Source organism: Vipera berus (genome assembly GCF_964194415.1).
Source record: "Vipera berus genome assembly, chromosome: 1".
In the NCBI taxonomy this organism is placed as follows: domain Eukaryota; kingdom Metazoa; phylum Chordata; class Lepidosauria; order Squamata; family Viperidae; genus Vipera; species Vipera berus.
In genome coordinates, this window is record NC_138202.1 from 123,468,931 (window position 1) to 123,577,210 (window position 108,280).

Here is a 108,280-nt window from a genome sequence, read left to right on the forward strand (position 1 = left end):
TTGCTTATAGATGTTTAATATGTCAAAACACATATTAAAATAAATATATGAGATCTTTCGCGTTTCAAAGGAAAAAAAATAATGCATTGGCAAACAAGTCAGATAAACAGATGTTATTTATTTATTTGCAGATACAAGCAAATTATTCTTATGAAAATGTTGGGCATAGTTTTTTTTCCAAATTCTAAAAATTATAGAATGTATTTTCTTTTGGAGTAGTACCATAAAATGATATATCAATGGAAAGATAATTTAATCAAGAATATAATGCAACATAGTTTGTTCAATTATCCGTACTGTTTTCTACGAAAAGTTATAGCCAAATAACCAGAAAAAGGAAGCACAATTTGCTTAGGTTGATATCAGGTAGCTTACCTTGATCAGATTGTAGCCAATGAGCATGAGTGTTTAGAGAGCCAATCAGGTGTCGTCTTGTTTTGGCAATGAGCCAATCAGATCACAGTAGGATTCAGTTATTGATGTCATGTATTGAAGCTGAGAGGAGGACATTTGTCAGTGTGTTATGTGATCACTATCAAGTTGGTTGGGTTTTTTTTCCCATTCACTTAGTGAGCTTGTAAAAAGTAATAATGGTGCAAAGAGTTGACTGGTTGCCCAGAAAGCGATGTAAAATAGTATTATTAAGTGAACAAGGCTACAGTTATAAAGAAATTAGAAGAAAAATTGGTGGAAACTTAACCAAAGGTGGCATTTCTACCTTACACTTTTCCCAAAAGGTTTCCACAATTTTGGCTACTACTGTACTTTGGAGATTAAAACCATATATTTTCATTTACCTGAAGAAAACCATCTGATGTCAAAAATAAATAGCAATGTACATGAAAACATGAGCTCTTACATACAATACTTATGAAGCACAAGGTGTGAATACTTAGTTTAGTATAGCTCTGTGCTGGCATAGTCTATCAGATAAAAATAAAGCCAGGTAGCATGACTAAGGCATAAATGCATACATATTCTTGGTGCTAGACTTCCTTTATTAAACAGGCTTTATAACACAGCTTACAGCTTCAGCACAAAGCTCAAAGTGAAATCAATTAAAAATGAGACTGTTACCTACGAACTGTTAAGCAATATAATGAATAATTAAACCAAGATAGGTGCAGTATGGCAGATAAAACAGTTATATTTGTCCAGCTCCCACCTACATGTTGGAGCATGGCCAAGGACATCCCTTTATGCTGTCTCTGTATAAAATTCTTCCTGGCATTTGCTGTTCTACATTTGCTACACCGATCTGGTATCATGGCGATAAGGCACTTTTCCAGGCTTCTCCCTTCAAATACTAGTGGTTTTTAAGAACCAGGCTTTCTTTCTTCATGCATGCACATACACGCACTCACACATGTGCAAACACACACACACACACACACACACACACACACACACACACACACACACACCAGATGAATGAGAGGAATATTTTGCAAACTGGCTAGCAGCACACACAAATAAAGGTGGATGAGTAGGAACAATTAAGACTTAATTCTTTCTTTCTTGTGAAGTAGATGGTTAATTCACAAATTTGGAAGTTGTGTACATAGTACCTTGAATGATTAATTGGTTTGGAGCAGAACAAAAGAGCACTGATCGGCTGGTATTCTTTGCATCAAAAACCAACTATCATGCCACAGTTAAAATATATTCTGGAAAGGTTTCAATTTTGGTGAGATTCAGCATCTTACGGAACATGAGTTGTCCGCTTCCCTAGTGGCTATCTTTAAAAAAACCCACATCTGTTGTGTTTCGCATTTGGTGGGGCTTCAATACCTGTAATTGTTAGTGCTGTGGTTAAGGTACTGGTTTAGGACTGGATTCAAGTACAACATCAGCTGCAGAAACTCATTGGGGGACCCTGAGTCAATTTTTCTTAGTCAACCCAACCTCCCTCTCAATGTTGCTGTGGAGAAAATAGATGGAGTGAATGTAATGCATATGTCCTCAAACCCCTGAGGCAGACTATCAATCTAGAATAAATAGTATGAACTTGGGCTGCTTCTTATTAGTCATATCAGTGGTAGAATTATAAGCCTGGGTGCTGGATTATTCTAAACAGGTTTGGTTCTGGGAGAAGGAAGGCAGATTTGCTTGATGGGAAATAAATTAAGCTACATTCAGGTTGCTCTAGACCAGATGTGTCCAATCCGTGGCTAATGAGCCACATGAGACCCTGGACAACTAGTAATGAAGCCCTACCAGATCACAAACTTTTAAGGTTATTATATGGTGTTATGTTCATTAACTCTACTATATATTTTGTGTGCAGCCCAGATTGGACAACCATGTTCTGGTCTAGAGCAGTGGTGAGGAACTATGGCCCTTTTATGACCTGTGGACTTCAATTCCCAGAATTTTTGAGCCAGCGTGGCTGGCTCAAGAATTCTGGGGGTTGAAGTCCACAAGTGATAAAAGGGCCATAGTTCCCCACCTCTGCTCTAGAGAATTGTATTTATAGATCCATGCATAATAGACAAGGGGTTTGCCACTGCCTTTTTCAAAGACATTGTTTCAGTTTTTCAATCTGGATTTTTAACTACCCTGCAATGTAGTGGGTCTGACGCAAGGAAGAGACGCCAGCCGGAGTACGTGTTCAGCTCTTTATTGGGGGGGGTAGCATACTGGGGAATGAGGGTTACCTGGCCTCCTTAAATACCTGGCCAGGTAAGCGGACAGCCAATGGGGTTGGCCCTAGGTTTCCCGCCGAAAACTGGGCTTCCCGCCAAAACCGTTCAGGCCAACGCCCCCTGGTGGCTGTTGCTATGCAGGTGCCTGCATACATAACACCCCTCCCCCCTTAGAGAAGAACCACATAACAACTATAGAACAATTGTGCAACTAGCTACATAACTATATACACTGTGTGTCAAGGCAAGGCAACTGTGGGGTGATCACTTGCACACATAGTCCGTCAGGTAGGCAGGTGTCCTGTGGGGCCGGGTGGACCGTCTGGGCGTGGCTTGGCCCTGGGCTTGGACAGCTGGTTCGTGAGGCCTCTGTGCTGGGCTGAACAGAGCTGGGTTCAGGAGGCCCTCCTCCTCTGGTTCCTGTTCTGTGTTGTTCCCGGTTGGGCTGACCTTTCTTGGGGTGTGGCTATTGTGTTCGGCGTGTGTGGTGCACTCAGGGACCCTTCCTCTGAGCTGGTCGATGTGTCGCCTTATGTGTCTGTCCCCCTCCACCCCCACGATGTAAGAGAGGGGCCCAGTTTTCTCAACCACTGTCCCCGGAATCCATGGATGCCCTGCCCCATAGTTCCTTGCCCAGACCAGGTCCCCCACGTTGAGAACTCTGTGCGCTGGTGATGATGATGATGATGATGATGATGATGGTGATGATGGTGGCCTATCCGTCTCTGCTGCTACTCGATCTGGGTGTAAATGGTCCAGCTTGGTGATGAGACGCCGTCCCCATCGCAGTTCTGCTGGGCTTTTCCCGGTAGCAACGCATGGTGTAGTGTGTTGGGCAAGTAGAAATTTGCCCAGTCTGTGATGCCAATCCCCGCTGATGATGCGCCAGAGTGCGTCCTTGGTCGTCCTTACCATCCGTTCAGCTTGCCCGTTAGTCGATGGATGAAAGGGCGCGGAGGTGGCGTGTCTAATCCAGTTCACCTTCAAGAACGCCTGGAAATCAGTAGCGGTAAACTGAGGCCCTTTATCAGACACTATTACGTCGGGGAGGCCATGTGTGGCAAAGAGAGCTCTGAGCACCTGGATGGTCCTAGCCGAGGTCATGTTGGGGACAGGGACTACCTCCAGCCACTTGGAGTGGCTGTCCACTACTACTGTACTAAGAACAGTTGGCCCTGAAATGGCCCTGCATAGTCAATGTGGATGCGGGACCAGGGTGTGTATGTGGCCTCCCACCTGTGTACTGGTGCGTGTGGCATTTCTGGCCTGGATCTCTGGCACGTGTAACAGGCCTTGACCCGGTCCTCAATGTCCTTGTCCAACCCCGGCCACCAGAGGTAGCTTCTGGCCAGTGCCTTCATCCGAACCACCCCCGGGTGTCCCTCGTGTAAGGATTCCAATACCTTGCCCCGGACTGCGGTGGGAATGATGACCCTGCTACCCCAGAGGAGGCAACCCCTGTGTGTGGAGAGCTCGTGACGCCTGGTGAAGTAGGCCTGGAACTCAGGCCCCGGGGACTTGTCCTGCCACCCTGTGCAAACCCATGAGTGTACCCTGCTCATGATGTTGTCGGTGGCTGTGTTGCTGGCAATATCCTTGGCATGAACTGGGCATTCTGGTAATTCCTGCAAAGCTAGGATCTGCGTTGCTGGTGCCGGGTCTGGTTCAGTTGTGTCGAGGGGAAGCCTACTTAAGCCATCTGCGTGGCCCATCTCCTTTCCTGGCTTGTGCACCAGCTTGCAATTGTAAGCTGCAAGGAAGATGGACCACCAGAGCATTCTGGGGGACAGAATTTGGGGCGTCTGCCTGTCCATTGTGCACAGGCCCAGGAGTGGTTTGTGGTCCGTGTAAACAGTGAACTCCCTGCCGTACAGATAATCGTGGAATTTTTTAATTCCAGCCACGATTGCCAGGGCTTCCCTGTCAATTTGGGCGTAGTTCCTTTCTGCTCCAGACAGCGTCCTAGAATAGTAGGCAATGGGGATTTGAGCCCCATTAGGCTCTAGGTGACTGAGAACAGCGACCACGCCATAAGGGGATGCATCGCACGCAATGCATATGGGCTTTGTTTCTATGAAGTGTGTTACTGTGGACTTGTCAGACAGTAGTGCCTTTAATGCTCTAAAGCTTTGCTCGTGGACGGAAGTCCAGGCCCATGCTGCCTTTTTATCCAGTAACCTGTGAAGTGGCTCTGCAATGGCTGCCTTGTGTGGGAGGAATGTATGGTAGAAATTGAGCAGACCCAGGAATGCCTGTAGCTCTGCCTTGTTCTTGGGTGTGGGTGCAAGTTTGATGACCCTCACCTTGGACTCTGTGGGGTGGATTCCCCTGGCATCTACCCTGAATCCCAAGAATTCTGTGGAGGAAACACCTATGCTGCATTTCTCCCTCTTAAGTTTGAGGCCAGCTGTGCGCAGCCTGGACAGCACCTCCCTGAGCCTACCTGCCAGCTCTTCTGCTGATGCTCCTGCAATCAGGATGTCATCAAAATAGGGGCAGACTCCTGGGATGCCCCTGAGTGTCTTTCTTCTCCATAACTTCCTGGAAAATGCCCGGAGCAACGCTGACCCCAAACTGCAGCCTGTTCACCCGGAACGCTCCCCTGTGTGTTACTATAGTCTGAATGTCAGCTGTTGCCCTAGTGACTGTGAGTTGCTGGTACGCCTGCGCAAGATCGAACCTTGCAAAGATGGTGCCGCCTTGGAGGGAAGCGAGAACGTGGCTGACCGTGGGGACCGGGTAAGCGTGCAGGTTTAGGGCGCGGTTCACCGAGCACTTGTAGTCGGCACAGATCCTTATTTCCCCATTGGATTTGAGGGGGGTGACGATTGGGGTTTCCCACTCCCCCCCATCTACGGGCTCTAAGATTCCCTGGGCCACCAGCTTATCCAGTTTGCACTCGATTTTGTGTTTGAGGGCGAAGGGGACTCGCCGCGGCCGGACCCTAACGGGGGGAAAGTTCGAGTTAAGCTTGAATGAGATGGGGGGCCCTGTGTATCTGCCCAGCGTTCCGTCGAAGACGTCTGCGAACTCCTTGCAGACGGCCTCGATGGAGTCTCCCTGGATCCGGTGGATCCCGGAGACTGTGATTCCCAGGGCCTCAAACCAGTCTAGACTGACCAGGCTGGCTCTCCGGCCCTCTACCACTACAACCTCCAGGTGCTCTTCGCGACCCTTAAACCCCACCGAAACGGTAGCCTCCCCCTTTACCTTGACTGGTGAATTCTGAAAATCGTTCAGGGTTAATTTTGTTGGCCGTAATTTAATCTGCTGCTTGCTCCGGCTATTAATATAGTTAAGGGTCTCGTCCGAAATGATTGAGACCGCTGAACCGGAGTCAAGCTCCATGCTGCAAAGAACGCCTTGCAAGCGGATTGTTAATCTAATTTTGGGTTTGAGCAGCCGGCGGCTACCCGTGTGGTCAATGGCCAGCCGGCTCTCAACATAGCCAATTTGCGTTTTGGTTGGGGCCCCAGTACCTTCGAACGGCGATTCCTCCGGTTGCAGCTCGTGGATCTCCTCTCGGGGGCAGTGGCTATGACAGACCGCGGCCATGTGGCCTGTTTTCTTGCAGGCCCGACACGTGGCCGCCCGGAACCTACAGAGGCTGCGCACGTGGTTTCCACCACACCCTGCGCACCTCTGAGGGTTGGTGGCATTGCTAAGAGGCCTGGGCTTGTCTGAGCGTCTGCCTCGCTGGTCGGGGGTCGACTTCTGCTGGAGGAGGTCGATGCTCTGCTTGTCCTCGGCTGTGGCGACCTGCCGGTGGATGCTGGCCGCTTGGCTGCCGGTCCGGGTCTCCTGGAGTGCTTGGACGGCCCCGCAGGCCGCCTCGTGGGCCAGGATGGCGTCTTCGGCTTCCTGGAGCGAAACCTCCTCTCTTTCGAACAGGCGCTCTTGCAGCCGCCTGTCTCGTAGGCCGCAAACCAGCCGGTCCCGTAGCCGCTCCTCCAAGTTCGAAAACTTGCAGGCGACAGCGGCTTCTCGTAGGGCGGCGAGGAATTCGGCACCGGACTCGTCGGGGCGCTGGTCCCTTTTTTCGAACTGCAACCTCGCGGCCACCTTGGAGCGCCGGGGCCTGAAGTGGGCGTTGAGCTTGGCAACGAGGTCCCGGTACGCGACGGTATTGATGGCTTCTGGGGCGAACAGGTTCGCGGCGATCTCTAGGAGTGCAGGTCCCCCGATGCAGAGCAGGGCTGCCACCTTTGCGCCGTCCTCCGAGATCTGGTTGAACCGCATGTACAGTTCGGCGTGAGCCAGGTACCGGGCCCATGTCTCGGGGTGGCGGGTGTCGAATTCACGGGGTTGTCCGGCCCTTGCCATTGCGGTGTTGTTCGGGTCTTGCGTCGCAGATTGTGGTGACCGGCATGGTCCGGTTGGCTGGCGGTCGCATTGGGCGGAAGGGAAGAGTCCTCCTTCCTTCAGCGTGCGGTGCGCTCCCCAAGTGACTTCAGCTCCTTGTCGGCAGCAAATCCCACCTTCGTCGCCACTGCAATGTAGTGGGTCCGACGCAAGGAAGAGACGCCAGCCGGAGTACGTGTTCAGCTCTTTATTGGGGGGGTAGCGTACTGGGGAATGAGGGTTATGTGGCCTCCTTAAATACCTGGCCAGGTAAGCGGACAGCCAATGGGGTTGGCCCTAGGTTTCCCGCCGAAAACTAGGTTTCCCGCCAAAACCGTTCAGGCCAACGCCCCCTGGTGGCTGTTGCTATGCAGGTGCCTGCATACATAACAACCCCAAGTGCTAATCAGTGATAATCTTGCTTCACCAGACAGGGTCATGCTATAACTTTGATAGCCTTGCCTACAGCATACCAAAAATGGCTTGGTGACACAAGTATTATCCTCTAGTCCTTGACAGTGGCCTTGGCCTTGACTCCAGACTACAGTTTGCAGAACCTCTTCCTTCTGTCCCACAAAACAAACCAGAGAAGAGTGGAGAAAGTTGGAGTAAGACAGTGCTGCACCATATAGTCTTTATATTGTTCTGACAAGACTTGGAGTCCCTTCAGGCTGGGTAAGTGAGGAAAGACCCCCTTCCCCCCCCCCTTTGTTGGATTGGAACCAGAGCCTTTAGTCCTCTTTCAGTGGGTGATGAGAGCCAGTTAACTGCAACTCAATCTTGTGGCTATGAGATCTATGAGCACAGACTTATCTGAGATCACCACTAAGTTTTTCAGTGGAATTGTTGAATATAATTTTTTTTCCCCCGGTTGAAATCACTGTCAGGGCGAGACGTTCTGAACAACACTTAATGGCTTCAGTTTGATTCCTTAGCTTAGAACTTCAGAGATTAAAAAGAGAAGTCCTTCTACTGCCATCTGCTGGCTTGTGCATGAAAATATACATCATGTTCAAAGGTTGCATTAACCGAGCGTGTCTTAAGAAGATGGGTAAACTTAGTCGCGGTGCCGCAACATTTGGAGGTGCTACCTTGATTTAACTGAACTGTGACTCTTAAACAACAGTTCAAGTGGTGCAACTTCCCATCTCTCCAGAGTGAAGCAATGGACTTGTATGAAAGGCACGGAGTTTTGGCAGAAGGAAAAGGAGGCAATCTATCTCCTCCAGCCTGTAATTCAGCAAAGGAAGTTTTGAGGTCCTTTTTATTTCTGTTAAGAAACAAAGGAAACACACTGGAATGGAGTCCAAGAAAAGGGCAGAAATAATCAGCTTTGAGACATCGTGGTTGCCTCTTCTCTTCTGTAAGTATCCTTTTTAAATCAACATTGGTAATATCCAAACCAAGTGGTATTGGCCAGCACATACCACTGCTGATTAAAAACATAGAATGTCCTCAGGATCACAGATTTCAGATTTCAGTATGTAATCACCTCCAAAGAACTTAAACTCTGTTTCTGCAACTCATGTGGTTACAGTATTGAAAAATGCATAATTATAACCATGGTTCAATGTTATGGAACCTACATGTTAGGCAGAAATTCTTTCACAATTTTATTGTTACATTTCATGTTTGTTCATTTTCTTAGCACGCTTCGATGATTTTAACAGCTGGGTAATAGGCAGACATTTAAAAGCAACCGAATTAACATTAAAAAACGGGCTTTGCAGAGTTGAGTGATCTCAGTAAAGTAAATCCTATATGCAGCACATCTACCCAGAATTAAGAATTGAATGAGGCTTATTCACAGCAACTGTATAAAGATTGCAACCTGTAAAGCTACCTGGTACAAATCCATTGAAAGAAAACTAGATCAAGCATGAAAATGTACACTGTTGGTTTTTTTTAAGAAACCATTCTAACAGTGCACTCATTTATATTTTCCTTCTTCTAAATGAAAACATAAATAAAATAAGCGCCTATGGAAGAAATGAACATGATTTTTTAAAAATCACAACAGGAACAGATGATATAATTTTTATCACTGAACAAATGAGTACAATTTGATGTAACCTACCTGAATCTTGTGATCCCATTTAAAAGTTTGTTCTGTCAAGAGTTATCTTCAGATCAGAAGCAGTGTTAAGATCTTCACAAATGATAAAAGCTGAGGAGAAGTCACCACATGCCCTAGAGTTCAGTAACAGAGAAAAGAGTGGGAAGAAAGGAAGGCTTAACAGTGACCTCGTTTTGGTTACTCTTGGATTTCACAATAATGTAAAAGGAGAAGTGTGTACAAAACGACAAAAAAATTGTATAATTTTCTCTTACACATAATGTTCGGGATTGAGAAGCATTGCCTCAGCAGCACAGCTTGAGCATTGTAACAGAATTGCAATTTATCTTGTTTTGTTTTATTATAGGGACACTTTTAGTCTTTGGCATTTAAAGAAATACTTTTCTGATTTTTCTATGTCAAGTGCCAAAATAATGTGATCAGCAGTATGTGCCTCAAGCTACTAAGTCAAGCTTTATCTATCAAGGAGGTAAGCTTGGGGTGTAAACATCTAAAAGGACCCCTGCGCACACATCCTTCTATTTATTCAGGAAAATTTTCAGATTAAAAAAAAAATCTTCTGGATTTTAAAAAAACAGAGCCTTTGCTATGATTATATTCTGATCTTGGAACATCTGAAGAAGAAATGCTTGGAAAGCACATCTGGGAGGAAATCCAAGAATTCAGACAGCCTAAACAAGTTTCATTGATTGTCCATGATCCATGTGTACACTGACATCATGGGCACATATAAGTATAGCCAGGGCTTTTTTTCTCATAGAACACTCAAAACGGAGTTCCGGCACCTTTTTTGGATGGAACCTTGTAGGGTAGGCAAGGCGGGTTGTACGACATGTATGAGTTCCGGCACCTTTTTCTTTTACAAAAAAAGCACTGAGTATAGCTACATTTATTCTGACAGGACTTGTGAACTTTTAATAACTGTGCAATAACTAGATTGCCATTGGATGAAGCATTAGTTAATCAGTCAGATGCTGGCCCTGATTTCTGAATTACCTTTCTCTGACCCATTCCTGTACTGAATTGCTTTCAGAAGTGGCTTGCCAACACCAGAGAATGTCTCTACTACACAGACAATGTCTGGCCCCAAATCACCAGGACTTTTGTCTTGAAGGAAGGTCTAGACTCTAGAACATACAGTTTCCCAGCTTCTATATTCAGCGTCTTTAACTGTTACACCAAACAGGCACACATTATTTTTATATGTAAAGTTAATTTATGTTGCCATTCTTTAGCAACATAAAGAATGTTGCTGAACGACAGTTTGGTGTTTTATTTTCTGTAATTGTTATATTTCAGCATAACAATAACAGGAAACAAAACACTATAATTACCAAAAGAGCTGCAATAATACCTTCGGATTTGGTAAGTAGATGATCTTAGTTAACCTAGGTTTTCCTAAAAGCCTGCTGTGCATTTTATTGGTTTGCCTCGACAGTGGCTTACTGAATAGCTTCAGTGATTCCTGTGGGGAAGCTTGCAATAAAAGGATAGCTACCTGTTCCAAGGAACCCTTCCAGGATTTCTCAAGGCACAAACAGTTCAGGCCAGTTCAGTCATGCTGAGGGCATCTGCATGAAAAGAGAAACATTCAGGGCATTTCTTTGCCTTTTCTGTTCGCCAGTGACAAGAGACTGAACCCAGGATTATTTACCACTTTTCTTAGCATACAAGGTAGCGCTTGACTTAAAACATCTCATTTAATGACTGTTCAAAATTGCAATGGCATTGAAAAAAGGGACTTATGACCATTTTTTCACACTTATGACCGCTGCGGCCTCCTCACGGTCATGTGATCAAAATTTGGATGCTTGGCAACTAGTTCATATCTACGACAGTTGCAGTGTCCTGGGGTCACGTGATCCCCTTTTGCAAACTTCTGACAAGCAAAGTCAATGGGGAGGCCAGATTCACTAGACAGCTGTGTTACTAACTTAACAACTGCAGTGATTCACTTAACAGCTGTGGCAAGAAACGTCGTAAAATGGGAGCAAAACTCACTTAACCAATATCTCCAGCAGCAAGATAAATTTTGGGCTCGGTTGTGGTTGTCAGACAAGAATTATCTGTATTGGGCTCTCTTGAATGTAAAAGATCTTGAAGAATCTCTTTTCAGGGGAAGGACGCTATGCCCTCGCGAATTTAAGTGGCCTTACTTTTCAATAGATATGCAATTGCAACAGAAGGACTGGATATAACAGAAGTAGGAAAAGTGGACACCAAGGACGCAATATGTAATAGTTATGGTTTGCTAATGTAAATGCTGTACTCTAAACTGTAAGGTGTAAGAAAAGAGAAGTGCTGAGGTAAGCACTAAGAGACACAATGTAAAGAAGTGGACTGGGGTGGAAAGAAGAGGACAATCCTGTGGAGTAGTTCCTCTTCTACTGGTATTGGTTAATGGAAAATGCTAGGCTGGTCTTCTCCTTGACAGATGTTCCCACCTAAAAGTCCTGACCATCACAGAATGATACAATGGGAAAGTACCTTGAAGGTCATCTAGTCCAATGTTTTATGTATATATATATATATATATGTATGTATATATATATATATATATATATATATATATATATATATATATATATATATATATATATATATATATATATATATATATATATATATATATATTTTCCCCACGTAGAATTGGAGGTATCAGGGCAACGTTTTGACGAAATCTCATCCATCATCCTCAGGCTGGTGGCTTCAGCTTCGTTCTTCTGGGAGAAGTGTGTGGTAGTGGCTGTTTTTTCTTCGTTTTTAAACTGCCAGAGGGGGTGTGGTCTGTGGGTGGAGGTGTGCTCTGATTGGGTGGGGGGTTAGCTGTGTTCTGATTGGGTGGGAGTGTGTTTTGAATGGGGGCTGTGTTCTGATTGGGTGGGGATGTGTTTTGAGTGGATGGGCTGGTCTCAGGTGCCAGCCTTAGACCTGAACTGGTGAGTTGTGCTGCTTTTGTTCGGCTCTGTGTTTGTGGTGGTGCCATGTTTTTATAGTGGGTGTCAGTTTGCTTATTGTGTGGTTTGGAGGGGTTTAAAGTGGCTGATGTTGCAGCTGTAGTTAGGTTTCTGTTTTGTGGTTGTGTGTCGTTATCGTTGTGGGTTCGGATTTGCTTTTTGAATGGTTGTGTGGTGGTGATGTCATGTCTGGTATCATTCTTGGTGGTTGGGACTCGTCTGTCAATCAAGGCGGGTTTCCAAATGGCTGGTAGGCGAGAGGTATCATCTCGTTTGTTCATGCTGTGGGGGCGTTTTTCTATCTCGATGGCTTCTCTGATTATTCTGTTGTTAAAATGTTCAATTTTGGCGATAGTTCTGTTTTTTTTTAAATCAATTTCATGTCCCGTGGCTTTACAGTGTTGGAACAGGGATGAAGTTTGTTCTCCCTTTCTGAGTGAGTTCCTGTGCTCTTCAATGCGTGCACTTATTCTTCTGTTGGTCTGTCTGATGTATGTGGTGGGGCAGGTGGTGCATGGGATTTCGTATACTCCTTGGTTTTCTAATCCAATTATGTCTTTGGGGTTTCTTAGGATGGTGGATATTTTCTGTCTGTGTAGAATGCTGTTTTGATGTTGTGTTTTTGGAGGATCTTGCTGATTATGTCTGTGGTCCCTTTTAAGTATGGGAGGAGGGCTTTGCCTTTTTCTTGTTCTCTGTCTTGGGTTTTTGTGGGTGTCTCTTCGGATTAAGTTGGTAATCATGTTTCTTTGGAATCCGTTGGCTGTTAGTACATTAGTGAGAGTGTGTAGTTCGGTTTTTAGGTGTTGTTCGTCAGCTAGGTGTTTTGTTCTGGAGATGAGTGTCTTGGCTACGGAGTTGATCTGTGCTGGGTGGTGGTGTGAGAGTGCGTTCAGATACCACACAATAAGCAAACTGACACCCACTATAAAACATGGCACCACCACAAACACGGAGCCGAACAAAAGCAGCACAACTCACCAGTTCAGGTCTAAGGCTGGCAGCTGAGACCAGCCCATCCACTCAAAACACATCCCCACCCAATCAGAACACAGCCCCCATTCAAAACACACTCCCACCCAATCAGAACACAGCTAAGCCCCCACCCAATCAGAGCACACCTCCACCCACAGACCACACCTCCTCTGGCAGTTTAAAAAAGAAGAAAAAACAGCCACTACTACACACTTCTCCCAGAAGAACGAAGCTGAAGCCACCAGCCTGAGGATGACGGATGACATTTCGTCGAAACGTCGCCCTGATACCTCCAATTCTACGTGGGGAAAAACCCGAATGACCAAAGATCTACACACACACACACACACACACACACACACACACATATATACATATACACAGTGCTTTTTTTGTAAAAGAAAAAGGTGCCGGAACTCACACATGTCATACAACCCGCCTTGCCTACCCTACAAGGTTCCATCCAAAAAAGGTGCCGGAACTCCGTTCTGAGTGTTCTATGAGAAAAAAAGCCCTGGATATATATGTTTGGACAACTTGTAGATGACAGAGCAGCTGCAGCTTTTTGAGAATTGAAATTTTGATTAATGTTTTTTACTAGCAAAACATGACAGAACTTCCAATAAAGCAAGGGATATTAAACAGCTTTAGAGCCTTTGAGGAAGAGGAAGAAGGGGAAAAAAAAGGTTTCACTTTGTCCAATTTGTTGCATTACTGCTTTTCTCAGAACTTGAACTTCATAGTATGCTTTTGGTTTCTGCTTTGGGTTCTTGTTATCTTGCACGGAGACTGTATGGACTGGGTAAGTATCCCTGCAGACAGAAAGGAACTAGAGTAACTTTTGTGCATTAACATAGATCAGTCCAGAAAGTGATGGAAAAACACCACAGCGTAAAATTCAAATGGCTCAGCAATGGTCTGTTGTTAAAGGAAGCGTTTTGCAAAAAATGTCAGCTGGCTGCCTCTGAAAAACCTTACTCCTGCCTGAATATGGGATTTTTTCCCAGCTAGTTGGGCAGCAACCTTCATTTGGTGCAACCAACGGGCAGCGTGTCCCTCATACAGAAGTTTGGAGCTACTCTGCTTTTTGGTCCAGTCAGACCCCTAACTTACTCTGATATGGGGCAGGACCTTTTTGATTGGTCTGAAAAACCTAAATAGAATCAGACCACAAAGTCACCAGAAGCTGATCTGGAGTCAAAAGAGGATCTATCAGATACTCTTGGTCGATCATGAGCTTTAAGCAGATAATGAACCCACAATTATCAGTCACTACATTTAGTTAGTTTAGTTAGAAACACTTTCTTCACTATCACAGTCGTTCCATCTGACCCACGTAAGTCTTTGGGTTATTTGGAGTTGTTGGAAACCTCAGCTAGAAATGTCATATTCCTTCCTTTTATTTCTAACAGTCTTAATCTTTCATTCATTCAAGTGATGCCATAGAACTTGACTTTTTTTCATTTCTTTTTTACCCCCTTCTCACAAGATTTAGCCAAGGTTCAGCAAACCTTTTTTCTACATTCAATACAAAACAATTATCTAGGTCACTCTCGTTTATTATTTGTAATCCCCTTTTAATTTTTAAAGCATCAACTCATTTCTTTTGCGTGTCCAATGAAACATTTTTTTTCCATTTTATTCTTGCTGCCAGCCATTTTTAGATCCACTTTCTACGACAATTCTGTCTCTGATTTAATAGATAAAACTTGTTTCTTTTCTGTCATTTTTTCCAAAACATCTTTTGGACACAGTCTATAGAAGCCAATGTCGCTGTTGACATTGTGGTTATTAACTTCTGATTCCGTTTTTCAAAAGGATCCTCAGTATTTCCAATGTTATTTATTTATTTATTTGCATATCAAACTTCTTAACTCCCATCTCTCTCATAGACAACCCCGATTCGTATGGCTATAAAAAAAAGGGGGGGGGGAGTCAAGCATAATCAAACTTGTAAAATTCTGTTGCAATAGTCCATCTTAATAAAAGCAGTTTCATACTTCCACGGAATTAGTTTCTTGGCCTGATCTATATTATGAGGCTGACAAATACAGACTTTGAATTATACCTTAGTAATATGGTTTTAGGTTTCTCTGCCACAGAGATGTAGTATCTAATTTTCTTTTTCAGCCTGGTCTAAAAACCCTTATCAAGCTATATGTAAGCCTGAAATTAAGATTGCAATAGACCAGTTGTCCACTTACAATAGATTCTGATCCAGTATAGTAGGCTAATCTTACAATCCCTGTACAAAGGTTCTTTAGAGAACAGTCATACATATCTCTCACCTATCACTATTTATACCTCATTGATTATGATAGGATATTTGAGCTACCCAGAATGGACAAGTTGTAGTATCAGAAGTGAAGTGGACATTTAATATTTTTATAATGATAATTTGGTTAATAGAAGTGGGCTTGTTAAGATTCAGCTATGAAAATATGCAGAATTATGTCATCTTAATGCTAATCAAAAGGCGAAATACCACTGATTTGTACTGTTGGAAATGCTGCTGAAATACAAACACAGCTGTTGAAATTATATAATCAACAATGCTCACAGTGCTGTACCATGGATAATGTCTGTGGATTCAGAGACTGGAATCTGTATGCTTTCTCTTTAAATGAATAAATATTCCGAATCAGTTGCATGTCTAATGTCTTCATGAATCAGCAAATTAAGTTCCTTGACCTTTGTGCCTCAACATCTGACTGTGGCAGCACATGTGGAAGTTCCGTCAGTCATGAAAGTGTTGATAAGGCCCACACGCAGAGAGCTAAATAATGATATAGGGAAAAACACGGTGCGCTAAAATGTTGGTGCATAGTTTCCATCGGAACCTTGACTCTCCAGTAAGTCTGTGCACATATCAAAACTGTAGTATTTCTTAAAACAAAAAAAATAACCCGACTCTGCAGTGTTGTCAAAATTTCACATAATCCAGACCAGGAAGCTAACACCAAGAATACTATTACTACCTTTATTGTAAGGTATAAAAAAAACAAATAACAGAAGTAAAGAGAATAAAAAGCTTAGAATAGAATGACAGAGTTGGAAGAGACCTTGGAGGTCATCTAGTCCAACCCCCTGCTTAGGCAGGAAACACTATACCATCTCAGACAAATGGTTGTCCCATCTCTTTTTAAAAATTTCCAGTCTTGGAGCATTCACAACTTCTGAAAGCAAGTTATTCCACTGAATAATTATTCTAACTGTTAGGAACTTTCTCCTTAGTTCTAGGTTGCTTCTCTCCTTGATTAGTTTCCATCCCTTGATTAGTGTCCTGCCTTCGGGCGCTTTGGAGAGTAGCTTGACTCCCTCTTCTTTGTGGCAGCCCCTGAGATAGTGGAACACAGCTATCATGTTGCCCCTCGTCCTTCTCTTCATTAGACTAGACATACCCAATTCCAGCAACCGTCCTTTATATGCTTTAGCCTCCAGTCCTCTAATCATCTTTGTTGCTCTTCTCTGCACTCTTTCTAGAGTCTCAATATCTTTTTTACATTATGGTGACCAAAACTGGATGCAGTGTTCCAAGTGTGGCCTTACCAAGGTGTTATACAGTAGTGGCCAAAATTGTGGAAACCTTTTGGGAAAAGTGTACATTTGAGGTTTGATGACTAATAACACCACTTTTTTTGGAGTAGTACCATAAAATTATATATCGATGGAAAGATAATTTAATCAAGAATGTAATGCAACATAGTTTGTTCAATTATCTGTACTGTATTCTATGAAATGTTATAGCCAAATAACCAGAAAAAGGAAGCACAACTTGCTTAGGTTGATATCAGGTAGCTTTCCTTGATCTGATTGTAGCCAATGAGCATGAGTGTAGAGAGCCAATCAGGTGTCATCTTGTTTCAGCAACGAGCCAATCAGATCACAGTAGGTTTTAGTTACTGATGTCATGTATTGAAGCTGAGAGGAGGACATTTGTCAGTGTGTTATGTGATCACTATCAAGTTGTATTGTGTAGTGGGTCCGACGCAAGAGAGACGCCAGCTGGTGTGTGAGTTCAGCTCTTTATTGGAAGGGGAAGTGAACTGAGGAATGAGGGCTACCTGGCCTCCTTATATACCTGGCCAGGTAAGCTAACAGCCAATGGGGTTGGCCCTAGGTTTCCCGCCGAAACTGTCCAGGCCAACGCCCCCTGATGGCTGTTGCTATGCAGATGCCTGCATACATAACACCCCTCCCCCCTTAGAGAAGACCCACATAACAACAACATGCGACTACTATAACTATGAGTATATATATAAAAAAAACAGTGGTGTCCTTGTGTGAGGGTCACTTGCACACATAGTCCGACAGGTAGGCTGGTGTCCTGTGTGGACGGGTGGATCGTCTGGGTGTGCTTGGCCCCTGGGTTTGGACCGTGGGTTCCTGAGGCCTTTGTGCAGGGCTGCAAGGAGCCAGCATCAGGAAGTCCTCCTCCTCTGGTCCCTGCCCTGTGACGTCCTCAGCTGGGTTGACCCCTCCTGGAGTGTGGTCCTCCTATTGATCGTTTGCGTTGAGTTCAGGGACGTGTGTGACGCGCTCAGGGGCGTGTGTGACGTGCTCAGGGACTCTTCCTCTGAGCTGATCGATGTGTCGCCTTATGCGTCTGTCCCCCTCCACCCCTACAATGTACGAAAGGGGTCCTGTTTTCCCGACCACTGTCCCCGGAACCCAAGGATGTCCAGCCCCATAGTTCCTTGCCCAGACCAGGTCCCCCAGGTTGAGGACCCTGTGTGTGGGTGATGATGGCAATGGTGATGGTAGTGATGCTGGTGGTGATGGTGATGATGGTGATGTTGCCCTATCGGTTTCGGCTGCTACCCGGTCTGGGTGTAGGCGGTCCAGCTTGGTGATGAGGTGCCGTCCCCATCGCAGTTCTGCTGGGCTCTTGCCGGTAGCCACGCATGGTGTTGTGTGTTGGGCTAGTAAAAATTTGGCCAGTCTGTGGTGCCAGTCCCCGCTGATGATGCGCCGGAGTGCGTCTTTGGTCGTCCTTACCATCCGTTCAGCCTGCCCGTTGGTAGATGGATGGAAAGGCGCAGAGGTGGCGTGCCTAATCCAGTTCGCCTTCAAGAACGCCTGGAAATGTCTGTGGCTGTGTGGCTGGCAATGTCCTTGGCAAGAACTGGGCACTCGGGTAGTTCCTGCAGGGCTAGGATCTGTGTGGCTGGTGCTGGGTCTGGGTCGTGTGTGTCTAGGGGGAGCCTACTTAGACCGTCTGCGTGGCCCATCTCCTTCCCTGGCTTGTGTACCAGCTTGCAATTGTATGCTGCAAGGAAGATGGACCACCGGAGCATCCTGGGGGACAGAATCTGGGGGGTTTGCCTGTCTGTGGTGAACAGGCCCAGGAGTGGTTTGTGGTCCGTGAAGACAGTGAACTCCCTGCCATATAAGTAATCGTGGAATTTCTTGATTCCTGCCACGATTGCCAGGGCTTCTTTGTCTATTTGGGCGTAGTTTCTTTCTGCTCCAGACAGTGTCCTAGAATACTATGCTATGGGGACTTGTGCCCCGTTGGGCTCAAGGTGGCTTAGGACAGCGCCCACACCATAAGGGGATGCATCGCAGGCGATACAAATGGGCTTGGACTCGATGAAATGGGTTACTGTGGACTTGTCCGACAGCAATGCCTTCAGGGCCTTGAAGCTCTGATCATGGGTGGCCGTCCAGGCCCATGTTGCCTGTTTGTCTAGCAGCCTGTGGAGCGGTTCAGCGATGGCTGCCTTGTGTGGGAGGAATGTATGGTAGAAATTCAGCAGACCCAGGAATGCCTAAAGCTCTGCTTTGTTCTTGGGTGTGGGTGCTAGTTTGATGGCCCTCACCTTGGATTCTGTGGGGTGGATTCCCCTGGCGTCTACTCTGAACCCCAAAAATTCTGTGGAAGGAACGCCTATGCTGCATTTTTCCTTTTTGAGTTTTAGGCCGGCTGTGCGCAGCCTTGCCAGCACTTCCCTAAGCCTCCCTGCCAGTTCCTCTGCTGATGCTCCTGCGATCAGGATGTCATCAAAATAGGGGCAGACTCCTGGAATGCCCTTGAGTGTCTTTTCCATAACCTCCTGGAAAATGCCGGGAGCAACGCTGACTCCAAACTGCAGCCTGTTCACCCGGAACGCCCCCCTATGGGTTACTATGGTTTGGATGTCAGCTGTTTCCCTAGTGACCGCGAGTTGCTGGTACGCCTGTGCAAGATCGAGCCTTGCAAAAATGGCGCCGCCTTGGAGGGAAGCGAGAACGTGGCTGACCGCGGGAACCGGGTAAGCGTGCGGGTTTAGGGCGCGGTTCACCAAGCACTTATAGTCGGCGCAGATCCTTATTTCCCCGTTGGATTTGAGGGGGGTCACGATGGGGGTTTCCCACTCCCCTCCATCTACAGGCTCTAAGATTCCCTGGGCCACCAACTTGTCTAGTTCACGCTCGATTTTGTGTTTGAGCGCAAACGGGACTCGCCGCGGCCGGACCCTAATGGGGGAGATGTTCGAGTTAAGCTTGAACGATATGGGGGCCCCGGTGTACTTGCCTAATGACCCATCGAAGACGTCGGCGAACTCCCGGCAAACGGCCTCAACGGAGTCCCCCTGGATCCGATGGATCCCGGATACTGAGATTCCCAGGGCCTCAAACCAGTCCAGCCCGACCAGGCTGGCTCTGCGGCCCTCTACCACTACAACGTCCAGGTGCCCTTCGCGACCCTTAAACCCCACTGAAATGGTGGCCTCCCCCTTCACCTTGACCGGCGAATTCTGAAAATCGGTCAGGGTTAGTTTAGTAGGCCGTAATTTAATTCATTGCTTGCTCCGGCTAATTATGTGGTTAAGGGTCTCGTCCGAAATAATCGAGACCACTGATCCAGAGTCAAGCTCCATGCTGCAAGGGACACCTTGCAAACGGATTGTTAATCTAATTTTGGGTTTGAGCAGCCGGCGGCTACCCGTGTGGTTAATGGCCAGCCGGCTCTCGACATAGCCAATTTTTGTTTTGGTGGGGGCCCCAGTACCTTCGAACAGCAGTTCCTCCGGCTGCAGCTCGTGGATCTCCTCTCGGGGGCGGCGGCTACGGCAGACGGCGGCTATGTGGCCTGTTTTCTTGCAGGCCCGGCACGTGGCGGACCGGAACTTGCAGAGGCTGCGCATGTGGTTCCCACCACAAGCTGCGCACCTCTGGGGAACGGCAGTGTTGCTGGGAGGCCTGGGCCTGTCTGGGCGTCTGGCTCGCTGGTCGGGGGTCGACTTCCGCTGGAGGAGGTCGATGCTCAGGTCGTCCTCCTCTGTGGCCCCTTGCCGGTGGACGCTGGTTGCCTGGTTGCCGGGCCGGGTTCCCTGGCAGGCTTGGACGGCCCCGCAGGCCGCTTCGTGGGCTAGGATGGCGTCCTCGGCTTCCTGGAGAGAGACCTCCTCTCTTTCGAACAGGCGCTCCTGCAACCGCCTGTCGCGTAGGCCGCAAATCAGCCGGTCCCGTAGTCGCTCCTCCAAATTTGTGAACCTGCAAGCGACGGCAGCTTCCCGTAGGGCGGCGAGGAAGTCGGCGCCGGTCTCGTCGGGGCGCTGGTCCCTTTTCTCGAATTGTGACCGTGCGGCCACCTTGGAGCGCCGGGGCCTGAAATGTGCGTTGAGCCTGGCCACGAGGTCTCGGTACGCGACGGTGTTGATGGCCTCCTGGGGGAACAGGTTCGCGGCGACTTCCAGCAGCGCTGGTCCCCCAAGGCAGAGCAGGGCGGCCGCCTTTGCACCGTCCTCCGATATCTGATTGAACCGCATGTACAGTTCAACGTGAGCCAGGTAACGGGTCCAGGTTTCGGGGCGGCGGGTCTCGAATTCACGGGGTTGTCCGGCTCTAGCCATGGCGGCAGTTGGTCATGGATAGGCGCTTGGCGTTGCCGGTTCGGCTGGCGGTCGTGGGGGGAAGAAGGAAAAATGCCTTTTCCTTCAGCTCGCGGAGCATTTCCCCAGTGACTTCAGCTCTTGGTCGGCAGCAATCCCACCTTCGTCGCCACTATTGTGTAGTGGGTCCGACGCAAGAGAGACGCCAGCCGGTGTGTGAGTTCAGCTCTTTATTGGAAGGGGAAGTGAACTGAGGAATGAGGGCTACCTGGCCTCCTTATATACCTGGCCAGGTAAGCTAACAGCCAATGGGGTTGGCCCTAGGTTTCCCGCCAAAACTGTCCAGGCCAACGCCCCCTGATGGCTGTTGCTATGCAGATGCCTGCATACATAACAAGTTGGTTGGGTTTTTTTGTGTTCTTTCATTTAGTGAGCTTGTAAAACATAATAAAATTAAAGTAATGGTGCAAAGAGTTGAGTAGATGCCCAGAAAGTGATGCAAAATAGTATTATTAAGTGAACAAGGCTACAGTTATAAAGAAATTAGAAAAAAATTGGTGGAAACTTAACCAAAGGTGGCATTTCTACTGTACACTTTTCCCAAAAGGTTTCCACAATTTTGGCCAGTACTGTAAAATGGTATTAACACTTCATGTGATCCTGATTCAAAGTAACAAAATCCTGCAAGTCTGAAATTGCTTCCCACCTCCCCTGCCTTTACATTCCAGAGAACTAGAGAGGGTCAGTCATGTCTGAGACAGTTTCTTCACCCCCATTCCTGCTTCGGAATCAGATTTCTCTTAGCAGACCTTTGTCTAGACTATAGGTTTACTCCTGTCTGCCATGATTATTCTCACAACCCCTTACAAGCTGCTTTTTTAATGTTTTATTATTAGTAATAGTATTAAAGAACTATTATTGGTGAGAGAAAACCTCATCTAGAACCTCAAGAGGCAAAAAGGAAAAGAAACCAAGAACATAACCAGAGGCAAACAAAAATTATACTTGTGAGTATACATAGGACTGCACATGTAATATTAAGCAGAAGTACTAACGTCTTAAATTTCCAGATTTAATATTTCTTCCCAGAACAAATGAAGTTTTTTAGAAGAAGCATTGCTAACAGAGTTAAGAAACGGCCAGTTTGAATGAATGTTTCCAGAAAGGGTGTTGGCTGGCCCCTGGGATGGGTTTTTAGGGAAAATGGCTGTGCATATGAGAAGGTCCTCCAAGTCAGGGGTTCCTAACCCTGGTTTGCAGACTGGTACGGGTCCAGTGCCCATTGGGAACCAGGCTGCGCAAGCAGTGGGAGAAAACGTAAAGCTCCATTTGCACAAGCGGCAGGCACTTGTGTGAAACCATTCTTTCCCCCCACTCGCTGCCGTCACTACTGGTCTTCAGAGCTGGAAAAGTTGAGGCCATTGCTCCAAGTTTTCAGCAGTTTTCAGCAGGTGTCATAATTTGGCATGCCTATTTGCACATTCCTTGGGTCTAATGCCAAGTCTAGCTACAAAGCAAGTCACAACAGCAACTTCTTTGTTCCTAAAATAGCTTGTTTAATTCCATATACCTTCCTGCCTTCTCTGGATACACACAACAATAATGAAACTGTTAGCCTTCAATAAAGACTGATTTTATCTCAAGGAACTGAGCAGAACCTAGCCCCAAACTGCATCATTGACCTCTTCGTCAGTGAGTCATTCATAGAACAAGACTTGTGTGAGGAATAGAGGGAAAACATCTCAATTTGAACACCAGAACAGCTAAAGATGAATGTAAGCTGCTTCCTCAGTGACTCCTGAAGAAGATGAAAGCTTTGTTGTGAGAACACGTCTGACAAAAGGGTTATCGGATATTGCTTGAGCTGTGGGTAGGGGACCTGAGGTCATGCCCCAAAGCTCTATAAAACTTATCTAGGTCACTTTGTTGTTTATTACCATGGGCTGCTTTCTCAGTGGGAACTCTTGCCTTCCCCTACCTATGCTTTTGATACTCCATGCCATCAGGCTATGGTGTTATGATTTCACAGTTCTTGGAATTTTCACACATAAATTGTACTTGGCAAGTTTTGCTGGAGGGTGGGAAGAGGTCATGATTCATAGCAACCAGTCATTTCTGAAACCAAAAGCAGATTCAAGTAGACATTGTAGCCAATGGTGGTTTCAGATCTAGAAATGTTCATGAGAAACATAAGACAAGGAAAAAAAAGGGAAATGAGAACAAAAAGCAAAGGACAATATGAAGTGCTACTGGGAATCTGCCTTGGCTTGAAAAAATTATCCTTTCAAACCTTTGTCACTGCAAAAGAAAGTTTCTTGATGTACTTCTTTGTGGCATTCTTACTGTATAGGATGGCCAGGAATCTCACAGAAGGATGAAGATCCATTGTTTTGCAGATCTGGGAGCTTGAAAACCCATTTGCTGTAGAGAGACATTCTACGCCAAGGGTCTTCAAACTTGGCCCTTTTATGACTTGTGGACTTCAACTCCCAGAATTCCTTAGCCAGGCTGGCTGGCTGAGGAATTCTGGGAGTTGAAGTCCACAAGTCATAAAAGGGCCAAGTTTGAAGAGCCCTGTTCTACGCTGATCAGGGTGCTTTCAAGATAGAAAGGGAGATTGGGCTGAGACTTAGCCTCATGACCAGCTGATTGCCTTCTGTCTCCATTTTTTTTCTCCTAGATGAGTAATGCTGTTTCCAGGAGGAAGGGCTGAGGATTTTTACACATGTGAAGATTAAATTAATCAAGACGAGTCTGGTAGCAACTTCTCAGGCTAATAAAATTCTCCTACTGCAAAAATTATCCTACTCATATTCAAGCAAAACTCAAGTTAGCACCTGTGCTCTCCAAAATGGTTAAATGTACTTCTTTGGTTAAAGGTCTTTATTTAGTCCCCAATGAAAACAACTAGCCCTCAACCTCTAGTTGCTTAGAAGTATTTGCACATGCCCACAATGTTCTTGGGTGCAATGAGAAAAAAAAATTTCTCTATGGCATTTTTATTTGTTATGAAGCTATTAATGCAACAACTTCTATTTGAAGGGAGAAATTGGCAACCTTGAACTGGAAGGAATTCTTAAAGCAGGGGTCTTCAAACTTGGCCCTTTTATGACTTGTGGACTTCAGCTCCCAGAATTCATCAGCCAGCATGCCTCACGCTGGCTGAGGAATTCTGCAAATTGAAGTCCACAAGTCATAAAAGGGCCAAGTTTGAAGAACCCTGTCTTAAAGTTTGTTGTAAAGCAAGTCAGCCATGTTGTTTATAATCCATAGGATAAAACCTGAAGAAATGGTGAGGTATGGAAATGGAGTAGAAGACAATGTAGACCCTGGAAGGAAAATAGAGTTAGCAAAAAATGTCATCCAACTACCAAAGCCAAGAATGTTATTTGTCTGTTGAACCAGCAGGGTTAGAAGCCAGGCCAAAGTTCTTTCATAGAATTCAGATGAGAGATGAAATATCCCAATAAGAGCCTAGTGTCTCCAAAAGCAAGATTTCTTAAACAAGAATAAGCCAAGAACAATGAAAAAGTTGAATATATATACTGTATATATTACTTTTTAGCAACTGGGACCTAGAACTGAAAACAATCAAATCCTATCAGGATTATGAAGGATCAACTTGGGTAGGTCTAGTTCAAGGGTAGGCAACCTTGAATAATAATAATAATAATAATAATAATAATAATAATAATAATAATAATAATAATAATAATAATAACAACAACAACAACAACAACAACAACAACAACAACCTTGGCTCTTTTATGACTCGTGGACTTCAACTCCCAGAATTCCTGAGGTCCACGAGTCATAAAAGAGCCAAAGTTGCCTACCCCTGGTTTAGTTTAATGAAAAGGAGGACTAGGGGTTACATGATAGCACTGTTTCAATATCTTAGGTGCTGCCACAAAGAAGACGGGGTCAACCTATTCTCCAAAGCACCTGAAGGCAGACAAGAAGTAACGGATGGAAACTAATCAAGGAAAGATTCAATTCAGAATGAAGGAGAAATTTCCTAATAGTTAGAACAATTAATCAGTGGAACAGCTTGCCTGCAGAAGTTGTAGGTGTTCCAACACTTGGAAGTTTTTAAAGAAAAGACTGGACAACATTTCTGACATGGTATAGGTTTTCCTGCTTGAACAAGGGGTTGGACTAGAAGACCTCCAAGGTGCCTTCCAAATCTATTATTCTGTTATTCAGTAAATTTAAATTTAAATTTAATTTATTAATATTTCTATACCGCCCTTCTCCTGAAGGACTCAGGGCGGTGAACAGGGCAAGAATAAAAGACAGAATTACAAAAGTTAAAAAAATAATTAAATACATGCCCACTAAAAAACAATTAATACATAGTAAAAACCCCAATAAAATACAATAAAAACCCCACCAATCCCCCATCAGGCCAGGCCGGCTTGTTCGAACAAGTGTTTTTAGATCGCGGCAAAAGGAGCGAAGATCGGGCGCCATCCGGAGCTCAACCGGTAACTGATTCCATAGTACCGGGGCACCCACAGAGAAGGACCTCCCCCTGGGGGCCACCAATCGACATTCTCTGACCGGTGGCACCCTGAGGAGGCCCTCTCTGTGGGAGCGCACAGGGCGGAGGGAAGTTGATGCCGGCAGCAGAAACCCTGTCAGAAGCCCTTCCCTTGAAAAAAATGTTACTCATGACCTGAATCTTTCTCTTAGGCATTTGGTTCCCATGAACCCCTACCTTTTACTCTTCAAATGGTCACATTTATACTTGGCAACTGTTGTCTGGAATAGGTAAGAATTCAGCTTTCCCATGCCTGGAGGAAGAAATCCACGCTCCTTGAAGAACCAGGATCCCATGGTCATTCTTAAAGAGCACAGTGTTTCTCAGAAAGCTCAAGGTGTTCCTCTAAACAGAATTCTGCATTTTGGTTATGATTTGTAGCAGGAAATAAATTGTTACGCAATAAGCAACTCTTAATTAAATAGAATGTCCTGTACTTTGGGGAGTGATGTATTAAAAATGGCTTCTGTAAAATGCATTACATGTGTAATGTATTGAAAAGTTATCCTGACAATCATGGTCAATAGAGTAATTGATAAAGGACCCAGTATCAAGCTAAGTAGTCGAAGATTCAGACAAAAGAAAGCTCCTCTTCATGTAAGATCACAGAATTCACAACAAGCAAGTTAGATGGCTGTAACAGGGCATATTCATGGAAAATTAAGCTGTCAACAACTATCAATTATAACTAACGTGCATGAAATTTTTCTGTCTTCTCGTAATCTCTCCATCATTTTCTTGTAATGTATTATGAGAAATAGGATATCAAAGATAAATCCCTGGTCTGATTCAGCAGTGAAAGCCAGAAAAAGGTCAGAAAATTCCAAAGCACTTCTTCAAACCATGTACAGCCTTAACACACAAAGACACACACACACACAGAGAGAGAGAGAGAGAGACAGAGAGAGACACAGAAGGAATTTAGTTTCAGGGGCTGTGTCTGAATGATATCCTAAACTAAAAAAAAAGTTAACAAGCGTTCATCTGAATCTTGTTTCAGATGTTGCATATGTTAGGGAGTACTGCATGTGCTCTCCTAGATGAAGTTTTTTTTTATCTTAACATTCATGCAAATATGAGTCTTAATCCACATAATTTTGTACAGTGCCCAAGGTGTAAAATTAAATATATTAAGAAATTTTCATTTGAAGTTGAGAGTAATTAGTTAGAGAACCTAGGCATTGGAAGAAAAGTCCATGATTGTAAATGTTGGTCATTCCTTTGTGGTTGTGTTGTATGTCAAAGCCTGGCCTCACAATAATGCAGCATTGTCCTCATCTAGGTTTTACCAAATCACCTTCAGAGCACCAAACTTAAAACCAAGCAGAGATGCAGCACAAAATGTTTACTCTACATTGACCACAAATGACCAGTGGGAAACACACCTAACTCTGTGCTTGCATACAGTCCCCACACAAACATACCTAAAACACTTTAAACAATCAGGATGGAAGAAATGAGTTCTTTTCACAACAATACAGTACAGTACATTTGTTATTGCAAGGGCAGGCCAAGATTGCCCTTCTTTGTCATACTTCTGATTAAAGAGCTTGTAATAAACATTGATCATAAGCCAATCCCTCTTAAAGTGACATGAGCAAGAGAACTGATAGCAATTAATTCCATTGGCTACATACTCTGTGTTTCTGAATTGATTTCTGTTCACTTTAAGAAAAACAGAGTTCCCCAGAAAATCCCATTGTTTTTCCTCGTCCTATTCCTCCCCTCCCCCCTCATAATTTGGTAAACTTCCTTCCCATCCTCCCAGGAACATCAATCATAATTTAATCAAATATAATGTAATTGAGAAGCAACAATCTGCGGATGCCCTTTTACTGTCAACCTCTTCCCAGCCACAGCAAAAGATAGGAGGGCAGATTTATTAGGAATTTACCTCTTTCACGAATCCTTACTTTTTGAAATGCTATTTTCTAATAAAGCCAGTGGTGAGAACTAGCTGTGTCAGCTCTATACTGACAAAGCGGCTTGATCCTGGGGCCTCTGTGGGGGGAAAAAGCAGCTTTGCCTATAGAAGGCATTTTCCTGTTCCTTTTGTAAATGCCACAGAGTAGGGCTTTTCCAGTCAGTTCATTCCCACAATGCTTTCATCAGGTATATGCAAAACTCCCAGCTAGAACATGCCTCCACCTCTGCTGACAGAGCCCCTGTACATTTATGGAGAAGCATCACTTCCTCATTCAGTTCCCCTGAAGCCACTAGGTTGAGAAATTTGGACTGTCCTATCATTTTGTCTAAAAATCAGAAATCCAACTAAAAATCCTTTTAGTCTTCCCTTATAATGAAGGTATTTCCAATCCCTTTGCTTCCTCTCTCCAATACTGTATCTGAATTTTATTAACCAATAAAACTTTGGAAATGGGCAGCATAACCTGCCCCTCTCCCTCAAGCAAATACACACCTGGAATCCAACACAACACAGTGGTAAAAGAGGAGCCACAGAACTCCCTAGACAAGAGACACCCCCAACAGCTTCAAGAAACAGCTCTCTCAAATTCCCACATTATTCCCTGGATCTTTATTATTTTTATCACAGTCATTTTAGACATGGCCGCGAAAGGGGCTGGGCCTGTCAGACGACTGAAATGATCTGCATGGCGGTTGTTGGGCAGAAAAGGGGGCGAAGAATTCAGCAGCAAAGGTGACCACATCATCAGGCTTGCGAAGGAGAAGCAGCTGCAAGAAATCTGCCAGCAAGGTGTTGAGTTCTGGATGGCGACGGACGTAGGTAGCATGGCTTGCTTGTAGCTCTTCCTGTCGAAAGCAAACCAGCCCATTCTCTCTTTAGGGCTACAGCTCTTCAATGGCAGTAAATGAGGATCCAAATAAGATGCTCATTTGCCCCCCGCACACACATACACCCCTGCAGCGCCAATTTTTAAAACTCTCCTGCCTTAAGAGATGTATAGCCTCATTGGCTATGTGTTTGGGGTATGAGCCATAATCTCCAGTTGTTGGCCGTGCTACTAGTAACTGCATTCAAAACAGCTCAGGAGCACCAGGTTGCTTGTTACCATCTTCACCATAGGAATGAACATAGATGCTCTAGTCTTATTTCTTGTGTTTCTATCCCACTGGCATTTTGGTCATAGCCGCACCACTCTTGTCAGCCCTATGGCGCTCACTAGGATTTTCCTCCAGGACTAGATTAGGTATTAAGTGGAGTTTTGTCATACTGGATGCCAAAGTAAATTCACTTGAAATCAATGGCATTTGTTAGTTATGATAATCCCACTGATTTCATGAGAATGAACTATAATTAATTTATTCTACATTCAACTACTGTAGCTCTTAAGTATTACCTCAAGATCAAGGTAGCACACCTTGACATTTTTATTCACTACAAGTTCCAATCAAGTCAGACTTCCCTTTACTAAATAAGCCAATTGTGAAATAATTCTCTATATAAGCCTCCACCCCTTCCCTGTTGGGCAAAAATCAGGAAGCAACATAGGCAAATGACTCTGACTCTCTCCTGGATTGTTCTTTCTTCTCTGGGTATTGATTAATAGGTGTGTGATGGGGGGCGGGATATGTCTTTCTTTGACCTTTGGTTGCTTCCTTTCTGGAATGATTTGCAGATGAGGCTTATCTCAACCTGTCTGTTAATGGATGATTCATCAGAGCCATGCCTCTAGGAATTCTCTTGCATTTTTGGATCTGGTTTGGCCTAGCATGTCTGCAACTTTTTTCAGCTGCAATTGTGGTTTCTACTGTTTTTCTGCTGTATGTTGTAAATGACTCCTGCTTTGTATTCAATGGCTGTTGCTTTTGCTTAGAATAGTTTGGATGTATTTTGTTGGTTTATGGACCCCCCCCCCCCAGGATGCCTGGAGGGTATAGCAATTTGCTGATAGTTTCAGGGAGCTTTTGACATATAGTAGTTATCCTATTAATAGTTTTGTGCAGCTTGTGTAATTGTTGGTTGTATGGTAAAACATTTTTTGTTGAAGTTGTTTAGAAATCCATTGCATTAGAATATGCAATCAATTTTGGTCGCCATAGTACAAAAAAATATATTGAGACCTTGGAAAAAGTTCAGAGAAGAGCAACTAAGATGATCTAAACTAAGATGACTAAAACATATGAAGAATGGCTGCAGGGCCTGGGTTTGACTAGTCCAAGAAAAGAAGAAACAAGGGTGACATGATAGAAATATTGCAGTATTTGAGGGGCTGCCACAAAGAAGAGGGGATCAAAGTATTTTCCAAAGCACCAAATGGCAAGACAAGAAACAATGGTTGGAAATTGACCAAAGAAAAGCAACCTGGAATTAAGGATATAGTTCCTAACAGTGAGGACAATTAACCAGTGGAACAGCTTGCCTCCAGAAATCATGGGGGCTCCATCACTGGAGATTTTTAAAAAGAGACCAGACAGTCACTTGTCTGAGATGGTATAGGTTCTCCTGCTTGAGCAGGGGGCTGGACTAGAAGACCTCCAAGGTCCCTTCCAGCTCTATTCTATTCTACATATAGTCTATTTTAGATTTTTGGAATTCTAGATCATTGCAGAATAGCATGCCTCTAGCACACCTAACCCAATTTCTTTTCTGTGCCATTAGGTTGTTGCTGTGATTGTTCAGTAAACTTGACTGTTGGGGGTTGTTTTGTGGCACACCAATACTCAAACACAAGATTCGAGTCATTTACAGCATATAATGCAAGATCTGTGAAAATTACTAAGGTATGTGGGGCAAAGAGGAAGAAAATCGAAATAATGCATCCACAAACATCATCTGGAAGTCAGAAGACAGGATGAAATTTCCTTAATTTCACAACATGCTGACAAGTCCGACCACAAATTCAATTGGGAAACTATAGACATCTTAGGCTAAGCCAGATGTAAAAATGCAACAGAATTCTTAGCAGTCTCACAAGTCAGCTATTAACAGACATTTATTTATCTATCAGATTTTTATCCTGCCTTTATTACTTTAGAAGGAACTCAAGGCTAAAAACATACATCATGCTCCTTCCTCCTCTCATATTTCCCAAAAACAACCACCCCATGAAGCGAGCTGGGCTAAGAGAGAATGACTGGCCCAAAGTGACCCAGCAGACTTTCATAGTAATACTAATGAAACGACTGCAGGAAGCGAAACAAGCTTCAAGGCCACTGAGAAATCAATGAACAGACACAGCTCAGAGGTTTTATGTTATTACAGGCGCTGGGCACTTCAGATGCCTGGCAACTACTTCATGCTTATGATGGTCCCAGGGTCATGTGATCATCCCCTTTCGCAACCTTCTGATAAGCAAAGCAAACCAGATTCACTTAACAATCCTGTTACTAACAACATCTGCAGTGATTCACTTAACAGCTGTGGCAAAGAAAGGTTGCAAAATGGGACAAAGCTCACTTAGCTGTTTTTGCTTAGCAACAGAAATTTTAGGCTCAACTGTGGTCGTAAGTTGAGGACCGCCTGTAGATTATGCAGAAGTAAAATGAGTTAATTATTCCATGGAGCTTAGAAGTCTGCCAACTTATAAGGTGTTATTCTGCCCTTAATCCCCGAACAATTCACCTTTCTGTCTAAGAACTTGGAATATAATTCAGCATCCTCCTCCCAGTCTAAGGGGACTTTTTCAAAGACAGGACGAGGGTCTGGTTCATCTGGAAAAAGATGGAAAATGGATGAGAGTTATTCAGGATATATAGGGATGTGTGGGACACATAAAGGTGCAGCAGAACATATTGTGGTAGAAGTTTGAAACTTTCTTGTTTTTGAAGAGGTGGTGTTCCTGTTCTTTTCCTGAGACAGATGATCCACTCTAACAGTTGTCCATTTCAGACAAAAAAGAAAACCTCAGTCAGCAGCCATCCCGGTTCAATGCTGCCAACAATTCCTGTTTGCCACACAGGGAGAATGCCCGTGAGGGTATTACCTGGGTCAATCAAAATGGGCATCTGCAGGATCACCATGGTGGCTGGGGATCCAGTTTGTACACGGCGAGATAAATGCCTGGGATGGAGGAAGAAGGAAGGGAAAAAAATGAATGGGAGTTTCTGCATTTCCCTGTGGAACTGCAACAGAGAGGCAACAGCCAACGGCAGAGTTGGGCTAGAGACAAATTGTGATATATTGAGTTGCAGCAGATGAAATGATTTATGATTCCCAATTATCAACATCAGAAGCAATAAAAGAACTTATGTTCTAACTTATAACCCCGCTGAAAAGAAGAAAGCTTGGGGTCACAAGGAAGGATGGGATGTCTCTGGATGGGACTAAAACAATATATCACCTCCCTAGGTTCATTGTGAAATTGGGATGGTTCATTATTGGCTTGCATACATACCGAATTCTTTTGGCAATAATATATTGAATTGAGGTGAAGTCATAAATCAAATTGAATTTGGTCTCTAGTAATTGATCCACTGACATGTTTTTCGGTACATATTTACAAATCTTCCCTTTTATTTCTCTTATCCAAGTTTCCAAGGCTTAAATTACCAAGTAATGACAGAACCTACTTATGAAGCTGACAGGTTTTAGAAAATATGGCAAGCTAAACCCAGACTCTTTATGACAGTAGAACACGTAACCCCCAAATGCTGCCTATACCATCATGTGCCCTGAAAAAAAAAGAGGTAACTAGTGGGTCTCTTGCTATATTCTCAGGAAACATTTCCTCAGTTTACTGAAAATGACTGCTTTCTGTCCACAAAACATAGGAATGAATGGACAGTTGCCTTGTGGCACTGTCTCTTTGACACTTCACTAACTGACCAGAAGAGGGCAGTGGGGTATAGAGTGTTAAGGATTCACTGTGTCATTTCTCTATTATATTATTATAGAAGATTTAGGGCAGATACATGGTATTCAAAATCAGCCTTTGAATTGAAAAATCATCCAAATCTCTGCACAAGTACTGTATATAAGATGTGAACTATCTGGATGCTGTTTGATTATAATTCTATTCTCCCCAATTGTTGGCTGTGAGAGTGACTGCAGAAAACATCTAGAGCAGGGGTTCCCAATCTGTGGGTCGCAACCTATTACCAGGGCCGGTGCTCGCAGCCCACTCATGAAGCTGTCTTTCTGTGTGCACATGCCCCTCGCACAAAACCGTCCCCTCTTTCCCCCCCCCTCCCCCGCACCAGGCTGCCAACCCAGAAAGGTTGGGGAACGTTGATCTAGAGGGCCATATGTTATCCTTGGAGTATTTAGAGAAATATTATTTAACTACTTCTAATGCAGGAAAGGTCTAAACAGGAATGGCTACAGGGAGTCCTTGACTTATGACCAAAATTTCCACTACTAATCAAGACAACTGTTGAGTTGTGCCCCATTTTATGATCATTTCTGCCATGCTTGTTAAGCAAATCACTACAGCTGTTAAGTGATTCATGCAGTTGTTAAGCGAATTTTGCGAATTTCCCCATTGACTTTGCTTGGCCGAAGTTCCCTAAGAAGGCTGCAAGTGACAATCCTTAGAACCCCAGGACCCTGCAACAATCGGAAATACATGCTGTTTGTCAAGCACCCAAATCTGATCACACCACTGTGGGGATGCTGCAATGGTCGTAAGTGTAAAAACTGGTCAGAAGTCACTTTTTCAGCGCTGTTGTAATTTTGAATAGTCATTAAATGAATGGCTGTAAGTCAGGGACTACCTGTATACCGGAGTTTTCTTACCCATCCGGGAGGAAGTAGAACTGCCAATTCAGTGGGGGTGCTTCCACAGAATGTACAGTCCTTTCAATCACAAACACATCCACTTCTTCTTTTTTCACTTTCTGCTTCTGGAAGCCGAGGGTTTTCTAGAAGTAGATTAGGGAATTGCAGAAATGGCAAACAGAGGTGCATAAGGATGGCTGTTCAGACAGTATCTTAGTTGCTCCAGTGAATAAGTAGTTGATTTCAAGATTTCATCTATATCAGGGGTCTTCAAACTTGGCCCTTTTATGACTTGTGGACTTCAACTCCCAGAGTTCCTCAGTAGCGTACCTGGCTGAGGAATTCTGGGAGTTGCAGTCCACAAGTCATAAAAGGGCCAAGTTTGAAGACCCCTGATCTATTGCACTTTAGTCTGGACAGCTGGTAATCTTTTTTCCCTGGCTTAGATATTCTAGACATTCAGGGTTTATTCTAGGTAAACAGAAATTCTGGGCAGAGATATCTGGGCTTCATTTCTATCCGCCAACATCAAAACAGGCTACACCTCTGTTCCTTGCCCTTTTAATCTCTGCCTCAACATATACTTTGCTTTTTTCTTACCAATTATAAATACATAGGAAGGAAAGAAATCAGTATGCCTGGATAAGTCAAAGTAGAGTAAGAGAGCTACAAGAAACTGCTTTATAATGAGGGACACTGTAAATCCATGTACTACTGTCTTTAAACTGATTGGTGGTCATTTGATAAGAGATTCAGGCAGATTTCCCCGGGTTTTATCCAGAGATGCCAGAGCTAACACTGCCACCTTTCGTGGGCAAAACATGTGCACTACTACTAATCTATAGTTCCTTTCCAAGACAGAATTCCCACTATATTGCTGGATACCCAGCTGCTCCCTTATAATATATCCACAACCTGAGCTTACATAGGTAGAGGTACAGATGTGTTGGTCAGAGTCAAATGAGAGGAAAATAGCATTTTGTGGTAAGGACTGCCTCCTGGCCATCACCCGCAGCACCAAGAAGTTGGCAGATTCTGAGACGAGGCCTTCAAGTTGTGCACATCTGTAAGAAAATGTGCTGATGTTGATCTCTTCCTGAGGGAGAGAGAAAAGGCTAGACATCCTTCACAAAAGCTTGGTCAACAACCAGAACAGCAGGCCTCCTTGAAAGAAAATGTTTGGGGCACACCCAAGACCAAGCCACCATTTTGGGGGGCAAGATCGAGGAAGAGGAATACGAGGTCGTAATTCTCCTTCCCTCTTCACACAAACTGGTTAAGACGAGGAGTGTTAGTGATCTCATTTCCAATAAAAGCAATCTATTTATCTGACATTAACTTTACATGCTCCCTTCCAGACACACCCCTATTTATGACCCCCAAACTTTCAGAATTAGTTTCAAGTTGGCTTGTAGCCATTCTCCTTCATGCCTCAGAAAATAATAAATGCCATATAAGACAATATTTCCTTCCGCCGACCAAGAGGACAGTGGAAGGAATGACATCCAAGAAGGACTACCCACCCTCGTGCCATTTCTTTTACACACTGGGTGTTTACCTCAGAAGGCCAAGAAAGAACCAAGAATAGCCTGACCATAAGTATTCGATTCGTGCCATATGAGCTTTCTGTGCATTTTTTTAATGAAAGGGAGCCTTTAAAAATGAAAATGATAGAGCAGCAAGCTTGTAAGCCCCAAGAAAGGTATGAATAGGCACGTATTTGCTCAAGGCCCCTCTGAGAATAAGTGCTGGAGATGCTTAATGAAGGTGTGCTCTGAGGACCGTTCAGCAAATTTGGCAGTTATGGGAATAGTCACCTGGTGTCAAGCACTGGGGAAATCAGGAGATTCAGGCAGTTCAAATGAGTATAAAGATTTATTGCAAGCTTAAAGCTCTCTACAAGAATCTGAACTACCAACAGTCAAGGGAAATTAGCGGGAGTTAAGAATAGAAAGGAATTCAAGGTGGGCTAGACTTAAATCTCTTGTGGCATGCAGGGACTCATGACTGATGACACATTTGATCCCTCCCCCAGGTTCAGCCTACACCTGGTCATCTCCTGCACCTGGATGAAAACAGTCTGGCTGGGAATACCAGTTATGTTGTCTTGAAGGTACCATCAAGAATTGGAAGGGAGATTATATAGTCCAAGAGTTCAGGAGTTCACTACTGCAGCAGCATGGAAGCAAGATGAAGCACAAATATAGAAGGTAATAATACTATTTGTTACTGTGCTCAGGACACAATGGGCTTTTGTATGCTCTATCATCAAGGTTTCTCCACCTGTGCCACCACATTAGCTTCCATTAAGGCAGTTAAATGACAAGGTCAGCTAGTTCCTCATCTATCTTATTGTGGTTAATTTGTTTTAATTTAACAAGATTCATAGCAACAGGTTAGGCAGGTTTTGTAGGCTGGTGAAACTCTCACAGACGCCTGGAGCTTTCAGCCTGGCTGGCTGGCTGGCTGGGTGTGGGAATCTTGACAGGCTGAAGGGAGCTGGATTAGTCCCTGTCTTGAGATCGAGGACGCTGAGCTTGTCGATCAGAAGGTCGGCAGTTTGGCGGGTCGAATCCCGAGTGCTGCGTAACAGAGTGAGCGCCTGTTACTCGTCCCAGCTTCTGCCAACCTAGCAGTTCGAAAGCACGTAAAAATGCAAGTAGAAAAATAGGGACCACTACGGTGGGAAGGTAACAGCGTTCCGTGCGCCTTTGGCGTTTAGTCATGCCGGCCACATGACCACGGAGACGTCCTCAGACAAGCGCTGGCTCTTCGGCTTTGAAACGGAGATGAGCACCAGCCCCTAGAGTCGGAAACGACTAGCACACATGTGCGGGGGAACCTTTACCTTTTTACCTTGAGATCGAGGTAAAGCGATAGAGATTGTAATCAACTAACCCATATCAACTGTGAGGAAGAGGGAATTGGGCTAGTATTCCAGGCTCTTTAGGCTCAGCTCACTTCACTCACATCTTTTTCCACTATGGTTTTGGTCACGTAAAGTTGGTCGTGCCGCTTCACCACTCGGGTCCTGGTTTCCACTGGATGATTTCTAAACTGCAGGAAAAACAAACAAATAAAGAGCGCATAGAAAAGTGGCACAGCTATGCCAGGATTGGTCCAGGTGGAAGCTTCACAACTAGTTGAGGGTTGAGTTAGCCTTCCCCCACCCTCCGTGAGCTTCCTGAAAGCCTTTCTTACTGGTTATATCCTGCCTTTCCTCCGGGAGCTCAAGGTGACACAGCAGAGCACTCCTTCCTCCTATTTTCTCCCTGACCATGAGAACAGCCTTTGACAGGCCAGTTGTCCGTGAACACGTATCACATCCCTCTTTAAAGCCATTCAAATCAAGGGCCACTCTTAAAGTCTTTTGATAATGAACTTCATTATTTGTTAGGGAGGGAAAGGTGACCCTTCTCTATTTTAATACCTATAAAGTGTATTTATCTAAGGGACGCGGTGGCTCAGTGGGTTAGGACGCTGAGCTTGTTGATCAGATGGTCAGCAGTTTGGCGGGTCGAATCCCGAGTGCCGCGTAACAGAGTGAGCGCCTGTTACTCGTCCCAGCTTCTGCCAACCTAGCAGTTCGAAAGCACGTAAAAATGCAAGTAAAAAAATAGGGACCACTACGGTGGGAAGGTAACAGCGTTCTTTGTGCCTTTGGCGTCTAGTCATGCCGGCCACATGACCACAGAGACGTCCTTGGACAAGCGCTGGCTCTTCGGCTATGAAACGGAGATGAGCACTGGCCCCTAGAGTTGGAAACCACTACCACGCATGTGCGGGGGAACCTTTACCTTTACCTTTAAAGTGTATTTACACTTCATTAGATGTCTCTGATTTTATTGTTCTAACAGAAGCTTCTTGACCTCCAAGGTCCCTTCCAACTTTACTACTATAATTATTATGATTGGTACACTTTTTCCATGCCATGCATGATTTTACACCCTTGGATCATGTCCTTCCCTCAAGCTGCCCTTCTTCCAAATTAAAGAATCCCAAACATTTACAGTAAGCTTCCCCTTGTAAGGAAAATGTTCATGCCTCCAGTCATTTTGATACCAACTTCCAACATGTTTTTCTTGCTCTATTATGGAAACTAGAACAGTACATGATATTTCAGTTGTAGATGTAGCACAAATCTAATAATCACTGTTCCTTTTCCAAGCTGCTGCAGAGTTGATCTCTTCATTGAGCAATTGATTCCAACTTCAAACTCTTTTTCCTGGTTAGCTGGAGACACTTCATTAGTGCATATGTGAAGTGCAATGTATAAACATATAATGATGGTCAAATTATATTTAATTGAATTGCATTTGCAGCTTGGTTGCCCATTCTTAGCAGGCTACTGCTAAGCTTGTAAGCCGCCCTGAGTCTTAGGAGAAGGGCGGGATATAAATGGAATTAAAATAAAAATAAAATAAAAATAAATTCTCTTAGTTCAAAAAGATCTCTCTTGAACCTTTCAGGATCACTTTTGGATTTTCCCCACTCTAATAACTTAGTAACCTCAACATCTCATTGCTTACCCCTGAATCAAAATCATTTTGAGCAAATTAAAAAGCTTGTTAATAAACTGCCCATTTATTGTTACGTGATTTTTTTTAACTAGCTAGCAAACCATACAGAACAAGTCATCTTTTCCCATAATTTTACTGTTTATTCATGAAACTATGATGCAGAACTTTTGTGAAAAGCTTTTTGAAAGTATTGATTGGCTTATCTCTAGCCACGTGCCTGCTGACACTGCAAAACAGCTCTGCCTCTGCAAAACTCCTGATTTTTTATGCCATCTAATGGCTATTCAGTTTTGCAACCCAGATCTGGCAGCCCTCTTCTTGTACCTACTTCAATGCAAGACAGGTTAAAAGAAAAAAAAAGTAAAGGCGTCCCTGTAGGTTTTACTCTGCAAGTTGTAGCCATCTTTAGAGGGTGGTGCTCATCTCTCCATTTCTTTAAGCTCTTGAGCCACTGCTGTCCAAAGACATTTCTGCCTTCATCTGGCTTCCACGACATCACGCCACAGCGCAAAGCGTGTGGCAAAACAAGGAATGCTGTTACCTTTCCACCAAAGTGATACCTATTTATCTACTTGAATTTACATCGGTTTTGATCTGGTTTGCTAGGTTGGCAGGAGCCGAGGCAAGGGACGGGAGCATCCCATAGTGGTAGGTCTCAAACCGCAGGACCACAGACATTTTCTCCGACATCTTTTAAGCCACTAGACCAGGGGTCTTCAAACGTGGCCCTTTTATGACTTGCGGACTTCAACTCCCAGAACTCCTCAGCCAGCGTGAGGCACGCTGGCTGAGGAATTCTGGGAGTTGAAGTTCCCAAGTCATAAAAGGGCCACGTTTGAAGACCCCTGCACTAAACCATAATGCCTCTTTAATACAAGACAGAGGTTGAAGGAATCTAGACCCATCCTCCCATTCCTCTGCCTGTGTTATGAAAAATGTCTTGCTAACTATCATTAGGCATTATCCTCACGACTCAGGTGCCCTGTAGAATCAGCTTATATTTGTCTTGTGCTGTTCCAGTTTGAAAGTAGCATTTTCCCTCTTCTTCCAATACAATTTCTGTCATGGATACAATCCAGCATGCTCTCTCAATAATCTGGTTGATCGCGCAGTCAGGGGTTTGCTTCTGCCATTGGCCACTTTCAATGCTGTCAGCATAACCCCTCCTCTATGGTCACTGCCGTCCATAACTTTTGACTAGGGCTGTAGTAGACACCAGACACCTTCCCCCATAATGTCCAACTGACATTTTTTGAAGCACTACTCAAACATGAGGTCCTTCTAAACCCAGGTTTGTCGCTCTTTTGAGAGTGATTAGTCTTTTAAAAAGAAAGCAAACTTAAAGGCAAGGCCAGAACTTTCTTGAGTGTTAGCAAAGTAAGGAGATTGACAAGTGTGACATTGTCTAGAAAAGTGGAAGAGAGAACATTGTTCGCAACCAACCTCAATTCTTTGTTTATTTGCTCAGATAAACTAGAAACATGCATGTACAACCCATACTTTCTTCCTATAATTTGTTAGTACTGTGTTCTCTTGCTTCTGCTTTTCCCTCTCTTTTTCTTAAAAGCAACCAGCACTATGGTTTAATCTGTTTTTAATTTTTGTATTTTGGTATTTATTGCCCTGTTCACCGCCCTGAGTCCTTCGGGAGAAGGGCGGTATACAAATTAAATAAAATAAATAAATAATTTTTTTACTACTGAAATTTAGCAGGTAGCTCTTCTCCTGCTCAACCCACCTGCCAACTTGTTTCTGAATATTTAAAGGGTTTATTTATTTATTTTGCACATTTAGCACTTTGGGGAGGGGAAGGAACCTGCAGGAGGCCACAGATGTTCCGGCACTGTCAGATCCCTGCTGGATAATGAAGCCAGCAGTGAGGGGAAAGCAAAATACATAATATACTCACCCTCACACTTTCCTGAACGTGCTGCTCCAAAATCTCCAGCTTCTTTGTTACATATCCTGATAGGAGAAAAGGCATTTGTAGGAAATCAAGGCCATGATACAGCTTTGGGGCAGCTTTTCCCAATTTAATACCCCCAATATGTTCAATTATGACTCTGAATGGCCACATTGGTCCAGATAATGAGAATTTTAGTCTGAAAAATTAGGTTAGAGAAAACTGTATGGGATATTTTGGCACATTGGTGTTGCATGGAAATTTCTTACGATTCTGGGAAATGTTTCATCTTTTCAACAGAGGGTTATGAGTCTGTCTACAGTATCTGTTCTGGTGTGAACTGCTTTTAATAACAGCTTAACCAACCTTGCCTGGCAACATCTTATTTGTGCAAGAATGAAATTTAGTTTTCCACATTCCTTGTCCTGTCCTACTGACTTTCCAATAAGAAAAGCAGCGAAATGGAGGTATTTGGGGGAAAAAAGGAGTTCAAAATGCTAGCCTTGCACTTTCTTGTTTTTAATCTACATTAGTAAAGATGTGACTAGCTTGTAACAACTACATCAGCAAGGAATGGCTTATGATATGGATGTATTTGCAACTGTCCACATAATATTTTGGTTTTTTTATTTATTTAGAAAATGTCCCTGCAATAATAAAAACATTTTAACCACATTCTGCTAATCAGTAAGGAATAGGAAATAATTAAAGAGCTGATAGCTGCAAGGAGTAACATATCACACAAAATATGCAGACCACTAATGAATGCAATTCTAAGCTTAACTTTTTTACTACATCTGTAAATGCCGTGAAAATTAGTGCTGGCAGCTTCTTGTAACTATTGTACAGATATTTACCTAGTTTTTATTTATTTTTTTTTTTTAATTGAAAAGTTTTAACATACAATTTTTTCTTTAAAAAAATCCCCCCTCCCCCTCCCTTCTCCCTCCCCCCCTACCTCTCCCCCCTCCCCCCCCGACTTCCCAGAGCTAAATACAAGGTATATATAAAAAAAACAATCATAAACAACCATATACTAACAACCATAAACTCTAAAATCCATCACTCTCTAGCTTATATAGGATAAAACAAACCTTAGTAATATTAAATATATATAGAAAACAAAAATAGAAAAAGAAGAAAAGAAAGAAGACTTATTCAAATGCTACATGAAACTTCTTAACCCTATACTTGTTCTGGATAAACTCAATCCATTTTCTCCATTCCATAATATAACGTTCTTGCGAGTGATCTTTCAAATAGGCCGAAATCTTCGCCATCTCAGCCAGGTCGGAAACCTTTAAAGTCCACTCTTCTATAGTCGGCAGTTCCTCTTTCTTCCAGTACTGGCCTATCAAGAGTCTTGCTGCCGTAATTAAATTCAACATCAACTTAGTGTCCACAACTGTAGCATCTATAATTATTCCCAACAAAAAAAGTTGCGGACAAAACTTTATCCTCTGTTTAAAAATCTTCTGCATGTTCCACCAGACTTTTATCCAAAAGGCCTTAACCTTTTTACAAGTCCACCATATATGAAAATATGTTGCTTCTTCATCACCGCACCTCCAACATTTAGGCTGATAATTCGGATACATACTTGCAAGCTTTTTAGGATCTAAATGCCATCTATAAAACATTTTGTAAAAATTCTCTCTTAGATTTTGAGCTTGTGTAAATTTTACATTCCTCACCCAGATCTTTTCCCACGTGTCCATTGTGATAACTTCCTGGATATTTTGGGCCCATTTTATCATACAATCCTTAACAAGTTCTGTTTCTGAATCAATCTCTATCAACGCAAGATATATCCGTTTAATATGCGCTGGTCCCTGATTTCTGATTTGCTTTATCAAATTTTCATCAGTCATTGTAAAACCATTTTTCTGGTCTTCTTTCCACCTGGCCCGTAACTGAGTATATTGAAACCAATTTTGAACAACCTTCTCTTCTCGCAAGAGGCTATATGATTTCAAACACCAAACATTTCTTTCCAAGCTTAGGATCTCCTTGTACGTAGTCACATCATGTTTGAAACCAGCATGTATATTTTCTATTGCGTGTTTTGGAATTGCCCACAGTGGTATCTTGCAATCTAACTTATGTCTATACTTCTTCCAAACTCTCAACAATGCCTGTCTTAAAATATGCACTCTAAACACATTGTCTACCTTCTTGTCATACAACAGATATGCATGCCAGCCAAACAACAAATCATGGCCCTCAAGATTTAATAATCTCTCTTGTGTCAAATTAATCCAATCACTTATTCCTGCTAATGCAGCAGCTTCATAATATAGTTTAAGATTAGGCATTTTAAGACCACCTCTCTCACGAGTATCCTGCATAATCTTAAGTTTAACTCGTGGCCTTTTCCCTGCCCAGACAAATTTATTGATACCTCGCTGCCATTCCTCCAAATTAGAATCTTTCTTAAGAATCGGTATCATTTGAAATAAAAATAAAAATTTAGGCAGGACATTCATTTTCACTGCTGCAATCCGTCCCAACAAAGACAATTGCAATTTTTCCCAACTCTCCAATTCTTTTTGAATTTTCCCCCATAATTTTTCATAATTTTTTTTATATAACTTTGTATTAGAGGGCGACAAAAGCACCCCCAAATATTTAACCCTTTTAACAATCTCAAATCCAGTTACCGGTAATCCTTCTAAGAGAGCCTTTTGCGAAACTGTCATATTTTTGGCCAAAATTTTGGTTTTCTGTATATTAACTTTAAATCCAGAAACCTTCCCATATTGTGTTATTATCTCCATCAGGTCCACAACAGAGTTCTCTGGCTGGGTCACTGTAACAACCAGATCATCTGCAAATGCTCTCAATCTATAATCCTGATCTCTAATTTGTATCCCCTTAATTTTTTCCGAATTCCGTATTTTAACCAATAATATCTCTAATGTTAACACAAATAACAAGGGCGATAACGGACACCCTTGCCTTGTGCCCTTCTCAATATTACATGCTTCTGTCAGACTATTATTAACTATAATTCGGGCAGTTTGTTTTTGATATAATGCCCTAATCGGTTGTAAAAAATTTTCCCCAAAATCCATTTTATCTAAAACTTTCATCAAAAATTGCCAATTCAATTGATCAAAAGCTTTTTCAGCATCTAGAAAAATTAGCACCGCAGGGATCTGGTTGTTCCTTTCCAAAAACTCTAACACATCAACTATATGCCTCACATTATTTTTCATTTGTCTACCACTAATAAACCCCGTTTGGTCCCCATGAATCACCTGTTGCAGAACCCTCATCAGTCTATTAGCCAAAACCTTAGCAAATATCTTGTAATCTGTATTTAATAGCGATATCGGTCTATAATTTTTAACTTGAGTAACATCTTGGTCTTCCTTCGGAATCAAAGAAATAAAAGCTGTTCTCCAAGACGGTGGCACCTTTCCCCCCCTCTGAATTGTCTGGAACAGTTCCTTTAACGGTTTGATCATCTCTAATTGTAAATTTTTGTAGTAAGCCGCAGACAAACCATCCGTACCTGGTGCTTTATCCACCTTCAATTCCTTAATTGCTGTAATAATTTCTTCTTCTGTAATTAATTGGTTAATCTCCTCTTTTTGTATTTGCGTAAGAACCGGGATGCTAGCATTCTCCAAATATATATCAATGTCTTTTTCATTAATCTTCTCCTTAGCATATAATTTAGAATAAAAATCCACAAAAGCATCCTTGATAAGATCCTGTTGAGACAACCCTTCCTTTATACTCAATTTTGTCTATATTAGAAGCCCTTTGTTTTTTCCTCAGTCTATAAGCTAACCATCTACCTGGTTTATTAGCGTTGCAAAAAGTATTATGCCTGGCAAACCGCAAATTGGTTGCCACTTGGTCAGCCATTAATTTATCAAATTGTCCTCTTAACAGTTTAATAGCCTCCTTAGTCTTCACATCCTCTGAATTCAAAATCAAAGCCTTTTCTTTTTCCTTTATTTCATTCTCCAGTTCTTTCCTCCTAGCTTCCACAGCACGTCTATGTTTATTATTCATATATATCAACACCCCTCTCATATAGGCCTTGCTAGCATCCCAAACCATGTCCATAGAGGTGCCCTTATTCATATTAATTTCAAAAAAATCCTTCATCCGCTGTTTACATTCTTCCACATTTCTCTGATTTCTAAACAAATTCTCGTTTACGCGCCATGAGCGCCTGTCTCTATTCTCCTTATCAATCTCTAGCCAAACTGGACTATGATCAGAGATAGTTCTTGCACAAATCTTCACCTTTTTGGTCCTTAAAAAAAAATCATTAGTCAACAAAATAAAATCAATCCTGGAAAAAGATTGATGTCTGTCAGAATAAAAAGTATAATCCTTTTCCTGCAAATGTCTCTCGCGCCAGATATATCGCAGTTCCAAGTCATCCTTCATTTCAAAAAAAGATTTAGGCAGTCTAGCATGACTTGGGACGCGCTTAAAAGCTCCAGCCTTGTCCATCTGTACATCCAAAACACCATTCCAATCCCCCATAAAAATAAAAGATTTATAATCCAACTGGGTAAGCTTTGTATGAAGTAAGCTAAAAAAGTCAGCTTGTTGTTGATTAGGAGCATATAATCCAACTAAAAGCGTCTTTTTACCTTCTAGCAGCAGCTCTATCATAACGTATCTGCCATGCTTATCTGCTTCAATTAAGTCTGCTGTTAAAGCACTTTTAACATAAACAACCACTCCATTTTTCTTATTCATTGCAGAAGCAACAAATTGCGTGCCCAACCTTGAGTTCGATAAATACTTTTGATCCGCAACCCTAATATGTGTTTCTTGCAAACATATAACATCTATCTTAAATTGTTTTAAATATTGAAAAACTTTCTTCCTCTTCTGTGGTGAGTTTAGTCCATTAACGTTCCAAGTTAAAAATTTAGTTGCCATGCAGATCATCCCCAAGCTCTTGGAGCACTGCTTTGATAGGGCTATCTTTTTTAGGCCGTGCTCCTCCCACTGCTTGGCTGTAAGTGCGTTGTGGAAGTACCATAGACTTCTGCTGATCTTGTTCTTTTATTTTTTTTGATCGTTTTAAAGCAGCACGCGTCACCCTCTGCTCTCTAGGATCATCCAAAGAAGTTGTAGCTTGATCTCCTCCAGCACCATTCTCCTCTGTCTGTCCATCTTCAGCCTCTTTTTATTTATATTATATAGTATTTATATTCTAAGGTAAAGCAATTAATGCCAAAAAGCATACAAGAAAATTTAATGGCACTTATTTCTAAATAAATCTGGTAGGATCCAGCCAATTAGGACATGGATTAAAATGTTTTAATGATCTAGTGAAATATTAAATGTGTAATTAGTTTCAGTAGGTCAAACATCCTGCTCAGTGAAGAAGACCTATTATACTCCAGAAGTATAAAGAAGCCCAAAGCAACCATAGATCAAATATCAGGATCAGAGTAAGGGAAAAGAGTATCAAACTGAATCATTCTAACTACCATCATTATCTCTACATTTCTAAAATTAGTGACATGGGAATTTCAAAAATGGAAGCCCTATCATTATGCTAATTTATGCTAATTTGTGTGTATGTGTGTGGCTTCAAGTCAGCATTGGCAAGATTTCAGAAGTGGTTTGTCACTGTATCTGCTCTAGGGCTGGGAAAGAGTGACTGCCTTGAGGTCACCTACCTGGCTTCATACCCAAGGCAGGACTGGAACTCAGAGTCTCCTGATTTCTAGTTTGGTGCCTTAACCACTGAGCAAACTGGCTTATGCTGCATTAGTGCACTGAATTTACCTGTAAGGGAGATTTTGCAAGGCACCCCATCGATTGCCCCTTTGCTGTTTGCACGGACCAGGAAACAGTCTTCTTCTTGCCAGCCATCCAGCGAATAGCAGGCCCACTTCACCGAGATGGAAAACGTCCCTATAGTCTCTCCAGACTCTGAAATAGCCACCAGTGATTCTTCAAAAAGGCAAGGCTGAATTTCTTTTATTTCTGAGAAATGAGATGTAGGAATTTCATCTTCAGGAAGCCAGGGAGAAAATTTTGCTCACTCTTAGACCAACAAACCGCAATGGCCCAGTTGGACTAGAGCCTATCTTTACCACTTTCTTGTCCTGGTTTCATCTTCTATTTGCCCATGTAGAATATCTCTGTGTGAAAGCAAATTGGTGGAAAAAAGAGACTGCAACCCACTTTTTGCTTCCTTCCTCTTTGTCTACAGATCAGATGAGGACTAATTTCAAATAACCCTCTTTTCTCAGAACTCGGGGAATTGAATTACACAATAACAACCATGTGTAAAAACTGCACTTAAGGCATATTAAGTCTGCTTAGTCTCATGGAAACACAGTCAAACATCTGGCCATCTTTTATGGAACTGGACAGCTTTAAAGTTATGTGAATTATGTAAATAATTTAAGTTTTTTTGTTTTTCAACCAGCATTTGGACCACAAATGGCTCACAAATACTCTCCTATTCAGGAGAGTACATTTTCAACAGACTTTTCTGTTTAAAGACAGAGTAGGCTCAAGGAGCCAATGAAAAATAGGAATTGTTAAGTAAAGTAAGGTTTGATGCCAAAACACAACTTTGTAAAACTATGGAATGTCATGACAATTAGATGAACAATCTGGGCTGAGAAGAGGAAATTGAATGTGCCTGGAATCTGTGAAGATCTGGATGGGGAGGAACCAACTCAATCTTGGCAAGATGGGGTGGTTTTGGATTTTAGACTCCTAGGTTGCAGTGACATGCCATCTTTGACTCTGGATGGGGTGGCATTCCCCTAGACAGAGCTAGTGCCCAATTTGGGGGGGTCTTCTTAGACTCACATCTAATGTCAAGGAGCAGGTGGCAGCTGTGGCTAGGGGGGCCTTCTCATATATTTATCTTGTGCATCAATTGTGCCATTTCCTAGATTGGGAGGCCTTGGACACAGCAGTCATGCTTTGATCACTTCCTATTTCCAGTGAGTTCTACATGGGGCTGCCTTTGAAAACTATCCAGAAACTACAGCTGGTGCAGAATGCAGTGAATTGTACAGTGTTGGGTACTGCTGGTTACTTCTAGGTTCACCTAAATTACACTCCTGCTACATAAGCTCCACTGGATTTCAGTCTCCTTCCAGATGCAATTCAAGGTGTTGGTTATACCTTTAGAACCATATGGCCTGGGACCAGGATATCTGTAGGACATCCTCTGTCTCTCCCACCAGAATGGCTAGGCACATTCTAGGTTCCTTTCCATGAGCATTATGGGTTCTTGGAAGCTTGCCTTTTCCATGACAGCTCTTGCCTTATGGAAGACCCTCTCCCTGGAGACCTGTCAATCCCACCTCTCCTTTTAATCTTCTGGGAAGCACTCAGAACCTGGCTGTTCCCATAGGCACTGTGATGGCTGAGATCATAGGAAGAAAATGTGGTTGTGGCACCAGATTTTTATGTTTTTTTTCTTTTTCAGTTTTATTATTGTTGTAATTGTATATGTGATTTTTACTGTGGAGTGTAGGCCTCTCAAAGTTTGGTTTTAAGATGGGTAGGCATATCAATGTTTTAAATAAAATTAACTAACAAATTAATGTGGATTGGCAGTTGAAGACTAGAATGTTAACATTAGAAGATTCATGCTCATGCTGATTGAAAACATTCCTTAGCTGTTTGGAATGGAGGGCCAAACTACATTAACCTGATCTCAGAGATCTTGTGTCTTAATAGGCGTCTGGATGAAAGAATTCCCTACTGTAACTACAGTTGGAGAGGAGAGGGTAAATACTTCTCTTCATGTGTACTTCGATCACGGTATAAATCTCTCCCTTTGCTGCATCTATTATGATTTTGAAAATCCAGGTTTCGTAGTACTGCATTCCGCGCATCCTTTTCTAGCAAAACATCCTTCAGCTGTGTTAGGATTACACTTTCCAGGCCAATATGGTCTATTCCCATCATAGCAATGAATTCTGGGAACTCAAAGAACTAGAAGGTGTCTGGTGCAGAAAAATCTGGTTTAGCACCCTACCTACATTTCTCCGAGATACCTATTTTGTAAAACTCAGTAAAACACAACATTCATATTAACTATAGCTTTTGCTTAAAAGACAATTCTGAAATAAACAAAACAAGTGTAGATGTCCTATATTAAAAGGCCACTCACCAATGAGGGAAAGGAAGTCCACTGCTTCCTTGCTGGCAGCTGGAATTCTTTCTGTTAGTTCAACTTCTTTTGCCTCTTCTGACAACTTTTTTTGCGTGTTGGAGACATGAGAGCTTCGAGACTTGGAACTGATGGAAGGATTCATTTTTCACAGTAATGGTAGTGCTCTGAAAAGAGGAGGTGGATTTTGTTAGTAGTGGCAAATTGTAATAACATTCTTTATCCACATAATAAGATTCCTAAACAGTAATATCGTTAACTTGGGTGGTTGCAATTGTAGTCAAATGCTATATGAGGAAATAGAATAATTCAGGTTATCCTATTCCTGCACACAGAAGTCCTTTTATAAAAAGCTATTATTGCTGTTGAGATGATACAAGCAGGGCTTTTTTTCTCATAGAACGCTCAGAACGGAGTTCCGGCACCTTTTTTGGATGGAACCTTGTAGGGTAGGCAAGGCGGGTTGTATGACGTGTGAGTTCTGGCACCCTTTTCTTTTACAAAAAAAGCACTGGATATAGGCTTACATCCCGAAGGCAGGGATAACTGAGACTGCATGAATACAACTTATGGAAAAGAGGCTGATGTGGATAGGATAGTATTGTAAAATTATACAGAATTTCGTTTCATACAGATTTAGATCTGATGTTTCCCACATCTTTTGCACAAGGTGGCTATATTCCAGTAATCCAAATCCAGACAAATTTGTGCATTATGCCGTTCGTTTTGTGGCTGCACAACTGAGATAAAATTCTTGGCCAAATGTGCATCTGGAAATTTCATATTCTCTGTGTATTTATTTATTTATTTATTAAATTTTTATACCGCCCTTCTCCCGAAGGACTCAGGGCAGTGTACAGGGCAATAAATATCAAAATATAAATTCAAAAGTTAAAAGAAGTTAAAAGAATTAAATAATCATGCCCAATATAATACAATGCTTAAAACTATGTTAAAATTAGATCCAACCCTAAACCCATCAAACCAGGCCAGATTGTTCAAATAAATAAGTTTTTAAATCGCGCCGGAAGGAGCGAAGGTCGGGGGCCATCCGGAGCTCAACCGGCAAGCGGTTCCATAGGTCTGGCGTGCCCACAGAGAACGCCCTCCCCCTGGGGGCCACCAATCGACATTCTCTGATCGGAGGCACCCTGAGGAGGCCCTCTCTGTGGGAGCACACTGGACGGAGGGAAGTTGATGCATACATATGTGTAGACAGTGTATGCATACATACGTGTATGCATACATACGTGTAGACAGACAGACACACACACACACACACACACTAGAATCACAGTCTCCAATTAAATAAAATGAATACCAGAAAAAGCAGCCAGAAAAGTTTATTACTTAGCAAGTGGTCAGGTAGGTAGGTTAGATAAGGAGGCAGAGAGAGACAGACAATTTGAGATTTGGCATTAGTCGTGCACAGTGATAACAATAAAAGAACACATGGCAGAATATATGTATTTTCCCCCCACTTTGTGCTTACTTCTCCCCCATCTAATAATTATGGAAATCTAAATTGTGTGTAAAAGAGAGCCTTTGAAGTTTTTTGACTCCTGGTGAGTGCTTGGATTAATCTCTGCAGTGTTCTTGGCTTTATTTTCAGAAGTAGGTTGCCTTTGCCTTCTTCCTTGGACTGAGAGAGTGACTACTCCAAGGTCACCCAGCTGGCTTTCACGCCTAAGGAAGAACTAGAACTCCCAATCGCCTGTCTCTAGGATGGTAGCTTAATGACATCACTGGGTCTCCAATCTATATGGAGCAGATCCAGAAATTCAGAAAACACTAGTCACACCATTTTAATCATGTTATACAGTATAATGAATGAATATTACGCTTTTCTGAACCTTGCTATAAGAGTTTGGTTGACTTCTCCATGACATTTTAAGAATGCTCAATATATCTACATTACAAATTTTAACAGCCACTGCCTCTCCATAGGGAATTCTGAAAATGTAGTGGAAGGCTTTCTTCCAAAATTTTCAAAAAGCTTCTGTTCTCAGGTTTATTTGAAAATAAAATAAAATAACCTGGCAGTTAAAGCAGCCTAATCCACCCACCCCAATGATGGCTTTCTATCTTTAGCCCCTTAATATCACCGACTTTTTTCCTCCATCTCACAGAGACCAAATTACATCATGATTCCCCATGAAGAATTCTGGAGAAAATATGAGAATAGATGACTTTCTACACACAGAATTAGGATTCTTGAAAAATGGAAAGAGCCCTGTGAAATGCCCAAACTTAGATTTGACTCTCAACAAACACAACACTTTAACCACAAAACAACACAGAACAATACAGAACAGAACAAAACAAAACAGACAGGCCAACTCAGAGATGGGATGTCGTAGCCAAGGCTAAAAAAAGGTAAAACACCCCCCAGTAAAGTCTGAAATAATTTAGGGTACAAATACCTCAGAAAGATAGAATGGTAAGGAAAGTGCATATTAATCAAGCATCCCATCCCATCAACTTGCATAGAAAACAAACCAAACCTGGGTCCAATCCAGATATAATTCTAGGAGTGAAATAAATGGGGGGGCGGGGGGGGGGGAGAAACAAGCCACAATTACTTTAAAATTGGTGGAACTGGCAGTTCCTGGTAGACAATCTCCTTGTGCCCTAAGGAGAGATGGAAGGGTTACCATCAATCAGACACGCATTAAGTCCCAACTTGATAAACGGGTTTAACAATGAACGTGTGAATTCAGGAGTACAGAAAGAATGGCTCCAAAACTGAGATGTTTCCTGTCCCATGCATCCCTTCGCGGCTCTTGTTCTTACCTGTTACACTCAACAACAGCGGTCCTCTGTGATGGAAGACCACACACAAATCTTTTAAATACACAAATAAATCCCAAATATTTACAACATCTATTATATCTCTTCCCCAAAAGGGAATGAGCCTTGAAAGAAGTGAGGAAAAACTATCCAGCTGCAAGCAAATCACCTTCTCTCATCTGTTGTTTTCTTTCTTTTTACAAAGAGGTTGCAATGCATGTACTGGTTTCTATAGCAACAGACTGCTCTCTCTCTCTCTCTCTCTCTCTCTCTCGCTCTCTCTCGCTCTCGCTCTCTCTCCCCTTAAAGAAACATAACTTGTTAATAGTTGACAATACTGACCACACTTTTTCATAAAAAGGTAAATAAAACTAAATCTCTGAGAACAGGAATAAACATTCTGGCACGCACACTACTGAGAATATCAAAAGTGTATTTTATTTTTTCTTAATTTGCTTTAGCTTTCAGCACAAACAATCAAGACATGTTTCTGCAAGTAGTTCCTTGTTTAATTTTCCAGTGATCTAATTTAAAAACAATAAAATGGGAAAGAACAGCCGCTTGGATGCAAAGAAAACAAAAGCTGGCTGACATTGCTTTGTTTGAAGCAAAATGCAATCAAAACCAAGTAGAACGTGAGTTAGAAATTATGGCACTTTTTGCTGAGAGGCATCTTCGAAATAGAAACATCAAACTTATTAGTGGAGTCTGAGTTTTAGGGCTGGGGGCTGGGTGTGTGTGTTAAATTATGGATTTTTAATTGTGAATTTTTAATTTTGTATGCTGCCTTGAACGGCAAACAAATATCTCTGAATCGTTTTAAGGAAGCAATGCACCAGACAAATAAGCCAAGGCATTCAAGCGCTCTTTAAAAATAAACAGATAATAGTGTATGCTTTGTTCACTGTTTTTTTTTTTTTTTTTGAACGGGGAGAAGAGTTTCAATATCAGCCTGGGTGTTGGCACACAATCTGGTGGCCCAGACTAGAAAGATACTTGAAGGGATACCTTCATCAGAGCATCACGGTAATTTCAGGAGAAAGTCTTGAATACGCCTTTGGTTTGGACAAGGGACACAAAGAGGAGTTAAATGGAAATTGGCTCAGTTACATTCCCTGGAAGGAACCCCTCAAGAGTATGAAATGAAGGTGATTTATATTTGCTTTGGTTTTGCCTAAAAGGGGAAAGTTTTTCCTGTTGTCGATCTACTTCACAGCTGTTTCTATGGTAAATGAGAAAGAATCTCTAACATCTAGCTAGGCTTGGAGACATTGTAGTGCAGGGGTGTCAAACTGCCAGCACCCAGGAAGGATCTGAATGTAATAGGCAGGCTGCTAAACCCACCTTTTGGAGGCCCCTATCCACTTCATTGGGAGTCAGAGCTTCAAATTCATTCCAGATAACTCTAAAAGACTATGTTTCAGGCACCTCAACATTACATGGATTTGAGTGACTTTGTCTATCAGATAGTTAGAATCTTCTTTACAGTGGTCCTGCAGAGGATTCTGTCACTTTAAGGCCATTAGATGATCATCAGCAGACACAAAAAGGGCTGAGAAGTATTGAGATTTTCCCATCCTTATTGAAGTAATGTAATCCAAATACTGTATGAGCTGTTACTCATGTTTGATCAGATTCATTCCTCATTTTTCTCCAGTGGCATTCCAGGCATTTCATCTTCTGGAGTTTCAAGGTCAATCAAAGTAAATACCAAGATTAGTATAGCATAGTCGGGTGAGAGTGATCTGTCCCTAACAATAGCCACCAAGTCATGTATATGAGGTGGGCAGTCTATTAAGTAAATAAATAAGTAAATAAATAAATGTAGGCCAGTCTCCTCCAATGGCAAATCATACTGCAACTATCTAGAACAGGGGTGTCAAACTGCTGGCCACAGGCTGGTTTCATCATACCAAAGCTGCGCCTACCCCATTGCCGGCAATGCAAAAAGAGTCCCGATACGTCATGACACATCACGTGACGTGGCGAGTTTGACACCCGTGTTGTAGTGTGACTGAGGAAGGCAAAGTGAAAGTGGTGACCTGCAAACGTGATTGAAGCCCACCTCTTTCTTTAGGTTTATCACATGCCCAGTGCTTTTTTTCTAAAAAAAAAAAAGGTGCCGGAACTCTCATCTTGGCGGGCGCAGGAGGCGGTGGGGTGGGGGGGGCGGTGCTGCTGCAGTCACAGGTGCAAAGGGTGTTGGCGGCGGGCTCCCCTCCCTGGGGCTGCAGCCGGCGCGGCTGGTGCTGTGGGAGCAGCAGAGCCCACTCTATATGGCGGGGCTGCGCAATGCGGGCAGCGGAGGTGGTGTGGGTCAGGCAATGTTTTAATCTTATGATTTTAAAAATATATTTTTTCTATTGTAAGTTTCCCCAAACCTTGCCATGTGGATTGCATACAAATATTATATAATTGATAAATAAAGGTAGAACATATGTTAAATATACATCAAATGATAATATGCTTCCCTACAAAGTCAATTCTTGCTCAGTGACAGACCAAGGAGTTAACTCGGAAAGGCAAGAGGAAAATCTAGACGAGGTCTGTGCAGCTCTTCAACATCTTCATCAACGATTTGGATGAGGGGATAGATGGGGAACTCATCAAATTTGCAGACAACACCAAGCTGGCAGGAATAGCCAATACTCTAGAAGATAGGCTTAAGATACAGGAGGATCTGAATTGTGAAAAAAGTAAGGTTCTACATTTAGGCAGGAAAAACCAAATGCACAAGTATAGTATAGGTGGTACCTTGCTCAGTAGTAGTAACTGTGAGAGAGATCTCGGAGTCCTAGTGGACAATCACTTAAATATGAGCCAGCAGTGTGCTGCAGCTGCCAAAAAAGCCAACACAGTGCTAGGCTGCATTAACAGAGGGATAAAATCAAGATCATGTGAAGTATTAATACCACTTTACAAGGCCTTGGTAAGGCCATAATTGGAATACTGCATCCAGTTTTGGTCACCACGATGTAAAAAAGATGTCGAGACTCTAGAAAGAGTACAGAGAAGAGCAACAAAGATGATTGGGGGACTGGAGGCTAAAACATATAGGGAACGGTTGCTGGAATTGTGTATGTGTAGTTTAATGAAGAGAAGGGTGAGGGGTGACATGATAGCAGTGTTCCAATATCTCAGGGGCTGCCACAAAGAAGAGGGAGTCAAGCTACTCTCCAAAGCACCTGAAAGCAGGACAAGAAGCAACGGATGGAAACTAGACAAGGAGAGAAGCAACCTAGAACTAAGGAGAAATTTCCTGACAGTTAAAACAACTAACCAGTGGAACAACCTGCCTCCAGAAGTGGTGAATGCTCCAACACTGGAAGTTTTTAAGAAGAGACTGGCCAGCCATTTGTCTGAAATAGTATAGGGTTTCCTGCCTGAGCAGGGGGTTGGACTAGATGACCTCCAAGGTCCCTTCCAACTACTACTACTTCTTCTTCTTCTTCTTCTTCTTCTTCTTCTTCTTCTTCTTCTTCTTCTTCTTCTTCCTATTATTATTATTATTATTATTATTATTATTATTATTATTATTATTATTATTATTATTATTATTATTATTATTATTATTATTATTATTATTATTTTGTAGAAAGGAAAGGCCCACACTGATAAATTAAAAATCTTTGTGGTCTGCAAAGGAATGCTGGTGGGCTAATCAACGATTTGGTGACTAGAGGAGCATCTACCGTGTTGGAGCTTGTGGTCATGGTAAGACATGGAGGCACTAGGCAACATGACTTTCAGGGCAGTGGTGGTGATTTTATTACTTTTTTAAAAAAAGTCTGTGCTCTGTCCAAGGGTGCTTGGTAGGCTGCATGTACAGGCCTGGTCTAGAATTTATTTTGGAGCATTCAACTATCTAGAGCAGGCATGTCAAACTCATTTTGTTTGAGGCAACTTTTTATAAAAGAATTGCCATTAATTTGTTTTAATAAAATAATTTTAATCAATTTTTCACTTGATTTCAAATTAAATGAATGAGATTTTTTTTAGTACAATTGCCAAATGCAATAAACTGGTTTTAGGTATATGTTACTGGAAGGAAAAAACAATCCCTGTTGCGTTACTGATCCCAGAGAAACATTTGCATGTATGCAGGTATCCTTAGGGTGCCATAGTTATGGATGAGAAATATTGGTTGCAAAGTTGGCATTTCTGGATGTAATACAGATATTTTGGACTTATTTTTTTTTCTTTGCATGTTTGATATTTTTAAAAAGGCATATGCTACTGACTACGCTTATGCACATATGTAACATGATCACTGCTTGTCCAAAATTTTACTATACAGATAATACCCCCCGAAATTATTTTAGCCTTTTTAATAAATGTTGTTATTGATGTTAAGCTCACCAGGGAAAACATCATATATTGTTATGTATATACTAGGTTAATTATTTAAAGACTGAAGTGCAACATAACTAGATTCTAGTTTTTCAAAGCACACAACAGTCCAAACAGTAAAAGTAAAGTCCAAATTAAGAATATTTCATTCTTAAGAATTGTTTAGATTCAAAATAGTTTTCAAGTGTACAAAAGATACTATTTTTTTCTAGAATCAGCTAAATTAGACATATTACATTGAGAAAAATGTTTTTCATTTCTTTCCTGTTACCTTTGATTTCATTGCAGAGATGTTAACATAAGAAATAGATTATTTTGTTATCTAATTTTACCTTCCAAAAGACAGAAGCAGATGAAAAATGTGAGGTTCTTTCCTGTTGGCTTTTCTGAATTAGCTGTTTTAGATTCTAAAAGTTTAGTTCCTAAAGAAGTAATCCTGTAAATAATTTTAATGTGCTCCTCTAGTGCAGGCTCTTTTATGACTCAAGGACTTCAACTCCCAGAATTCCTGAGCCAGCATGTCTCAGCTTGGAAACCTTTCCCTTTCCCCTCAGCATGGCTGGCTCAGCATTTCTGGGAGTTGAAGTCCACGAGTCATAAAAAAGAGCCAAGATTGCTAGCCCTGCAATAGGATTAGGAAAACCAATAAGGGAGCTGGGTTGGTGTTTTATTTTTTTTGCAAAAAAAAAAAGGTTCCGGAACGCCGTTCTGAGCGTTTTATGAGAAAAAAAGCCCTGCACATGCCTGATGTATGCAAAAGCAGGGAAAATTTCCAGAGCCACCAGCTTGACCTTTTTGCCCTCCTCTCAAGAGAAATACAAAACAGAATTAAAATACCAAGCAGAATCTGGGATTAAATGTGCAAAACTCAATTGCCTTTCCTATTTTTAATGTGGCTTTTGAGGAGGTTAATGCAGTCTGAATTTCCCATGATTGCCATAAAGTAGGGGAAGCCCACTCATCTGCAACACACTTGGAAATTCAGATTTTTAGCAGGCTAGTAAAAAGAGACCCTGTTAGTGTACAATACTGGTAGAAGAAGAATGGAGGGGCAATCCAATGTAGCCTGCTAGTAAATTCTGCACTACCCAGAAAACATCTTTCTTTGTGGTCAACAAGGAAACTAAGCTGGAAGATAGCAGAGCAGTCCTGCTTTACTCATGGCCATGGGATTTGTTCTCTCTTAAAGTTTCTGCTGAGTTTCTTAATAAATACAAAGGATGATGATGAACATCATCTCAATGAACCCTACTGAGTATGGGGGGAGGAGGAAGAACAATTACCAGAAATACGCATTATATCCTTAAAAAGAGCAGAAGGAAAAAAAGGCTGTGTTTATCAGAATCACTCAGAAATTACCCCCCAAGCTAATGCAATAATCATCACACAACTCCTCTGCTTCTGGCATTTTGTGGCTCATATCATATAGCACAGCTTTCCCTACAGCTTTCTCCATTTTATATAGAAGCAGGATACTTTTGCACTGGAGCATGGCTGGAATATTTTTCATGCAAATTTTCCATTATGTAAAAGCCAATTCAAACCACAGATCCCTGTTTTGCAATAGAGAGATACTTATTGATATTACCAAATTCAACATCTCACTGTGGAAATGCATATGGATTGAAAATGTTGTACAGCATACTACACAGCATTATTAGCAATTCATATTGAAATAAAGCTGAAATTCTCCCCATCATTGCAGTTGTTCTTTATTACCCAAGGTCGTTCCAGTTCTGTGGTTTAAAGAACTGCAGTAGCAATCAGGTAACCATATTCAATAATACAGCAATAAAGAAAAGGCCAAAATGTAAAATGTTAGCTCTAATTTGCCATCAACTAAATCATGCTGAGCTTTTATGTGCACTGGATATAGAACAGAAATTTTGCACTCATGTGTAAGCGTCACAAAGTTAAATATGAATATCAGCATTTGGAGATAAAGGGGTATGCAAGAAAAATAATTAGACAAGATGTCTAAAAACATTTTGGAAATAAGTCCAATTTAGAGAGCCTTACTTCTCAATAGGTATGTATTTGACTGGGAAAAATTGCAATACAAGCTGTACCTTTAGAGGTATTTGGCAATGTTAACATATGTGTAAGTGCAATTTTACCTTCTAATAATTCCTTTTCTTTGGATTCCTTAATATTCATATTTCTCTTTTCCACAAGGTAGGATCCACAATGCAGCTTCCTATAACAAAACTCTGAAGTGCCCTGAGATAAAAAGAAGAGAGTAGAGGGTAGCCTCTGAAACAGCAGCTTGATACATACATGTGTTATAAACCCAGTTGATTAAGTAACGTAAAATTAGCCAAAGCACAACCTTGAAACAAATTTTGTGTATTTAACACCTTTTTAAAATGCTCCTAAACAAGACTTCACCTGTCAGGTGCTTGGAATATTCAACAGATGCCATTGTTCACACATGCATTTCAAAATTAAAATACCCCAGCGAGGGAGAATGCACTTATATGTTTGAGAGTTAAGAAAATGAAAGTTGCCTGAATGAAACTACTCAATAGCCTCTGACAAAAGTTTAATGCTGAATTCAGTGGGGCTTAATAAAGGAGAATATTTGTATCTCAAGGTCGATATAAGGGTCCTTGGTGCTCTCTGAGCTTGGTTGTTTTCTTGGGAGATATTACCCAAATGAAATAACATCATCAGCACCGATTATGTTACCTACTTTGAGTAATGAAACAAAACAACCAAGCTCAGAAAGCACCAAGGACCCTCTCTAAGCTTGGTTGTTTTCTTGCAGACATTTCAAGAGCCACTCGGAACCGGTTCCCTCACAAAATTCTGGGAGCCGCAAAAACTGTGTGTGCATGCGCGTACATGTGCACATGCGCAAAACAGGGTTTGACTGAAGAGTGGAGCCAAGGCGAGATATGCACCTACCCTGCATATTTGAATTGATTGGTTGAACTTTTTTAGTCCCACTTTTTTTTTTGGACTACACGTAGCAGAAGACTGGGAGCCGCGGGAGACGGCTGAAAGAGCCGCATGTGGCTCCGGAGCCATGGGTTGCAGACCTGTGAACTAGATTAACATCATCAGTGCTGATGCTTTTACCTAGTTTGGGTAACGTCTCCAAGAAAACAATCAAGCTCCGAGAGCACCAAAGATCCCACAGCGGGGCTTATTTCTAAGATCAAGTACAATTTCGTGAACTCATGCAGTGAATCGGTCCTATAGACACCTGCTATAATCCAAATTCGGAATTGCTGAAACGAATGCCTTTTAATAAGGACAATTCAAACATACATTTCCCCGATACCATACGTTAAGCAGCCGCGTCTCACGGCTTGGAGGGCAGAAAGTCTGAGAGCCTTTTAAAAAAAAGTCTGGATTTCAATTCCCATCAATCAAACCAGGAGTGGCGCCGGCAAAGGCTCCCGGGAACTAAAGCAACCTGGCTTCTTGCACGCCGCAGCTTAACGCCCCTCACCCGCTGTTACTCTTTCGTGGATCTGAGTCCGCAGCAAGGCAGCTTCAGGCCAGCAAAAAGCGCGAGCGCCATCTCCCACGCCCGACCGCGGACTATGTCGCAGATAACCGGCGGGGCAGCGGCGAGCGTGGATCCTCCGGACCGGGCGTTCGCGACCGACCACGCGCTTTGAAGCTGCGGAGTCCTCGGTGATCCAAGGGGGCGGATCCCGAATGTCCTTGTGCGGGAGATGGGAGGGCTGCTTTAAAGGCGGCGGCGGGGCGGGTTGGAGGCTCGTCGCGCCCCCCCCTCCGCGGAGCATGGCTTGGCTGGGTTGGTTGCGGAGGATTTGGGCTCTGATAACCGTTCTGGCCGTTTCGGGTCGCCGGACCTTGAGTTACGCTTTTTACCGCTGCGGGAACAGGCAGCGTTCGCCCCCAATGCCCATGGCTCTGGCGGGTCCCCTGCTGTTCCGCATTGGGTAAGTCGGTGTGTGTGTGGGGGGGGGGACCGGAGCTTTGGGGGACGCACTTTTTCGTAACGGCTACGAGAACGTGCTCTGGGACTAGGGCAATTCTTGGGCTGACGGGAGGCACTCCCCGATCTGCTGCAAGTGGGAAAGGTCTCGGCGGGATGAATGGTGAGACATCGGGGAGCTCGAGACGGGGGGGGGGGGGACTTAGGCTGCTAGATCTGCACTGCAAAAATCAGGGTGGCCGCTAAACGGCAGCCAAGTACTCCTACCCATATAGGAATGTAGCCAGCCGTACCAACAGGCTGAAAAATAGCTTTTATCCGTGGGCTGTTAGGCTTTTAAATGGGACATAATCTTATGCAGAATTGACTTGGGAGGCCGGTGTGTGGTGTAGTTGGTTCACATAGTGTGGTGGGATGGAGGGTTTGTTGTCACTGTGTGTTGGGGGGAGAAGAGAGCACAGGGGGAGGCTCAGCTAATCTCAATGTACACATGTTGTACTTTGACAATAAAGGTTTATTTATTTATTTATTTAAGAGTTTTCTGCGGATTTTTGCAGCCTGGCTATAAGAATACGCGTGTTTACTGCTAAGCTTGTAAGCCGCCCTGAGTCTTCGGAGAAGGGCGGGATATAAATGGAATGAAAATAAAAAATAAATAAATGAAAATAATTTTCTCCATGTTTCTTTCGGGCTGCGACGAGACAAATCTGCAGCCATTAGTTCCAGGGCAGCATTGCTTCGGCCTCAGCGGGGTATCTGCTTCGATCCAAAAGGATGCATAACATTTGCTTCAGTCGGGGGGAATGACGGTCTGTTCAATTGCCCGGGAGGCGGGGGGGGGAAAGCTTATGTGCGCCTGCGCGAGGGGATTAACTGGCTTTTGCAAAGCGAAGGCGGAGGAGGAATTCGGCGGCTCTGTTAGTGGGTGAAAGGAACGATCAATAGGTCAATAGCAGGGGTCTTCAAACTTGGCCCTTTTATGACTTGTGGACTTAAACTCCCAGAATTCCTCAGCCAGCTTTGCTGGGAGTTGAAGTCCACAAGTCATAAAAGGGCCAAGTTTGAAGACCCCTGGTCAATAGGGGCAAGGCTGCTTGCAGGGTTCAGGGAGAGCCGCCCGGGTTACACTTGCGGGATTGGAACGGCAACGTTGTGCAGGGGTGTCGCAGCACCCAGAAGCAACCCTACGGAGAAGAGGCCGACCGCGACGCTTTGCAGGGCAAAGATTAGACTTAAGCCGCTTTAAGAAATTGCCGGCGTTTGCTTTGCGGCCGGGAAAGAACGCGCTTGAACTGTAGGCGTGGGGATTACTGGGAGGGAGCAGACTAGTGCGGGGCTGGATTGCTTGGAAACGATGGATGCCTGCGCATCAAAGGAACGTCGGGATCCGAGCCTGCGTGCGTAATCGGTGGCTTTGCGCGGGTAGCTCGCTCTTAAAGGGAGCGGAGAGGATCGCGGGGCGGCGGCGGCGACATAGAATACAATAGGTGTCTGTTCCCCTCCTCCCAAATCGAAAGTTAGAAAGAACGAGATTCTGCTGTGCGCAACTTTTGTGGGTTTTTGTGGGGTTTTTTTTTTGCCTACGGCGGTTGCTTTTCAATGAGTTTTTCCGAAAGCATGACGAGCATGTTTTCTGGAAATGCCTGTCATTCAAAAAGAATAACAATAGCGTTACTATACTGTTCTCTCGCTTCTTTACCGTTTACCGCAGGGGTAGGCAACCTCGGCTCTTTTATGACTCATGGACTTCAACTCCCAGAATTCCTGAGCCAGCTTGGCTGGCTCAGGAATTCTGGGAGTTGAAGTCCATGAGTCATAAAAGAGCCGAGGTTGCCTACCCCTGGTTTAGCGTAAGCGCACTTCCCTCTTTGCCAGGGATCTCCTTGGGTGGTGGGGAAGAGCGTGGCAGACCCATATGCTTTTGTATACAGTAAAAGGAAAATGACTGGGCCGACCCTTAGTACTTCCATGTGGAACTGGGAAACCTGTCTGCTTAAAAATCCCAGAAAATCATTGTGTTAATCATACAGATGGTAATGGTTCATCAGTGACTTGGCTCTCTAAAACGGCATATGCTTCATTGCTTAATCATTTAGCTCCGAATTCTGATCCTTGTATTCGTTTTATGTAAAAATAAATAAATAAAATTTAATGCTGAATTTAGAGCCATGTGGAATATAGTTGAGTCACAATTTGAAGGAGGGAGATGAGACGGTGAGAAAGCAACACAAACTTGTCAAGATAAGACTGATATTCCAAGGAATATCAAGTAAGCAGAATGCTTGCTTAGTAAAGGTAAAGGTTCCCCCGCACATGCGTGCTAGTCGTTTCCAACTCTAGGGGCCGGTGCTCATCTCCGTTTCAAAGCCGAAGAGCCGGCGCTTGTCCGAGGACGTCTCCGTGGTCATGTGGCCGGCATGACTAGACGCCAAAGCCGCACGGAACGCTGTTACCTTCTCACCTTAGTGGTCCCTATTTTTCTACTTGCATTTTTACGTGCTTTCGAACTGCTAGGTTGGCAGAAGCTGGGACGAGTAACAGGCGCTCACTCTGTTACTCGGCACTCGGGATTTGACCCGCCAAACTGCCGACCATCTGATCGACAAGCTCAGCGTCCTAACCCACTGAGCCACCGCATCCCTATATGCTTGCTTACCTAAAACAAAAAGGGCGCAGCTTCTGCGGAAGAAAAAGGCTTGCAAAATATGCTGCAGGTGATGTAGTGTGCATGCGATATAGAGAAAAGCAGCATTATGTTTTCTAATAAGAGTTCTTCAAACTCTCTTCCCCCATCTTTTGTGATTAAAAAGGCGATTGCCTTGAATGTTACAGATCAGGCCTTAGAACAATAACCATGAAATAATAGACCCTTGGGAACTTAGAATTCCGCCCCAAAGTCCCCTAACCCCTTAAGTGCTTTCTTTACCATCTATTACTAAAGGCAAGATACTTGAGAATGGAGGTGGTTGGAGATACATAACTCACTAAAAATGAACAGAGCTTTAGGTTTTAAGGGAGAGTGCCAGATCCTGCTGGGAACAAAGAGGAGGAAGTCAGAAATTATTTTTGGAAAGAAGCTTAAATTCCTAGCACACAATTCTCTTTTGTCCCTGGCTCTTCCAACACAGGCAAGTGCATTTACAATATCCTCCCAACCCTTTTCCAACCAATTTTCTTTCTTCTCTCAAAAGACTCCATTCTGAGTTTGGATGCAGATCTTACAGAAGCAAATATGTGAAGAATAAATTTCCTGTATTCTAATTATTCGGAGAAATTTAAGTCACTGTATGGGGTGGGTAGTTTCTTACATGTTTGCATTCTGTGTTTGCTTATTCCTTCCTTCCTGAAATATTCCCAAAGGTGCTTTTGCCAAAAGGCAACTGGACTTTATTGGGGTTTTTTCCCCTTGGAAAAACTTTTGCTTCTCATCCAAGAAGCTTCTTCAGTTCTAACTGACTGTAGGGGAATGGTAATATTTACCGTATATTCTTTGCAGTCATCTGGTTGTTAGTACTCTGAGGATGAGTTGTTAGCTCACAGAGTAGTCGAGGCCGCTTGGAGGTTTATCTGTGTCCTCAAAGTCACGCAAATCAAGCGGGTGTGGAACCTTCTTGGACTGCTGAAAGGACTGGCTTGTAGACAGGAGATAGGTGGTGTCATATCCCTCCCCCTCTGTTGAGGGAGGGCTGTTCAGTTTTAACATAAATGGCTCTTTTGACCCCTCTTTCAAGCTAGTGGTCCTCTTTGTCCAGAATGTGAACTTTTTCACATTCACATAATGAAACATTTTCAAAGAAAAAACTAAGAAAATCCAGTTGCTCTTTGGAAAAAGTACCTTTGGGACAACCAGGGCTTGGATGATTGATACTCTCTTAGACATTCCTGTAATATGAGTAACGTGTATGAAGTTTCCAGACTGCATTTTACCCATAATATGGTCAAGTTATCCTTGAATCGATCTTGACTCCTAGTGGTTTTGGCAGTAAGATGGAAGTGATTTGATACTGCTTTCAGAATTTGTTGACTTCCTACAGCCCTAGGGTTTCCTGTTGGTCTCCCATCCAAGCATCAATTTGCTTAGCTTTTTCAAAATCAGTCTTAAGTCAGCAAGGGCTGCCACCAACTTGAGTTTGCATCTAGATGTTGATCAACTTCAGTAAGAGAGCTGAGTTGTTGGTTACAAGTTAGGGTTATTGTTTGAGCAATGCCATCTCTTCAGTCTTAGGGTTTAATTCCTTTCACCTCCTGCCATACTAGTACAGGTTACAAAGCTGTGACCTCAGAGAAGCCCAGATGAAAAATGATGGGGCACAAAAGGCTGAAAATATAAATACTACAAATCCATGTATTACCAGGGAACCTAATGAGCTGATTCTTTGCCTTTCCTGAAAGACATCTTAGTTTGTTTTTTACTGCAAAGTTAGATCTTTATGCTGATATCCTTCAAATTACCAGTGTGTGAATCCATGTTTGCTTTCTACTTTTTCGGCTTATGGCGCAAAGGATTCATAGACTTATATAGGTAATCTTTGACTTACTACCAGCTGCTTAACAACCATTCAAAGTTTCGATGGATTTTATTTACGACCCATCCTCAAAGTTATGACTGCTGAACCACTCTTGTCGACCTGTGATGGCATTTCAGGAGTTTGGCAACCAGCTTGTATTACCAATGTTGCAGTATCCCATAGTCACATGATCATATTTTGTGACCTTTTTTTTTGCTGTTTTCTAGCAAAGAACACCCATTCAATAAACTGGATTCAGATTTAAGATTTAAGTAATCCACTTAATGTGATTTGCTTAATGATTGACATAAAAAACAGTTGTAAAATGAAATGAAGTCTAGTCATTTGGTGACTCAATTAACGACTGCAACAAATTATAACCAAAATTCTAGAGTTTATTGTGGTGTAAATTGAGGACTACCTGTAAGTGTACTAAAGCATGGATTTCAAACTTGAAAATAATTCTTTGCAGGCTTATGATTCTGAGGATAATTTTCAGGAGATTAGTAATCTGACTTTGATTTAATCAAGGCATAATCTTAGTGAAATCTCCATTCTTAATCCTCTGGCTTAATGAAAAGGGAGGTGTCAGGTGCATTGTTGAGTCATGGGTAGATTTTTCTTGCAGAGTGAGATTCCTTTTTTAATAGGTATAAATTAAGAAGGGAAGAAGAAAAGAAGACAGCCAATAAACTAAACTAGCAATAGCAGCAATAGCACTTAGACTTATATACCACTTCATAATGCTATACAACCCTCTCTAAGCAGTTTACTGAATCAGCATGTCGTCCCCACAATCTGTGTCCTCATTTTAACAACTTCGGAAGGATGGAAGGCTGAGTCAACCTTGAAACGGTCAGGGTTGAACTCCTGGCAGTGGGCAGAATTAGCCTGCAATACTGCATTCTAACCACTGTGCCACCATGGCTCTGCATGCAGTTTAGGAAGCTGTCACCTCTGCACTAGTCTCTTGCCTGCCTGCTTTATAGATGATAGTTGGAAACCAGATGGAGATGGGTTTAGCTACCTGGTGATTCATGCAGAATTATCTGTATAAGTAGTCCTCAACATACGACCACAATTGAGCCCAAAATTTTTGTTGCTAAGTGAGACATTTGTTAAGTGAATTTTGCAACCTTTCTTGCCACAGTTGTTAGGTGAATCACTCAGTTGTTAAGTTAGTAACACAGTTGTTATGTTAATGACTTCCCATTGACTTTGCTTGTCATGATGTCACAAAAAGTGACCTCGGGACACTGCAACGGTCATAAATAAGAACCAGTTACCAAGCATCCAAATTCACATGACCATGGGGATGCTGCAACGGTCTTCAGTATGAAATGGGGTCATAAGTCAGTTTTTTCAGTGCTCTTGTAACTTTGAATAGTCACTATATGAACTGTTGTAAGTGGAGGACTACCTGTATTCCAGTTATATGTTCATTTGGGGAGGTGTCTTCTAAAAATTCCTCATAGGTGTGTTCTTCCTACCAAGCCATCATCTGTACTTTGGACTTTGTCTATGTCTGCTTATCTGACCATTACCTTGGATGAAGATTTGTTTTTACACGCTAGCAACAAAAACATAGTTTAAAAGCAGCTACGCATGGTATAATGAACAAACCAGCTGGTTATTGAAGTATTGGATTTATAAGTGTTGGTTTACAAAGTAGTTTGCCAACTACTCCCTACCCTGTTCCACTAGAAGACAGATTTCTGGTTCATCAAGTACATTTGAACAACTGTGCCTTTTGCTTAGAATAAAAGGTTCAGTTGTTTTTTTACTTCCTCTTGATATTGGCTGTCTGCATGGAATCTGATTGTATATCCATTTGATTGCATTGTAGTGTATTGCTGTCTTGAAGGATATTTTAGGATGGCTAGTCCCATCCACTTTCTTTCCAGTAATATTGCTTTGCAACGCCTATCTTCCCACATGCTGGCTATTCTCCCTGGGAATATTTAGAATAACAATTCAGCACTTCTCAAATTCATTAGATTGAGGAAAACTAACTTAAGAGGAATTATGAGTCAAGGAATGTAATCCTGTAGAAAAATTATCCCTTTCTGAATCTTCACAATGACTTTGTGTGTATTTTCCTCTGTCCTGGTCTGGCATATTTTCCATCAGCTGCTCAGCTCTTACAGGCCCTTCATTGCACTAATGGGATCCTTCATTATATAAATAAGTAATCTGAAAGAGTGTGTCTGCCAAGGTTTTGAATGATATATTTAAATCCCTTTTCTTAACATCATTGTGATCCCCATAATAACTATATCAACATAATATTAAAAGTTCAGCCCTGCTTTCTACTGAATTCAAGATTCCTGTCTGTTCAAAGGAAAGATTATATTCATTTGGAGCAGAATATTTAGAACAAGTGTCCATTTAATATCGCTAGATGTAACCTAGCTTTCCTGACCAGCTATAGAAGAGTCTAGTAATGAAAACTAAAAAAAAAGAATGTGCTGCAAATTTTCACGGGATTGCAGGATTGACTGGATATACCACTGAATGGAATCTGCACTTTTTTTTCTCCTTTGAAAAATGCATGAGAAATGGAGAATGTCTTAATATAGGCTCTCTTTGTTGTTTAAAAAGTAAGAAAGAATGACAGATGATCTGGGTGGGGTTTCTCCAATTATTATGCCCCTGTCATGGACCGATCATCATCTCCTGCAGCTGGCCTTCCGTTTCGCCACCCCCCATCGCTGGGCCACGGAACCGACAAGATGGTTCCGCCCCAGGCGCCTAATGGACCCTGAGCGGTTTCAGGTGGTGCTTGGGTCCCCGCCTGCCGCCTTCGCTCACAGCCCGGCCGATGCCTTGGTGGAAGCCTGGGAAAGGGCAGCCACGGAGGCACTCGACCGCGTTGTACCCATGCGTCCCCTGACCCGGCGCAGATCCCAGTGGGCTCCATGGTTTTCTGTGGAGCTACGGGAGATGAAGCGTCGGAGACGGGGCCTAGAGAGCTGTTGGAGATCCAGCCGGTCTGAATCCGACCGATTGCGACTAAGGTCTTATCGATTGCGACAAGGTCTTATCTCGCGGTGATGAGGGCGGCAAAGACTAATTACTTTGCTACCCTCATCGCGTCCTCAGATAATCGCCTGGCCGCCCTGTTCAGGGTGACCCGCTCCCTCCTTAATCAGGAGGTGAGGGAGGAGCCCCTGCAGGGTCGTGCCGAGGAGTTTAGCCAACATCTGGCGGACAAAATCGCTCGGATTTGGGCCGGTCTGGACTCCGACTGGGCAGAGTCTGACGGAGGTGACACGAGCGGTCTTGGTGATGTTATCTGGGAAGAGTTCAACCCTGTGACTCCGGAAGATGTGGACAGGATCATGGGGAAGCTGAGCTCCACCACGTGTTTATTGGACCTGTGCCCCTCCTGGCTGGTCTATGCGGCTCGGGAGGGGACACGAGGCTGGCTCCAGGCAGTGATAACTGCTTCTTTGAGTGTAGCTTTCCTGCCACCTTGAAGGAGGCGGTGGTGAGGCCCCTCCTCAAGAAGCCTGTTCTGGACCCGGCTATTTTGAATAACTATCATCCGGTCTCCAACCTTCGCTTTCTTGCAAAGGTTGTTTGAGAGCGTGGTGGCGCATCAGCTCCCTCTGTTCCTGGAGGAAGTGGATTATCTGGACCCGTACCAATCAGGCTTTAGGCCTAGGTACAGCACAGAGATGGCATTGGTCGCGCTGGTGAATGATCTCTGGCAGGCTCGGGATGGGTTGTTCCTCTGTCCTAGTCCTATTAGACCTCTCAGTGGCTTTTGATACCATCGACCATGGTATCTTACTGCGGCACCTCAGGGGGTTGGGAGTGGGGGGCACTGTTCTCCAGTGGTTCTCCTCCTACCTCCTGGAACATTCGCAGTTGGTGCTGACAGGAGGGCAGAGGTCAGCCCCAAGGCCTCTCGTTTGTGGAGTTCGTCAGGGGTCGGTCCTCTCGCCTGTCCTGTTCAACATCTATATGAAGCCGCTGGGTGAGATCATTCTTGGTTTTGGAGTGGGGTATCATCAGTACGCCGATGATACCCAGCTTTTCATCTCTACCCCAAACCACTCCAGTGATGCCCTCGATGTGATGTCCCGTTGCCTAGAGGCGGTTCAGGTCTGGATGGGGAGGAACAGGCTTCGGCTCAATCCCGACAAGTCCGAGTGGTTGTACGTTCCGGCATCTCGGGAAATTCAGTCCATTCCATCTTTAACCATGGGGGGTGAGGTGTTAGCCCCCGTAGATAGGGCTCGCAACTTGGGTGTCCTCCTTGATTCACAGCTCAGTTTGGAAGACCATGTAGGAGCTGTGACCAGGGGGGCTTTTGCCCAGGTTCGCCTGGTGCGCCAGTTGCGACCCTATCTGGACCGGGATGCCCTGCATACAGTCACTCATGCGCTCGTGACCTCTCGTATATTTTATTTATTTTTTATTTTTTATTTTTATTACATTTATATCCTGCCCTTTTCCGAAGACTCAGGGCGGCTTACAAGCTTAGCAGTAGCCTTCATTCTATGTATATGCCTGCTTGTTAGGGCTTTCACACACACCCCCAAGCGGCATTATTACAAAGTCAGCTTATTGCCCCCAACAATCTGGGTCCTCATTTTACCTACCTCGGAAGGATGGAAGGCTGAGTCAACCTTGAGCCTGGTGGGATGCGAACCTGCACTAATTGCAGGCAGCTGGTGTTACTTAAGGAGGCATCAGCCCACTGCTCCACCAAGGCTCTGTAGAGCATAGACTACTGCAATGCTCTGTACATGGGACTGCCCTTGAGGACCACTCAGAGGCTTCAGCTGGTGCAGAATGCAGCCGCGTGAGTTGCGTTGGGGGTCTCCTGATACTCCCATGTTACACCTTTGCTCCGTGAGCTGCATTGGCTTCCAGTTGCCCTCCGGGTGAGATTCAAGGTGCTGGTGATTACCTATAAAGCCCTAAATGGCATGGGCCCGGATTACTTACGGGAGCACCTGCTGCCGGCGTCATCTTCCCTTCGTCCTGTGCGCTCCCACAGAGAGGGCCTCCTCAGGGTGCCGTCGGTTAGAGAGTGTCGGCTTGCGGCCCCCAGGGGGAGAGCATTCTCTGTGGGCGCGCCAGCCCTTTGGAATCAATTACCAGTTGAGCTCCGGATGGCTCCCGACCTTTGCTCTTTCCACCGTGATCTGAAAACCTATTTATTTGAACAGGCCGGCCTGGTTTAAGGGTTTGGGGTATTTTAAATTATTTATTGTTAGGGCTTAATTAATTTAATTTTAGTTTAACTTTTATGTAATGCTTTTATTGCCCTGTACACCGCCCTGAGTCCTTCGGGAGAAGGGCGGTATAGAAATTCAATTAATAAATAATAAATAAAATAAATACCATTTGGAATTATTGCAAGGATGGGCAAGATGTCCTCTGGGTCTGGAATACCTTCCATATACCATGCCAGTTTTCTTCCTCCTGTTTTTTTTCATTGAATGCGCATGATCTTTTCCACAAACCTCCTTATCTGTTGTACTCACCATTCCTACACATGGCCTCTATCATACCATTGCCTATCTTGTTCACTTGGTTCCTTCCACTGCTTCTTATCTCCTGTGTGCAGTTGGTTTCTTCCTTCTTCTGTCACATCCTTCCTGTAAATCGGCCATCTGGACTTTTAGCAAATGAAGAGAAATCTCCCAAGATGAGGAAACTCCAAGGAATTATAAGCTTTTGAGGGGGGAAAAAGTGCAAAGTATTTGTTTAACTTCTTCCCCGCTACAGAACTCTCGGAAACAAAGGTTATGTTTGTATTTATTGATTTGTTTTGGAAAATATATTACTGCACTATTTGCTACATGAAGCTTACTGTGGTGACCGGATTGAACTGCAAATTAGACTGGCTTGCCTGCGTAGTGATAGGTTTGAATTGTGTGCTTATCTCCAGAGCAAGCTTATTATAATTCCAAGGCTGAATTGTGAAACCTTGGCCATAAATTTACTATACGGCATGGGCAGGTTGCCTGTTCTCAGTCCTGCCTATGCACAGTATTATACAAAAAGATTCCAGAATGATAAAAACTCTGTGGAATTATTAGCCTGCAAGCTCAGAAAAAGAAAAATATGAAAACTGGTCTTTGAAAGACTCTTGACTATGATTCCCAGGGACCAAATTTGGATGTGTATTGCTACAGTTGTGTCTTTTGGGAGTGTCACCAGTGGTCCTTGGTTTCCTATTCTTAGACCTGAGAATCCTGCTTAAGCAGTCCTTGATAGAATAGACATTGCTGCCTAAATGCAAGGTTTTAGATCTTTTTCTTCAGAGACTCTTGATTTGAGCCATCTGCAGACATTTAGATAAAATGATTTCACTCCTGCAGGGGCAGAAAGTCTCTTGTATGTGTGGCTTGCCTGTCCCGTTCTGAGTTTGTGTGGGCCTGCTGTCCCAGGAAAATTAAAGAACAAACAAACCACTGGACACTGATTGCAAGTTTAATCAGAAGGATCAACCTTGCATATGTTGTAGCTGATAACAGAGGAAAACTGGGTTTTCGTTGATTTGTTGAAGGAAGTTATTGTGGACTCAGCTTAGAGGCTGCTCAGTCTTTCAGGAAATGACTCTGGAGTGGGGGCACCTTGGGAGAGAAGCTGGCTCGCTTTCAAATTTTTATGAATCTAGCGTTCCTGAAACTTCCCGAGCCACTTTTAATATAAGCAGCCCCATTCTTGTGTTGCAAGGCTCTAGAAGTATTGGATTACAACCCATCATCCATACTGAGCATGGGCTAGCTTGCTGAGTGCCAGTATTCTGATCACGTGATTGTAGAGACTGCAGTGGCCACAATTACAAGGACTGGTCATAAATACCACTCGAAGTTTGAAGTCATTCAATGAGTGGTTATTAAATGAGAACGTCAATTGATTGCCAAGAATTCAGGATTTCAGGGTGATACAGTAATGTGTGAAGTGCAATTAAGGATTCATCTCTCCATCAAGAATTTTCCAGAGGGGAACAATGAATTGGGGAAATTCTTTATTTGAAAGAATTGTGAAGGATATTGAGCAAGGAACAAAATGTTTTATCTTAGCTCAAAAGGTTTTTGTGGTGAAAAATCTTACCTTTGTCTGCTAATCAACCCATTATCACTTTAGTTGTGAGTTGTCTGTGTGGTCTGATAGTGCACATATCAGGTGAGCATCTGACGTCTTCAAGAATGGGGTAATCCTCCACACACATCGGCCAACCGGTTCTTAAGTGCTAATAACGCTAATCCAGTGGAGCTAAACAAAATACTATCAAGGCTGCAAGATTTTTTTTCATTTCAGACCATTCTTCCATCTTTAAAATGAATTTTATGGAAAAGGGATACATGTCCACAGTACTGAATTTCTCACTTTTCTGCAGTTTTGCTAAGGGAACTTGCAATTTAAACATTAATGGGTAATCCTCAACTTACGACCACAAATGAGCAGAGTAGTTGTTAAGTGAATTTTGCTTCATTTTATAACCTTTTTACCACAGTTAAGTGAATCACTGCAGTTGTTAAGTGAACCATGCAGTCCTTAAGTGAATCTGGCTTTCCCCATTGACTCTGCTTCTCAGAAGCCAGCTGGGAAGGTTACAAATGGTGATCATGTGACCCTGGAACAGGGCAAACGTCATAAAGACATGCCAGTTGCCAAGTGCCTGAATGTTCACCTCGTGATTGTGGGGATGCTACAACAGTCGTATGTGTGAAAAACAGTATACGTCACTTTTTTTTAGTGATGTTGTAACTTCTAACGGTCACGAAATGAATGGTTGTAAGTCAAGGACTACCTGAATGCTAATTACACTTCCTATACTGGTGAGATGAGCTTACACTTTTGGGAATATTTGCTCATCCTGTGTAATTGCCTTGGATTTATATGATATTTGTGGTGAAATGTTAGCTGTTTTGATTTTTTGGGGAGTAGGGTGGGGTGGGGAACCTTTTTTTTTCCAGACAGTGCTTGCCATGGTCCTGGAGGCTCTTTTTAATTATCTCAAAATGACTTTCCAGTCAATATGATATATTCCTAGAGTACTGTAGTTAGATGCTCAGAGGGAGGGACAAATCCTTCAAGTCATTTGATTGACACCTAACATAATCTTCAACCATTTGTTATGTTTGCTGGAGTGCCTGCAGCTTGTATAAAATATAGAAAAACTACAATGTTATCTATCTCGTTGGAATTTCTCTCTTTGAATTATGTTTGACCTTTGTCTTGGCTGCAGTTGGCCTGAAAAACTGATTCTCTGCTGTGATTTATTCTTAGATGCTGCACATGCTTTTTCCAGTAATTTTTGTCCAAGGGTCAAAACCCAACAACTTTTTCTAATTCCACTTTAAAAAAAATATATCAGAAAAGCATGAGTTCAGTAGGCTCTCTTTTAGACCAGCTTTTAAACTAGCTGTGTTAATAGTTTGCAAATGTATTTTTACTGGAACAATGTAAAATTTTCAGTCTTTTTAAATTAATAACCTCAGAAACTTGAGGACAAGACAAAATAAACGTCAGTCGAAGAAAGAAAAATAAGTTGAATGTACACTTTATAATTTGAGTTTTCAGGCATCTTTGTGCAGTTGTAACAGCTTGAGGCTACGTACCTGTTTATTCCTGAAATACTGAATTAATGCTAGATGATATGTTTGTCTCTCTGTTAATTAAGTGTACCTCTGCTTTCAGTTGTCTTCTTTGAATGGTTCAGCAACTCTAGTGGTGGCTGTTAATCTCTCTCTGCTTTGTTAAGGATCCTTCTCAGGAATGTACTGTACCAAAGTCTTTGTTTGTGAACTTGTTCTGACTTGCCTGTTTGTTTGCCTCTTCGGTTACTCAGGTATAATCTCTATGCCAAAACCCGGCTGGGCTACCTGTTACACAAGCGGCAGGTAAAGAAGGCACGCCAGCGTTATCCCCAAGGACACTCAGTTTCCCAGCCTGTGGAGTTCAATGGTGAGAGCTTAGTTTTTTCCATTGCGTTTTGGATAGATGTACCCGCTTGCGTTGTTTTGAGGCGTATTGTTTGATTTAACTTCCGGACAGTGAATTTTGAGAAGTACGAGTAACTGGATTCTGGATAGGGAAGAAATCCTGTAAAGGAAACTTAACTTTTTGAGATGCCTCAGAATGAATTAATGAGGTCTATATGATTGGGATTCAATCATACTCATACTTCTGAATTTGGCAGACAATTTGTACAGAGAAGGCTTTTTACACACGTGCAGAATTCTGCAAAGTGACTTGGTCAGAAATCTTGGGAAGGACGCAGGCCAGTTTCACAGTTTGATCTTTGAGATCAGCTGAGACTGCAGCACGTTTGATGGAAGATGCAACAGGATCGCTGTACTTGAACGTCTGTGGCCCACCACCCTGGTTGAAATTACTCAGCATCTTTTTTCTCTATTGCTCAGTAGACAAAGTTATTCAAAGAACTTGCATCTCTCTAAGACCTAGGACAGGGGTCAGCAACCTGAAACAGTGAAAGAGCTACTCGGAACTGGTTCCCTCACAAAAGGAAAAACTGGGAGCCGCAAAAAATTGTGCGCGCATGCGCAGAACAGGGTTTGACTGAAGAGTGGAGCCAAGGCGAGATATGCACCTACCCTGCATATTTGAATTGATTGGTTGAACATTTTTAGCCCCACTTTTTTTGGGGGGACTGCACATGGCAGAGGACTGGGAGCCGCAGGAGATGGCTGAAAGAGCCGCATGTGGCTCCGGAGCCGCGGGTTGCAGACCTGTGACCTAGGAGGTTGCTGGGCTACATAGTCCAATTTTTTTTAATCATTTTTGTTTCTCTGATTGCAATGTCTCATTATCTTTTATAATTCTCTTTTAAAGAGTTATTCAAGGTGGCCAACAAAATATAGTTCCAAATAGCTATATATCTATTGCAGGTTCAGTGGAGGGTGGTTTTCTGTGCTCATTTTCCTGCTTGCTTCCTTCTTTGCTTTCTGTTTGTTTTCCCAGGTTTGAAGATCCTTCCCATTCCTGTCCTGTCTGATAATTACAGCTATCTTGTTGTCGACACTGACTCCAACAGTGCTGTAGTTGTGGACCCTTCTGATCCTTTGGCTGTACAGGTGAGAATCCAGATATGATATTTCCTTTCCAGAGTTAGAGATAGGAAGATTGTGGGGCTGGGCGTTTACTTTTTCTTCCTTAACCAGGGATATGGAACCAACGAGCTCTCCAGAAGTTGCTAAATTACCTCTCACTTACTTACCTTCCCTCAAAATTGGACCTCTAATTCAGTGTTACATAGCATTGGTTTTCAGCAACAAGCAAGGTTTTCCAGTTCTGCACTCCTGTTGTGATTTTAAGGAGCAATCAAATGGAATTGGGTATAATAAATAAATAAATAAGACCTTCGCTCTTTTCGCCACGACCTGAAGACTTGGCTATTTGAACTTGCCGGCCTGGACTGAGGGACTGGGATTTTAGATTTTAAATTTTAAAATATTTAAAATTTTAGAATGTGTTTTATTGTTTAGGGCTATTCGATTTAATTTCATTTTAATTTTTGTATATTATGTGTTGTTTCATAGTGTTTTAATTGCCCTGTACACTGCCCCGAGTCCCTTGGGAAAGGGGCGGTATATAAATCCAAATAATAAATAAATAAATAAATAAATACTCTTAGCAAGTATTAAGGAATAGAATGTTTCTGTGCATGACTGAGATAGTAATAGATTTTGATGTTAGAACTGACTTTGAAGTCTGATCATAAAAATATCTATTGCTGTTCTTCATTTGGTGAGAAATACGTTATTTTTCTTATTACTGCTGTTCAGCAATTAGCAATCAGATTTTTTTTCAGATCATCCAGGAATCTAATAATACATCCTGTTTTGTTTTTTGCATCTTTCTGCTGTATAAAGTGGCTCAAATATGGATGTTTGAAAGCTAGAAAGGGAATTGCTATTCTTACCAATGTTTGTAATTGACTCAAGCTGTCCTCTTAAGAAGATGGACTTGGTAATCAGTTGGTCTGATCTCTTGCATTGATGCAAGAATATTTAATATTCAGGCAATGGCCCATGCAGTTGAGGACTTGTCTGTTTTTGCTGTGGTTTCTGGAATTTTTTTATCAAACCCAGCTGGAGAATGACAGATTACTATGACCTGCTACAAGTTCATAGAGATGTTAATCAAGTATGAATTGTAGAAGGCGAGTGTCAAAAAGTCCCTTGGATGAATTAGGCTAGGTTTCGTATGAGACAAGTGACCAAAAGGGAAATAGTATCTATCATGTTTCTGGAAAGAACTGGCATTTCTCAAGGACTGATCCCAAGCTTGAATGCTAAGAAAGGGAAAAAATGGATTCTTCCTCTACCCTCCCTAATTCCAAATGATCAGTATTTAAATCCTTCCTCTGGCAAAGTCTTTGGTAGGCCAGCTATCACCTGCCCCATAAATCTCAATGCTTCTAGGAGGTGTCACTTGTAAAGGACCTCTTTCTACACATAAGTGCAGTACTACCATTAGGATGACGCAACTGCATTGTAGACTTTTGCTGATTTAACAGTTATAGGTGGCCCTTGTTTAGTGACCACAATTTGGATTAGCAGCTCTTGTTAAGTGAAGTGGTTGCTAAGTGGAAAATCACATGACCACGACTGCTTTCCTTTTTCCCATTCTCCTGCCATTTGGGAGTGGGGGGCACTGTTTTGCAGTGGTTCTCCTCCTATCTCCTGGGCCGCTCGCAGTCGGTGTTGACGGGAGGGCAGAGGTCCGCCCCGAGGCCTCTTGTTTGTGGAGTTCCTCAGGGGTCGGTTCTCTCGCCCCTCCTGTTCAACATCTATATGAAGCCGCTGGGCGAGATCATTCGTGGTTTTGGGGTGGGGTATCATCAGTACGCTGATGATACCCAACTTTTTTTCTCCACCCCAAACCAACCCAGCGATGCCCTCGCCGTGATGTCCCGTTGCCTGGAAGCGGTCCGGGTCTGGATGGGGAGAAACAGGCTTCGTCTCAATCCTGCCAAGACTGAGTGGCTGTGCATACCGGCATCTCGGGTCAACCAGACTATTCCATCTCTAACGATGGGGGGTGAGGTGTTACCCCCCGTTGATAGGGCTCGCAACTTGGGCGTCCTCCTGGATTCGCAGCTCACTTTTGAAGACCATATAGGAGCCGTGACCGGGGGGGGGTTTGCCCAGGTTCGCCTGGTGCGCCAGTTGCGACCCTACCTGGACCAAGATGCCCTACGCACAGTCACTCACGCGCTCGTGACCTCCTGTTTAGACTACTGCAACGCTCTCTACATGGGGCTGCCCTTGAGGACCACCCGGAGGCTTCAGCTGGTGCAGAATGCAGCCACGTGAGTTGTGATGGGGGTTTCCCGATACTCCCATGTAACACCTCTACTCCACGAGCTGCATTGGCTTCCAGTTGCCCTTCGGGTGAGATTCAAGGTGCTGGTGATGACCTATAAAGCCCTAAATGGCGAGGGTTCGGGATATTTGAGGGAACACCTGCTACCAGCATCAAGTTCCCTTCGTCCAGTGCACTCCCACAGGGAGGGTCTCCTCAGGGTGCCGCCAGTTAAAGACTGCCGGCGGGTAACACCCAGGGGTAGGGCCTTCTCAGTGGGTGCGCCTGCCCTGTGGAACCAGCTGCCTGCGGAGCTTAGGACTGCCCTCAACCTCCGTTCATTCCGCCGGGACCTGAAGACCTGGCTCTTCGAGCTCTCTGGCCCAGGTTGAGAATTTTTTAATTTTAATTTTAACTGGGTTTTAATTTTCTCAGGGTTCTATTTAATCTTTTTTAATTTGTTTTAATGTTTGTATTGACTTTCTTTTAAATTCCCTGTAAACCGCCCTGAGTCCTTCGGGAAAGGGCGGTATATAAATCTAAATAAATAAATAAAATAAATAAATTTGGAATGTTCATCCCGGTGCCAGGATAATTAACAAAAAGGGGATTAATGTTTGTAATTACATTAATTGAAGAGGAAGGGATTACAAGAAAATAAGCAGGCACACAGTGGGGAATACACATATAAAAGAATGATTTGGTACCAGCAACCTCAAGTGTGCTGTGCAACAGCCCAGTGTATTCTTGAGAGCAAGGGGGGAGAGGTAAAAACAAAACCCCAAGCAATCTGAGGCAATCTCTCCTGTGCCTGATCCATTCAAGTGTTCTGGTGGTACAGTACTTAAACTGCAGTATTGTGGGCAAACTCTGCCCACAGCTTGGAGTTCGATCCTGACTGGGCTCAAGGTTGACTCAGCCTTTCATCCCTCTGAGGTCCGTAAAATAAGGACCCTGATTGATTGGGACAATATTCAAATAATGCTTATATTGTAAATCATCCAGAGAGTACTGTAAAGCGCTATGGGGAGGTATATAAATCTACATGCTATTGTTATTCTTTTCTCCCCTCCTCGCACAATAGAGACATTGGAGAGGAACGGATTACAAGAGAATAAGCAAGCATTTAATCGGGAATATACCCACATTGTAATCCCTTCCTCCCCAATCTCTGTTCTGCAAGGTCGGGGGAGAGAAGAAAAACCACAGCTCTGGTACAGGATAATACATGCTGAATGTAATGGTGATCACTTGACTGAGGGGATGTTGCAAATATCATAAAGGCAGACATCAGTTGTAAAGTTATTTTTTTTTCAGCACCATTGTAACTGAATGAAGCAATTGGTATGCAAGGTCCGCCTACGTAGGATCTGGAGAACTATAGGCATGGTAATAGGAGGATATTGAGGTATAAGAAACTACACTCTTAAGAAATGTCACCAAACTACAATTCTTCAAAGTATTTTCAATGGGGGAAAGGCGGCGAGCCTAAAACCGGTGCTCTGGAGGGCTCCCGATGTTCCTTCTGAGCGGTCGGGGTTGGTTACAGGCTCGCCGGCCCCTGCCTCTGCTGTTGGGCTCCGGACAGCAGAGAGCCTCTGGCGGCGGGGTCACCCACTTCTGCAGCGCGAAGCGTCGGGAGGGAGACGGCAAGCTGACACCGAGCTTCCCCCCCTTTCACTGTGTGTTGTTTCCCACAGGGCTCGACAGGTTGGGGCCCGGTTGCAGGCTCGCCGCCTTTCCCCGTTCTCACCGGCGACCCCCTATAGAGCTCTGTCACCAACATGGCCGGGCCAGTGGGGGCGCACAGCCGAAGGGGCCAGGAAAAGTGGGGACACAGGCGGCGCAGTTCCGATGGCCAGCACATCCCACAGAGAAGGGCCAGTGACCTTTGCCTGGCCTCAGCCTGACTTTTTTACCCAGCAGCCGATGAAGGGTGGCTGGCGGGCAGGGAGGGAAGGAGGGAGCAGCCGCTGCCCAGCCAGGAAGGGGAGGCACCAGGCCCAGTGGGGGGAGGTGGCCAGCGCGCCCCACAGAGAAGCACCCGCGAGCTTTGCCCAGCCCCGGCCCGACTTTTCTACCCGGCAACTGGCGAAGGGAGGGAACTGTCAGACAATTTTACCAGCTGACCAAATGGGGAGGGAGGGAGGGAAAGGGAAAGTACATGGATGTGGAAGGGAAGGAAAAGAAATAAATGGATGAAAAAGGGAAGGAAAGGAAAGGAAAGGGAAGAGAGAAATGTGAGAGAAAGCAAGGAAGAAGAGCGAGTAGGAAAAAGAGGGGGAAATGTGAGGAAAGAAGGAAAGAGAAAGGAAAGGGTGAAAGGTGAGAGTAAGGAAGGAAGGAAAGAAGGAAGGGACAATGGGAGAGAGGGAAGGAAGGAAGACACCCACCCCAGTCCCACATCCCTACCAGAGACCACAGATTTCCCACCACCACCACAGGCACCCTGCAACCTGAGCGATAAGCTGGCCATGCCCCCCCCCCCAGCCATTGACTTTGCTTGTCAAAAAGTTGCAAAAGGTGATCACATGACCCTGGGACACGGAACATCATAAGTATGAGTCAGTTTCCAAGCATCCGATTGTAAATCACATGACCCTGGGAATGCTGCAACAGTCATAAGCATGAAAAATGGTCATAAGTCACTTTTTTCAGTGCCGTTGTAACTTCGAACAGTCACTAAGCGAATTGTTGTAAGTCAAGGACTACCTGTACTTCATCATTTTTTTCCTTTTTTTTTTTTGCTCAAGTTTTTGACACCTTGCTTGGCGACTGGTGGTACTCGGATAGTGCCTTATCCTAAAAGTGGTACAATGGGTGAAAGGGTTGAAAAGCCCTGACCTGGGATATAACCAGGTCTTCAGAACCTTGCACAAGACTAATACAGATGGAGCTATCTAAATCTCTGGCGGATGCTGTTTCACAGAGCAGGTACTGTCAACTGAGAAAGCGTGATTCACGGTCTTTCTGCTAAATCTGGTGGGGTGGGCAAAAACAATAGTAAAAAGGAGGTCAAGGTTCTGGCAGAAGGGGCATTTCAGTAAGGCATCGCCTCCTGATCTAACGAACTGGGCAGGTCCATATTGAACTAGGCAGTCTTGAAAATAATTGCGCCTTAAGCTTTAGTTCAATATCTCCACCTTAATTTGTGCCTGGAAAGTACTCAATAACTAGTGCAAGCATTTGTCGGTCGGTAGTCTTGATATCAAATTCTACCTCATTTATAATTTCTGAGCATTTTCCCTATTGAGGAGATTACGGTACAAGGATTGTAAACAGGGCATGGGTCACCCTCACTGGCTGGCTCAGAGAAAGATCATAGTTGGAACACTAGACGTATTTGCCAAGCACACTTTTCATCAGAAGTGCCATCTGCTGATTCAGGGACCGTGGAGACCAGTGAATAATCTTAAACTTCAAACTGGCATTCTCTGGGAATACATCCTCAGCCAGAACAGGCTTCATGTATCCACACTGTTCCCTACCAAAAGCATCTGTGCAATAGTGGTGAGCTTTGTGACAGAATGATAAGATGCACCTGATGGTCCCACCATTGGTTTGTTCTGCCTCAACCAGTTATTGTTGCGTTTAGGCAACATTCAGGGTTACTGATTGTTTCCTTGGAGTTAGAAGATAGGAAGCAGTAGAGCATGCTGATGACATCTTTTTGTTAAAGCTCTGCGTGACCTCCAATTGTTTCATGAAGACAGTGTTCAGATAACAAGGGAAACATTTTATAGAACAGCATAAATGTGCACCAAGGAATAAAATTTGCAGTTTCTCAACATGGCCAAACAAAAATGACAATCTCTTAGAATAGTGTGCCCAAGACCGCCCATAAATTTACCATAATCAGTGATAATCAATTTAAGGCACTGAGAGGTCCAAAGGAAATAAACAGATCACACTCCTTCTAGTTCTTGAAGTAGGTTATCTAGTAAAGTGATCAAAAGGGTCTCAGTACCATAGCCCAGATGAAAAGAACTAGAACATAAAGTAAGTAGAAGGCAATGCAACCTGTTAAGTATTAACAGTTATTGTACTTCTACTTTATGTTTCTAAAACCAAATGACTATAGTTTTCTTGATCTCTCCCTCTTCTCCCCCCCTTTTTTTTTTAAAAAAAATACTTTTAAAGGGTAGTCAGATATGGTTTATGATACTTAATCTCTAGCTGCTTTGGGTTTGTCTGTTCACAATATACTTGCCTGGCAGTCCTGTTAAGGAAGGCTCTTGTTATCATGAAGTTCTTGTTATATACAGTGCTTGGCTTGGTAAGTGGTATGCCCTTTGACCTCCGCCTGCTATCACATCCGAGGGCACATTTGCTTGATTCTCCTTTGACTTATTTACAATCTGCCAAGATCTTTTAAGGAAACATAAGTCAATTGGCTCCTGCCTTCCTCTTCTCCGCTGTTTTAGCACAGACAACCTTCCAATTAAGGAAAGGACTCATGACTCTTCAAGTCTGCTTCTTGCTGCCTCCCTCCCTTCTGCAGGAAAGCCGTTGATGAAGCAATAGCTGGATGCTTCCAAGAGTGTTTCAAAGTTAGAGCAACAAGAGCAGCAGCAACATCATTATATAATCAAAATCCCTTCCTTCCTGCTTGGGGTTTCTCCTCTTGAGAAGCACCTGTCATACTGGCTCTTCCTGTTATACTCAAGGGCCAGCTCCTCGCTTTTGTTCAGATGTGTTTGGAATAAAATGTCCAGTGTAGCTGAAGGAGAGAGGCCAGAGGGAGAGCTTAAGAGAGAAAGAGTCAGAATGGGACCGTGAGAGGATGCTACAAATCAGGCATGTCAAACTCACGACATCACGTGACGTTGCACGACGTATCGTGACTTTTTCCCCATTGCTGGCAATGGGGTGGGCACAATTTCAGTATGATGCATCCAGCCCATGGGCCGGCAGTTTGACATGCCTGGTATAAATGATTTTTGCCTCCCATCCTCTTGGATTCCCCCCCCCCCAGGGGTTCTAACAAAGCCAGCTTGTTCTAGGTAGACACCTTCAAACATAGGTCCCAGCTGTCTGGGAGTTACTCATGTTGTATATTTAGAGATGGTCATCTGGGGAAAGAGCTGTTGTGATTTTGGTTAATGAGCAGGTGCTGAGCAGCTACCTGGAAGTGTTAATTGCTGGATGAGAACCAGAAAATTGAAATACCTTCCTTTAGAAGGAGTGGGCTCAAATTTCACAAGATATTTCTTTATTCGGTGCTGGTTGTCGTGGTGCCCATCATGCCAAGGTTTTAGCTTGAGCCCATCTCTTCCTTGACTAAGAAAATAGCTCATTGAAGTCAGGATAATATTTGCATGACTGGATTGGTGCAATGCCTGTAGATTTGTGATAGTGTTCTCAGCAGCAGCGTACAATATGCAATTCCCCTCCCACAAAAATGCTGGTAGTACTCATGTAGATAACAGTTGAAAATATATCTGCTCATTCAGATGTTTGTGAGAAAATAAGGCACTAGTTCAGGGGTAGGCAACCTCGGCTCTTTTATGACTCATGGACTTCAACTCGCAGAATTCCTGAGTCAGCTGACTCAGGAATTCTGAGAGTTGAAGTCCTTGAGTCATAAAAGAGCCGAGGTTGCCTACCCCTGCACTAGTTGAAACAGTTTAATGTTGGTTGTGTTATTGTTAATTGGTATCTTCTGCCTTTTTAAATGGAAGGTTTAATTACTATGATGCAGTGCTTGGTACACTGCTCTGGTTGTTTTAAGAGGAAAAATGATATCCGAGTAAAATGAATAATTTTCAGACATGAAGATGAAGTAACTAACTAGTGTCGTAAAGGCATCTAATTACACTGTTAAAAAAAATCAACACCATTAAATCAGACCAGAATATAATCTTAGCAGGGCATTTGTGTAAAATCAAGAACACAACTTATGAGATAGTTAGAGTCCAGCCCAGCTAGACAAACATTCACAAGTTAATGACAGTTTGAACACTAGATGAAGCAGGCACTTCTGTGTTTTTGTTGGAATAATGGCCCACAGTGAAAGATTTGGTATTTTCTTGGACACTAAAGCTTACATGTAACTATTTAGGACCAGTAGACAAAGATATTGTTGGCCTACTAAAATCATAAACTTCAACAACCAATAAAACTTGCCAGTGACACTAAAATAGCAGTCAACTGTGCTCTTGTACAGGTGGAGCAATGTTGTTTATATGTATTTATTGCCCCTGGCCCCAAACTCCTGTTTAAAAGACTTCTGCCTCCTTTTTTCCCCTCTTCTCCTCCCCCACTTTCCCCCCTGCCCTTCCCTGCCCTCTTTACACAGAATAGCAGAATCTGGGCAATGTCCACGTGATGCACTTCTCAGCCTTTTCCTTTCCCGACATAAATAATAAATAAATAATAAATAAATAATAGGCTGTGTGTGTGGCTGCCTTCCGATCAAAACCACATCTTCCTCTTCTCCTTCCCACCCCATTGCCTTATCAACTGTCAGAGGAAAGATATAGAAGTGAAAGTAGCTGTGGAGCTGCAATTTAAAACCCCTCCAAGCACCACCAACCCCCTTTTTTTTCTAGTTCCATGACTCTGATTTTACAAAAGCAGAAGTGGGAGAGATCCAGGGTTTCAGTCCTGGGTCTCTTGTGAGATATATGTTGCTTGTTTGCCCTGACTCTCTCCTGCAATGTGGTAGGAGATGCACACCTCTATTCTGATAGAGAAACTTGATTTGTAGCTCAGAATTGAAATGAAGGGTCCTTGGTGCTCTCTGTGCTTTGGTGTTTCCTTCTGGACATTTCATTATCCAAACTAGGTAACTTCAGTACAGGGCAATGAATCATCTGCAAGAGAACAACCAAGCTGAGAGTGCACCAAGGACCTCTTCATACCTCTGTTCATTATTATTTATTTATTTATTTATTTATTTATTTATTTATTTATTTATTTATTTATTAGTTGAATTTATATACCACCCTATTCCCGAAGGACTCAGGGCAGTTCACAGGGCAGTTAAAACAGTACAAAAAGAGAATAAAGTGGAATTAAATTAGTACAAGCCCACAATTCATAATAACAATAAAATTAAAATTTTAAAATAAATTTAATATAATTTAATATGATTTAATTAAAATACTTTAAAATTTAAAATCCCTCAGTCCAGGCCAGACAATTCGAACAACCAGGTTTTTAAGTCCCAGCGAAACGAGCGAAGGTTGGGGGCAGTCCGAAGCTCCATCGGCAGTTCGTTCCGAAGGGCGGGCGCACTCACAGAGAACACCCTCCCCCTGGGAATCACCCGCCGGCAGTCTCTAACCGGCGGAACCCTAAGGAGGCCCTCCCTGTGGGCGCGCACAGGACGATGGGAACTTGATGCTGGTAGCAGGTGCTCCCTAAGGTAATCCGGACCCATGCCATTTAGGGCTTTATAGGTCATCACCAGCACCTTGAATCTCACCCGGAGGGCAACTGGAAGCCAATGCAGCTCGCGGAGAAGAGGTGTTACATGAAAGTATCGGGACACTCCCATTACTACTCGCGCGGCTGCATTCTGCACCAGCTGAAGCCTCCGGGTGGTCCTCAAGGGCAGCCCCATGTAGAGAGCATTGCAGTAGTCTAACCGGGAGGTCACGAGCGCATGAGTAACTGTACGTAGGGCATCCCGGTCCAGATAGGGCCGCAACTGGCACACCAGGCGAACCTGGGCAAAAGCCCCCCTGGTCACGGCTCCTATATGATCTTCCAAACTGAGCCATGAATCCAGGAGGACGCCCAAGTTATGAGCCCTATTGACGGGGGGTAACACCTCACCCCCCATCATTAAAGATGGAGAAGAGTGATTCACTCGAGATGCCGATAACGCACAGCCACTCAATCTTGGCAGGATTGAGTCAGAGCCTATTTCTCCCCATCCAAACCCGAACCGCCTCCAGGCAACAGGACATCACGTTGAGGGCATCACTGATTTGGTTCGGGGTGGAAAGAAAAAGTTGGGTATCATCAGCGTACTGATGATACCCCACCCCGAAACCACGAATGATCTCACCCAGCGACTTCATATAGATGTTGAACAGGAGGGGAGAGAGGACCAACCCCTGAGGAACTCCACAAACGAGAGGCCTCGGGGTGGACCTCTGCCCTCCCGTCAACACCGACTGCGAACAGCCCAGGAGGTAGGAGGAGAACCACCGTAAAACAGTGCCCCCCACTCCCAACCCCCTGAGATGTCGCAGCAGGATACCATGGTCGATGGTATCAAAAGCCGCTGAGAGATCTAAAAGGACTAGGACAGAGGAACAACTCCTGTCCCGAGCCCGCCAGAGATCATTCATCAGCACGACCAATGCCGTCTCCGTGCTGTACCCGGGCCTGAAACCCGATTGGTACGGGTCCAGATAATCAGTTTCCTCCAGGAACAGAGGAAGCTGATGCGCTACCACACTCTCAACAACCTTCGCAAGAAAGCGGAGGTTGGAGACCGGACGATAGTTATTCAAAATGGCTGGGTCCAGGGCAGGCTTCTTGAGAAGGGGTCTCACCACCGCCTCCTTCAAGGCGGCAGGAAAGACACCCTCACTCAAAGAGGCAGATATCACTGCCTGGAACCAGCCTCGTGTCTCCTCCTGAGCTGAATAAACCAGCCAGGAGGGGCACGGGTCCAATAAACAGGTGGTAGAGCTCAGCCTCCCCATAATCCTGTCCACCTCCTTGGGAGTCACAGGATCAAACTCAGTCCAGATAGTACTACTCTCAAGACCGCTTGATTCCTCCCCGTCAGACTGCCTAGTCAAGAGTCCAAACCGGTCCGAATCTGAGCAATTTTGTCCACCAGATGCTGGCTAAACTCCTCGGCCCGCCCCTGTAAGGGCTCCTCCCTCACCTGATTAAGGAGGGAACGAGTTACCCTAAACAGGGCGGCCGGGCGATTATCTGCGGACGCATTGAGGGCCGCGAAGTAATTAGACTTCGCCGTCCTCATCGCCGCGAGACCTAATAAAAGATCTTAGTCGCAATCGGTCAGATTCAGATCGGCTGGATCTCCAACAGCTCTCCAGACTCCGTCTCCGATGCTTCATCTCCCGTAGCTCCACAGAAAACCATGGAGCCCATCGAGATCTGCGCCGGGTCAGGGGTCGCAAGGGTACAACACGGTCAAGTGCCTCGGTGGTGGCCCTCTCCCAAGCCTCCACCAAGGCATCGGCCGGGCTGTGAGTGAGGGAGATAGGTATAGACCCAAGTGCCATCTGGAACCGTTCTGGATCCATCAGGCGCCTGGGGCGGAACCACCTGGTCGGCTCTGCAGCCCAGTAGCGAGGGGTAGCGTATCGGAAGACCAGCCGTAGGAGGTGATGATCGGACCATGACAGGGGGACAATTATGGTGACCTTTTATGGGTCACCTCTCATAGTTTGACGAAACCTTCCCTAGGCTGCTACAGAAAGCTTCCCTCTGCTCTGTCAACATGGGCATCAATCTCTCTCTGTGCCTTCTACCTTCTTTTCCCAATCCCTGTTTTAATTTCCACTGCTGATCTTTTCCTCTTAGATCAGGAATACTCTGAAAATAGTCCTCGGAGAAGAATGGATAGAAGACTTCTCCATTTTGTTTTGTCTCTGGAGCCCTCTCCAACTACAGTTCTAAGAATTGGTACCTTTTAAAAAAATAATAATTATGAGCAATATATGGAAATTAGTTGGAGCCCTATGATTCATTTTACAATTTTTTCTTTCTTTATTAGAAGAAAGTTGCTTAAACCTGAAAAAGCCTACAGTGTCTGTTAAGGTCCCTTCCAGTTAACATACTCCCACCCTCAATGGCCCACTTCCATAAAAGGAAACTCGGCCCCAAGCACCAAAAGGTTGGCTGTTGTTATCATCAAATTACATCTGCAAAATAAGACATGTGTATGTCTGTAATATATATGTTTTTCATTTTCTTCAAAAGAGGATGATACGGTGGGACTCCTTATGGAGCAAACTTCTAATTAGCTTGGTTAGATGCCATACCTGACTCCACATTCAAGTGGGGAGGGAAAGGTATGTATATAGTGGAATCATAGAACAGTGCTTGAATTCCCGCTTTCCCCCCCCCCTCTTGTCATACAGAGAGTCATTCAGGAAGAGAAAGTGACACTGGAAGCTATCCTGTGTACTCACAAACATTGGTAAGGGATTTCTTTTTCCCTTTTCTTGATAGGTTGCAGACAAAGGGGAATGTTGGGGAACTTTAAAATGTGTGTCTACTAAGTAAAATCCCAGCACAAAATTGATGTTACCAGTTCAGGTGTGTTCAGGACAAATGCACGCACAGGTGGAAATTAACCTTTTCCTTGGAATAACGTGCTCTACACAGGTTTTATTGGGGATTATGCCTGTAGATGTGGCATTGCAATCATGATGGAAGTGAATAAGATGGGCATCCTGTGCTTTCCATAGTTAAATGTGTCTCCTCTTGACAGGGATCACAGTGGAGGCAACACAGCCCTGCGGCGATGGTATGGCTCCTGCAGAGTCTATGGAAGCAGCTTTGATGACATTCCTGAACTGACAGAGTAGGTGACCTTTGATTTCTGCTCCCCGCTTGGTGAGGATGGATACAAAACATGCTGGGCTTACAGTGTGAAGACAACTCCCCTTCTCAGCTAGAATTTTTTGGGGGATTGCGTTAGAAAGATAATAGTATAGTCTCGAGAGCGATGGGGAATGATGGCCCTCTCCTCCTGTTCATCTAAATATTATAAGATGACTCACCTTATTGTTTTGTGCTCATCTGAATAGTATAAGACGACCCAGTATTGGCTCTCGGGTGTCCCTTTCAGCTTGTGACCATAAACATGCTGTTCCTTTTCAGTCCCCTCACAGACAAGGAGACTATAGTGGTTGGGCGCCTGAACTTCAAGGCTCTCCTCACTCCAGGTCACACTTTGGGGCACATGGTCTATGTCTTGGATGGGAAACCGTTTGAAAGTCCTAGCTCTCTCTTCTCAGGAGACCTCCTCTTTCTCTCTGGCTGTGGTAAGTTTCCAGCTGAAGGAGGAAGCCAACTTGGCTTCCTGGTACTGCTACCTCAGCCTCGTTGACTATTCCTTGGGAATTAATGTGATATTTGCCTCTGTTGGCCATTAGAGGGCATCAGACACCTCTGCAAGCATCTGGAACGGACTCTCAGTAGCTAAAAAAAAATGGAAGCCTAGACCTTCCTCTCCGAAATCATGCAGTGACTCTGGCTGAAGGTGGGAACAAATTTAAGGGGAGGAAAGGCATCAGTAGACACAGTATCTGAAGAGGAAACCAACTTGTTATATTGAAATACAGCCATGGAAGTCTCCCTCGTGTCATTCCTCTTCGCTGAATAAATTTGTTCCTTGTGCTGTCTAGGTCGGATCTTTGAAGGCACACCAGAAACAATGCTAGCTTCATTAGACATAGCAGCTGACTTGCCTGAAGATACCCTACTTTGGCCAGGTAGACTATACATCACCATTTTGTTCTGTGTTTCAGCTCCCTTTTTCCCCAGTTTCCGGACTTAGAATAAAAAGCCACATCCTCGCCCCCTTGGAGTGCCTCCCTCCCTGAGCCTCACTGTATTACCTTTGGGAATCCTCCCTGGGCCTTACCAGGCTTCCCTTCTACCCTTCCCAAGCCTTCCCTCACCTCCCTCGCACCTTCATGCACTGTATTCTATTCTGGCAGTACCTACCTGCCGGTCTGCTTGCAAACCACCTGGGCCTTGCAACTTCCTGCCAGCTTCTCCACGGACTTGGTCATGGGAAACTGGCAGGAAGTTGCCTCACCTAATAATTGTGGGATTCGGCTAATATCAGCAACTGGGACTGCAAGGACTGCCATTGCTAAGCAATGTGGTCGTGCTTTATAACTACATCCCGTCGTTGTGTTGGAAATTCCCAGCCCAATTGCTATCATAAGTTGAGAACTACCTGTATGGAAGGAAAGTCCACCTGAATGAAGTTCCATCACTGATCCAGGGATGGATCTAAAATCATATTAAAAAATGCCTTGATGTTGTCCCGAGAATTCCGCTAGCACAGTCTACATCAGCGGTGTCACAACTGCCGGCCCACGGGCTGGTTGCATCACATGGAGGCCGCACCCAGCCCGGCTCCGGCAATGCAAAAAAAGTCACGATACGACATGTCACGTGACGCGGCAAGTTTGACACCCGCGGTCTGCATGATTCTCAAAGAAAAACAGTTGTTTGGGAATCAGAAATTAAGCAGCTTGAAATACAGAATGGCAGAGATGTGGAGAGACCCTGGATGACTAAACCGTGATGACTGTTCATCCTCTTTCCTTAGGGCACGAGTATGCATTTGACTGCCTAATGTTTGCAAGCCTCCATGAGGCAGAGAACCCCTTTCTAAAACAGAAGCTCCAGTGGGTGAACCAACAGCGGCTTGAAAAGAGAAGCACAGTAAGGAGTGGCTCTGTTTGTATGCATGGGATGTTTCTCTCATGTTAGGGGATCCATCCATCGCCCCAGATAAAACCTGGAGTGGAAGGAGATGAGAAGTCATTGGGGTTTGTAACTTCTTTAAGAATGAAATATTTCAGCAGCTCATATATTTTCCCTTTCCCCCTTTAGTTGCCATGTAGCGCTCAGGTAATCCTCATTTAAAGAACACAATTGGGACCAGCAACCCAGATCCTTAAACTATATATCATGTAACCATGACGGGCTTATTATCGTTCCCACTTGGCTGTTTAAGCAAATGACAGTCGTTAAGCGAGACATCACGTGACCACAAATTGCTATTTCACTGATGGCTACTCCATTGACTCTACTTAATCAAAAACTGTTTGTGAAATGTGCAAATGGCAATCATGGAATGCTGCGTTGGTCAGAGATACACGCTGGTTGCGAAGTGTCCAATTCTTTGGTCATGTAACTGTCCAGACACTGCAGTAGTCAGTGTGAGAATTGATGATAGTTACTTTTCAATGGCATTGTAACTTTGTATAGTCACTAAACAGAGCAGTCCTTAAGCAAGGACACTTTCCCCAGATTGTTGTTGTTGTTAGCTGCGAAGTCGTGTCCGACCCATCGCGACCCCATGGACAACATTCCTCCAGGCCCTCCTGTCCTCCACCATCCTCTGGAGTCCATCCAAGCTCACGCCTACTGCTTCAGTGACTCCATCCAGCCACCTCATTCTCTGTCGTCCCCTTCTTCTATTGCCCTCGATCTTTCCCAGCATTAGGCTCTTCTCCAGTGAGTCCTTCCTTCTCATTAGGTGGCCAAAGTATTTGAGTTTTAGCTTCAGGATCTGGCCTTCTAAAGAGCAGTCAGGATTGATCTCCTCTAGGACTGACCGGTTTGATCGCCTTGCAGTCCAAGGGACTCGCAGGAGTCTTCTCCAGCACCATAGTTCAAAGGCCTCAATTCTTTGGCGCTCAGCCTTTCTTATGGTCCAACTTTCACTGCCATACATTGCAACTGGGAAGACCATAGCCTTGACTATACGCACTTTTGTTGACAGGGTGATGTCTCTGCTTTTTAGTGTGCTGTCTAGATTTGCCATGGCTTTCCTTCCCAGGAGCAAGCGTCTTTTAATTTCTTGGCTACAGTCCCCATCTGCAGTGATCTTGGAGCCCAGGAAAACAAAATCTGTCACTACCTCCATTTCTTCCCCATCTATTTGCCAGGAATTGAGAGGGCCAGATGCCATGATCTTGGTTTTCTTAATGTTAAGTTTCAACCCAAGTTTTGCACTCTCCTTCTTCACCCGCAACAAGAGGCTCTTTAGTTCTTCTTCACTTTCTGCCCCAGATTAGCATTTAATAAATTAGGGGCAATGCAGTCATCAGGTCAAAGCAGCTTGAGCAGTGCTGTTTTGTGGCTATGTTAGCAGAACATTGCATGTCTGCTTATGCCGTACCTAAGGAGCAGGCAATTCATTTTCCCAAAGGGCCACATGAGAAACGGACTTTTGTGGAGGCCGCTGCCTCCCCTCCCACCTCCCCACCCTCAGTGGTGCTGCCACTCCAACACTGCCAATGCTGATCTCTTGCTGCTGACCCCCACAGGCTGGACAGGGACTGCCCATGGATGTGGCCTGTGGGCTATAAAATGCCCAGGTCTGCTGTACCCCTTTTCTTTCTTATATTCTAGAGAATCAGGGAGGTATTCTTAAAAAAATGCTTTAGTCTCTTTTGTTTAGATATAGCTCTTGCATGTTTCTATCGTGGTTATCTTCCTTATTCTCGAAGATGTATCTGCTGCTGGGTTTTTTTCCCATTCAGAATAAGTAACCCACTCATTCTCTATCCCCCACAGTGTCCTTCCACCATTGGTGAAGAAAAGCAGTATAATCCTTTCTTACGGACTCATTGCCAGGAGATTCAGGAAGCCATGGGCCTCCAACGCCAAAGGGATGAGGACTGGGGCACCTTTCGGGCCCGGGTACTGAAGGAAGTGCGACTACGAAAGGATGTCTTCAAAGCAGACCTTTAAGTAGAGAATCCAGTTCAAAGTAGGGCCTGAATTAGGCATCTGCAAGGACCAGTGCAGACACAAAATGGATTCTGTCATACTGAAAAACACTCAACTTGGATACTGATCTTTACCACAACGTGAAGGGAATGGTTTGGGCCTTTACTTGATCTTTTCCTTCAAAAACTTGGATTCCAGTGCTATTTATCCATTTACTATGATAATTGGGATCACAACTTCTCAGGAAGGGTCTCACCTCAGTGGAAGACAGAGCAGATTTTTTTGAAAACCCAACATGCATCACCAATGCCTGCATGCTGTCCTTCTGCAGGAAGGGTTTGGTATAGTACATAGCAAAGTGAGGCTGAAACAGTTTTGTGAGTTTAAGCAAAGTCTTGCAATTTACCGCAAGAGTGACTTCTCATATTTCCATTAGAGACTAATCCACATGTGGGAACTGAGGCTATTTTTTGTCTTCCAGTTGTTGACTGGCACTTGAGAAGGAAGTTTGGCCTTCCCCCCCTTCTTCCTTTGCCAAACCTTTTCTTAAGTACCAAAGCATCTTGCAACTCGTGTATGTTCACGGAAGTTTGTTACTATATAATTTTGTTCCACTTTCCCCTCTTTTAATAGAACTGAGAAGATTGACATAACACCCTACCACTAGACCATGCACCGATTTCTTGAAAGGAAATGTCCAGGCTCAGATCAAGCATGTCAATGTTAATAAAAAGTGTCTCAGAGCTCACTATTCATAAAACCGCAGGCCAAGAATTGCTCAAATTCCTGAGAGGACAGGAGAATGGAAGTTGGAAGCTACTGCTGGTCTTTCAGCCTTCTTTCCAGTGGATCCCATGCAAGTTGCTTGCAGAAGATTGTGTAGGCCAACTTTGTGGTATTTAATTCAAGTTTCTCAGGATTATTATCTTGAAGTTGGTATTTGTGTCACTGTAAATAATTATAGTTATTGCTATTTATAATTGAACTGAGCGAAGTGTTTGAAAGAGATGCTTTGTAACATCCAACAATGTGAGCAAAGGACTTCACATTGGATCATTAAAGCAGCCTTGTCTTTTTCCAAGCTTGTGCAGCTGCTTTGAAAGTAATCCCTGAGCCAAGTGGTTAAATCCACACTTCCATGATTTTTGCACTTGCAAAGTACCTTCGGTGAATGCTTTGCACAGCCAAGTATAATTTAATTCCAATTTGGTACAGCACAAAGTTTTTATCAGACCAGTTTTTTAATCTTGAATGAAATAGGAAATAGTCTTATATCATTTGCAATTCTATTTTGTTTGGAGTAAGAGATTTGTAAGCTATACCTTTCAGTTTGGCCTTTTTTATCAGAGTCTATAAACATTGCATTCTGGAACAGAAATATGGAACACTTGATTTGTATGTATTACTGAGAAATGTTTGCCAAATGTTGACGTTTTATGATACCACTAAAATGAAATATCGACAATTTATAATGCTGTATCTTGTCTGCTGAATCTCAGGGAAAATATTTTTAGAGTCCTTCAAAATTGAATAGTGACTTTTAAACCAATCATATTGTGAAATTGGCATCTACACAACTTTGTCTAAAGGGGAATAACATCAGAGGGGCTGAAGGCTAACTTGTGGAAGTTATACGTTGGAAATAAAGTGACTATGGAAGGACAATGGCCTTCTCCACACTGTTGCAATCAGCCTTTCAATACTACGTAGATTTGTAGTAGTAGCTTTTTCTCCAGCGTTTACCCTATTCTTAAATTACCAGAGCAGAAGGGGAGTCTCCAACCATGTAGATTTAGAGTCTGTTTAGGACTACCTTAAGGAGCCCTCTTCACCCTATGTATGATCAACACATGGAACATGTGGCTGCTGAAAGAGATGGTGACTATCACTTTAGGCCAGGGGTCTTCAAACTTGGCCCTTTTATGACTTGTGGTCTTCAACTCCCAGAATTCCTCAGCCAGCGTGCCTGGCTGAGGAATTCTGGGAGTTGAAGTCCACAAGTCATAAAAGGGCCAAGTTTGAAGACCCCTGCTTTAGGCAGTTCCTTGCAAAAGCAAATCTGTGGCTGTTGGTCACAAATGATGTAGACCTTCTTTAGATTCAGAAGCAATTTGCTTTAGAAAATCAGCTGTTGGGAGAGCAACAGTGGGAATATGAATTGTTGCCTTCAGATCTTGTTTCTAGACTTAGCAGAGGCACGGCATTGAAAGAAAGTTGTTCAGCCCGATTAAAATGGGTATTTTCTCAGGTACAGGTGGATTTGACTATTGAGGTTCTTTTTTTTTAACCAAATTATAGCTGAAAAATGAAATCTGGAACTATACTAAAACAATCACACTGCCATTTGACTCCACAATATTTATTTTGACATATAAAATTGATTTTTATGGTCATGCTGCCATTAAGGAACGGGCTTCTTAATATTTTTTGAACATAAGATAAATCACAGTGAGAGTAAATTAGTTTCATAATATGGACTAATTGAGAATTCAAGTAGTAGTCTTCCTTCCCCAGGCTGAGGAAGAATATTTTTTTGCTGAGTGTGCAGTTGAGTAATAGGTTTCCTTGGGTTTTGGTTTAATGTATTTGCAAACTCAGCTGTTTTGAAGCCATAGTTGTCTAGGACAATTTAAAACAAAAGTCAGATGAGCAGCAACCAGCAATCACAACATCAGAGGGCCTTATTGAATTAATAAGGTTGCAATGTCTATGTATGTGTTGCAATCCTTTGCAATTCTCAGTGGGAGGCCACATAAAACATTTTAGCCATTGCAATTGAAAGAAAGTCTATCTTAAGAAGAAAGTCTTAACAAAACCAGCCTTCCTCTTCCTCCGTAAAAGAAAGTAATGGTATTACTCTCCCTCTGTTTCTTTAGCAAAATGAGTCAAAAGATGTGTTTCTGCTTTTGTGCTGTTGTAAGTTACTACTGTTATGAATAGTCATTGTTTCTTAAAGATACAAATGCTATATTTACAATAATAACAAATGATTAAGGTGGTGATTTGGGATTTCCTCTTATTTAATTTTGCTTATTTAATATCAGTTACAAGAGAAAAAAATGTACAAGTGGGGAAGACTTTTGATTTTTTTTAACTATTAAGGGCTAAGGGCCAACCTCTCTCGCCTCCAGAGAGATCTTTTTTCTTTTCAACTGTGGCAAATCTTCAGTTGAAAGGGGATGTGGAATTATCCTGTCTCGATTACTGGAAAATAAATATGGACCTTATTTGTTGAATCGTCTAGTAGCTGGAGCTAGCTGGGAATACCTCTCAAATGAGACGGATGTGAAAAGAAAATAGAAAAGACATAGCTCAGGTAGAAGAAAATTTAAGAGAAGAACATGAACGTGGGAGAAAGATGCTAATTGATATTTGACATCCTTAATGGATAACTCATATTTCTTATTTTCTTGCTTTGACTATCTAAATCAGAACTGAAGATGCAAGGAAACTTTGCTTTTATTTATAGTTTTATATTCCTAGTTTTAATAGGAGAGTTGGAAAGGGAGGTTTGCTTGTTTTGTTTGTTGATGTTTTGTAAATGAGGGGGCTAGAAGATAATACAGAAAGTTGTGGATCCCTAAATAGATGTTTTACATTGCCACTTTAAGGCCAAACCTTTCACATCATTTAACCAAGCATCTTTCTGTGCTTGTTTTTTCTGTAAAGTTGAAGGAAATAACTCTACAAAACCTTACTAGGTTCCTGTATTGTTGATATAAACTTCTCATGCAATATTGATCTTGAATTGGACAATTGTAAGAGTTGCTCTCATGTTACTGGGCAAGGAGAAGACTGCAGGGAACATGATATCTGTCTTCATCTTTCTGAATGACTCTTGTATAGAAAACGGGAAAGAATTGTTCCAGAAGGCAAGACGAGGAACGGCACATTAAAATTACAAGGAAGTAGATTTTCATTGGGCATCAGAAAAAAGAAATCCCCATGATAAGAGCTGTTCAACAGTAGGGACAGGCGACATTTGAAGGTAATTAAATTTTCTTTGCTGAAGAGGTTTAAACAAGATGGAGGGCCATCTTCAGTAAAGTTGTAGTAATAATTCTTGCAGTAGGTATGGAGATGCAATTGAAGAGCTCAAAAACCACTTCCACTTTTTACATTCCATGATTCCATGTACAAATGTACATTCACACAAATGTACAAATGCTCACAGACACAACCATGTATATTTGAAGGCCAGTTTGCTGTAGTTGTTAAGGCATCAGGCTAGGAACAGGCCAGCTGGGTAACTTTGGGCCAATCATCCGCAATCCAGAAAGAAAAAAATAGGAATAAAGTTTTCACTACTGACAGAAGCTGTCATGCTCTAGTTTATAAAAGTACATTTCTGACCCAAACACTATTAACTGTCAACACCTGGTTATATAAAAAGGACAATAAATAATACATTCTTTAATCTTATGGTACACAAAATCTGAATATTACCTTTATTGCAGCTGAAATGAAATGCAACTTTATTTTGCTATTTTATGTAAGGTCCCTGTGGATTTTATTTATTCTCTGATCTTCTTAAACAAATATTGCCTAGGAATACTGTTGCAATGTTCATCTGTATAAATCACAACACTCACAGCAATGAAGAGATTAAATTTATTTATGAGGACCAGATGATCAGAGGGCCAAGGATGAAGCAATACCTTAATGTCCTACCTTGGCAAAGTCTTGCTCACTTAAAGTAGGACTCTCTTCCATGGATGAACTTTATTTGTTCTGGGGTGGATAAATTTTATTGGCTTTGGATGAATAAAATGTTCTAAACTCTAAACATTTCTTTATCTGTATCGTCACATTAGCCCAAGCTGCATAATGCTGCAATGGTTATTGAATCAAGGCACCTAAAATCCACAATAGTTGCAATGATAGTAATGATGAATCATAAACAACAGCATTATGTTGAAATATGTTAGAAATTCTGTTTATATATAACCCTATAATCCTACATATTAAATAAAGTGTACAGTCACCATGACATTGCTGCTTAGCTGTTTTAACTGTAACTGGAAAATCTCAGGACAGGAAAATCCTCAGAACAAAAGGACCATAGAGTATATATCGTAGATGATACCTAGCAAACTTACAAACACTGCTGAATACTGTTGTAGTTGTTGCACATAATACATTCCAACATGTATTCCAACAAATTGCTTTCTGATAAATAAATAAACACATTCTTTTCTAGATTAATTGGAAACTTATGGCTGTAAATTTTTCTTTTTGTCAGCTGAGTGATTTTTGTTTAGTTTCTCTGCCTAATTTTGCTTGCTTTTGGGGGGATTTATAAACTGTTTTGAGAGAGTATGAGGCTTTCCAACAAAAACTTGATACGATTGGTTAAGAAGAATACTGTTTTGCCTTTGCTTCATTGTATTTAAGTATTATTTCAATATTAGTCACAAGAGGAAGCAAAGATTAACTTTTAACAGAACTTTTAATAGAAAGTTGGTGACTGTAACAGAATTAATATTTTCCACAAGAGGGATCCAAAGGCTAGAGTACTGAAAAGATTGCTAAAAAGATTTTGCATAGGATTTACTATTTTTATTATTGGAGGGAAGCAAAAACTATCACACTGTTCAGAATAAAAGAGAATACTAAATAAATAAACAAAATATTGATTTTTGATCCAGTGTAATATGAAATAAAACATTTTTAAAAATATTGGGTACAAATACTATTTTATTAAATTTAATAAAAATTAAGTCTAAGAATGACAAGAGACAAGCTGCAGGAACAAGGAAAATCAGGTGAATTAAACCTTATGAGAACTATGTTGGAAGAACATCCAGATAAAACAATATAAGCAGTGGAGACAAAAATAGAAAATATAACCAAACAACTTTGTGAAGAGATAACATCAAATGATGGGAGAAAGTGGGCTTTCTGGGCACACAGATGTACAGTATGAAGGTGATATAAATACTTTTGCTTTGATGGAACAGAATTGCAGCTATGGTTTCATGTTATTCCAGAAGATGTTGCAGAAAATATAAATAATAACATGGTTTGATCCTTGGCGCAACTACTGAATTGTCAGAAGAAAAGATAAATGGCAAAATGCACAAAATTTATAGAATAAACCCCCACTATGCTGCGATTAGAAAAATCGTAAGAGATGCATTGATTTATTTTGTAAAGAGAAGAATAAGAGATCAAGTTCTGGATTGCCATTTTAAGATGAAACTGAAGATTCATAATGTAGATATAATCATCCTGAAAAAAATTCCTGGCAGAAGCTTGAGGAAAAAAAACCTATGCCTTTCTGACAGATACTTAAAAAGAAAGAAAAAGAAAGATTCCATTCTGGTGGGATAATTGGAAGGGGTGGCCTTCACATATCAAGAAAGAAGAGTTAGATTCTATAGAAGATTTCTATAGAAAAAGTGAAGGATTTTCTTCTCAAACACAAATTGATTGTAGTTCGCACACAACAGGTGAGAGGTACGAAGAATAAGCTTGATCTAGATCAAAATCAAGTGATGGACTTGGAAAAATAAAAAGACGCTGAAAGGACTAGTGGCAAGGGCTGGGTGTCTTGACACCTGTGATGAAGTTCCCATAAACAGTGTTGTAGTCCAATAAGATATTCAGTTAGTAATTCCTCTATCCCTATTAAACTGCCATGTAATGATGGAAGAATGCTAGGTAGAAAGGTTGCCAAATAGAGTCTCTTAAGAGAGATATAGGAATATCTTATCTTGGTTGAATTCAAAGATGAAGCAAAATAAGTGGTAGCATCTGAATTCAATTTAATTCTAATTCATTAGTCAGATTTGTCAGTCAGGCCTTTAATTTTCTTCCACAAAGCCCAATGATGTGTGCAAAGACTGATGAACATTTAGGATTTGATATAATTAATGTAATACCAGTGAACTGGCTGCTTCCCTCAGTTCCTGCTTCATAAGATATTCCTTCTTTGGGGAACATTTCCTCGAATAAAGAATTTATTATAGAGGTGATATCAGCTTTAAAACTAGCCTTCGAAACTTTCATGCAAATTTATATACAGATATCTATATAGAAGGGCATATCAGCTTTTACGGTAATTTAGCACATTGGCACCAACTCTGATCTGTTAATGAATAGTCAAAGAAAACAAAATTGCTCAGGAGAACAAATGAAGGTTAGAAAGGATAAGCAAATACAGGAAGAGCTTACAGCCTCAGTTTCCAGAAAATAACAAACAAGTACAACTGAGAACTCCAAATAAATCCAGTTGCTTTAAAGATTAAACTCATCAGACCTAACATTGGAAACTGGTTTATCAGAAGAGCTTAGCTCACTTCTTTGGTGCCTCATGAGAAACATACAGGTCAGGAAGTCACAGTACAGACAGAACCTGGTGAAATAGGCTGGCTTCAGGTTGAGTGCAATAAAGAGTGCAATAAAGCTGCATACACTCCTCTTATTTATTCAGCCTATATATTAAGATAAACTGGATTGAAAGAAGATGAATGTAGTTTTAAGATTGCAGGAAGATACTTCAATCATCTGTGCTGTGCTGATGATAATTACTGTGTTAACCAAAAATATAAAGGATCTGTAAGCCCTGGTACTAGAGGTCAAGAACCTTGGCAGACCAAGAGCTGAGAGCAGAAATCACTACCAATTTCCATATTATAGAGAAAAGGTTTAAAATGTTACATGGTTAATTTAGCATTTAAGAAACAAATATTACACTATATCTTTACTGATCCAACAATTGCTTAAATGTGAATTATATTTAACAATAGCAATAGCACTTAGACTTATATACCGCTTCACAGTGCTTTACAGCCCTCTCTAAGCGGTTTACAGAGTTAGCCTATTGTCCCCAACAGTTTAGGTCCTCATTTTATCAACCTCAGAAGGATGGAAGGCTGAATCAACCTTGAGCCAATGAGAATCCAACTGCTGAACTGCAGGCAGCCAGCTGGCAGTCAGCAGAAGTAGCCTGCAGAACTGCATTCTAACCACTGCGCCACCACAGCTCAATTTAATACTCAGTGTTAAAGGAATTAAACAAATGTTGTACATAAAATTGTAGGCTTTATTATTGCATTTCACTAATGAAGGTATTAGAATTTTAACATGGCATCCATGCCACCTTTTGAAGATAAGGATACAATATTTTTTCTTTGGGCCAAAGTTATCAACATAAAATAAATAAATAAATAAATTTCCTTTGATGTGCAAAAATCAGCTTTTCCAGAGTCCATCAATATTTATTTATTTATTTTATTTATTTATTTATTTGTTTTATATACCACCCTTCTCCCGGAGGACTCAGGGCGGTGTACAGAGCAATAAAGTAAGAATACAATAAAGCAATAAAGTGAGAAAATTTTAAAACCCAAATCCATCAGGCCAGGCCGGCTTGTTGGAATAGATAGGTTTTTAGATCACGCCGGAAGGAGCGAAGGTCGGGGGCCATCCGGATTTCAGCTGGTAAGCGGTTCCAAAGGATTGGCGCACCCACCGAGAATGCTCTCCCCCTGGGGGTCACCAGCCGACATTCTCTGACCAGTGGCACCCTGAGGAGGCCCTCTCTGTGGGAGCGCACAGGACGGAGGGATGTTGACGCTGGCAGTAGGTTGTATTCTGAAGTCCTTGAATGTTGCAAGTATTAAAAAAACAAACCTGGAAGGACTCAAACTTATAAATGGCATAGTAATGGTATAATTTATTCAAAAAGAACACACCATTAAAAAAGTAAAGAAGGAGTAGCATTATATGCAAAGGAAATGCTCATATCAAGGTCTGGGAATCAGAGCATGAGCGTCCAGTCAAGTGTTTGAATAAGAATACAGAAAACAGGAATCAGAAATACACTGTGTATCACTGTTGGCTGTGCTATAGATTGTCAAACCAGGCAGGAGATCTGGATCACTGGTGGGATTCAGCTGGTTCAGACCACTTCCGCAGAACCAGTAGCCAATTTTTTGTTGCCCAGGCCCAGAATGGACGTCCGGAAGCGGCATCCACACAGAGAACCGGTTGTTCACATATTTGAATCCCACCACTGATCTGGATAATGCCCTTCTGAATGAATTGAGGGAACTTTTAGGGATCAGAGTTGTTGTCAACATTGAAGATTTCAACCACAAGACATTTGTTGGAAAAGAAATTCTGCAAGGGGCCAAAATTTCACATTAGTCTTGCTGAGTGTATCATTTTCCGTAAGGTTTGAGAGGAGACAAAGAGATCAGCATGTAAATTTAAGACATAGATCAAGAAATAAAATAATTGGACCTTAATTATGCACATATAGCAGATTACAGGCAAATTTAAAAAATAATATTTTTATTCTTTTTATTGTAAAATTTATTTACCACCCAGAGCTGGCTTTGTTGACATGGCACCCATATAACTAGACATAAATAAATAAATTCAACAAACCTAGATTTGGACAAAAGGAATACTGGAGGATTGGGAATTTCTCTGAAATAATTTATCAGACGTATATTCACACTCCATTCCAATGAGGAAAATAACATGGAAAAGACCTTAGGAAACTGCTCTGGATGCACTGGGAATGTTTGACTGAACTGAGAATTAAAAGGGACAGGTATAGAAAACAGAAGATAGGTGAAATTACCAAAGAGGTATACCAGCAAGTGCTTAATCTCAACATAAAAATTAAATTGCAGAACAAAGCCAGACTCCGAGGCAAGTGAAGCTAAAACAGCCCAAAGAGCTTTTGGAGCCACGTCAGTTGTTAAAGGAAGGGCTAGCACAGCAGCTAGACTAGAGGAAGACAGATGGAGGCTGGCTTGGCAATAGTTCTTATGAGAATGATCAGGCCCTGATAAAGCAAGATCAACATAAACTAGCAATGTGTGCAACTGTCTAAAGAGCAAATGCAATCTTGGGCTGTATCAACAGAGGTACAGTGCTGAGATTATGGGAACAGATTGTTCAACTTGATACTGTGCTGGGTGTGACTGAAGCTGGAATACTGGTCTGGTCTTCCTTTCTGGGAGAGTCACCTGTTAGGTGGACCATGAAAATGTGGTAGACCTAATGTGGCAATAGATTTTTATTTATTTATTTATTTTTTATTTTATTTTAATTCCATTTATATCCCGCCCTTCTCCGAAGACTCAGGGCGGCTTACAATCTAAGCACAAATCAATGTGCTTAGCAATAGCCTTCATTCTATGTATATTTATTTATTTATTTTTATTTTTTTGATTTATATACCGCCCCTGTCCCGAAGGACTCGGGGCGGTGTACAGGGCAATTAAAAAACTAACAACACACAAGGTATAAAAATTAAAATAAGATTAAATCAATAGCCCTAAATAATAAATACATTCTAAAATTTAAAAATTTTAAAATTTAAACTCTAAAATCCAATCCCTCAGTCCAGGCCGGCAAGTTCAAATAGCCAGGTCTTCAGGTCGCAGCGAAACGAGCGAAGGTCGGGAGCCATCCGGAACTCAACCGGAAGCTGGTTCCAGAGGGCAGGCGTGCCCACAGAAAATGCTCTCCCCCTGGGGGCCACCAGTCGACATTCCTTGACCGATGGCACCCTGGGAGCGCACAGGACGATGGGAGGTTAACGCCGGCAAAAGGTGCTCCCGTAAATAACCCAGACCCATGCCATTTAGGGCTTTATAGGTCATCACCAGCACCTTGAATCTCACTCGGAAGACAACTGGAAGCCAATGCAGCTTGCGGAGCAGAGGTGTTACATGGGAGTATCGGGAAACACCCATCACAACTCGCGCGGCTGCATTCTGCGCCAGCTGGAGCCTCCCAGTGGTATTCAAGGGCAGCCCCATGTAGAGAGCATTGCAGTAGTCTATCCGAGAGGTCACGAGCGCATGAGTGACTGTGCGTAAGGCGTCCCGGTCCAAATAGGGCCGCAACTGGTGCACCAGGCGAACCTGGGCAAAAGCCCCCCTGGTCACAGCTCCTATATGATCTTCAAAATTGAGCTGTGAATCAAGGAGGACGCCCATGTTGCGAGCCCTATCTACGGGGGGTAACACCTCACCCCCTATAGATAAAGATGGAATAGAATGGACAGCCCGAGATGCCGGTACGCACAGCCACTCGGTCTTGTCGGGATTTAGACGAAGCCTGTTCCTCCCCATCCAGACCCTCACCACCTCCAGGCAATGGGACATCACGGAGAGGGCATCACTGAGTTGATCTGGGGTGGAAATAAAAAGCTGGGTATCATCAGCGTACTGATGATACCCCACCCCAAAACCACGAATGATCTCGCCCAGCGGCTTCATATAGATGTTGAACAGGAGAGGCGAGAGGACCAACCCCTGAGGGACTCCACAAACGAGAGGCCTCGAGGCCGACCTCTGTCCCCCTGTCAACACCGACTGCGAACGACCCAGAAGGTAGGAGGAGAACCACTGTAAAACAGTGCCACCCACTCCCAACCCCCTGAGGCGGCGCAGTAAGATACCATGGTCGATGGTATCAAAAGCCGCTGAGAGGTCTAATAGGACTAGGACAGAGGAGCAACCCCTGTCCCGGGCCTGCCAGAGATCGTTCATCAGTGCGACCAATGCCGTCTCCGTGCTGTACCCGGGCCTAAAGCCCGATTGGTAGGGGTCCAGATAATCCGCTTCCTCCAGGAACAGAGTGTTGTGACTCAGGGTCAGCCTGTGGGTCCGACAGCCGGCTCCGATGTATCGGAGGACTCAGATGTGGGGGAGGAGGGAAACGAACCGGCTGATGATGATTTGGAGACTTTGCAGAGTCCTCAGCCGGGAACCTCTGCTCAGCTGTGTGAGCCCGAGAGTGCGGAGGATGATGACCCACAGCTGGCCCTGTTCAAGGACGCCCGACGCAGGAGGCAGTCGAGCAGGGACAAACAAAGGAAGGCTATGGGACTCCTCGGGAGGAGGCACAGGGAGACCACGCCCTGAGCTCTCTATAAAAGGAGTGTTTGGGGAGGGGCTGGTTGCTGAAAGCAACTCTTTTGCTTGAGAAGATAAGCTCTTGTGTGTTTACTATTAAATCTTGGCAGAAGCCTTTTAGCCTTGGACGCTTTCCAGTCTCTTCTTTTGATTAGGGGTGCGAGAAGAGGGCTGGTTCAGAACAGTTTGCTTTCAGCCACCCACCCCTTAATACTACGATGGAGCAGCTTCTTGCCGAGAATGCCCAGCTCAACCAGCAACTCACCTTGCTGGCCACTCAGGTGGCACAACTGCAGGCTCAGGTACATGCTGCCCCCCCACCCAGGAGGAAATGTCAGATAGCTATGCCGGATAAATTTGCTGGTAAACCAGAACTGTTTCCTGCCTTCCTGGGACAATGCCAGCTTTATATCAGCGTGAGAGCAGCTGATTTCCCCACTGACCGAGATAAGGTGGGATTCGTGTTGAGCCTTCTGTCGGGAGATGCAGCTCGTTGGGGCACGCCTCTGTTGGCACAGCCTAGCCCTTTGTTGGATAACTTTGGGGGGTTTTGTGACCATATGCGCCTCATGTACGAGGACCCGATTAAGGCGCAGACCGCCACCCGACGCCTGAAAGCTTTGAGGCAGGGTCAGCGCCCTCTACAGGCCTATATCAGCGATTTCCGGCTGCTTAGCCAGGATTCCGCCTGGAATGAGGCTGCGCTCGTGGATGCCTTTCAGGATGGCTTGTCAGAGGAGATGTTGGATGAGCTGGCCCGCGTGGACATTCCCTCAGACCTGAATGGGCTGATCCATCTTTGTCTGCGGATCGATGCCCGGCTGCAGCAGCGTAAGAGTCGCCGTGCCACCCCACAGACCCCTGCCGCCCCTGTTGTGCGTGAGCCCCCAGTCCAGAGGGAGGAGCCAATGGAGCTGGGTGCCGCCAGGTCCCGTCTATCGGTGACGGAAATGGACAGACGACGATCGGAGGGGTTGTGTTTTTACTGTGGGGACCCTGGACATTTGGCTGCTTCTTGCCCGAAGAAGCGTCAGCGGGCGTCAGTGACCAAGCCTGCCCCGAGAAAGTCCCCTGCTTTGCTATCGGGAAACGGCCCGAGCCCGATCTAGACGGTGTGAAAGATCGGGCGACCCACAACGATCACGCCGAGCGACGCCGTTCCGACGGTGCCTGTGAACCTCCACGGCATTTGATTCTGGAGGCACGACTGATCCTCCCTGGCAAGCCAGAGGGGATTCCGGTCCATGCCTTAATTGACTCTGGGGCTACCACTAACTTTATGGATTCGGCCTTTGTGGCCAAATGGGCTGTTCCCCAGTGTCCAGTGGATCCGCCCATGCTTGTGGAGACCATCGATGGTCGAGTGCTCCTGTCCGGGCCTATCACGGCCGCCACGCAACCCGTGTGTATGGCCATCAGTACCCATGTGGAGGCCATTCAGTTCTACGTCACTTCGGATCTGCACTTCCCCGTGGTCTTGGGACTGGCGTGGCTCCGGGCGCATGATCCACAGATCTATTGGTCTCAGAACTTGGTCACCTTCCCAAGTTTGCAGTGCGTGGACCACACCCGCCATATCTGTGCCGGCCAGGTGGAGGGTTCCCCAGGGGTTTCCTTGCCTCCCGAACTGTCCGACTTTGCTGACGTGTTCAGCGAGTCAGAGGCGGACCAATTACCCCCGCACAGGCCCTACGACTGCTCCATTGACCTAGTCCCTGATGCGCCTCTCCCAGTGGGGCGTTTGTACTCCATGTCGGAGCCCGAGTTGGCTGCATTGCGGGACTTCCTGACAAAGAACTTGGCTCGTGGTTTCATCCGGCCCTCGTCCTCGCCAGTGTCTGCGCCCGTGCTCTTCGTCAAAAAGAAGTCGGGCGAGTTACGGCTTTGCTGTGACTACCGGAAACTCAACGCTATCACGGTGCGTAACCGCTACCCGCTGCCCCTCATCCCCGAGCTCTTGGACCGACTCCGGGAGGCTAAGATCTTCACGAAACTGGACCTGCGTGGAGCTTACAACCTCGTCAGGGTTCGGCCGGGTGATGAGTGGAAGACGGCGTTTGGTACTCGCTATGGACATTTCGAGTACACGGTGATGCCGTTTGGCCTGACCAACGCCCCCGCTGTGTTTCAGCATTTTATGAACGACATCTTTCGGGATCTGTTGGACCAGTTTGTTGTGATTTACCTGGACGACATCCTGATTTACTCCCCGTCGCGTGAAGCGCATCATCAGCATCTCCGTCAGGTCCTGCAGCGCCTCCGGAAACATCGGCTGTTTGCCAAGTTGGAGAAGTGCCAGTTCTACCAGGTGACCATTGATTTCTTGGGTCACCGCATTTCTCCTGAGGGCATCGCCATGGAACCGAGTAAAGTTGAGTCGTTGCAGAGTTGGCAACCCCCGCATCGCGTGAAGGATGTTCAGCGACTTCTTGGATTTGCCAACTACTATCGGACATTCATCCCTGGCTTTGCTGCCTTGACAGCCCCCCTCACCCGGCTCCTGCAGAAGAAGACTCGGTTCCAGTGGAACGCCCCCGAACAACAGGCGTTCCAAGCTTTGAAGGACGCCTTCATGAAGGAGCCCATCTTGAAGCATCCTGACCCGCAACGGCCGTTTGTCGTGGAGGCGGACGCCTCCGACATTGCCATTGGGGCCGTGTTGCTCCAGGCAGCGACGCCCAACGGTACCCTTTTCCCTTGCGCGTATCACTCTCGGAAATTGAATCCCTCGGAGCGCAACTATACCATCTGGGAGAAGGAGCTGCTGGCCATCAAGGCGGCGTTCGAGGCTTGGAGGCATCATCTGGAGGGGGCGCGGCATCAAATCGAGGTCCGGACGGACCACAAGAATCTGGAAAGCCTGCAGACCGCTCGGAATTTGAACCAACGCCAGATCCGGTGGTCCCTCTTCTTTGCGAGGTTTGACTTCCGGGTGCGGTACATACCAAGCGGGCACAACCAGAGAGCGGATGCTCTGTCCAGGAAGCCCGAGTACACCCGAGTGGAAGACAAGCTTCCGCCCAGGACCGTGATCCCCGTCGAGTCTTTTGCTGCGGTGCGGGAGCCGGTGGATATACGGGCTCGGATCCGGGAGGCGCAGCAGCAGGAGGCGTGGGTGGCTCAGCGGAAGGAAGAGGTGGGGCCAGATTCGCCTTGGTCGGTCACGGATGGACTCCTGTATTATCGTGACCGGCTCTATGTTCCAGGAGGGCCACTCAGGGGACTCGTCCTCAGCCAATGTCATGATAACCCGGCTGCGGGGCATTTTGGCCTGTTCAAGACTCTGAACCTGGTCTCCCGTACGTTCTGGTGGCCCCGAGTCCGACACGATGTCCAGTCTTATGTCACCTCCTGCGTCCCATGCAGGCAGGCCAAGTCAGCGACAGGGGCCCCGCCTGGTTTACTGCAGCCTTTGCCAACGCCCAAGAGACCCTGGGGGGCTGTGTCCATGGACTTTCTGACGGATCTACCCCCATCCTCCGGCTTCACGACAGTGTTTGTGGTGGTGGACATGTTGACCAAGATGGCGCACTTCATCCCCTGTCGCGGCTTACCGTCAGCTCGCGCCACTAGTCGCATGTTCATCCAACAGGTGTTCCGGCTGCACGGCCTTCCCGATAGAGTCGTCTCCGATAGGGGGGCCCAGTTTACAGCCCGCTTCTGGCAGGAGTTGATGCGGGCGTTGGACATTAAGGTTTGCCTCTCGTCCGCGCATCATCCTCAGACCGACGGGGGTACCGAGAAGGTCATCGGCATCTTAGAGCAGTATCTGCGCTGCTACGTTAACCTGCAGCAGGACAATTGGGTGGACTATTTGGCCATAGCCGAGTTTGCCTTTAACAACTCGCAGCACACCTCCACGCAGATGACACCGTTCTTGGCCAATGTGGGTTATCACCCCCGGTTTTTCCCCCTTTCTCCCGTGGACTCACCGGAGCCGGCAGCGAACGAATTCATGGCGGAGTTACAGGCGATCCATCGGTTGGTGCGACGGCAGCTGGAGAAGGCCAAGGCCGACTACAAGAGGTTCGCCGATCGGTCGAGAAGGGATACGCCTCCACTATCGGTGGGGGATCGGGTCTGGCTGTCCACCAGGAACCTACCATCCACTCGGCCGGCGAGGAAGCTGGACCACCGTTACCTTGGACCGTTCCCAGTCGAGGCCGTCATCAACCCGGTCGCCTATCGTTTAACTCTGCCACGTTCCCTGCGCGTGCACCCCGTCTTCCATCGGTCCTTGTTGGTCCCCGAACAACCGGCTTGTCCACTTCGCCAAGCGGAACCTCCCCCATCAGGACCTCGTGATGGCGACAGCACCCCCGAGTACGAGGTCGCCAGCATCAGGGATTCCCGCTGGCTGAAAGGTCGCTTCCAGTACCTGATCGAGTGGAAAGGGTACGGGCCGGAGGACTTCACATGGGAAGACGCGACCGCCGTTCATGCCCCTGCGTTGGTGACTGCGTTTCACGAACAGTTCCCATCCCGACCGCATCCGGATCGGCAGACCCGGGGGAAGGGCCCTGCGGTGCGGGATAGTGTTGTGACTCAGGGTCAGCCTGTGGGTCCGACAGCCGGCTCCGATGTATCGGAGGACTCAGATGTGGGGGAGGAGGGAAACGAACCGGCTGATGATGATTTGGAGACTTTGCAGAGTCCTCAGCCGGGAACCTCTGCTCAGCTGTGTGAGCCCGAGAGTGCGGAGGATGATGACCCACAGCTGGCCCTGTTCAAGGACGCCCGACGCAGGAGGCAGTCGAGCAGGGACAAACAAAGGAAGGCTATGGGACTCCTCGGGAGGAGGCACAGGGAGACCACGCCCTGAGCTCTCTATAAAAGGAGTGTTTGGGGAGGGGCTGGTTGCTGAAAGCAACTCTTTTGCTTGAGAAGATAAGCTCTTGTGTGTTTACTATTAAATCTTGGCAGAAGCCTTTTAGCCTTGGACGCTTTCCAGTCTCTTCTTTTGATTAGGGGTGCGAGAAGAGGGCTGGTTCAGAACACAGAGGAAGCTGATGAGCCACCACACTCTCAACAACTTTCGCTAAAAAGCGAAGGTTGGAGACCGGACGATAGTTATTTAAAATAGCCGGGTCCAGGGCAGGCTTCTTGAGGAGGGGGCCTCACCACCGCCTCCTTCAAGGCGGCGGGGAAGCTACCCTCTCTCCCTGCTTATTAGGGCTTTCGCCCCCCCCCCAAGCGGCATTATTACAAAGTCAGCTTATTGGCCCCAAAAATCTGGGTCCTCATTTTACCTACCTCAGAAGGATGGAAGGCTGAGTCAACCTTGAGCCTGGTGGGATGCGAACCTGCTCTAATTGCAGGCAGCTGGTGTTACTTAAGGAGGCATTAGCCCACTGCTCCACCAAGGCTCATTTAAATGATAAGGAAACCAATTTTCATTGGGTATCAGAAAAAAAATTCTCATGATAAGAGCTGTTCAACAGTGGAGCAGATGATATTGGAAGACAATTAAATCATCTTTGCTGGAAAGATTTAAACAGAAGATGGAGGGCTACATTCAGAAAAGTTACGGTATTAAATTCCTGCAGTGAGCGTGGCATTAGATTGGATGATTTCTAAGAACATTTCCACCATTTACAGTCCATGATTCCATGTGCACATGGACATGGACATGCACAAACATACACACAAGAGCCAGTTTACTGTTGTGATTTAGGCATCAGTTAGCAAATGAGCTAGCTGGGTGACCTTGAACCAGTCATTCCTTCCCAGCCCTAGAAAGCAGGCAACAGCAAACTACTTCTGAAATTGTGCCCTGGTAATCATCTGGCGTCAATACTAACTTGATGGTGCATATGTATACACAAACACAAACACAAATAGAAACACACACATAGAGTGGCTTCTGGGTTTTACTTTGTCTACCAGTAATTCCAGTCAAATAATAATAATAATAATAATAATAATAATAATAATAATAATAATAATAATAACAACAACAACAACAACAACAACAACAATAACAACAATAACAACAACAACACAACAGCAACACAACAGCAACAGCAACAACAAAAAACAACAACAACAACAACAACAATAATAATGTTAGAAGGGACATTGGAGGTCATCTAGTCCAACCCCCTGCTCAGGCAGGAAACCCTATACCATTTCAGACACATGGCTGTCCAGTCTCTTCTTAAAAACTTCCATTGTTGGAGCATTCACTGCTTCTGGAGGCAGGTTGTTACATACAGTATATCTGGAGAATCACCAGTTCTCCCTCCATTTCTTTATCTTTTTCTCTAATATATTTCAAGCAACACCACCACCACCCTGACAGATGTTCAAAGTTGTAGCAATTCAGAGGAAAAAAATTGGAATGAAATTTCTACAGAACATTTCATATTCTAGTATATAAAAGTGGATTTCTAATTCAGAAACTATTAGCTCCTTGTATCTCGGTTATAGAGATAAAGGACTATAAATAATATATTCATTAATCCTATGGTACATAGCATCTGAATCTTATCTTTTGTGCAGCTGAAATGGAACGTAATCTTTGTTTTGCTAATTTATGTAAGGTTGGCACAGGTTATATTTATGC

The 108,280-nt window shown here is 43.8% G+C and overlaps 2 protein-coding genes across 3 annotated transcripts; one reads left to right on the forward strand and one right to left on the reverse strand.

The window, feature by feature from the left end:
- Positions 1-26,608: 26,608 nt before the first annotated feature.
- Positions 26,609-58,350, reverse strand: CATIP (ciliogenesis associated TTC17 interacting protein). 2 transcript variants are annotated; one of them, XM_081312520.1, is made up of 11 exons: positions 58,110-58,350; positions 56,806-56,908; positions 47,549-47,713; positions 45,190-45,390; positions 39,424-39,479; positions 35,965-36,051; positions 33,920-34,090; positions 33,013-33,137; positions 31,262-31,338; positions 30,901-30,989; positions 26,609-28,127 (listed from the first exon to the last, which is right to left on the reverse strand). In XM_081312520.1, the coding sequence occupies exons 3-11, from the start codon at positions 47,691-47,693 to the stop codon at positions 27,915-27,917; spliced, it is 1,164 nt and encodes a 387-aa protein (XP_081168646.1). In that variant the 5' UTR covers positions 47,694-47,713; positions 56,806-56,908; positions 58,110-58,350; the 3' UTR covers positions 26,609-27,914. The 2 variants fall into 2 exon arrangements, with proteins under 2 accessions (XP_081168646.1, XP_081168647.1); XM_081312521.1 differs by having other exon boundaries at positions 57,962-58,318.
- A 93-nt stretch (positions 58,351-58,443) lies between these two features.
- PNKD (PNKD metallo-beta-lactamase domain containing) lies at positions 58,444-91,307 on the forward strand. Its single transcript, XM_081312522.1, has 9 exons — positions 58,444-58,605; positions 71,931-72,046; positions 73,064-73,176; positions 85,486-85,544; positions 85,839-85,931; positions 86,231-86,394; positions 86,758-86,844; positions 87,696-87,811; positions 89,675-91,307. The coding sequence occupies exons 1-9, from the start codon at positions 58,445-58,447 to the stop codon at positions 89,849-89,851; spliced, it is 1,086 nt and encodes a 361-aa protein (XP_081168648.1). The 5' UTR covers position 58,444; the 3' UTR covers positions 89,852-91,307.
- The last annotated feature ends 16,973 nt before the right edge of the window (positions 91,308-108,280 follow it).

What these genes read in the sequence shown, in the direction of transcription:
- CATIP (XM_081312520.1), bottom strand. Translation starts at nt 47,693, where the DNA reads ATGAATCCTTCCATCAGTTCCAAGTCTCGAAGCTCTCATGTCTCCAAC. An exon ending in GGACTTCCTTTCCCTCATTG is followed by an intron (nt 45,391 to 47,548) that starts GTGAGTGGCCTT and finishes CTCATTTCTCAG; the next exon opens with AAATAAAAGAAATTCAGCCT. An exon ending in ACGTTCAGGAAAGTGTGAGG is followed by an intron (nt 36,052 to 39,423) that starts GTGAGTATATTA and finishes TTTTTCCTGCAG; the next exon opens with TTTAGAAATCATCCAGTGGA.
- PNKD (XM_081312522.1), top strand. Translation starts at nt 58,445, where the DNA reads ATGGCTTGGCTGGGTTGGTTGCGGAGGATTTGGGCTCTGATAACCGTT. An exon ending in AGATACCCTACTTTGGCCAG is followed by an intron (nt 86,845 to 87,695) that starts GTAGACTATACA and finishes CTCTTTCCTTAG; the next exon opens with GGCACGAGTATGCATTTGAC. An exon ending in GGCTTGAAAAGAGAAGCACA is followed by an intron (nt 87,812 to 89,674) that starts GTAAGGAGTGGC and finishes TATCCCCCACAG; the next exon opens with TGTCCTTCCACCATTGGTGA.